The following is a 144,179-nucleotide window of genomic DNA, read 5'->3' as shown; positions in this document are numbered from 1 at the left end:
ATCGTTCATCTTGCGATATTTCACTCACCTTTGAGCTTTTTGACTGCCTCCTAATCGCTCGTGTGTGACTATATATACACACATACATGTATATATACACACACACACACACACACACACATATATATATATATATATATATATATATATATATATATATATGTAGTGAAGAAATCAAAGAGACACAAGTTAAGGGTTGGGGATATGTCCTTGTATACTGTGTGTTCCAATAAATCTTTTGCTGCACAAGTACAACAGTCAGTTTTGTAAAAAGCAGTTGACAAACAATGGCTGACAGACAGAGCAATTTATGGGATCTGGAGACAAAGTAAATTGTAGAAAGGGGTGACATGGACAGTTCCTGAGGGAGGTGACATCATCAGAGGGCGACCGGAGGTGAAGTAATCAGGGTAGGCTGGAAGGAATGCGGAAGTACTTTGGGTGTCGTGATTATGCTTTTGTGAAGAATTCAAGGTGCTGTACTCTTTTGTTCTTCGATTTTTCTGGTGAAGTAAAGAGAGAAGCATTACTATTCTGTCTGTCTTAGTCCCCCATTCTGCGTGCTTCTGTGTTTTGTCGTGCCCTTTAATAATCGCTCGTGTGTGACAATTTATATATATATATATATATATATATATATATATATATATATATATATATATATATATATATATACAGTATATATATATATCTATATATATATATATATATATATATATATATATATATATATATATATATATATATATATATATATATATATACTCGTAGATAAGTTCTCCCGTGGATAAGTCGGGACTTGATTTTTACTGTATAATTTCTGGTATTTTATAATGTCGGTCATATAAATTGAATGCGGAAAACTCACGCTATTGGTCCATGAGACTATAATATGCTAATGCCCACCTGAAAGAGTAACCATGGAGCACACAGCATTTTTTTCTATGCATTGTGCCTACATGACCACACGGTAATACCCAAACTATTCTGAAGCAACGTTTGTGATTTGCGTTTTTTTGTATCTTGCACTCTCATACACCTTTATCGTAAGAGCATCTACGATGGAGCGTTCGATCAGAAGATAATATGAAGCTGGTTTTAAATTAAACGTTGTTGAAGTAGCGAAAGAAATTGGTAACAAAATTCGATGCATCTGAGAAACTGATGCGAGTTTGGAGGAGGGAAGAAGATGTAAAAAAAGAAATTAAGTGTTGCATGTTTGAACAAGTGTATAAGTCGGGGTCTGATTTTATGATCGATTTTTCGGGTCTTATACGTGAGTATATATGGTATATATATATTTTCTGATGGACAGCTGAGGCCCTTTCCTGGCCAGCAGACCATCATGAAGGAAGGACCAGGGGAGCAGACGTGCACAGGGCACAGGTGCCTCCCCCAGACCGCTAGATGGCAGCCCCCTGGGTTGCAGTGTCTCCTCAGATTCCTGTAAAGCACCTGGGCAGTTGGGAGTTGGCTCAGCCCTTTTGGGTTCCGTGGGAGCCACTGGGGGAGCTGTAGTGCCCTAACTTTGGGTTTCCACCACACCTGCGAGTACTTACAGACACTTACAGAGTGCTGTGGTGTGGGGAACAATTGGGACACGTTTCTTCTATCAATAAACATGTGCTGTGTTGAACTTATGTTAGCATCTGTCTGTGTCAGATATTGGGATGTGATGGAGAAGAAGTTATGGAATGGTTTGACACTCCTCTCACTGATGTAAGATATTAGTGAAATATGAATGCAAATCTAGATGTAAATATGTTATTTTCTGTTCAATACCATTGTCTCGATGCATGCTCAATAATCCAGGTAAGGAAATTCTAGAAAATTGATTCTGTTTATCTGGACATAGTTTTTTTCCGATATGTTTCATCACTCATTCAAGTGACTTCCTCAGTCTTAGTTGACTGCAGGTTTCTCCAACCTTATAAACCTTTGCATAATGACCGAATCTAGCACCATTGACTAACAATGGGCCGTGTGATCAATGATATGCAAATTGTCCATTGATCAATGGCCATAAGAACCATTCACAGAGAGTTGGGGAATGGCTGCAATTACAGCATTGTAAGATGGTGAAAGATGTAAGCCCCCTTAAGCCCCCTCTTCAGTTCAGAGATGGTCTTTCCTTTTTCACAAAAATGGCCTCCTTGACTCCTCGCTCAAACCAGCATTCCTCCCTGTCCTGGATGCCATTGTGTTGTCAGACCAGACAAGCCGGCTGTTCATATGACTCCCCAAGTACTTGTAGCTCTGCATCACCTCCACTTTCTCCCCTCTGGATGGTAACTACTCTTAGGGGCTCTTTAACACATCACAAGTCCACCACCAACTCTTTTCAATTGCTGATGCTGATCTCCAGATTGTTGTCCCTGCATCACAAGACAAAGTCCTCCATTAGCCTCCTGTACTCTGAGTCATCTCCATTATCAATACAACCCTTGACAGAGGAGTTGTTTGAGAACTTCCTTAGATGGCAAGAGCTGGTATTGTACCGGAAGTGTGTTGTGTAGACGGTAAACAGGAAGGAAGACACAGACAGTTCCCTGAAGTACCCCAGTGTTACACACCACCATCTCTGATGAACAGCCCTTGAGCCGTCTGTTGGCCAGGTAGTCCGTGATCCAGCAGACTGTGATGACATCAAGGTTCATCTGAGGGCTTCCTCGTGCACACAACCATCCTAATGTACACATCCTCAAACCCACTAAATTTATTACAGGGTGTATTAGGGGCTGGAGTTCAAGTCCAGTGCATGGCCCATTCTCTCACACACTCACACTTACATACATCCATGCAGTCATGTGAAAATGTAAATGTTTAGATATGTTCATATTGAAAATGTATTTCTCTTAGAATATATTTTCTCAAGTAAAAACAAATATGGGTTTCTTTATGTTTGGAACATTTTTGTGTAGTTGCTTAGCAGTATAATGTCTCCTAATCATAGTGATTATTTATTTAACGTTGCCGCAGTGTTATTTTGTTTAGGCACCGACCACCACCATGTTGTCATTCTAGTTACCGGGTTACCAAGCAATATGGTTTTGGAACATCGTCACGTCTTACGTCATCAGTGTGACTCCTTAAATACTGGCACGAATACTCATTTCTATCCGTGATTTGGATGAAAATACCCAAATGAGCCCTCTTCTTTCAAATTTCAGATTTCCCAACCTTTCGGTTTTCCCTCTGACTTTGATTTCTGATTAGCAATTAGGCTTTGATGCAATAAGTTTCTGGTTTTGGGTACCATTCATTTCCCATTCCTCTTCCAACCTTCAGGCAGATTAGTACTTACACCCCATGAGAGTTTTATTTCTTTTTTAATATTATAAATGTAGACATATCAGAATTTGCTCCTCATTTCAATAGCATCTTTAGATAAAGGTGATGTAATTAAGGAAAACAATGAAAATTTGACTTTGCAATAATTTACTTAATGAAAAATTTTGAGAAAAGCCATTTCTGTCTGTGAAAACAGGAAGTACACACCTGGCCGGCTTCTTGATCAGAGTGAGGACTCAGGAGGAGTGACGTCAGAGTGGCTCTGCCTCCTTGGGCTCCATACACAAAGAACAAAGAGCAGAATGGCATTTAAAGATACAGAACATAATTATAGAATTACCAATAAAAATAAAAAAATATATAGTAAAAACAATAAAAGATAATAATAATAATAGAGAGAGAGGTTGGGAGCATGCGGTGATATCATGTTGCCACACCCACAACATGGAGAACCACCTGGATTAGGACCTGAGTGCAGCAAGTGACACCTCAGCACCACACTGGAACACTGTGAGATTTTTTTTTAATGGTGGCTGAATGCAAGATGGAGGACCTGCTTGCAGGGCTGGATGCAGATTAATGTCATACCCAGGATGGATTCCATTGGGCCCTTAACCTGAAAATTGCTCTAGGGATGATGTACAATGGCTGGCCCTGCACTCTGACCCACCAAAGGACATGTGGAAAGACAATTTCCCCTCGGGGATTAACAAAGTATATAAAATTTAATATAACAATTAAAAAATATATTGTTTTCTCGCTACTCAAGGTGCTTTACATAGACAGAGGCAAACCACTTCAGCCATCACTAATATAGAGCATCAACCTAAATGATGTGACGGCAGCCATTTTGCACCAGTCTGTGCACCACACATTAGCTGTAAGTAGGTGATGACGTTAGCCAATTAGAGACAGGGGATGATTAAGGGGCCAGAATGGATAAGGGTGTGGTGGGCAAATTTATCCAGGACATCGGGATAAACCCTAGCATTTACAAAAGATGCTCTGGGATCTTTAATAAGCACAGAAAGTCAGCACAATGGGTTTAGATAGATAGATAGATAGATAGATAGATAGATAGATAGATAGATAGATAGATAGATAGATAGATAGATAGATAGATAGATAGATAGATTTTTGGTAAGTTCAAGTCCTTTGAGTATCTCGCCGTTGTTATTCATGGAGATTCTCAAGTTCTAATACTATCCGTGTATAGACCTCCTAAATATAACGCGTCGTTTTTTGAGGAATTCTCTGACTTAATGTCAATTTTAATTACTAATTATGACACACTCCTAATAGTTGGCGACTTTAATTTTCATATAGATAATCAGTGTGATCTAAAAGTAAAAGAATTTATGAACCTCCTGGATTCTTTTGATTTGAGACAACTCATAAATCAGCCTACACATAAAGCAGGTCATACATTAGACTTAGTGATTACTAAAGGACTGAAAGTTGATATAAAACAGATCATTGATATTGGTCTATCAGACCATTTTCTTCTACTTTTTAATATAGAAATAATGATAAAAAACACTCATGAGAAGCATATTGTTAAAAACGCTTCTTTGATTCGCAGCAGCTTTAAAACTTACAAACATTTTAAGCAATCAGTCCGTTTATAGTGCCAGCTATAATAGCGAGGACAATGTAAATAGTAAGGTGGAAAGATTTAATTCTAAAGTGAGAGCTGCTGTTGACATAGTTGCACCTGAAAAGACAGTGAAAAAATCTTCTAGCATTGGTATACCATGGAAGACCCAAAGAGTGTCTGATTTAAAGAGAACATGCCGTAGAGCTGAGCGTCAATGGAGGAAGAGTAAACTTACTATCCACCACGAAATATTAAAAGTCAAAATAACAGAATACAATAACACTGTCCGTCTTGAGAGACGCTGCTATTTCTCAAGATTATAAATAACAATGCTAGTAATCCTAGAGTCTTATTTTCAACAATTGATCGCCTACTAAACCCAGGTAGCTCAAAGGAATGCCTCCTAAGTGCTTCCAGTGAAACCTGTGAGGCTGTCGCTGTATTTTTCAATCAAAAAATTAATGATATTAGAAATAACATAGTATATCTCCCCAACACTAAGGATCCCCTAAACCCCAACATCCTGTTATAAACAAATTAAACTCTTTCACTAGGATAGATTTACCTGATTTACAAAAATAATATCTCAATTAAAACCCTCCACCTCGCCCTTGACCCATACCAACAAGGTTTTTCAAAGAAGTATCAGGCGTGCTAATTGATAATGTTCTTGACATAGTAAATTCGTCACTAGATACTGGGGTCTTCCCAGACTGTCTTAAGACTGCTGTAGTTAAACCCCTACTTAAGAAACATAATCTTGACCCCTCGCTCTTGAAAATTTTAGACCCATCTCTAACTGCCCTTCTTAAGTAAAGTTCTAGAGAAGGCAGTCATTATGCAGTTAAATGACCACCTAAATAAACATGCTATTCTTGATAAATTTCAGTCAGGTTTTAGAACAAATCACAGCACAGAAACTGCACTCGTTAAAGTAGTAAATGACTTGCGGGTAAATGCAGACAGAGGCCATTTATCTGTTCTCATCCTCTTAGATCTGAGTGCTGCATTTGACACCATTGATCACAACATTCTTAGAAATCGCCTTAGTCAATGGGTGGGCCTCTCTGGCAGTGTCTTAAATTGGTTTGAATCCTACCTGACAGGGAGAAAATATTTTGTTAGTTGTGGGAATTACAACTCAAGACACATGATATCCAATATGGTGTTCCACAAGGCTCTATCCTGGGTCCGCTGTTATTCTCAATCTACATGCTTCCGTTAGGTCAGATTATCTCAGGGCACAACGTGAGCTACCACAGCTATGCTGATGACACACAGCTGTACTTATCAATAGCACCTGATGACCCTGATTCTATTGATTCACTAACACAATGTCTGACTAGTATCTCAGAATGGATGAATAGTAATTTTCTCAAGTTAAATAAAGAGAAAACTGAAATTTTAGTGATCAGCAATAATGGATACAATGAGGCTATTAGAAATAAACTGGATACATTAGGATTAAAAGTCAAGACGGAGGTAAAAAGCTTAGGGGTGATTGTTGACTGTAATCTGAATTTTAAATCACATATTAATCAGATCATTAGGACAGCATTTTTTCACTTAAGAAACATAAGTAAAGTTAGACCTCTTTATCACTGAAAGATGCTGAGAAATTAGTTCACGCGCTTGTTTTCAGTCGACTAGATTACTGTAACGCACTCCTCTCAGGACTACCCAAAAAAGATATAAATCGTTTGCAACTAGTGCAGAATGCAGCTGCTAGAATCCTAACTAGGAAAAGAAAATCAGAACACATTACTCCAGTTTTGATGTCACTACACTGGTTACCTGTGTCATTCAGAATTGACTTTAAAATTCTGCTTATGGTTTATAAAGCCTTAAATAATCTCGCCCCATCTTATATATCGGAATGTCTGACACCTTATATTCCAAATCGTAACCTCAGATCCTCAAATGAGTGTCTCCTTAGAATTCCAAGAACAAAACTTAAAAGAAGTGGTGAGGCGGCCTTCTGCTGTTATGCACCTAAAATCTGGAATAGCCTGCCAATAGGAATTCGCCAGGCTGATACAGTAGAGCACTTTAAAACACTGCTGAAAACACATTACTTTAACATGGCCTTTTATAACTTCATTTTAATCGTAATTTAACTTAATCCTGATACTCTGTATGTTCAATTCATCATAATAACTATTCATGGTGGCTCTAAAATCGTACTGACCCCTACTCTCTTTTCTGTTTCTTTTTCCGGTTTCTTTGTGGTGGTGGCCTGCGCCACCTCCACCTACTCAAAGCTTCATGATGCTCCAACAATGATGGACGGATTAAAAGGAAGAAGTCTACGTGACCATCATCATCATCAAGCCCTTCCGTGAGAACCCTAAATCCAAAGAGGACTGTTTCATTTATGTTAGGTAGAATGCCCAGAGGGGACTGGGCGGTATCATGGTCTGGAATCCCTACAGATTTTATTTTTCTCCAGCCGCCTGGAGTTTTTGTTTTTCTGTCCCCTGGCCATTGAACCTTACTCTTATTCGATGTTAATGTTGATTTATTTTTTATAATTATGTCTTTCATTTTTCTATTCTTTAATATGTAAAGCACTTTGAGCTACTGTTTGTATGAAAATGTGCTATATAAATAAATGTTGTTGTACTTTATTAATCCCAAGAGGAAATTCACAAAAAGAAAAACCCGCTGCTTTGCTGGCACGAAGTCTCCTCAGCTCTCTGCTCACCTGCGCTGTTGTAATTGTGGGTGGGTATGTCTCTCCTATGCTCGTATCAGCAGAAGGATGGTTGGAGGATGCAGTACTCCGAAGTGAGATTGGGTTAGGGTGGTCAAACCTGTTAAAGAAGATGTTCATTTGGTTTGCTCTCTCTCCGCGTCTCTCTAGATGGTGGCACCCCGCTTCGAGCTGCAGCCAGTGATGATCTTCATCCCATCCCACACTTCCTTCATGCTGTTATTCTGCAACTTCTGCTCCAGCTTTCTCCTGTACTGCTCATGCTTATTTCTGCTCATGTTTATTTCTGATCTGAAGGACGGTGCCACATTTACAGTACAGTTTTCCCTTCATTGCACTGGGATCCACGCACAGACCACATGATGAGCATCCCCTGATGGCCGTAGAAACACCAGTTCCAGCAGCAACCCAAGCTTTTCTTAGTTGGTCCCCCATGCTTAGCTTTACGTGAGTGACATGTTTGGAAGTACAAGTGGAATGGCTGCTGGATTAACTTTCTGTGTTAGCCGAGAAACAAACCTGGGTCAACTGGAATGCTTTTATAACAGATATGTTAGCCACTATACCACAAATGATTATACACATAGGTTTATGTTCAAAATACACATACATTTAAGGTAAAACATGACAAAACATAAAAAACAAATTATAAAACAAACAAAAATGTGCACCAATGAGAATTTCGATCATCCGTCTCTCGGTTTCGGATACTACTTGCAGATGTAATATGTGTACAGACCAGAGGCCTAGGATGTCTCTGCTTGGAATCTTTTCTTTCTGTAGAATGATGACTGGATAATAGCTTTGACCTCTGCCAGTAGGTGAAGTCAGCTTTTATTGGAGGAAATAAGAGAATGGAGGGGATGCAGTTCATTACTCAATTTGGGCAGCTGATGAACTGAAGAGGAGAAAGGACATTGCTAAATGAAATGTCATTATAGGAGTTATTCATGGTTAGCACATAAACTGCTGCAGGTGATATTTTCTTTCTTTTGAATATGGGAAACATCTTCATGTAATGAATTAAGGGAGTAATTATAAGTAGAGTTTATAATTGGAAGTAATATAGACATAGTTAACAGTGAGGTGACAGTCGAGATGGTTGCAACTACAAGATTTAAAACACATATCCAGGTAAACGAGCTGTCATTTCATCGGAGGTCAAAGTGGTGAAGCCCATTGAAGAAGAACATTATGGAATTCTAGGAAGAGCTAAATTATATAATACACTAACCATGCCCCATGACACTGCCCGCTTAGTAGTGAAACAAGACAGTGAGGAGGGTCCTGCCCGGCTCCCCACTCCTGACGTCACGCTTCCCCCTCACCTTGGCCCACAGCCTCTGTCTCGGATTAGCGTGAATATATCACTCCTACCAGCGATCTATGATACTTAGCACAATGAGAGAAATCGCAAAATCAACCGGAATGTTCAAGCAAATTATAGAAAAAAACCCGATCTAAATCCATTAAGTAGTTCTCTTGTGAAAAGCGGACAAACGTACAGACAGCCAGACACTGGATTTTATATATATAGAGATAACAACATTTTCAAACTTGCTCATAGTCAGTGAAATGATCAAAAATACATCTATAATTTAAAGGAGCAGTGTTGTGTTCATATTAATGCTTTGAAATCATTTAATTTTTTTCTGTCTGGCACCTCCTGTGTCACTATTATAAGAAAACACCCATATGTGAAATACCACTCAATTCGTCTTCATATTAAGCAAAATGTCAAGCTTTTGGGGTCCCCTTCTATGAAATTATGTTATTTGGGATTCCCTTCTATGTGATTATTTTATTTTTCTTCTATTGTCCCTGCCAGGAGACATAGTCCCTCCAGCGTATCCTGGTTCTTCCCCGGGGGCTCCTCCCTGTTGGACGTGCCCAGAACACCTCACAAGGGAGGCATCCAGGAGGCATCCTGATCAGATGCCTGAGCCACCTCATCTGACTCCTCTCCATGCGGAGGAGCAGCGGCTCTACTTTGAGCCCCTGTTAGATGACTGAGCTCCTCACCCTATCTTTAAGGGAAAGCCCAGACACCCTGTGGAGGAAACTCATTTCAGCCACTTGTATTCGCGATCTGGTTTGGGAACGGCTCGGGATTCCCCCAGAAGAGCTAGAGCAAGGGGCCGGGGAGAGGGAAGTCTGGGCATCTCTCCTCAAACTGCTGCCCCTGCGACCAGATCTTGGATAAGCGGAAGAGGATGGATGGATGGATAGATTCTATTGTCCCACAATGCCGTTTTGTGGCTTGCGTTGCTAAGACGAGTCCCTTGATTGCTGGCGGGGGCTGTGATTCCACCTGTTGCAATTTCTGTGTTACGCGCATATGCATAAGGAACAGTTAAAGAGCCCAATTCCACCACCACTCCAGGGGTTGGCGCTGTGTCCTAACGCCTCCCTCTCTCTCTCTCTCTCTTTCTCCCTCTGCAGACCGGTTGATTGACAGCTAGAACACATCTGACATCACTTTCGGTATCAGTCCACCTGGACCCGCCTCTTCCTCTCAGAAGCTTTGCCATTTAGAACAGTTCTTTCTGTCTTGAACACACATTTGCTGTTTCGTTGTGTGGTGGGCGTGAAAACGTGCTGTGCTAGTGTATGCTCCCCAACCTGACCTGACCTGACCTGAAGCTAATTGTCAATTCTAAGCAGATCCAATGCAATTGTGTGCATTAGTGGACCTTATGAAGGACTGGAAACCCACCCAAAATTGGTTCTCCAATCTGTCTGATCCTGCCCAGATAGGTTCTAGCTCAACATGACCCTGAATTAGGTTTTTGAATGTTATGTTAAGGTAATTCAGGAATTCGTTCTCCCCTCAGTTTCTCCCCTATTATCAGAGTATCAGCATCTTTTGTCACCTGGTGTTGCATTCACGGCCCACAACTTTGATTCTTTGTATTGTATCAGGCCTGAATGTGGATTTTTTCCACAGCTTGCTGCCTGCCCATCTTGTTTTGCTTTTCCACAGCCTTTGTCTCAGGGGAAAACTGCTGATCAGCTGCTGTTTACAACTGTCTTACAAGCCATCACTTGCATTTTTATGCCTTGATTGGTTTGTCCTTCATGTTTAATAGAATCTCTCATTGCAGTGCTCCTCTACGGCTCACAGCCAAACTTACCTCACCCCTTAATTATGCATGACAAAAAATTGCCTTTCTAACCCAGCAATGAAATAATGACATTTTTTTGTCTAAATCTCACAAGATCGTCTTCCGTGACAATTGCAGTTTTTCTGCTAGGGCATTTTATTTCTTTTTAGGTGAGTTCACATATAATGTGCAAAGCACCTACTGTGATAGCCGTGTCTGTCTTTCTGTCTGTCTGCATGAAACAACTCGTCTTCACATTGGACTGATTTTGTTGAAATCTGACACACTTACTCTTCTAGCAAATTTGGGATAGTTCTGTTTGAGTTAAATTATTTTGAATACCTAATTTCAAAACTTTAAATTAAAAAACATTGGTGGAGTTGTGAACTCGTCTGTCTTAAAACAAAATAATATACTGGGCGACGTCAGCTATGAATTACTTTACTGTTTCAGTTTTACCTTGAAAGCAGCTACTTCAGCTTGTATATCTACTCTATATATACAGGTAGTCCCCAGGTTACGGACATCTGACATACGACTTACAAACGGGGCCATAGCTATGACACATGCGTCTCAGTAACTGCTGCATCGTCATCTTCAGCCTGGGGACGCTGCACGTGGTGGCTGGAGGGGGATGATTTTGCTGCTTGCGCAGTGTAGTGTCCCTCGGCTGCCTCTCGGTGGTAAGTGGTGACCTGTGGTCCATAGTCACCAGGGCCACAGCTATCGCTCATGTGCAGGACGGAGGCTTGATGGGGTGGATCACTACCCACCCACTACGCCGCAGCTACTGCTCCTGACTGGACGCAGGCTGGATGGAGTGGCGGGGGGTGTTTCACTGCCCGCCCATCACACAAGGCTGCCACGTTTGTTCTCGGTGGGTGGCTGGTAATGCTGCAAGCGGTTACCCAGTTGTGGCTGAACGGAGGCCATTAAGGGTGAACGGGGCGGCTGGGGACAGCATTGCAGTGTGCCTTGGATGGCTGCCTGTTGAATGGGGGTGGTGGTGGGCAATTCACTACCCGCCTTTGGCCGTGCCGTGTTCGTTCTCGGTGGGCAGACGCTGCAGGCAGCATACTGTAGGGTAGGTGACTGTGTGGTGGTGGGCGGGTGGTGAACTGCCCCCTTTCCCCCAACATTCATTCTAAATAGCAAGCAGAAAGTCTCTCGTCAGTACACCAGACGTGTTGATGACGGGTGCCTTCCTGCTGTGATAGCGTGTACAGTGCTGTGCAGAAGAGCACATCTTAACCTTTTGTCTTCACCCTTCAAGAATGTCTCTGAAACACAAATCTGATGCAAGTGCTGGTGATACAGTAAAGGAGAGAAAAACCATCACCATTGAAATTAAAGTAGAAATAATAAAAAGGTCAGAGAGAGGTGAAACTCCATCATTCATTGGCAGAGCACTTGGTTACAGTCGGTCAACAATAGCATTTATTAAAATAATGTACCTGTTCCGACTTACATACAAATTCAACTTAAGTACAAACCGACAGTCCCTATGTCGTACGTAACCCGGGGACTGCCTGTATATAAAATCCTAAGCCTAAAAGTGCAACGGTGACGTTTTTATGTCACGTTTTTGGTCACACTTCAAATCAGGCTTGTTATAAAACCTTGCTTCACTCAACCACCCCTCCCATCCCCCCATACCACAGCCCTACACCTTCCCCCCTTCTCCCCCACTTTGTGTCTCTGCCGCTCACGTTGCCAAGGGGTTGTCTGGGGGGAAGTGTGGGCTGAACGCACGCTGAGGAGATGCGGTCTGATCAACTGCTGTCTTGCTGCTTTTGCTGCGTGTTCTGCTTGTCGCATTGTGCATCGATCATTTAAAAGCCTGTACAGCAGCTGTCCTTTTATTTCACTGCCTTGTCTCGCGTGACATTAAAGTGTCTCTCGCGGGACATCAAATTGTCTTCTGAGAAGATCACGTATCGTCTCCTTCCAAGCCTTCCAACAATTTTTTTTTATAATAGAGAGACATATATATGTTTGGTATCGTTCTTTTCAGAATTTATCGAACTTTAATGTGATGTTGTTAGATTCTCAGATTCTTATTCTTATTCCATTTTTAAATTATAGACTAAAAAATATCAAGAACTCATGTCTTGCAAGACGAGACTTTGTGCCAAAAGATGTAACCACACCCGGGGCCGTAAATAAAAGACAAAGAGTAGGACAGCTGCTGTACAGGCTTTTAAATGTTTGAAGTGCAGCAAACCAGCAACTGATCAAGCAAAGAGGAGGTAAAAAAAAACTATTTGTTTCCCATTGTATCATCGTTTAAGAGGGGGCTTCGGAGGAGTGACCATGTCTCCTTGGGGTGCATTTAGCCCCCCAATTCACAATGATGCGACGTGGCTGGCGAGCGAAGCGAGCAGGGGGGAACCCCCTAGTCTTATATATAAACGTCTATGAGTGGAAGTGTGTGTGTCTGTCTGTCTGGCCCAGAAGTGTGAGGCTACAGCATGAAGCTCAAAGAGACGGCAAGGCAGCCTCAAGTTAACGAGTCAGAAGAAGAAAGAAGTGCGAGGCTACAGCATGAAGCTGAAAGAAAGAGACTCCATCACCAAAGTGAAACTGCCAATGAAAGACAAACGAGAGAGAAACTCGCTTAACCACTGATAGACAAGGGGGTGAGCACATCCGCAAAACGAAACCATCAACTCTGCATTTCAATTTTATTCTGACGATTTCAGTAGTTTCTATGAGCCCGGGTTTTTTACAGCATGGGCTTAACACAGTTAGTCTTAAATAAAAGCTAAAATGTGTGTGTGTGTGTGTGTGTGTGTGTGTGTGCGAATGCGTGTGTCTGTATGTTGTCACTTGTCCATGTCAGTGGAACACCTTTCCAACTCATCAAGTACATACACTACCGGTGAAATATTTTGGAACACCTCAGTTTTTCCTCCCAATTTAATCAGTTGAAATGCAATGAATGGCCTAAAATGGTGAAAAGGTAGGCAGTAAACTGCCAGAGGTTTAAGCTAAGTTAAGTTTAGGCTAGCAAAAACTGAAAAAAGGAATTTTCAGAATATTACAAATGGGCCTTTCTTTAGGGAACAACTGATAGATTACAACATAAAGATGTTCTGCAGCAGTTAAAGTAAATGAAGCCTTGCAAGCTGAAGCACACAATTTGCAGAGGTGTCCCAACGTCTGTTGATTACTTAAAAACCCTCTGTGTGTCTTAAAGCAGAGCTGGAGCAGACTGTGTTACTACACCCTGTGAAGTATAACTTGGACAATACTCCAGTGATAATGGCAAGAAAAAAACAATTAACAAATGAAATGAGACAGAGCAGTATTACCCTTAGAAGTGTAGGCCTTTCATTTAGAGAAACTGCAAACAAAATCAATGTCAGTGAGTCCAGTGGTGTCCTACACAATCCAAAGGCAATTGGAAACGGGAAGAAACTCTGATAGGACAAGATCTGGCAAAGCCAAAGTCACAAGCCAATCAGAAGATGAGGTTCTGAGGGTCACCAGCTTGCGTGATCACAGGCGCCTCACAGCACAACAGCTTAACGGTGCAGATCGACAGAGCCGAGTGTCAATGTCTGTTGTAAAGAGGAGACTTGGTGCTGCAGGTTTGACAAGGTGAGTGGCAGGAAGAAAGCCATTCCTTAAAGGAGAAAACAGGGCCTTGAAATACCTGTGGCTGTGGACCACTGCAGATGGGACAATAACTGCTGATCTGTAATCCACATTGCCTGTCTATCAATATCTCTGGATTTCTCTGCGCCCTTGTGAGTTGAGGATTTGTTAATTTTAGGTCCAATTGGATTCCAGTATTACGTTAACTCCTTGCTGGGTTCAAACCATGAACACTGTGGTGTCTGACTCGTCCTCATAGTTCAAGTACTTAAATTATGAAGAAAAGCCAACAAAGCTGGTGTTAAACAACAACTCTTTGATTCTCCTTTGTGTTGCTCTGCACTTCCACTCTCGATTAACCTCACTCGCAACCCTCTGCAAAAACGCAAGATACTTTTTTTCTATAATAGAATCAGCACACGGCGTTGCCCTGGTAAGTAATCTGGTCATTTTGTTTGCTAGTCTGCCTTCAGTCTGTTTGGATGTTTGACTTGATCTGAGCCAGCAGGAGGTACTAATGTGCAAAGTGTAGAGCACAGGAAAAAAGGTAAAAAAAAATAAATAAAACAAAATAAAAACCACTGAATCCACCAGGGGCAAAATTTGGGCTTCCAGAGTAGTCCATCTTATCTGTATTTAGGGCAGTGTACTCAAACTACAGTCCTGGAGGGCCGCAGTGGCAGCAGGTTTTCATTCTCACCATTTTCTTAATTACTGACCTGTTTTTACTGCTAATTAACTCCTTTTCCTTTCATTTTATTTAACTTGTTTTTTAAGATTTGTCTCCCTGAATCTCTTCATCGTTCCTCTGAGTTGCTTCATGTCTTTCCTTAAATGGCACCCAAACAGAAATGAAATGTGAAGTGAGTGAGCCAAGAGAAGACCAAATAAGTCAGGGCCTCAAACTCCAACCAATTTCACTCCAACCAGGTGCTTAATTAGGAGCCGATTCTCGTTGTTAATGAAACCCGTTCTTTAATTCGATGGCTTATTGCTGCTCTCATTGTAAAGTAGCAGACATTTCTGAAATTATTGACTTTCTCTTTTCTATGAGCACATTGGTCGAATGTTTTGTGGACCTGAGCAGATGAACATTCCTGAGACCTTCATCTTTCTTTATTTTCACATATTGTATGATGGATACAGTTTGAGAGTTGAAGTAGAGTTGACTTGCGGGTAAATGCAGACAGAGGCCATTTATCTGTTCTCATCCTCTTAGATCTGAGTGCTGCATTTGACACAATTGATCATAATATTATTAGAAATCACCTTAGTCAATGGGTGGGCCTCTCTGGCAGTGTCTTAAATTGGTTTGAATCCTACCTGGCAGGGAGAAAATTCTTTGTGAGTTGTGGTAATCACATCTCAAAGACACATGATATCCAATATGGTGATCAACAAGGCTCTATCCTGGGTCTGCTGCTCTTTTCAATTTACATGCTTCCGTTAGGTCAGATTATCTCAGGGCACAACGTGAGCTACCGCAACTATGCTGATGACACACAGCTGTACTTATCCATAGCACCTGATGACCCCGACTCTCTCGATTCACTAACACAATGTCGTACTGGTATTTCTGAATGGATGAATAGTAATTTTCTCAAACTAAATAAAGAGAAAACTGAAATTTTAGTAATTGGCAATAATGGATTGAATGAGGTTATCAGAAATAAACCTGATGCATTAGGATTAAAAGTTAAGACGGAAGTAAAAAATTTAGGGGTAACCGTTGACTGTAATCTGAATTTTAAATCGCATATTTATCAGACCACTAGGACAGCATTTTTTCACTTAAGAAACATAGCAAAGGTTAGACCTCTTATATCATTGAAAGATGCAGAGAAATTAATTCACGCTTTTGTTTTCAGTCGACTAGATTACTGTAATGCACTCCTCTCAGGACTACCCAAAAAAGACATCAATCACTTGCAACGAGTGCAGAATGCAGCTGCTAGAATCCTAACTGGGAAAAGAAAATCCGAGCACATCTCTCCAGTTTTGATGTCACTACACTGGTTGCCTGTGTCTTTCAGAATTGACTTTAAAATTCTGCTTATAGTTTACAAAGCCTTAAATAATCTCGCTCCATTTTATATATTGGAGTGTCTGACACCTTATATTCCAAATCGTAACCTCAGATCTTCAAATGAGTGTCTCCTTAGAATTCCAAAAGCTAAACTTAAAAGAAGTGGTGAGGCAGGCGGCCTTCTGCTGCTATGCACCTAAAATCTGGAATAGCCTGCCAATAGGAATTCGCCAGGCAAATACAGTGGAGCACTTTAAAACACTGCTGAAAACACATGATTTTAACATGGCCTTTCTATAACTTCACTTTATCTTAATACTGATACTCTATATGTTCAATTCTTCATAATAACTATTCACAGTTGCTCCAAAATCTGTACTGACCCCTACTCTCTTCTGTTTCTTTTTCCGGTTTCTTTGTGGTGGCGCCTGCGCCACCACCACCTACTCAAAGCATCATGATGCTCCAACATTGATGGACTGAAAGCCAGAAGTCTACGTGACCATCATCATCAGGTCCTTCCATGAAAACCCTAAATACAAAGAGGACTGTTTGATTTATGTTAGGTAGATTGCCCAGAGGGGACTGGGCGGTCTCGTGGTCTGGAACCCCTACAGATTTTATTTTTTCTCCAGCCTTTGGAGTTTTTTTTTGTTTTTTCTGTCCACCCTGGCCATCGGACCTTACTTATTCTATGTTAATTAATGTTGACTTATGTTTATTTTTTATTGTGTCTTCTATTTTTCTATTCATTTTGTAAAGCACTTTGAGCTACATTTTTTTTGTATGAATATGTGCTATATAAATAAATGTTGATTGATTGATTGATTGATTGAAGTTGTGCAGGCCACGTAAAATGACCCCAGGGGTTTACCCTCTAATGGGATACGAGAGGTCAAAGTTACCCCTGTTCACAAAACTATGAAAAAATGAGGATTGTTAATAGGAATGTGGAGTATTGCTATATGCTATTTCGAGGTTGCTGATAACACATTTGATATTTAACTCTTTACCGGTGCTCCTAGCCCTCTAAGAGCTTCTCCCAGAAGGATAAAGATGACAAATTTCAATCATAAGCATGTGGGGTATTTCAATTTCAGTAATTACAAATATGATTCAGTCCTGTGAGGATCTCTAGTAGAGGATGTAAAGATGACAAAATTTCTTATTCAATTGAGAATATTTAGATTTTAAATCAATGCTGGTTAAAATCCAAATGGAACCCTAGGCTGGAAGAGGGGATTGGGGATGTTTGGTCCACCTAATTGTCTATCAAACATGCCTCCTTATTTACCTATTTTTATAAGAATCGATATGAATGTAGAGAATAGCCAAGCAAAATGACACCGTTTATTGTCTAACTAAAAAGATTACAATATGTAAGCTTTTGAGGCAACTCAGGCCCCTTCTTCAGGCGAGAGATATAATACATGTGTTTATATCCACACACTAGGACAAGAAACAACATTGGTAAATCTTTAAATGAAAAACATCCCCCATGATGATGGCATATTGGCATGTGAAACGTACCTCGGACAACATGATTTACCCACAAAGTCAGTAATAGAAATGATAAAATTCACTCTGCCACATAATCTATTCTCTTTTGGACAAGATTGCTACTTGCAACAAATGGGGACTGCAATGGGCTGTCGGTTTGCACCTCACTATGCAAACCTATTTATGGCAAAATTGGAGGAAGATTTCATGTCAATGTGCATCTTAAAACCAATGTTGTATCTCTGTTGCATAGATGACATCTTCATAATCTGGACTGCCAGTGAGAAGGACATCCTCCATTTTCATAATGAATATAATTCTTTTCACCCCAACATAAAGCTGAAGCTGAATTACTCAAAAACAGAAGTCAGCTTCCTTGACGCCACCGTTCAACTAAAAAACAACACCCTTGTAACTTCTGTTTTTCACAAAGCAACAGACAGACAGACCTACCTAAGAAGTGACAGCTTCCACCCCAAGCATATAAGGCACTCCATTATTTTTAGCCAAGCAATACGGTACAATCGTATTTGCTCAGACCCGACAGACCGGGATCAACAACTGCAGGAGCTCAGCCAAAATTTCATCAGGCAAGGTTATACCTCCAAAACAACAGACACTCAAATAAGAAGAGCTACTGCCATACCCAGAGACAACCTTCTGGAATATAAAAACAAAGACAACAAGAACCGCATCCCCCTTGTTGTCACCTACAACCCACATCTTGAAACACTTCGAAAAATTATAAAAGAACTTCAGCCAATGCTAAACAACGACCAAACACTGAAAAATGTATTTCCTTAACCCCCCCCTACTGGCATACAGACAACCACCAAACCTTCAGCAACTAATTGTCCAAAGCTCCCTAAATGAACCGACAGAAAATGGCACATCTCCCTGCCTACAGAAAAGATGTAAAACGTGTGCCCACATCTACAATACAGACTGTATAGTTATACCACACTGCCGACTTGAACATCACATAAAGGGATCATTTTCCTGCAGATCATCTAATGTTCTCTACCTAATTCTCTGCATGAAATGTCCTGACACTGCACTCTATGTGGGAGAAACTGGACAAACACTCCGCCAGAGAATGAATTTGCACAGATTCCACATTAAACGTGGCAACACAGATGTTCCTGTAGTGGCCCACTTCAACAGCCATGGACACTGTGAGAGGGACTTTAAAGTCACAGGGCTTATGGGCAACTTCAAAACACAGCAAGAGAGAAAAGAATGGGAAGTTAAACTCATGTTAAAATTTAATACATTACAACATGGCTTGAATAGAGACAAGAGTTTTATAGCCAGGTATGAGGACTGTTTGCATCTCTTGGACTGACACAGACAACCTGACTACAGATCTGCATTGTTTTGAAAACTCATCACAAACTTCAAAGGACTTTATTGGACAGTTATCTTATCCAAAGATCTTGACCCTACATTAGTCCTCTCTCTCTTGTTAAATTAATCTTAGCCTGAATGAACCTATTAATATTTTACATTTAAGATTTTTCATTTAAAGATTCACCAATGTTGTTTCTTGTCCTAGTGTGTGGATATAAACACAGGAAACTTCAGTTTCTGTATTACATCTCGCCTGAAGAAGGGGCCTGAGTTGCCTCGAAAGCTTACATATTGTAATCTTTTTAGTTAGACAATAAAAGGTGTCATTTTGCTTGGCTTTTCTCTATAAGAATCAAGAATATTTAGATAGATAGATAGATAGATAGATAGATAGATAGATAGATAGATAGATAGATAGATAGATAGATAGATAGATAGATAGATAGATAGATAGATAGATAGATAGGATTAGAAATGAGTACATTAGAGGGTCAGCTCAGGTTGGAACATTGGGAGACAAAATCAGAGAAGCGAGATTTTGTTGGTTTGGACATGTGCAGAGGAGAGATGCTGATTGGGAAAAAGATGCTAAGGATGGAGCTGCCAGGTAAGAGGAAAAGAGGAAGGCCTCAGAGAAGGTTTATGGATGAGGTGAGAGAAGACATGCAGGTGAAGGGTGTGACAGAACAAGATGATGAGGACAGAAAGATATGGAAGAAGATGATCTGCTGTGGCGACCACTAATGGAAGCAGCCAAAAGAAGAAGAAGAAGGTAGGATAAACTAGATAGATAGACATATAGATAGATATTGTGAAAAACATTATATTATAGATAGATATGAAAGGCACTATATTGTAGATAGATAGATAGATAGATAGATAGATAGATAGATAGATAGATAGATAGATAGATAGATAGATAGATAGATTGGATTAGAAATGAGTGCATTAGATGGTCAGCTCAGGTTGAAACATTGGAAGACAAAATCAGAGAAGCGAGATTGTGTTGGTTTGGACATGTGCAGGGGAGAGATGCTGTTGGGGAAAAGATGCTAAGGATGGAGCTGCCAGGTAAGAGGAAAAGATGAAGGCCTCAGAGAAGGTTTATGGATGAGGTGAGAGAAGACATGCAGGTGACGGGTGTGACAGAACAAGATGATGAGGACAGAAAGATATGGAAGAAGATGATCTGCTGTGGCGACCACTAATGGGAGCAGCCAAAAGAAGAAGAAGAAGAAGAAGGTAGGATAAACTAGATAGATAGATAGATAGATAGATAGATAGATAGATAGATAGATAGATAGATAGATAGATAGATAGATAGATAGATAGATAGATAGATAATACTTTACTCGTCCCCAAGGCTAAAATAAAATTTTATGGAAGCTCCAAAAAATAAATAAAACAAAAATGATAAAAACAAACTAACCGAACACACACACAAATCCTTCCGACTTGGACAATGAAGAGCAGCTACTGTCAATACAGGCTTGTAGGTGGCAGTAGGATGAGGTCAGACCTGCTGAGATTGTGCCACCAGTTTATATTTAAAGGTATTACAATGTGGATAGCGAAGTGTCCATGAAAGTAGCAGGCCTAGTAGGCCTTGATTCCTTCTTTAAAGTCATCAGCTTTAAGAATGATTCATCATAAAGACGTTGGTACAGAGTTAATCACTTATGTTGCTGAGTTAGCCAGGATGATATAACTGGACTTTAGACTTTAAATATTTTTACATTGATATATTTCAAATATCTGACAGACCTCTTCTTGTTTATTATGTATTTCTAACTCTTGAACTAAATCTTGTCATTTCTTATGAACACCACAAACTGGTGCGGATTATGCTAATTCAGACATTTTTTTGGCTGTGAATCTCTTGCTTTACTGTTTGTGACAGCAATCGTGTTCAGTGTTCTGGTATTCAGTGCTCAGCTTCTATGGATCTCCTTCTTGGCAATGACCCCTATTTTGATATTTTGGCCTTTTTTAATTGTTAACATTTTGTTCTGCTCCAAATTTTGCAAGAAGAAGGGCAGGCAACACCAAAGTCATGTGTCCTCATTAAAATGCAGTGGGAGAGTCACATACAGTGCCTTCAGAACGTATTCAGGCCCCTTCACTTTTTTCACATTTTCTAATACTGTTGTCTTGTGCTAAATCAAACAACACTCAGTATCCCAGAACAACAGAGCGAAAACTGCATTTTAGAAACTTTTTGCAAATTTATTAAAAATGGAAAAAACTGAAACAGCCACATTGACACAAATATGTCAGGAGCATCTTGTTCTGTTGATTATCGTTGAATGAATTTAAACGATTTTAGCAGAAGGCTGCAAAATAACAAAAGGTGAAAAAGTGAAGGGGTCTGAATGCTTTCTGAAGGCATCACAGCATTTTTTTTATCTCTTTATAAAAGAGTGAGTGCTTAAAGACAACATCCATCCATCCATCCATTATCCAACCCACTATATCCTAAATAGAGAGTCACGGGGGTCTGCTGGAGTCAATCCCAGCCAGCATAGGGCGCAAGGCAGGAACAACTCCCTGGGCAGGATGCCAGCCCATCACAGGGCGTACACCCCCACACACCAAGCACACACTAGGGACAATTTAGAATCGCCAATGCACCTAACCTGCATGTCTTTGGACTGTGGGAGGAAACCAGAGCTAAAGACAACATAAAACCTCATTTATTTTAATACATAATTAATCATTCTCAGACCTGCTTCACCCACCTTCGACTTGCCCAGTGCTGCCCCGTCAAGCTTGCCTCGGTGCCCCTCAACTGGATTAAGCAGGTTTCAGGATGTTATTTCCCAAATACTGTATGATTTCCTTTGCAAGTGCTCCATCTGCTGGATAAAGGAAGAATTGTTTTCCTTTTGTGTCAGTCCTACACTTTGGTTATATTTGCAGATGGTGTTGTAGGGAAAAACACATACAGGCTCTATAAATATAAATCAGAACTGTTTAGAATTGCATTTGAACTTCGCTGGATACTAAACTTGACAGAACCGAAGAATTCAAATAGAATAATTCCGTTCCCCTTGATTTCAAAAAATGAAATGGGTCAGCAAACTTGTGTATTGTCAGCAACTTGGCTATGCACAGGTGGGTTTTTCCTTGGTCTGTCATTGCCTTATTTAACTGTATTTGTTTAAAAGTTTATTTCATTACATAATTTCCAATTATTACATATCGAGTGCTCCATCCAATGGTTATACAGGGGTTGGCAAACGTAGATTTACAGTTGAGAGTATGCGAAACACAGAATTTATTCTTGCATTATTATTGATTTATTGTACCTAGGTGTACAGTGCCACTGTGACATGCTTTTGAGTTAATAAAGCTATCGAGTTAACAAAGCTACTGTAATAATCGTAACCCGCAGGTTTTTATCTATACGAATAACTGCCTACTTTTACAGCACCCCCCTTTGACACCAAATTAGAGAGATTATAGGAAGAAGAAATCATCCTGTAATGCTAAAATACCCAAAAGGCTCACAGCAAATAAGAATGTTTAAGGATTGCTTGAAACATTGTCTGTTCAGGACAGCATTGACAAAATTCTGCCTGGTACGAATGTTTACAAAAGTTATTATTATTCTATTTTTAAACACTTATCCTGTAGTGTTGTGAAAGTTATCACAATTGCATATTCACTAACCAATGGTTAACCATTAAGCACTTAACCATCAGCCATTAACTATTGCCTCAAATTGTGCTGTCCAAGGATGAGGATTTCCGGTGGTGCCAAGGATGTTGGAGATGTACGTGAAACTTGTGCACCTCTTAGGATGAAGCAAAGGAGGACATGGCCAAAACAGATGGCCAAGAACATATCTCTCACAAGCAGGGTCTAATCCAGGGTAAGAGGCAAACATCTTTTGTTATTAGCCACATTAATAAAAAATGCTAAGTGTAGGTTGTACTGTACGTCTGTCAGTTTGCAATAACTCTTTCATTCCAACAGAGGGCACATCAAAAACATTAGCACCACTTTTCTGAATCCCGTGCCATATGGCATATAGTACAGACATAGCAACATAAAGATAAACAGACACACACAGAGGCACTTGTCCTTTTATTAAGGAGGACTTCCAGTTATTCCACACTTTCCTTTCTTTCTTTTTAAAATGATGCCTTTTTATATATTACAATATGATGGTGAACCTGGATCCACTGAATAGGCTCTAGTCAATCACAGCCCTGTATTAGGGTAAAGGGTAAGAAAGTCAAAAACATTATATTATTATAGATAGATAGATAGATAGATAGATAGACATCTATGTATCTATAGACATACATATCGGAAGGTCACTTTCTGGGCTCATTTAAACTAAGCATTACCACCCCATAACACCAGGCTGCACAATCACTTACACTCTCTTATATCTTTTATCACCCACAGCCCAGAGAAGATGCCCAATGAGGGCAACTGACTCCACCCCTTCAGGTTCAGGAGCTATAAAAGCAAGGCCCTCCAGGCTCTCACCTGCATTACAGTTCTCCTACCCCGAGCCTGGACCGCTCTTCAGAGCCTGTAATTTTATAGCCAATGGCCAGACATTTTCTCTGTTACTATATTGTGCTATCAAGTGCTTGTTATTTTCAGTTTATTTGCTTTCAAGTAAACAGGGCGGCCAAGCTGCCACCCCATCTTCTTGACTTCTGTCATTCCCTCGACTGATGATATTAGATAAATAGATAGATAGATAGATAGATAGATAGATAGATAGATAGATAGATAGATAGATAGATAGATAGATAGATAGATGGGCGGCATGGTGGCGCAGCAGGTAGCACTGCTGCCACGCATAGGAGACCAGGGTTCGCTTCCCGGGTCCTCCCTGCGTGGAGTTTGCATGTTCTCCCCGTGTCTGCGTGGGTTTCCTCCGGGCGCTCCGGTTTCCTCACGCAATCCAAAGACATGCAGGTTAGGTAGATTGGCGATTCTAAATTGGCCCTAGTGTGTGCTTGGTGTGTGGGTGTGTTTGTGTGCGCCCTGCAGTGGGTTGGCACCCTGACCCGGATTGGTTCCTGCCTTGTGCGCCGTGTTAGCTGGGATTGGCTCCAGCAGACCCTCGTGACCTTGTATTTGGATTCAGCGGGTTAGAAAATGGATGGATGGATAGATAGATAAGCTGCAAAGTTACTGAAATATAGGACACAATAGATAGACAAAGAAACCAGCCCGGCCACTGAGAAACAGCACCACAACTCAGTCCCTTTTTTTCTCTTTCTCTTATCCTTTCTTTTCCCACTTTGTTCACCTTTTCCTCCTCCTCAGGTTCCTGTCTTCTCCCTCCCGACTCTTGCCTCGAGTAGAGTGTGGCGGCCTCCTTTATACAGCACCTGGAGGTGCTCCAAGTGTTTCTTGAGTAACATCCAGCAGCACTTCCGGGTGTAGCGGAATTGCTGTTGACCACCATTCCGCAGCTGTCCCGGCGCACCCTTGCGATGGCCACGTCCTCCCACAGAGTTGAGTGTCCATGCTCCGTGTCCCCCATGAAACCCAGAAAGGCTGCCCTCTCATGTTCCGGGGAAAATACTGTCCCTCTCCCAGTCCTTTCCTTCTCCCAGCGTCCCGATGTGGCAATGTCCCCGGACATCTATCACGATAGATAGATAGATAGATAGATAGATAGATAGATAGATAGATAGATAGATAGATAGGACACTATATAATAGATAGATAGATAGATAGATAGATAGATAGATAGATAGATATAACAAGAATGACCGTAATCTTATGTACAACATGTTGCCAAAGTACAAATACAAAAGAATGACCCACTATGTTGTTAACTATTTGTTAGCAGTGAAACTACACACCTTTCTGTGAACACTGAAAGTATAATCAATGACCAAATAAATGTTTTATTCCATTTAATTTCATAACCCAGCCACAGAGGATGCACAAACCAGTGTGTTTCTTCGTGCCGGTCCCAAGCACGGATAAATGAGGAGGGTTACATCAGGAAGGGCATCCAGTGTAAAATTTTGCCAAATCCATATGCGGGCAGATGAAGAAGAAGATTCCATGTAATTTCATAAACTGTTTACTTCTATGCATTACGCTGTGAGGCCAGAGTCAGTCCTGATAACGTCAGGCACAAGGAAGCACCAATAATCGTGCAGGCTGATTAGATTATACTAAAAATGTATGATATTTTCTGTACTAATCTATCATATCTTCTATACTAATTTATCCCGTTCAAAGGCAAATTATTGGTGGATGCAAAAAAAAAAAAATAACACCTGGCAGCATGTCTTTTCTCATACAGTTCCCAGACGAAACTGACATGAACACAAGAATAATGTTCAATGTTAGGTTTGGTGACTCATACAGTGTGAAACAGTAGTAGGGACTGGACTGGAAAATGTGCGCTTTACTGTCCAGAGCTCTTGAAATTTGGCCAAACCGCCTGTTTGCTAACGATCAAAACGTTGGACTTTAAAGAAACTTTTCTGTTACATTATTTATTGCTATACGTTACTGTATATGTGGATGCATATTTTCACAGCAATGATACCGTTTTATGAAATGTAGCTACATCAACATTAAAAATATGTCTCCTTTCCATATCCTTCTAATACTGTCTAACTTATGGTTTTAGTTAAAACTTTTAACACTAAAAAATGAAATAAATCTTGTTGGATTTATGCTTTCAAAAGAACTTTTATTTCCTGGCATGAAAGACCCCACTTTAAAACAAACAGTTCCTTGTTTCTCTGAGTGTTCATTCCTGTCATTTATTATTAATATAGAGGACTTCAATCAATCCCTCCTCCATACTGAAAATTTACATTTAAACGATTAGATTTTTTTTAAATTAAAAAATAACGTAAAAAATAATAAAAAGACTGTCAAGATTTAACCCACTAAAACTTTGCCCTTTTTGTACAACTCGATACGGAGCAGTGCCAGACATAGTGGAGAGTTTCAGGTACAGCACTCCTCCTGCTGTAAGAGCTGCAGACAAACTGCTCTTTGCCGTTTAGGACTCTCTGGAGAGAAGGTATCCTGATTTCTGTTCTAAATCTGCCAGTTGCAAATCTCTACTCATGACCTTTGCTTCTGTTTTTTTTTACATTAATATTAAAAAAAATCTTTATGTCTATGAAATTAAATCCCCGAAGATTTTTTTAAAAAATGTCTATTAAAATAACCTCGGCACATTTTTTTTTTCTAAACCAAAGGGAATTATTTACTTTTTAGGATCTACATAATTGTTTCTAACTTGCTTTAGATAGATAGATAGATAGATAGATAGATAGATAGATAGATAGATAGATATGAAAGGCACTATATAATAGATAGATAGATAGATAGATAGATAGATAGATAGATAGATAGATGGATATGAAAGGCACTATATAATAGATAGATAGATAGATAGATAGATAGATAGATAGATAGATAGATAGATAGATAGATAGATAGATTTGAAAAGTGCTCTATAATGTAAATACTATGACAGGTAGACTGTTAGATCTACAGCAGATTATTAGTAACACATGTACATCTGTTAATCCATTAAATTATCTGTTCAGCCAATTATGTGGTAGCATCACAACGCAGAGACAGGTCAGGAGCTTCAGTTCATGTTCACATCAAACACCTGAATGGGTAAAAAAATGTAATCTCATCGATTTCGACTGAGGGATGATTGTTGATACCAGTTAGGTATCACCTGGGATTTTCAAACACAATGGTTTCTAGAGTTTACTCAAAATGATGTATAAAACAAACAAACAAAAAAAAAAAAATCCAGTGAATGGCACTTGTACAGATGGAAATGGTTTGCTGATGACAGAGGTCAGAACAGAATGGCCAGACTTGTTTTCCCAGAGAGAAAGACAACAAAAACTTACATAATCACTTGATACAACTTGGATGAGCAGAAATGCATCTCAAAACACACTGAAACTTGAAGCAAATGGGCTACAGTTGCAGAATACTCCACTCCTGTCAAAGCAAACAAGAGGAAGCTAAGGCTACAGTGGGCACGGGCCCACCAAAACGAGACAGCTGAAGACTGTAAAAGCATAACCTAGTCTGATAAATGTCTATTTCTGCTGATGTTAAAGTCTGAATCTGGCATCAGCAATATGAATCCATACATCCAACCTGATTTGAGACAACAATACAGGTTTGTTGTTGGTGTAATGGTGTGAGGAACATTTTCTTGGCACACTTTGGGCCCATTAATACCAACCGTCCCTTAAATGCCTCTGCATATATACAGTATAGTATTGTTGCTAACTGTGTGCATTCCTTCATGGCTACAATTTACCCCCTTTCTAATGGCTTCATCCATCATGATAATACACCATGTCACAAAGCAAATGTCACTTCAAACTGGTTTCATGCAATTAGTTCAGTGTTCTTCGGATCTGAATCCAGACAGAACATCGAAGTGATGTAGTTGAACTGGAGATTTGCAACATGAATCTGCAGCTTGGCAAATCTGAAGAAACTGCATATTGCAATCATGGCAACATGGGCCAGAATATCGAAGAAATGTTTCCAGGATTTTTTGGAATCCATGCCAATAAGAGGCTGTTTTGAAAGCAAAATGGGGCCCTACCCAGTATTAGTGTAGTGGTCCCAATAATTTGCTCAGTGATTCTATCTACGTATCAAAGTCTATTTGTACTCCATGCATAGTAGATTTTTTGAAGCATACTTTATAGGAAGCTAGTTCTAATTAAAGAGATAAGGTATTTAATGATTGGAACACTGTGATAGATAGATAGATAGATAGATAGATAGATAGATAGATAGATAGATAGACATTGATTTTAGTATTGTTGGCGGGATAAGATAGATATGAAAGGCACTATATAACAGATAGATAGGAAAGACAGCATATAATAGATATGAATGACACTGCGTAACTTAAAAACTGTTATAGATAGCACTGGCATATCGTTTTTTTTTTATTACCTAATAGCGGACTTTTTGATCAATATGCCCCGTTTGATAACATTATTAATCTAAATTAGTTTTTTTTATCTTAACGTAAACTATATTTTGAATTAATATTCTTAATCACGTCTAATGCACAGGCAGAACAGTACCTCCTTTTAAGGATAATACAGTTTAGTTTGACCTTGAATTGTAGTTAGCTACTCACGGCATATTTTCGCATTTCAAATGGTTTAAATTTCATTCTTGGTTAAACTTGGTTATGAAGAATTCATCATTTTTTTTTTAACCCTGTTAATCATCTTGCAGGAGCGCGGGGAGGAGAATATATCCAGACTTCATTGGGGACAAGACAGAAATCATTCCTCGCTGTGGTGCTCGAAAAGTACATTTTAGACACTCGTACACACACACACACACAAGTATTCCTAACATGCAAATACTTAGGATGTACAGGAAACCAAAGACAAACACCGGAGAACACAAATATTAAAAAGTGCAAAACGGCCATTAACGATAATCGAGTCGCAATTTCTTTAAACGGTAACGAAGTCATAACTTATTTTCAATGAAGTTAAAACACGAAAAATCGACGCTCTCCATTCAGCGTCAACGATACCCTGCACTGAAGACATAAGTAAAACTCAACTACTGTCTATTTGACAACTGACCAATGACCTGCACGGCTTAAGTATCTTAACCAATCAGTTGCGCGAACAAGACATTTTAGCCCCACCCATCTTATTACTGCGGTGAAGAGGTTGATCGCTGTCACATGATGTTCACGTGATTCTGGTTCCTGCCTATCATGGCGGCAGTCTCAGTCTTTCAGAGGGTAAGGACTGGATCAAAATTAAGGGACCAGTATGACCAAGAAGGCAATATTATTCAGGTAAGCGTGGCGTGACATTGACATGTGTATGAAATGGTTTTGGCATGTGCGGGATCAATGCTGTAGGTTAATTGCTGATTTCTTTATTAGTTTACTTATTGCAGACGTCTGCTTCACCGAGGAATTCGTAGTAGTTTATTCCAATAATTCGTAGCAAACACAAATATAATATCTTAAGGCTAGGTCTTAGCAACGGTGAGTGCTGCCTTTTAACATTATTTTGTAGTCCTTTGTAATCCGTGTAATATGCTCTTCCAAAGTGCTGGCGACAATGCATTAACAGAGTGATATTTTTTAATGCCATTACTGTCTATTTATTGACATTGACAAGCGTCCTAAAGGAGAGGCTTGCATTCTGATAATCAAGATTTATTATAAGCAGCTGTAACTGTCACTTTGATATTCGAGCTTTGTTATATAAAGCACCTTATGATATGTTTATTGGCCCCAAATGCAATACTACATAACGGTAGATAATCGAGACCCAACGGACTCGTGCATTTTGTGAAGAAGTCATTTTTCTTATTTATTTATTCTGCACACATTTTGAATTCTTTTCGTTATGATCACGCACCCATATAACTTAAGTAAGAGGACAAAAATTCACAGAGTGTGGGAAATTATCTCTAGGGTTAGGTTCCATCAGAAAAACATTGCCACTGAACCCTTATTTAGTTTAGCCACTTACAAGAAACAAGTAAAAAAGCTGACACCGTATTTATATAAAAGCACAGACTGTAAGGAAAATCAAACAAATGGCGTAGAAAAGGAGGAGGAGTACAAAATTAAGGTGCTTAAAGAAAGGTGCAGCGAGCACTGTATACATATTTGAATACAAAGGCATGAATCAAACTTGGGGTTAAAAGGTTATATTAAAAGGCAAGATTGTAAGATACTTTTATTGTCACCGTACAATATAATGAAATATCGTTTGGAGGAAGCCAATAGATGCCTCAGATGAAGGCATATAACAGTAGACCTTAAACTAGAAGTACAAATTAAAAGTTAATATTAAGCTACGAGAAGCACAGTTACTATTAACAGTTCAAAATATACACAGTAAAAGTCAAGATAGAGATATATGCACAAATAGATAAATAATATATGAAATCACAATGAGAATTACAGTCAGTGTAAAGGTCATGAGTTCCACATGGGTCATGTACAAGTGTGTGACTATGTATGGCTGATGCAGATGTTCAGTTCAATCAGTGGTGGTTTCTGTTATACGATGGGGCAGTGATCGCTGTGCATTCAATGGGCTGATTGCTTTGGTGTAAAAGCTCTTCTTCAGCCTGGTATTGTGGGCATGCAAGGCTCTGTTGCTCCTGCCAGAGGACAGAGAAGTGAAAATGCCATGGCCAGGGTGGGTTGGATTCTCTACAAATGTTCTTTACTTTTTGGCTGCAGCCGGGGGTCATGAAGATATTTCCAGGTGATCTTAGCTGAGTGCCAGTAATTCTCTGAGCTGTTTGATAATACACTGGAGGGTCTTCCTGTTCTCAGAGGTGCAGCCAGGGTACCACATTGTAATGCAGTATGTGATGAGAGACTGTATGGTGCACCTGTAGAAGCTGACCAGCAGCTGTTGTGGGAGTTTTGCTTTTCTTTAGGCTCCTCAGAAAGTGAGGCCTCTGAAGACCTTTCTTAGCCATCGCTGTCTTGTTTGTTGTCCATGACAGGACCTGGCTGACATGGACTCTGAAGAATCTAAAACTCTAAACTTTCTCCACCCTTTCGCAGTTAATGCTGATGGGTCTTCTGAAGTCCAGAATCAGTTCCTTTGTTTTGTTGCAATTGAGTGCAAGGTTGTTGTTATGGCTCCAACTCCCCAGATTCTTGACCTCTTCTATATACAATATGGTACAATACAATTTATTTCTGTATAGCCCAAAATCACAAAAGAAGTGCCGGAATGGGCTTTAACAGGACCTGCTTCTTGACAGCCCCCCAGCCTTGACTCTCTAAGAAGACAAGGAAAAACTCCCAAAAAAACCTTTGTAGGGAAAAAATGGAAGAAACTCTGGGAAAGGCAGTTCAAAGAGAGACTCCTTTCCAGGTAGGTTGGGCGTGCAGTGGGTGTCAAAAAGAAGGGAGTCAATACAATACAATACACAGAACAGAACACAAGTCATCCTCAATACTGTATAAAAATAAAAATTGTACAAGTATCACACATAATTTAACAGTAGATGATATCACATATGATTTGGATTTGGATATATAGGCTACTTCGTCATTATTGGGGATCAGGCCTATCGCAGTGGTGTCGTCTGCAGACTTTATTATGATGTTAGTATCATGGGTAGATTTGCAGTTGTTTGTGAAAAGGGAGTAAAGGAGAGGGCTCAGCACCCAGCCCTGTGGTATCCCAGTGTTCAGTATTCTGGATAAAGAGACTTGCTTACCCATGTGCACAGTTTGTGGTCTGTTAGTGAGAAAATCCAAAATCCATGTGCACAGGTGTGAGTTGAGACCCAAGTTATTTAGTTTAATAGCCAGCTTGTTGGGGGTGGGATGGTGTTGAAGGCGGAGATGTAGTCAATGAAAGGCTTCTGCACTCAGTTGTTCCTCTGCTCCAGGTGTGAAAGGGCAGTGTTCTCATTTGACCTGTTTGCCCAGTAAATGAACTGGTATTGGTCCAGGGAGGAGAAGTTGTTCTTAATGTGTCTGAGGACAAGTTGTTCAAAGCACTTCATAACAACAAGGGGTCAGGGCCACTTGTTAAGAAGGCAGGTTCTATTGTAGGAGTAAAGTTGGACAGTTTAACATCTGTGGCAGAGTGACGGGCACTAAGCAAACTCCTGTCAATCATGAAGAATCCACTGCATCCACTGAACAGTGTCATCTCCAGACAGAGGAGTAGCTTCAGTGACAGACTTTTGTCACCGTCCTGCTCCACTGACAGACTGAGGAGATCGTTCCTCCCCCACACTATGCGACTCTTCAATTCCACCCGGGGGAGTAAATGCTAACATTAATTTTATTTTAATTTTTTTCATTTTTATTACTATTTAATTTAATATTGTTTCTTTGTATCAGTATACTGCTGCCGGATTATGTGAATTTCCCCTTGGGATTAATAAAGTATCTATCTATCTATCTATCTATCTATCTATCTATCTATCTATCTATCTATCTATCTATCTATCTATCTATCTATCTATCTATCTATCTATCTATCTATCTATCTATCTATCTATCTATCTATCTATCTATCGCTCCAGGACCTCATCACTACCTGTTTGGAAACCGAGACAATTGTAGTGGAATGGAGACAAGTGGGTACAGCGACCTGTTCCAGAGAGATAGTATACAGGCTGGTGAACACTGCTGTCAGCTGTTTTGCACAATGCTTCAGGACCCATGTAGGAACTGCATCAGCGCTGGCTGCTTTATTAGGATGAATGTAGCTTAGAGCCCCATCTTGCCGCATGTGAATTCAGCACCAGAGTGCATCATGGAGCCTCTTGTTGGGTTATTTTGGTGATAGGTTTGTTGCTGTCTTTGTCAAACCATACTTCTCGAGGCTGTACTTTTTAAGTGTTTAGAGCCATATTTTTCAACCCTTTATTGTGATAACACCCATAAGTCATTTATTTTATTATGTAGGAACCCTCTTTCATTTTCTGTTTGATATGCTTCCCAATATCACCAACATCCAGTGTTACCAGAGTTATACATTTTATTGCATTTTTAAGAATTACTTATGAAGGCTTTGAAATAGCCTATGGCTGGGCAATATGGATCTAAATTTATATTGTGACTATGTTGACCCAAAATGCAATATTCATATTTTTTCAAAACATAAAGACTGAAAATCAGCATCATTTTGACAAATGAGTCTCAACGTTGGTATATTGTTTCACAATAATAACATGAAATATTAGCCAAGAAATAGCGTGAATAGCTATTCCTCGTAGAAACAGCTGAAATAATTTTTTTTGTTTTATATCTTCTCCACCTGTTTCAAAGCTTCCATTATAAGTATGTATTGACTGCTTTGTCAACTAAAATGAAGGGAAAAGAAATAGGTTGACATCAGAAATTGGTCACTAATTAAAAAAAGGGGTTAGAATGAAAACCTGCAGCCATAGTAGCACTCCAGGGCCAGAGTTGGAGACCCCTGCTCTAGAGACTGTTGTGTATGAAAATCCCAGGAAATGAGCAGTTACAGAAATATTCAAACCAGGCTGTTTCACACTAACAGTCATGCAATGGTGGAAATCACTAAAATCAGTTTTCTTTTCCCCATTCTGGGTTTTGATGTGAAGCTCCTGACCCGCATCGGCTAGTTTTTTTTTTGCATTGTACTGCTGCCCCACGATTGCCTGAATAGATAGTTGTATAGATAAGCAGGTGTAAAGGTGTTCCCAATAATTTACTCAGTGAGTGTATGTTTGATAGGAAATATGATAAATATGAGCCACCTCTGCCCTACTTGAGAAAATCTCATTACCGTATATACTTGCGTTTAAGTTCCCTCATCTATAAATCGGGGCTTGATTTTTCTGTATAATTTCCGGTATTTTTATAATGTCAATGTTTTTTTTGTGTCTCACACCCTCATACACCTTTATCGTAAAAGCATCCCTTATCTATGATGGAGCGTTCGATCAGAAGAAAATATGAAGCTGATTTTAAATTAAAAGTCGTTGAACTGGCGAAAGAAATTGATAACCACGCCGCTGCAACAAAATTCGATGTGTCTGAGAAACTGACGTGAGATTGGAGGAGGCAAGGAGATGTTTTTAAAGGGGAAAAAAAAAAAAGCGTCATATTTTTGAATGGACGTTTAAGCCAGGGTCTGATTTTTTTCGGGTTTTAAGATCCGATTTATACATGAATATACACTCACCTAAAGGATTATTAGAAACACCTGTTCATTTTCTCATTAATGCAATTATCTAATCAACCAATCACATGGCAGTTGCTTCAATGCATTTAGGGGTGTGGTCCTGGTCAAGACAATCTCCTCAACTCCAAACTGAATGTCAGAATGGCAAAGAAAGGTGATTTAAGCAATTTTGAGCGTGGCATGGTTGTTGGTGCCAGACGGGCCGGTCTGAGTATTTCACAATCTGCTCAGTTACTGGGATTTTCACGCACAACCATTTCTAGGGTTTACAAAGAATGGTGTGAAAAGGGAAAAACATCCAGTATGCAGCAGTCCTGTGGGCTGAAAATGCCTTGTTGATGCTAGAGGTCAGAGGAGAATGGGCCGACTGATTCAAGCTGATAGAAGAGCAACTTTGACTGAAATAACCAATCGTTACAACCGAGGTATGCAGCAAAGCATTTGTGAAGCCACAACACGCACAACCTTGAGGCGGATGGGCTACAACAGCAGAAGACCCCACTGGGTACCACTCATCTCCACTACAAATAGGAAAAAGAGGCTACAATTTGCACAAGCTCGCCAAAATTGGACAGTTGAAGACTGGAAAAATGTTGCCTGTTCTGATGAGTCTCGATTTCTGTTGAGACATTCAAATGGTAGAGTCAGAATTTGGCGTAAACAGAATGAGAACATGGATCCATCATGCCTTGTTACCACTGTGCAGGCTGGTGGTGGTGGTGTAATGGTGTGGGGGATGTTTTCTTGGCACACTTTAGGCCCCTTCGTGCCAATTGGGCATCGTTTAAATGCCACGGGCTACCTGAGCATTGTTTCTGACCATGTCCATCCCTTCATGACCACCATGTACCCATCCTCTGATGGCTACTTCCAGCAGGATAATGCACCATGTCACAAAGCTCGAATCATTTCAAATTGGTTTCTTGAACATGACAATGAGTTCACTGTACTAAAATGGCCCCCACAGTCACCAGATCTCAACCCAATAGAGCATCTTTGGGATGTGTTGAACGGAGCCGTGCCCTGGATGTGCATCTCACAAATCTCCATCAACTGCAAGATGCTATCCTATCAATATGGGCCAACATTTCTAAAGAATGCTTTCAGCACCTTGTTGAATCAATGCCACGTAGAATTAAGGCAGTTCTGAAAGCGAAAGGGGGTCAAACACCGTATTAGTGTTCCTAATAATCCTTTAGGTGAGTGTATACATTATTAAAATTATTTAAAATCATCACCAAATCTGATTTAGTTCACTTTGGAAATGTCACTTGCAATTGTAGTACTCCTTTATTTAATGAGTAATAACATTAAGGACTTGAGTTACAACTTGGCAATCATTTAATTATTCCTCCTGTTGTATATTTTTTAAAGGTTGAAACCCGTGAAGATGAAGAACAGAATGTTAAATTGGCAGAAATTCTGGAGCTCCTGTTGGCAGCAGGATATTTCAGGGCTAGAATCAAAGGCCTATCATCTTTTGATAAGGTAAAGTTTAATCTTTACAGAAAATAAGCTTTGTCTTTAATAACTTTTTCATTTTTTTCTTCTGTGTTACACTAAGATTATAGTAAGTACATTTAGATCTTGTTTCTGCCAATTTTAAGCCAAAGACAACATCTGTAAGAAATTATTTTTCTTTGTTTGGTTATGTCCACACTACTATGTTTTCATTTAAAAACAGTGTTTTCTTGCCAAAATGATCTCTGTCCATACTTTTCACATTTTTTTACAAAAGTGTCTTTGTCCATAATAAAATGACCAAAAATGTATATGATACATTTGCATGCCTACACACTGGGCATGCATACATGCATCGGCAGAAAAATCCTTGAAGGGGCATTAACACCCCCGGCCACAGGATTTTCACAAAACTGTAGCGAATAGTAAATTATTTGCTCTTTGTGCACGTGTGCTTCATTCATGCTGTACAAAACTCATCTTGGATGCCTACAAGTGATCAACACAACAAGCACCAATTTAAAGCAACACTTGCATGCCCTCTGTGTTGAAATATGGCCTCTTCTGTGAAGGGTGACCAGAACAGTAATGAAACGTTGAAATGAGCGGGACCTAATCGGTGAACATGAACTAATCGGAGCGTGATTAGATTCTGCATTTTCAGACTGTCCATATTACAATGTTGAGGCTGTTTTTTTAGAATAATGTGGCTCTGGAGAGTGCTTACAAAGGTATCCATTGTCATGGGTTTGAAACGCCAGGGCAGGGATGAAAGGCAAAAACGGAGATAATGTCTGCGTTTTTAAAGAAAAATGTAATTGTGTGGATGAATACAAATTTTAATTTGTTTGAAGTGTTATAAACCAATTCTGTTTTGGTTTATTTTAATATTAGGTTTGCTGGTAAAAGGCTGATTGATCTTGCTACACAAATTCAAACTATCGTATATACTCGCTTTTAAGTTCTCCCATGGATAAGTTGGGACTTGATTTTACCATATAATTTCTGGTATTTTATAATGTCTGTCGTATAAGTCGAATGTGGAAAACTCACGCTATTGGTCCAAGAGATTGTGATGTGCTATGGAAGTGTATTAGGACCACGGAGAAGATTAAAAAAAAAATACGGATACAGTGAAGAAAAAAAAAGTATAGGTCAAGAATAAAGTCGAAGAGAGGAAATCAGTTTACGAAGAATGTACCAAGTAACATGGGTCAGGGAATACTTAACACAAAACATTTAATGTGCTACATTACTTATGATGGGGTTTGAGAAAATCTAGTAGATTAAACATTGATTTTAATGACAAAATAAACTACGAGAATAAAGTTGACATGACGACTTTAATCTCGACATAAACTTCGAGATTAAAGTGGAAAGGCCGAGAATAAAGTTGACATGCCGACTTTATTCTCGGCCTTTCCACTTTAATCTCAAAGTTTATGTCGTGATTAAAGTCGACATGTCGACTTTATTCTCGTAGTTTATTTTGTCATTAAAGTAGAATGTCGTAAACTTAATTTTAAAATCAATGTTTAATTTACTAGATTTTCTCAAACCCCATCATAAGTAATGTAGCACATTAAATGCTTTTTGTTAAGTGTTCCATGGCCCATGTTACTTGGTGCATGCTTCGTAAACTGACTTCCACTCTCCCTCTCCTCGACTTCATTCTCAACATATACTTTTTTTTTTTCTTCTTCACTGCGCCTGTATTTTTTTTTTTTTGCTTCACCGTGGCTCTAATACAATTCCGTACCTGAGAGAACAACCGCGGTGCCTACATGACCACACAGTACCCAAACTATTCCGAAGCGACGTTTGCAGTTTTGTGTTTTTTGTATCTCACACCCTCATACACTTTTATTGCAAGAACATCCCTTATCTATGATGAAGCGTTCGATCAGAAGAAAATATGAAGCTGGTTTTAAATTAAATGTCGTTGTAGTAACGAAAGAAATTGGTAACTGTGCTTCTGTGACAAAATTTGATGTGTCTGAGAAACTGAGGTGAGACTGGCGGAGGCAAGAAGATGATAAAAAAAAAAAAAATGAAGTGTCATATTTGAACGGGCGTATAAGTCGGGGTCTGATTTTTATGATTGATTTTTCGGGTTTTAATACCTGACCTATACACGAGTATATACGGTATACAATTAAACAGAAATTGGTTAAGCACAAAATGCTAGTGCCACAGAAGGCTCCTTAAGGGTTTGTGTGTATGAAGTTTAATTCATTCTGTGTTTGTGTAGGTAGTGTCAGTCTTCATAACCATAACATCACTTTTGTTTCATTTTATTTTTTTTTTATTTTGCTTGATTGTATTGTTATGCTAATGCAAGTCCAAAAACGTGCATTAGTGGCTAGGTAGAATCCACTTCATTTTTCTCATTGTTTTTCAATATTTTTGCTTAGGTAGAATTGTGTAAAGTCTTTCTTAGCCATGGTTAGTGCTGTTGTCTTACAAGTCTAGTCCTTGGACACTGACTCTGTGGAATTTGTGTGTTCTGCATATGTCTGTTAGCATTTTCCTCTGCATATTCTGCTTTTCCTTCCATGTCTCTAGAGAGATGCAAGGTAGATTAATTGAAAAGTCTAAGTTGGCCCTATTGTGAGTGTAAATGTGCGGTCATGTCCTAAGATTGCTGAACACCATGTCCAGGTTTGGCTCTTAACTTTTGACTGCTGCTGCTCTGATAGTTGCTGGTCCCCTGCATTCAAGGTTTGAATTATGTTTGCCTGAAAAGGTGTCCAAAGTAAGCATGCCTCCGAGTTCTCGTTTCCACGTCATTATACACTAGTGGCAATTGAGTGAGGAAAGTGTAACAACAACAATTCATTTCATGTATAGCCCAAAATCACTCAAAGGAATGCTTAAATGGGCTTTGACATGGCCCAGGTTTTGACAGTCATCCATCCTTAACTCCCTACGAAAACTAGAAAACAACTTCCAAAAAAACAGTCCGAAGAAAATGGACATTATTCAAGCTGATCATATACTTTGTTTTAAACATTAGCATACACACTATGAACAAGACAGTTCTATAAAAGTGCAACCTGTTCCTTGAGTGAGTTTTATGTAGCTCTTGATTTCACTCTACATTTAATGAAAGTGTCATTTCAACTGTCGTTAGCAGTGTAGACATACTGTAAAGAAAAGCACCTGGCATACTAGCATCAGTTTGTCAAATTACATATACTGTAGAGCATGGGTGTCAAACTCCAGGCCTGGAGGTCCGCAGTGGGTGCAGGTTTTCTTTCTAACCTTTTTCCTAATCAGTGTCCAGTTTTCACTGCTAATTCACTTCTTTTCCCTCTATTTTAATAGTCCTGTTTTTAAGGATTAAGTCCTCTGAATTGATTCTTTCCTTCATTAAGTGACAGCCAAACAGAAATGAGACATGAAACGAGCCAACAGATGACCAGCTAAATTGGGGCTTCAAACTCCAACCAGTTCCTTAATGAGAAGCTGATTCTTGCTGTTAATTAAACCTATTATTCAACTCCATGGCTTGTTGCTGCTCTCTTTTTGCCACAGCAGACATTTCCAGAACTGTTGATATTCTGTTTTTTTCTAAGAACTCCTAAAATGTTTTGGTAACCTGAGGGATCTTCATGTTTATTTTCAGATTTTATTTGCTGGGTACAGGTGAGTTGGTCATGTCCTGCTTGTTTTATGTCTCATTACTGTCCGGCTGATAATTAAGGAAAAAACAACTAAGGGGCCTGAGTCAAGCTAATTATATCTAAGGCTAAAGAAGCATCAAAAACTGGTCACTAATTAAGAAGATGGTTAGAATGAAAACCTGCAGCCACTGCGGCCCACCAGGACTGGAGTTCGACACCCCTGCTGTAGAGCATAACCTACAAGGAACGTTCATAAAGGTTTCTGCACTTCTATATTTTTTCGTTAGAAATAGTGAAGGTGGGAGGCGTAGTAATTGGTCCTTAAGAAGTCGGTACGATGGTGGGAAAATTGTATTGCAAACGAAGGTGACTATGTAGAAAAGTGATGTCATTTTGTTTTTGAAATCCTTAATAAATAGAGTTAAAAAAAAAAAAAGTGCGGAAACTTTTTGAACGTCCATCATATACTCCATTAGTTTTATTTTGGAAATTAGGAAAAGGCTGCTTTCTTCCAGTTGAAATAAGATGAAATGCTCTTTGCAGATATCTTTAAAATTAATTGGTACATTTTATTGAGTACTGCGGTGGGCTGGTGCCCTGCTCGAGGTTTGTTTCCTGCCTTGCGCCCTGTGTTGGCTGGGATTGGCTCCAGCAGACCCCCGTGACCCTGTAGTTAGGATGTAGCGGGTTGGATAATGGATGGATGGATTTATTAAGTAAGTTTAGCATACAGTTAGTGAAGGGCTGCGTCAGAGTGCAGTATATCAGGAAAAGAAAAAAAGTAACGTTTCTTGCCTTACTAGAAAGCTTTTACTTTTTTTCCTAGTTAAACATAAACAGCAGTGCATTGAACAGGGCAGGAGTGACGCCAAGATAAGCAATTTAAAAATGCCTGCCAAGCGAGAATGTCTTGACCTGCTTCTAGAAGTCACGAGTGTTACACAGCTTAGTAAAAGTTGTGGCTCATTACATTCTGGTTAATAAGTTCATAACAACAGGGACATTTATGCAGATCCTAACAAATTAATAATTGCCCATTATTTTGCTTCATGTTTCTCACTTAAAGTACAATTCAAACATAATATATCCAAAATTCCTGGTGGAATTTTTAAAGAAATTCCCACGAGTTGTGCATTGATTGCATTAGATAATTAAAAACATGCAAGAGTTCTCTTTTTTTTTTAGTATGACAGTTTTTTGACCTTTTAGAAAAACTTGATTTTTATTAAAACTTTTTCCAATGAATATACGAAAATTATAACCTTTTACAGTAGTAACAATTACCACTTTAAGAGTCCCATTAATTGTACATGTAACAACTGAAAGACCCGTATGGAGAGTTGCTATCAGTCTCCTTTATTGAATTTAAACACAGGATCAGGTGGATAAGATGTTAGGGTTTTGGTAATCGCCATTACTATGGGTATTGTTTGATCCTGTTGTGGAAGGGTACCTGAATCATTCCAATATGGACTGCTCTAACTACAGGCTTCCACTGCAACCATTCTCTTAAACCACAGCAGCAATTTGACAACGTTGTTTGTCCAACCTTTTTTTGTTTTGTTTATGAACTTGAATTGAGAAATAACCAGGGGTACTATTTGAAACTTAGCAAATTAGTGATCATCACGATTGTCAAAGCAGACCCTCATTGGAGCATTTTCTGTGTACTGTGTTCATAGAAATTGTCTTTTTTAATTGGCAGTGTGCATTTTGAAAGGCTGCTTCAATCCATGGCAGCTTCTAGAAGGTCCATTACAGACTGCCACATAATGTGTCCCAGCACCACTCTCAAAATACTGTTTATTTTCATCACCATGAAAGTGAGTGACACCAGTCTATAATCATTAGGACAGTCCAATTTTGGTTTTATTGGCGCAGGGATATTTGTTGTCTTTTTGATGCTTGTGGGGAAAATGGTTTCTTTAAATAGTGCATTAAATATGTGAAAATGCCAACTATTTGGCAGCTATATATTTTTAGAGGTATTTTAAAACATACCCTGATATTTCACCTAGGCACTGAAAAGTGAACTGAACTGTGATGCTGCATGCATGTGCCTGGCAGGGACTTTGTTATTGTGAATAAAGCAGACAAAGAAAGCACACAGGAGAGTAAATGGCAATGTGGTTGGATTAGGCTTTAATTTGTAGTTCATAAGCATGTGAATGCCTTTACATATTTTATATGAATCTCAAGTGTAGCAGTCTTATTGTGATTCGGGCATTTAGCCTTTTTACTTGCCTTAACTGAGCTACTGAGCTTACAGTCTTTCACAATTGTAAACCGAAATAGGTCACAATGAGTCCAACGTTTGCATTTTCTGTCAAGGGTTTCTTGTCATTCTTTGCTTAAGGATCTAATTTATGTATTTTAAAGTGTGTATATAATATAAATATATATACAGTGGTGTGAAAAACTATTTGCCCCCTTCCTGATTTCTTATTCTTTTGCATGTTTGTCACACAAAATGTTTCTGATCATCAAACACATTTAACCATTAGTCAAATATAACACAAGTAAACACAAAATGCAGTTTTTAAATGATGGTTTTATTATTTAGGGAGAAAAAAATCCAAACCTACATGGCCCTGTGTGAAAAAGTAATTGCCCCCTGAACCTAATAACTGGTTGGGCCACCCTTAGCAGCAATAACTGCAATCAAGCGTTTGCTATAACTTGCAATGAGTCCTTTACAGCGCTCTGGAGGAATTTTGGCCCACTCATCTTTGCAGAATTGTTGTAATTCAGCTTTATTTGAGGGTTTTCTAGCATGAACCGCCTTTTTAAGGTCATGCCATAGCATCTCAATTGGATTCAGGTCAGGACTTTGACAAGGCAACTCCAAAGTCTTCATTTTGTTTTTCTTCAGCCATTCAGAGGTGGATTTGCTGGTGTGTTTTGGGTCATTGTCCTGTTGCAGCACCCAAGATCGCTTCAGCGTGAGTTGACGAACAGATGGCCGGACATTCTGCTTCAGGATTTTTTGGTAGACAGTAGAATTCATGGTTCCATCTATCACAGCAAGCCTTCCAGGTCCTGAAGCAGCAAAACAACCCCAGACCATCACACTACCACCACCATATTTTACTGTTGGTATGATGTTCTTTTCTGAAATGCTGTGTTCCTTTTACGCCAGATGTAACAGGACATTTACCTTCCAAAAAGTTCAACTTTTGTCTCATCAGTCCACAAGGTATTTTCCTAAAAGTCTTGGCAATCTTTGAGATGTTTCTTAGCAAAATTGAGACGAGCCCTAATGTTCTTTTTGCTTAACAGTGGTTTATGCCTTGGAAATCTGCCATGCAGGCCGTTTTTGCCCAGTCTCTTTCTTATGGTGGAGTCGTGAACACTGACCTTAATTGAGGCAAGTGAGGCCTGCAGTTCTTTAGATGTTGTCCTGGGGTCTTTGTGACCTCTCGAATGAGTCGTCTCTGCGCTCTTGGGGTAATTTTGGTCGACCGGCCACTCCTGGGAAGGTTCACCACTGTTCCATGTTTTTGCCATTTGTGGATAATGGCTCACTTTGGTTCGCTGGAGTCCCAAAGCTTTAGAAATGACTTTATAACCTTTACCAGACTGATAGATCTCAATTACTTCTGTTCTCATTTGTTCCTGAATTTCTTTGGATCTTGGCATGATGTCTAGCTTTTGAGGTGCTTTTGGTCTACTTCTCTGTGTCAGGCAGCTCCTATTGAAGTGATTTCTTGATTGAAACAGGTGTGGCAGTAATCAGGCCTGGGGTGGCTACGGAAATTGAACTCAGGTGTGATACACCACAGTTAGGTTCTTTTTAACAAGGGGCAATTACTTTTTCACACAGGGCCATGTGGGTTTGGATTTTTTCTCCCTAAATAATAAAACCATCATTTAAAAACTGCATTTTGTGTTTACTTTTGTTATATTTGACTAATGGTTAAATGTGTTTGATGATCAGAAACGTTTTGTGTGACAAACATGCAAAAGAATAAGAAATCAGGAAGGGGGCAAATGGTTTTTCACACTACTGTATATAATAAATATATATATATATATATATATATATAAATATTTTCCCGAATTGGCCGGCCATTTCATAGTTTGGCCAAGAGGTGTGGCCAGAGTCCGAATTGCTAGAAGTGACCAACGTATATGCTACTTTGGCTGGCAATTTCGCGAAGTGGTGACAACTCTCTGGCCAAAATTCGATGTGCTGATGTAAGACTGTCTGCTCAAGATGCTTAAAAATTTCAGATACAGATTCAGAAGTCAGTTTTCCATTCTGCATGGGAAACTGCTCACACTGAAATCCGTAGGCACAGAAGAAAAATCACTACGAACCCGTCACATCTTCCCAATCACTGACCGGCAGCCAAGGCTACACTCGATGCATTTGCACTACTAAGTTCACAACAAATCACCCCATGCTAATTTACAAACTGGCTTGGCCAAATCCCGAAATCAAGTAAAAGATTGGACATTGGCTGATCAATTTACAGCAACATTGGCCATTTCCCAATTTGGCCAGACACTTCCCACTTTGGCTGATTTCAGGTTTTGGCCGCAACATATAGATATAGATAGATAGAGAGAGTGAGATGAATATAAATAATGTGTGTATTTATGTATATATGTAATTTTTATATATTTTTTAATAGGTGGTTGGTGGAATGACGTGGTGCATTACCACTTGCAATTTTGATATAGATGTTGATTTGCTTTTTCAAGAAAACTCAACAATTGGTCAAAAAATGTAAGTATAAAATGTGTAATATCATAAAGAAAAAGTATATATAGAAGATGGAAAGCACTTTTCTGAATTTTTTTATATTTTGTCTCTGAGTGACGGTGCCTTGGTGTTTTTTTTTAGAATGCATAATTTTTATTTGTCTTCCACCTCTAACTTGGTGCCTATAAATTACTACAGCTGTCTCATGATATTAGGTTATTTAAGAGAAAAATCGAGGGATTGCCTTTGTTTCCTTAAAGTGTTACAAATTGGGGACAGAATCTGTAGGTAATATGTATTGGCTTCTAGGCGCTTCTTGATGAATGTTACTTGGAGTTTACATCTTATATTTGTATAATGCAATATACATTTATAAAGGTATGAAAATATGCTTAGTTTGTATATTGATAACATGCTGGTTATACAAAATTCTTTGGAATTTAAATTGTTGATTTAATATGCTTTTGTGGGTTTTTCAAGCATCATTAGATTGGATCTAACATGTTTTTTTTTCTTTATATCAAAAGAGCCCTGACTGAAAAAATTGTGTCCGTGTTGCCAAAAATGAAATGCCCTCACCGCCTGGAGCCTCATCAGATACAGGGCCTAGACTTTATTCACATTTTTCCTGTTGTTCAAGTAAGTGACTTAAATATTGTACATTAGAACAAAGTGATTGATTTATGAAATCTTTGTAAATGCTTTAACAACATAGTTAACTCTGTATTATTTTTAGTGGCTAGTGAAACGTGCAATTGAAACAAGAGAAGAAATGGGAGATTACATCAGGGCGTACTCCATTTCTCAGTTCCAGAAAAGTCACAGTATACCGGAGGTATGACAGAAAGCAAAACAATAAATAAAAACAGTGAATTTTAAAAATGTTTAAGGACTGTTATAAATATCAGGGTTTTCAGTGATTGATCAGCTGTTCCTTTTTTACTTTTCTGTTCAAGGATGATGATTTCAAGTTGAGTAAAGAAAAGGCAATTAAAACCGTTCTAAATGTTTCTGTAAGTACAGTAATTATTACTTTAATATATTTGTTGTATTGTTTCATATTGCTGAGTGGATATGTCTGTGTTCACATTGTAGGAAAGTGTTTGGAGTGCACAGGACCTTAGGACATTTTTGTTTTTCTTTTAGAAGGCCTGTTTCTTACACAGTAATTTGGCGTACTGTACAAACGGAACCACCATAACAAACTGAAACCAGATATGTTTATTTTAAAAGCTGTAATCTTAAACAGATGTGCTCCGCACACCTGCTTTTTCTACTGTTCGATCTATAACCTCCTACTTCCATTTCAGGCTCAGAGTGGTGAAACAACGTGGGTGGCTGGCTGAATAATGCTCATTTCCACTTGGAAGGTGCAAACAATGTAAACTTAAAAGTTTGCAATGAAAAAGAACAAACATTGGCTAATTAAGGGGTTCATGTTGGAGCCCGTTTAGACTTCTTGGTTGCTACTGAGCAATTTCACACATATACCCTTGTGTAAAATATGCCGTCATTTTGCAAAAATCATAATAACAGTTTCCCTTGTGCATCAACCTTAACAGTCTCTTTTTCCTTTCTCATATGTGAAGTATAGGGAAAGTATTGTAATTGTCCAAAGATTTTGATGAATCTCGATGTTTTAGACCTCCCTGACTTTCTAATGTACAATGTTTAGTGAAGGTATTTGAATCTTCCAAAAATTCCATTTTGAGATTTTGATGAATCTCAACATTTTAGACCTCCCTGAATCCGAAAATACCATTTGTGGAATTGTTTTTGTGTGTGTGTGTGTGTGTGTATGTAAACACGATAACCTGAGTATGCTTTCACTTGGGTCAACCAAAATCTTGCATACAAGCATTCGGTACAAAACGTAGATTTCTATCAACTTTTGGGCTATTTCCGTAAACCGGAAGTGGTACTTTAGCTTTTATTCATGCAGCTGCAGAGTCTGATTTATTCAACCTTTACTTGTATAATACTTTTTCAGTATATTATTCAAATTATTTGATTTGTTGTTGATGGTTCTTTTAATGTAATAAAAATACATGCGGTTTACTCCTCAAATATTCATCCCCATATCTGAATATACAAGAAAGGCTAGGAGAGACCAATCCCAATTTTTTTTGATTAGTAACTAATGGGAAAAGCTAGATATCGGCTACCTAGAAATGCTTACTGATTTGAATGGTCCCCTCTCTGTTGTAAAATAATGTATTAACTACAAACTGTCTTTGAATATCTATGTTGTAAACACAGTCATACCTTTTTCATATCTCCAAAATAAATATGTATAACTGAATATTAAATTATTCAGTTTTCTAGCATTTTATTGATTTCCTGTTTGTTTAGTGGTTAATATTTTGCATATTAGAGCATCACAATGAGATTTTTATTTTTTTGTAAACATTTGCACAGATATTTGAGAGTTATGTTTAATCCTACTTTCACACATTGTTCTTTCCAGGAGGTTTACAAACCTCAGAGAAAGTACAAAAGGCAGACCGGTTCTGAAGAGCTAACTGATGAGGAATCAAGAGTCCACTCAACATTACTGGAATATGGAAGGTGGGAACCTAACTTATCCTCTCTCAGTAGCAAACATAGTGAAAAATTCATCCATATTTTATTATAGAGTCATGGTATTTCTTAATGGCAGCAGTGATATTGCCTGTATGCTGTCTTTGTTTTGATATTTTAATGTGTTAGAGATATTCCCCACTGGTTTTCACAAGCTGAGTGTCAGAATTAAAGGTGAGTATTGTATACTTGTTTAATTGTGTGGTTTGTTAGTTGCCCTCATTCTGCTACAACAGCCACTTCCAGAAGTGATTTTCTTTTAGATTGCTATGTAGATATATCTCTCTCTATTATATAAAAAAAAAAAAAATCCTGGAGAGAAAAACTAGGGATTCGAGACGTGATCTTCACGTGAAGACCACGGAAGACACTTAAAAGACCCACGAGACGAAAGAGATTGGCCACGGAGCGTCTCGTGGGGACCTTAAACGTGAGACTTTGTGCCAAGAGATTGACCCAGGACCGTCTCGCAGGGAAGTAGAACACACCCTACTTACAACCAATATCAAATAAGACCACGGCAGCAAAACACTCAGTCGTGCAAAGGCTTTGAGCACACACAGATCCAGGGCTCTCCGCGCATATAAAGCGTACAAGAACAATACGTTATAAATGAAACGTAGACGACTAAGCGAAGAAGAAAGCAGCTCGGAAAAAAGAGACTCAAAAGCGTTGGAGAGAAGAAAAAAAGAATAATCTAGGTGCAAATTCAGAAAATAAGGAAAGTAATTATCAGCCTTTAACAAGTGGAATTGGGGAAAAAATGCAGGTCCAATCGGGCTCAGAAATAAAAGACAAAGAATTAAAGACATAGTAGAACTTCATGAAGACGTTCACAAATGTTGGTGCTGTACACATGCAGAGCAAGTTAGAGATTATGAAAGCAGTGGAAACAAAAAAAAAAACAAACGGAAATTATTACTCGAAAAAGGGAAAATAATCACCACAGACCAGGTGTCATTGAGAAAAAATTAGGACAAAGTGAGGTCAGAAATAAAAGACAGAGTAGAAAACAAAGTAAAACATAATAAAGAGGTTAAAAAACAAGGAGGGCAAACACATGCAGAGCAGGTTAGAGAAAATGAAATCTGGAATTCAAAATACTCAAAAAAAAACGTAGGCGCGATACACATGCAGAGAAAGTTACAAAATAATATGAAAGCAGAAAAAAACGACAGTGTCAAAACAAAGAAAGACATCGCATTAGCGCAAACAGGAATTATTACTCGGAGAAATAACGAAAAGGCGAATAGAGATTGAATATATGGACATAGGTGATATGTCAGAAGCATGGAAATATTGTAAGGCTTTGAAGTTTAAGTCAGAGAATTTCAAAAACGGGGTTTACCCTCACATGCATTTATTGGTTACTTTGCAAAAACAAATTATTAACTGCTGATGATGTAGATCGCTTTGTCTATGCTGAAATTTCAAACCGAGAAACCTATCCTGAATTATGGTACGAACTCATTAAACGCATGTCTCACAAACTTCATTAAAAGATTCAGCATATTGGGACTCGAAAGATTGTATTGTTTTTACAGAAGTTCTGAAATAAAAGTGAAACTAATGAAACAACAACAAAATTCAAAGAAAAAAAAAATCTTAAAAGTGTGTATCTGAGAAACGAAAAATGGGGGTTGGAGAGCGAAGCGAGCAGGGGGCAAAGCCCCCTAGTTGTATATATATGTGTGTGTGTGTGTGTGAAATCTATCTATCTATCTTTTGTGGACCAGCATTTTTTTAGTCATTCACTTTTTCCGTTTCAGATTTTTTTTTCTGAGACGAATTTGTTATTTGAAAAGACTTCGGTACAGATGGCATCTAAATTAGTATGGTCTTCTGTCAGTTTTTTTTTATTATTTTTATTCTTATTATTGCTTAGCTACATTTTAAAAAGAGATTATTTAAACAATTAAAATCCAGACAACAACATGTGTTCCAACTGCATGTTTATTTCCTTCCTTCTTTCTTAGTTTTTTTTTTTTTTTTTGTTTTTTTTAATTCTCATTCAATCTCTTTGCTTATATGTCTGTCTGTTCACTCTCTCCCAGGATGTTCCTGTCATTGTAGGTTCATTTCACTTATTTTGTTTTCCTGTTTTTCTTTTTGCAGTGAACATTTGTAAATGCATATGCTTGCGTTTTTAATATCCTGTATGCACCACTTGAACAAAATACTGCGAGTGCTTGCTTGCTACTAATTTCTCATTTGTGCCAAGACTACTGAGACTTTCAACTCTAAATAATTTACTGACTTAATGTACAGCAGACGCACCAGTAATACAAGTTTCCTCGTACATTACAATCTGAAAAGTTTTTTTTTTTGGTAACATGAGACCTGTTGTTAAAATATTTTTGTTTAGAATTGTACTGAACAAGTGTGAAATAAGTTTATAAAAATTTGGAATATGAGGAATTGGCTGTGAAGTTGTGTACCAACCTTAATGACTTTCTGTGCAAGACTTTACAACCCTTTCATCAAAGAAAGAACCTGGGAGTTCTGTCATTCTGTGAACAATAATGCAACCTGATAGAGTGATATAGGTATTCACAAAAATTCATTTAAAAATTATAATTGTAATTCAATGGAAATTACAATTTGCACAGATTCTTAAGCAAATGTATCCTTGTATTTCAAATTGTTGAAGAAGCAGCAGCATATGTGCTAGATCAGATGCAGAAAAGCACTTTACTAAGTGTAATATGAAAGAGCCAACATGGCCAAAGCAATTTTGGAAGGTGGTCTGCAGTGCTACATTTAGAATTGTGGGTTGAGTGTGGGCACTCCTAAACATCTGAATGAGCAGTCTCCATATTTCAGTAGGAAACTGCCATTGATGCAAGTTACAATGACTTTTCTCAAGTTGCACCGCCCTCATCTGTTTACATGGCCACAGAGGGACACGGGCATATTACTGCCAAGTTTTCTTTTTTCTGTTTTATGACTCAAGAATGTACTTCTTGCATATTTTCCCATATATTATTTATTATGAAGGGAATTAGTCCACTAAATTGAGTCTGTGACTTTAAAATGAGATAATCAAGAACACAGAGATACAGTCGGACACTTGGTGAGAGTAAATTTTGCACAAACATTTGGATGTTTTTCTTCGCACAGAGAACTATAGACATTTGGAATAAGTTACCAAGTAGTGTAGTAGATAGTAGGACTTTAAGGACTTTCAGAACTTGATGTTATTTTGGAAGAATTAAGTGGATGGCACTAGGGAATCCATTCCCGGACAGGTTTATCCATTCCCGGGAATCCTGCATGTCATTCCCAGGAGTCCTGGGCTCCTGGGGATGACACAGTGCACAGGCATCTCACATGTGAACAGTTTTAGAATGACCGACACTTATTTTTAATAAAACTACTGCAATATGTTGACACCAATAAAAGACTAACCTTATCTACAAGCAGTTCATGCTGTCGTATAAGTACATGTATCTAGTTCAGGGGTGCCCACACTTTTTCGGCTTGCGAGTTACTTTCAAAATGACCAGGTCGAAATGATCTACCTACATTAAATATGCTATATATACTGTATGTGTAATATACATGTGTGTGTGTGTATGTGTGTGTATATATATATATATATATATATATATATATATATATATATATATATATATATATATATATATATATATATATATATATATATATATATATATATATATATATATATATATATATATATATATAGCATAGTTTTACTGTCAAATAATGCAAAGAGGAGTATGCAACACATATTTCGCCCTGTACGTTGCGCCACGGTGTGTGGTTCGTTTATTTGACAGCATGTAGGTTGGGGTAATTACATTCATGGCATTCGTAGTCTGAATCTCAATCTGATTGCATGGGTGGTTACCTACCAGGTAATGCTTGTGTTGGCAAACATCCGCCATGGTGCCCTCTTCAGTTGTGAGAAGCAGATCATAGAATGTTGCAAAGTTTTACTGTCAAATAATGCAAAGAGTACGCGACACATGTTTCGCCCTAATTCTGGGCTCATCAGGCATACACACTCACTGCACCCCCTCTCGGGAATCGAACCTCGGACGTCAGTGTCAGAGGCGAAGCCACTGGTAGTTACAGGGTAATTACATTCATGGCATTCGTAGTCTGAATCACAATCTGATTGTATGGGTGCATGTGGGATAACCAGTGTGTTAGAAGAAAAGAGATCTCAGACTGGCCGCCCTGCATGTCAATCAAGTGGCAAATGCCATAGGAAGGATATATGATAGACTAATGTTTAAAAAAATTTTTTTTTTAATTCAACACGATCTACCTGATCAGATACTGAAACACTTGTTCTAAACAATGCCCGTGCTTTCTGTTGCTCTGAAACACCGCCATTTCAGCTTTTACTGATGCATCCAGTTTCTTGTCATCATTCTGTGATGGTAAGTTTCTTGGCACAGATAATGCGGATGCAACAGACTGACGCATTGCAATTTCAAGTTGCTGTTCAAAGCTGTTGTCTGACAGACGTCAATGAAATCTGCCCTGTCCTGGCATTCTTGAGCTGCAGAGTGCAGACTCCTCCTAGTCCACTGTACTCGGTCTTTGTTGGAGCCGGGAGACTGACGACTGCTGCTGGTTGACTGAATTAATCTGCAACACACTACACCGTGGGCCAAAAAAAAATTCCACTTAATTATTTTCAACTATAACTCCTGTTATTTCTTGATCGATTTTTTACACTTTAACACGCTATATATGCGAGCTTGGCCGTTCCTGGTTTCCCCGGAATTATAGCAGTTTCATTCCCAGGAATGCGGGAATGAAAAATGTCCGGGAATCTCGGGCTCCAAATTACCGGATTCCCTAGATGGCACTTAAGAGCATCGTTGGGCTAAATGGCTTGTTCTCGTCTAGATTGTTCTAATGTATTTAGACAGAGAGTAGTCACTACTGCAGACACAACAGGTTGTTTTGAAGAGTCTGCTTTAAGCCGTAGAGTGAATCCTGTAGAAGATCCGTCTATACCTGAACCACTTTGTCAAAATGTATTGCATTTGATGCTCCAAAAATGTTTGTTTGTTTAAAGCACTAGCTGACAGTGTTACTTGGTGACTTTTCATTATGCCAAATGGGAGTATAATGATCTGAAAGTGTATGCCACAAACTTTGAAAAGATGTTTAAGAAGTCACTATTTTTCAGTTTATTATTTTGATATCCAAGTAAATGAACTCCATGTGTCTGCCAACAAGTAAAGGATTTAAAAAATTATATGCATTTATGTATTTTACTCTTTATCAACAAAAGATCCCTTTAAAGATGTGTGGCATTATTGCAACATGTCCTGACAGTTGCAATTTTTAGAAGTGAAGTTGCATTCACTAAAACAATTGTCAGAAAATTTGTAAAATTAATTTCAAAAATGCATAGTTCAATAATTCATAGAAACAATGGGTTTTTGTTATCTTCTTTTAATTGGGTGCTGTTGGGTATTTTTGATATCTGCTCCTGCAACTAAAATGAGTGAATTTTCCATGGTCTTTAACTTTTAATTCATGAAATGCCAAGCGACATGCATGTTACACAAATTTTGTTGCTGCATGCTGCAAACCTCAGACACCAAAAATTTTAGTATGTAGCCAAATTATTTTACGCTATTTGACTACAAACATAACATTATATTTTGTATTTGTCTCTTGTAGACGGTATGGATTTAGCAAACAAGCAAAACAAGACAAGGTGAGAGCAAGTTCTTACTGTATATCAAAAGAAATGTCTTCCTTTAAGCTATCAAAAATTCCAACATACTATATTACTCTATACTCTCTCCGTACATCTGTAATACAGCACTTGATCTATTCACTTATCAAGCCATGCTTGGATTTTAAAACTAGCCAGACGTTATATGCTGTGTTTTAGACTGAAGAAAAAAAAGTATCTCTTACACCTGGGTTACCTTCTGGTATGTCGGAAGTGTCAGAAGAAGAGGATCTGCAAGCTGCTGAGGAGGTAATTATTATAACTTATTAATGCATGTGCTTATATGTGCAACACAAAAATGTTCGTTTTTATTTTTCAATGTCTTTTCAAATTCATTGATAATTGTATCATTTAAGTTGCTAATTAAAGCATTATAGCTACAGTCATATGAAAAACGTTTGGGGAACCCCCTCTCGGCCTGCATAATAATTGACTCTCCTTTCAACCAAAAAGATAACAGTGGTATGTCTTTCATTTCCTAGAAACATCAGAGTACTGGGTGTTTTCCGAACATTTTTAGTGAAGCAGTATTTATTTGTACGAAATTAAATCAAATGTGAAAAACTGGCTGTGCAAAAATGTGGGTCCCCTTGTCATTTTGCTGATTTGAATGCCTGTCACTGCTCAATGCTGATTACTTACAACACCAAATTGGTTGGATGAGCTCATTAAGCCTTGAACTTCATAGACAGGTGTGTCCAATCATGAGTGGTAAAAGGTATTTAAGGTGGTCAGTTGCAAGTTGTGCTTCCTTCCCTTTGACTCTCCTCTGAAGAGTGACAGACAGCATGGGATCCTCAACGCAACTCTCAAAAGATCTGAAAACAAAGATTGTCCAGTCTCCTGGTTTAGGGGAAGGCTACAAAAAACCATCTCAGAGGTTTAAACTGTCAGTTTCAACTGTAAGGAATGGAATCAGGAAATGGAAGGCCACAGGCACAGTTGCTGTTTAAACTCAGCAGGTCTGGCAGGCCAAGACAAATACAGGAGCGACATATGAGCAGGATTGTGAGAATGGTTACAGACATCCCACAGATCACCTCCAAAGACCTGCAAGAACATCTCACTGTAGATGGTGTATCTCTACATCGTTCTACAATTCAGCGCAATTTGCACAACACATCTGTATGGCAGGGTGATGAGAAAGAAGCCCTTTCTGCACTCACTCCACAAACAGAGTCGCTTGTTGAATGAAAATGCTCATTTAGACAAGCCAGATTCATTTTGGAACAAAGTGCTTTGGACTGATGAGACAAAAATGTACTTATTTGGTCAGAACAAAAAATGCTTTGCATGGCGGAAGAAGAACACCGCATTACAAAAAAAACACCTGCTACCTACTGTCAAATGTTGTGGAGGTTCCATCATGCTGTGGGGCTGTGTGGCCTGTTCAGGGACTGGGGCCCTTGTTGAATTCATCTGACCCTCAACTTTAAACCAATATCAATATATTCTGCAGGATAATGTTCAAGCATCAGTCACAAAGTTGAAGTTATGCAGGGGTTGGATATTCCAACAAGACAATGACCCAAAAAACAGTTTCAAATCTACAAAGGCATTCATGCAGAGGGAGAAGTACAATGTTCTAGAATGGCCATCACAGTCCTCTGACTTGAAGATCATCGAAAATCTATGGGATGATTTGAAGCAAGCTGTCCATGCTCGGCAGCCATCAAATTGAACTGAACTGGAGAGATTTTGTATGGAAGAATGGGGTCAAAAATACCTCCATCCAGAATCCAGACACTCATCAAAGGCTATAGGAGGCGTTTAGAGGCTTTTAGATTTGCAAAAGGAGGCTCAGCTAAGTATTGATGTCATATCTTTGTTGCGGTGCCCACATTTATACACCTGTCTAATTTTGTTATGATGCATATTGCATATTTTCTGTTAATCCAATAAACTTAATGTCACTGCTGAAATACTGTTTCCATAAGGCATGTCAGATATTAAAAGGAAGTTGCTACTTTGAAAGCTCAACCAATGGTAAACAAAAATCCAAAGAATTAAGAGGAGTCCCCAAACTTTTTCATATGACCGTACATATGCATCAATATGAAGAATGACAGAAGTACATAATGTAGTAGCTCTCCACACTCCAAATGATACCAAAATTGGTCTCCTTTTTAAATTCCACGCCCTGCACCCCCTATTAAAAAAACATATATGGGAAGGTGTAAATACAAAAGTTATGAAAAGCTTCCTTTGCCTGCAAGGTTAGGTGCTCTTTAACTGCTTTTTTTTTCATCTCCCATGAATATTTTAACCTCTTAAGTTCCTGCGAATTGTGCGTGTGTAATTAAGAAGGTGATCTGTGAAATTATGTGACTTCCATGGTAATGGGTGCCCGATGGACTCACATGAGTGTTAAAGGAATAGTAACAGCGCTAGATTTATAACATGCTGAAGTATCCCAGATTGCAGTGGGTCAACTAATAACCAAGAACAACAGTAGTGCTGAAAGAGACATACTGTACCAGACAGCATAACTCCTCATTCCTTGTCACTGAAACAGTATGTCAGCTGACAATTCATTTAGGATCCTTTATCAGCGGTTGTTTGGGGAAACAAAGTAAATTGTGCTTGTAAATGACAAAGAAACACAAGCAATTAGATGCTGGAATATTGAAACAAATATCATGTGATTTCATGCTGATGAGAGAATGAAGATACAGCAAAAACACCATTCATTCATTTTGTTGGTGTCAACCGTGGTGGCAGTGTAATGGTGCAGAGCATATTATGACCTTCCTCAGGTCCTTAGAACAACTTTTGAAACCAAAGGATATTTAAGTATCACTGCCGAATTAAGTGTAGCCATCGCCATCCACCTGATGATTGAAACAATAAGTCAGTCTTAATGCAGTGACTTTACCAGGCACTGCATCTTAATCTAGTTGTACATCAGTGGAAATTTGGAATGCAGTGTAACAAGTAATTCAAACAAAGATTTGCCACAATATATATTTTTAATAACTGTGAACATTTGTGCGCCAAACCTTCAACAGTTTGTGGAACTCATGTTGCTGTTTTCAGGGCAAAGGAGAAATTAGCTCATTATTAGGATAGATTCATCTAAAAGTATTCTGTTAATGCCTCTATGAAACCTTTTGATTGACAAGCTTATAAAATGACGTGCTCAGAAATAAAGTTATTATACATAGTTATTATAAATCTCAGGTCGTATTTAACCAAGAAAATGAAGGCATTTCTTCAGTCCACATATGCGTTAAATTCCTTCTCTCCATATCCCACTTACAGTAAAATTCCTACTCAACACCCCCACATCTTCCAGAATATAAAAGAAATACGTAATGAATCAAGTGCAGCTCTAGTCATGGGAAATGATAAAACACAGCAGGTGCTCTTGAAGTCCATAGTATTCTATTTTTCAGAATATGCAAAAGTATGCATATTGTATGAAATTTAAATACCCCCCCATCCTCAAAATAATTTTGTGCACTTACATTTCTTTATTTAACAATGCAGGAAAGTTTAACACCCTTTTTCTTTTCTAGCTCCGCATTAAAACATTGATGACTGGAATGGCTGTGATGGCAAACGAAGAGGTAAAACGATTATTTGCAAATGTTTGTTAAAGTTGGCTTGGCCAGTAGAAGTGCTTAAAGATAATCTGCATCTATCAATGTTTTTATTTTTGTTTTTTATAATGTTTATGGTTCGTTCTTTATACATAATTCTTTCATTTAACTTACTACTGAACTGACTTGAAGTTTCGTATTTTGATAAATGTGAGTACTGACTTGTTGTATGTTGCAAGTGAGTACTTCTCAGTATTCTATAAAACGTAACGATGCTTGTATGTGTGTGTGTGTGTATGTATAAAATATGTTGTCTGTTTATGGATTGATCTGAATGGGCCAAAAACAGAAATCATTTTCTCTGTTTGTAGTTAAATGACTGCCATTTTTATTCTGCAGGGAAGACTGACTGCCAGTACCGTTGGTCAAATTGTAGGTCTTCAGTCACATGAGATTAAACAGATTGTTTCTGAATATGCTGAAAAGGTGAGCATCATTTGCACAATAAGAATATATTTTTATATATGTAATGCATAATTTAAAATCTTGTAACCAATTCATTCAAACGGATTTGCTGTTAGTTATACCTTTTGTATCTGGTGCGGTATTAACCTTATTAAATGCAGTGTAGTTAAATTATAGTAAAATTCTGTACACTGAGGAAGCAAATTCTCTGCCCTTTTTTTTATTCTATTTATTTATTTTTCCTACAATTAAAAGTTTTATTCTGTTAGCCTAACTTTCCCAAGGGTGGCGATTGATTTGTTTCAAAACTAGTTTTGTGAAACTTGACTTGCTTATATGGAATGTTATTTGATTTTAATAAATTCAATAAAACAAAAAAAATGCTGTACATGGATTATTGGACGTAGTATTAAAGAAGCTATCTTTTCAGTTTTATTTCTTGCAGCCCAACCATGATGAAGATGACATAACGTAGGCCACTGATTCTCCACATCCTATTTCTAAAACATTATGGCAATCATCGTTGGTATCTTAGAAGTAGCTTAAACTCTGCCTTCCCTTTTGTAGAGTATGGTGGAGTGGCTTTCATCCATCTCTGTCCCTATGTGGCTTACTTACTAAATGATAGAAAATCATTTGCCTAATTACTGTGTTTGAAGAAACTCAGAAGTTCATGGTTGGATGCATTATTTAAAAAAACTTTGCATGTAATGATGCAGTATAGGAATAGCTTTGATGTCTCCAGATAGGCTGTCGACAAACACCAGTGTCATGATTGGCAACTGCCATCACGTGATTCACGTTGGTACCTTCCAGGGCTTACTTGAAGCCCTAATGCAATTAAATGGCTCGTGGAAAAGTTGTCGGGCAACATGGCTTGTTTTCACAACGTCCTCGAGTGACCACAAAGAGACTGACTTACATATCTTCAGTTTCGGCTATTGTGTATTTAATAATGATACATTTTATTTATTTGTAGGCACCTTTCCAAACACTCAAGGACACTGAACTATAGACAAAACACAGATTATAAACAAAAGTAAAATACAAAAGTGTAAATCAGACAGGGCAATTGTAATAAAAGAGAAAAAGCAGTCTTAAACAAATGAGTTTTAAGTTTAGATTTGAAAAGTGAAAATGATTCAGTATTTCTAAGCTCAGGTGGTAGTGAGTTCCAATGCTGGGGAGGAGAGCAACTGAATGCTCTGCTCCCCATAGTGGTAATACGGACAAAGGGGACAGTCAAGTGGATGGAAGAGGAGGATCTGAGGGTGTGGGAGGGAATGGCAACATGGAGGAGGTCAGACAGATATGGAGGGGCGAGGTTGTGGAGAGCCTTAAAAGTTAACAGAAGAATTTTGAATTGAATTCAGAACTTAACTGGAAGCCAAAGAAGCTGCTGCAAAACGGGAGTGACATGGTGAATTGAGGGAGTTCTAGTAGTGATGCAGGCAGCTGAATTCTTGACCAGTTGAAGCTTAAGAGATTTGCGAGAAAGACCAAAGTAAAGGGAATTACAATAATCCAGACGAGAAGTGACATAAGGCTATGAACAAGGATAGCAGTGGTGCGGGGAGTGAGGGAGGGGCGAATACGATTAATGTTACGCAAGTGGAAATATGAAGACCGGGAGATGATGTTGATGTGGGACTGAAAGGATAGAGTACTGTCACGGTTGACACCCAGACTCTTAACCTGTGGGGAACGGGAGACAGAGGAATTATCAATAACAAATGAAAAATGATCAGTTTTGGATAATGTTGATTTTGTACCAATGAGGAGAACCTCAGTTTTGTCACTATTTAATTTAAGAAAGTTTGAATATTTAAGTATGTCACTTTCAGTTTCTCGGTTCGATTTTTATAAACAAAGTATATTTATATTTCCATTTTTGTGTTCTCGTCTTCACAAATCTTTTACTAGAATGTGGTTTCTGTTAGCATTCCACTCTTGCTGCAAATTTATATGTTGTCCAATGGTACATCAGCTGTTGAACAAAATTGTGGTCACTGACACTGGCTGATAAAAATGCTTATTCTAGATAAATGTAATTTTTCTAATCTAGAAATGTTTTAGCTTTAATTAAAAGTAGGCTCCGTGATGCGTGAATTAAGAAAATAGATGATGGTTTTAATGAAGAGTGTAATTCTGTTGGAATGAGAATCGGTGTATGCTTCAGTACAGTACATTATATGATGTGCTAGGATCTCTGATCACAGCTTCCTGCAAAAACTACCTCACTTTTGTTGTAAACGTTTCAAATTTGTGGAGAAAGGCGGAAAAATGAGTGAGGGTTGATTTGTTCCAAACCTAGTTTCATTAAACTTTACTTGGTTTTATGGAATGTTACTTAATTTTAAGAAAATCAATAAAATGCTTAAAAAAAACCAAAAGGAAAAAAAAAATCTTTGTTTAAATTGCTATTAATAGACTTCATTTTTTTAATGCCTACACTAATGTTTGTGCGCATATACTAGTGTGTGTAAATTATTTTGTCCTTGCCATATTTTATTACTTTTAATCAGATCTTTACAATTTTTGTAAATCTGCTCTTTTCGCAGATGCATACCACATTTTTGCTTTTTGGTAGAGTGCTTTGCTTTATTGATCCTCATATCTAGCACGTATTTAGCCAGCCGTTCATGGTCTACAAGAAAACTACTATTTAAAGTACTTCTTCTATTGATTTTTTTTTTTCAGTTTAATAAACTGTCATGTATGCTGTTACATTTTTCGGACTGTTTATTTTAGGGGTTTGTTTAAAAGGTCAAATATAATGGTCTTTCCCCAAAACATGTATAGCATGGACACTGTGGTTCAATGTTTTTCTTTTTTTTCTTCTAATGATTTCATGGTTTCAGCACATGATGTTTGTGTTGCACTTTTTTTCTCTCTTTATTCAAGGTATGGTAACACAAATAATGCTAATAATTTGCATTATTTTTTAAAAGTTGCATTTTCTGACAGTGTAACATTGCTTAACTTTTTAATGACATAATTAATAGACATTTGTTTTTACAGTATTACACTGCCTGTAATTAAACCCAGATTATCTATTGTAGACTAATTCCATAATTGTCAACCTTGGAATATCTTTCAAGAGGGGTACATAAGAGAGTCATTTTTTATCACAAAAACGTTTAGCCAAACGGACACCACCACCGCACCGCAAACAACTAATAAATCATAATAGTAGTAATCAACAATTACAGAGGAGGATTGTAATGTAAGATAAAAGAAATCCTCAGTTGGCATCTCTACCCGTCTCCCATTCCCTCCCACATCCCACGCAGCCCTGTAACTAAAAACATCAGATAATGATGCCAGAGAAGGCCAACATGCGAAGCCCAATTCACACAACACTCCCTGAGGAACAGAAATTATGGGGTAAGTGAGTGGTGATGATTACAAATCATCAAGCACTGGAGCAACCGCACCACAGAATGCCATTTAGCAATGTTGGGATCAGAAAACCCATTAATCCTGGCGGCCGAGAGCTCAAGAAGGGCAAGATTTGAAAAAAAAAAAAGAGTGTAGTATGAGAGAGTTATGTGATTTCTAGTGAGAAGCAAAAATAAAAAAAACTACATTTATTTTAAATGTGTGTTTTTAGGATTTATTTTTAATTCAGACATTTTAGTAGTTGGTATAGTGCAAGGGTGGCAAACTCCAGGCCTGGAGGGCCGCAGAGGTTGCAGGTTTTCATTCTAACCCTTTTCCTAATCAGTGACCAGTTTTCACTGCTAATTAACTTTTTCCCCATCACTTTAATATCCCTGTCAGAAGAGTTCAGCCCTCTGAATTGATTCCTTTCTTCATTAAATGACAGCCAAGCAGAAATGAGATGTGAACCGAGCTAACAGATGACCAGCTAAACTGGGGCTTCAAACTCCAATCACTTTCTTAATGAGAAGCCGATTCTTGCTGTTAATTAAACCCGTTATTTAATTCCATGGCTTGTTGCTGCTCTCATTCTGCCACAGCACACATTTAGAAAACTGTTGTTTTTCTGTTCTTTCTAAGAGCACCAATGTCAAAATGTTTAGGTGACCTGAGAGATCAACCTCACCAAGACCATCACCTCACTTTAATTTCAAATACTGTGTAATGGGCACCGGGGAGTTGGTCATGTGGTGGCTTGTTTTGTGTCTCATTATCGTTTGGCTGCTAATTAAAGAAAAAGAAACCACTATGGGTTTCTTTTCTATGGGGCCTGAGTCGAGTTAGTTAAAAGAAGTAATCCGCAGCAAAAAGTGGTCACTACTTAAGAAGATGGTAAGAATGAAAACCTGCAGCCACTGCGGCACTCGAGGCATGGAGTTCACCACCCCTGGTATAGTGTATATTCAATGTTAATTTAGTGTATATTTCATATACAGCAAGTCCTATTTTGGAATTGGTGGTTCATTGGTATTAAATATATTGTAGCAAACGGAACTTGCTGCCGAAGACAGACCCGAGTGGTTTGGATCTGCCCAACAGCATCGCAGACAAGTGGCGTCCCTGAACAAACAAATTCTGCAAAAAACCAAGCAGCTGGAGGAAGTAAGAATTCAAACTTTTCATTTTAATTATTTCAAAAATGACTGTAGGACAATTTTTGAAATAGTGGTGTGAAAATTGTCAAAACAGTAGGGGATTAAGAATAATTAAATGGTAGTGCATTTCATGTAAACACTTTCTTCAAAGAATATGCCCTTGAAAAGTGCTTCTTCTTTTTTCCATTGTTTTTAGTCTGTTGGGAAAAATGATGTAACTTCACAATGTTGCATCAAATTAAAAGGTATAAGCAATCAGTTTTTTAAAAAATGCATATGCAAATAGAAATGTTTTGCTTATGCATATCTTTTATAATGAGGATATCTTTGCCAGTATAGTTGTTTCAGAAGTGACGGGTTTGGCGCTCTCAAACATTACGCAATAAACCTTTTTTGCTTCCCTTTACTTGTTTTTCCTTTGAGCTGAATGAGTGTATGAGGTTTTCCTCCACTGATGCCTAATATTTCGACAGTGGCAGCACATTACCTGTACAGTACAGAGTACTGGCAGCGTCGTAACCAGAGCACAACTGCTAATTGTCAACACGCATGCATTTTGTGCTTGGGTTTTGCTGCTTAAAGGCAGACTTTTTGAGGTGCTAGTCTGCTTTCTTGATTAAGATTTAGACATGTTGACAGAGCAAAAAGATTAAAGTGTGCACACACAATATTTTTTGATAATATGGAAGAATTAACTGTTCTAATCTTCACTGCATTAAGGTCAGAATATGAAAAATGAGTAGTTGTAATCCAGTCTCGTTCATCTAGCAAATTTCCCAACGGATTTCTCCATGCAGTTATTGCTTGTGGGTGTTCCATTGTGAACAGAAATTGGATGGATAAGCAAGTGTGTTAATTATGTAACTAATTTGATAGTTAATAAAAATGTCCTTATTCGTAATCTTTTAACATCTACTTGTAATAAAGTAAGGGTTAAGATTTCCCAGGCTGCTTCTACACTAATAATGCTGTTAAAATTAAAAATCTTTCTCATTTGTTGTAATGTTGTAACAAAACGTGCAATATCCTGTTTTGAAGACCGGGACATGCTGTACGTGCAACTCTTTCTAATATTGCTTTATACTTGATTGCATAACAGCATCAAGGACCTCTTTGATTATCTGCAGATCATTTCACCTCATCCGTGTTTATTTTAGAATGTAGAATGTAGAAATACAGAATGTTCTCAGAGCTGATACATTTATACAGTTTATGTTTGTATCTCTGTTATCATGGCATGCATAATACTCAACATTAATTATACAAATTAAAAGGCTAACTTTTTAATTTTTTTTTTTTCTTTCTTTCCTGTTTTTACTTTTTCCCCGTATTTCCAGCTTCAAGCTAAAAAATTAGAGATTCAGACAGGGTATGGGGAGGCAAAGAGTAAACTCGCTGAGGTAAGAGTGTTTTTATTTATTATTATTTACAATACTGTCAATTAGATAAAGATAGTATAAATTTGCTTTCATCCATGTAGCCTGTGAAAAACATATTAAATGAAAGAGAAGAAAGTAGCGATGCATAAGATAATGGATTGGCATGTGCAACATGCAGTTCATAAATGCTTTACAATCAGTACTACATGGTTTTTAAGATTCATACTGTACATAACAGTATTTTTGTTGGGGTGTGCTAGAATGGTATCAAAACATTTTTCCAAATAAACCCATTAAAATGTCATAAGGAAAACATTTTCCAGATCATGTAAGTATATTATAAATCCATTAATTACACATTTCAGTCAAAATAATGAATGCATAATTATTCATATTCCTTTATTTTATGTCAGCAGCCATACCACCTGAGCTTCAGAACAGGTCATCTGCCTGAAGCTAAGCATGTGCGGGCCTGGCCAATACTTGGATGGGAGACCATCTAGGAAAAATCTTGGGTGACCGCCAGGAGGCACCTGAAACACAATCAGCACTTCTATTACAACACATTAATCTATTTGTATCATAAATTAGATTTTCAGGGTGTTTAATCTATTTGTATCATAAATTAGATTTTCAGGGTGTTTATAATAGTGTACAGTATATACACCCTGAAAATCTAATTTATGATACAAATAGATTAATGTGTTGTAATAGAAGTGCTGATTGTGTTTCAGGTGCCTCCTGGTGGCCATAAACAGCATGTACAGCCATTTCCAAATAAATGCCCCCAGAATAATCATAATAATAATACATTTTATTTATTTGTAGGCACCTTTCTAAACACCCAAGGGCACCGAACAATAGAAAAAACACAGATGATAAACAAAAGTAAAATACAGAAGTTAAAATCAGACAGAGCAATTGTAATCAAAGATAGAAAGCAGTCTTAAACAAATAAGTTTTAAGTATAGATTTGAAAAGTGAAAATGATTCAATATTTCTAAGCTCAGATGGTAGTGAGTTCCAGAGCTGGGGAGCACAGCAACTGAATGCTCTGCTCCCCATAGTGGTAAGACAGACGAAGGGGACAGTCAAGTGGATGGAGGAAGAGGATCTGAGGGTACAGGAGGGAATGGCAACATGGAGGAGGTCAGACAGATATGGAGGGGTGAGGTTGTGGAGAGCCTTAAAAGTTAACAGAAGAATTGAGAATTGAATGCAGAACTTAACTGGAAGCCAGTGAAGCTGCTGCAAAACGGGAGTGACATGGTGAATTGAGGGGGTTCTGGTAGTGATGCGGGCATCTGAATTCTGGACCGGTTTAAGAGATTTGTGAGAAAGACCAAAGAAAAGGGAATTGCAATAATCCAGACGAGAAGTGACATAAGGCTATGAACAAGGATAGCAGTGGTGCGGGGAGTAAGGGAAGGGCGAATACGATTAATGTTGCGCAAGTGGAAATATGAAGACCGGGAGTTGTTATTGATGTGGGACTGAAAGGATAAAGTACTGTCACGGTTGACACCCAGACTCTTAACCTGTGGGGAACGGGAGACAGAGGAATTATCAATAACAAATGAAAAATGATCAGTTTTGGATAATATTGATTTTTGTACCAATGAGGAGAACCTCAGATTTGTCACTGTTTAATTTAAGAAAATTTGAAGAAAACCAGGATTTGATTTCTTCTATGCAATCAATAAGCGAGGAGGGTGGAAAGGAAGCAGTAGGTTTGCTAGTGAAATAGAGCTGGGTGTCGTCAGCATAACAGTGGAAGCTAATGTTATATTTACGGAAGATGTTTCCAAGGGGAAGGAGGTAAATAATGAAAAGGAGGGGCGCCAGGACAGAGCCCAGCTGAAGTAACAGTGGTGGATTGGGATGTGAAAGTTTTAAGCTGAACAAACTGAATGTGCCCAGAGAGGTAGGATCTGAACCAGTCTAGTGGAGTGTGGGTAATGCCAATCGAAGATAATCTATTGCAAAGTGTTTTGTGACAAATAGTGTCAAAGGCAGCACTCGGATCAAGAAGGATGAGGATAGGAATTAAACTAGAATCGGCTGCCATAAAGGAGGTTGTTAGTAATTTTTATAAGTGCCGTTTCTGTACTGTGGAGGGGACGAAAACCAGACTGGAACTGTTCATAGAGATTATTTTGAGATAAATGAGAATGGGGGCGGCACAGTGGCGCAGTGGGTAGCACTGCTGCCTCGCAGTAAGGAGACCTGGGTTCACTTCCCGGGTCCTCCCTGCGTGGAGTTTGCATGTTCTCCCCGTGTCTGCGTGGGTTTCCTTCGGATGCTCCAGTTTCCTCCCACAGTCCAAAGACACGCAGGTTAGGTGAATTGGTGATCCTAAATTGTCCCTAGTGTGTGCTTGGTGTGTGTGTGTGCGTGCCCTGCGGTGGGCTGGCGCCCTGCCTGGGGTTTGTTTCCTGCCTTTCGCCCTGTGTTGGCAGGGATTGGCTCCAGCAGACCCCTGTGACCCTGTAGTTAGGATATAGCGGGTTGGATGATGGATAAATGAGAATGAAGTTGAGTAGCCACTATTTTTTCAAGAAGTTTGGAAATGAAGGGTAGATTAGAAATAGGACAGAAATTACTGAAATTAGTTGGATCAGCACCAAGTTTTTTCAGTATTGGGGTTATTGCAGCATTTTTAAAAGATGAAGGAACAATACCAGTAGTGAGAGAAGAGTGGATTATAGCAGAAATAAGGGGGACCAGAGAGGGGAGGCAGGCTTTGACCAGAACTGTAGGAAGGGGGTCCATTTGACAGGTGGATGGCTTAGACTTACAGACAAGATCTGAGATTTCTGAAGCTGAAAAGAGGAAAATGAGTGAGTTGGTGGGTGAAATTCAAATGAAGTACTGGAGGGATCCATACCGAGAGACTGATGAATCTTCTGGATGTTTTCATTATAAAAAGGACATAAGGGAATTTCAAAATTCAGTTGAGTAAAGGTGAGAAGGTAAAGAATCCGGGGATGGTGTGATATTGTTAAGTAGTGAAAACAATGACTTGGTGTTGCCTTCATTGGAAGAAATAACATGAGTATAATAGTTAGATTTAATCATGAAAACACATTAGAGAGCTGCCTTTGTAGGTTGTCATTAAATTGAGCATAACAGTCTTAGACTTCCTTAATCTATTTCAAGATTGTGGGCCATTGGACCCCATTCTGTCAGCACTGGGCACAAATCGGGAAATCCCTGTCAACAAGGTGCCAGCCCACTCGCACACACAAATTCAATATGGAATCGCCAAATTAAGCCTAATCGGCACGTCTTTGTGAATTTGGGAGGAAAATAGGAGTATTGAAGCAAATCTGTATAGTTAGGGGAGTCTGTGCAACCCCACACCCTCTCACCCTGTCCGTGTGAGGATTCAAACCAATGAAGATTTAGCGTTAACTGCCACACTATATTGTGCTTCCCTGTTACACAGAGAGACATAATTTTTGTTCACAAGAAGATATGCTCATGAAATAATTTTGGTTTGTAGCATTTAATATTTGGTATTTGTGAAAAGATAAAATCTCCATCAGATAGTTAAATACTTCTTTAGAAGAAGGTATATTTTCTTTTTTCTTTTTCTTTTTTTTTTTTATTTAATAAAAATCTTCCCTTTAAGCTGGTGTATAATGTTTACTTTTCAGCTTTTTGGTCACACAACAGAGGGCACTGCTCTGTCCGACCAGATCTTCAATGCCTCACCATTATGTGTTAGTCTTCAGCAAGCAGGCTCATCTTATTACAGGTTATTAGTCTGTCTAGATAATGGGAAGTATATCCAATTTGTATGTAAAACTGCTGTAAATAGGTATTTATTGTGAAAAGTATTAATGAAAGAAATATTCTGATTTGTTGTTAATATGAAGTCATTTTAGATCCATCCATCCATCTATTATCCAACCCGCTATATACTAATTACAGGGTCACGGGGGTCTGCTGCAGCCAATCCCAGCCAACACAGCGCAAGGCAGGAAACAAACCCCAGACTGGGCGCCAGCCCATCGCAGGTCATTTTAGATGTGCAGCATTAATCTGCCATTGCAGCATTGTGGTTCCTAATACTGTCTTACTTTACTGTGGTTGTCTTGCCTTTTCACTTTATCTTTCTGCTTCCACTTGTTCTTCTCTTGAGGTCTGGTATAATCAAGGGGTGTAAGACCCGTTTAAATTTCCCATTATTTTCCCACTAAGCCCTTCTCTGCCTGTGAAGAGCAGACTTCTACTTTACTATATATGAGTGCATGTGGCCTTGCTTGGTGCTCTTCAGGCTCCTATTCGCATGCCTTTTAAAATGAACTCCTAGTAGTTTCTGTATGCCAGATGTTGTCAGCCTTTGCATTTATTGTTCTGAGCTCAGGGCACATCCGAACACACAAAAACCTCTTCTGTTGTGCTTAGGTATATATCTTTTAAATTCACTAAGTCATTTAGTAGCTTAGGCTCAGGGTACCTAATATTGTTGGTGTGTGTGGGTGCGCACATGTGCATTGTTTTGTTTTTTCCCCCTTGCCTAACAGAACTCTTCCCTCCCTCCATTGGGAGTGTAAGACAGGATCTAATCATTGCTGGGATGCCCCGTGTCTTGCAGGGGGCACATGTGGCAAGCTGAGGTTTGATATCAGTCTTGTTTGAAGTACATTTAATGACGCATTCTGCCTGTTTGTTAGATACTTTATTAATCCCAAGGGGAAATTCACATACTCCAGCAGCATACTGATAAAAACTAATATTAAATTAAAGAGTGATAACAATGCAGGTATAACACACAATGACTTTGTATAATGTTAACATTTACCACCTCGGGTGGAATTGAAGAGTCGCATAGTGTGGGGTCTCCTCAGTCTGTCAGTGGAGCAGGACGGTGACAGCAGTCTGTCACTGAAGCTGCTCCTCTGTCTGGAGATGATCCTGTTCAGTGGATGCAGTGGATTCGCCATGATTGACAGGAGCCTGCTCAGCGCCCGTCGCTCTGCCACAGATGTCAAACTGTCCAGCTCTGGGTCTACAATAGAGTCTGCCTTCCTCACCAGTTTGTCCAGACATGAGGCGTCCTTCTTCTTTATGCACACCACGGCATAGAAGAGGGTGCTCGCCACAACCGTCTGATAGAACATCTGCAGCATCTTATTGCAAATGTTGAAAGACGCCAGCCTTCTAATGAAGTATAGTTGGCTCTGTCCTCTCTTTCACAGAGCATCAGTATTGGCAGTCCAGTCCAATTTATCATCCAGCTGCACTCCCAGGTATTTATAGGTCTGTACCCTCTGCACAGTCACCTCTGATAATCACGGGGTCCATGAGGGGTCTGGGTCTCCTACAATCCGCCACCAGCTCCTTGGTTTTGCTTCTGTTCAGTTGTAAAGAATGTAGCTATGCCAGTTGTCACAAACTCGCACAAGAGCCATAGCAAGGTTTGTTTTCCTGGCTGCTAAATTACAAAATAAATGATAGCACTGATGTGCACAAACCAAAACAGAACTGAGGGAATAGGGAAAAGGTGGAGGCTTTTAAAGGTCAGTATAGGAAGTGATGTCAAAGGGGCCGGGACAGGAAGGGTCTTGAACCATAGGCTCGGGCCTGGACATGACATCAAGGGGGCTGGAACCGGAAAGGTCTTTGTCCATAGGTTCAAACCCGGAAGTGACGTCAATAGGGCCAGATGGATTTTCCCGTGAATGGTCTGCAGGAAAGCAAGAAAAAGGATCGGTGTACTCTGCCACATCCCGATCTGATCCGGAATTGCCCTCACTCAAACCCTTTAGCTGCCTCCCATGTGCACGTGTGTGACACAGTCTACTTCACGTGCCTTAAGCAACTTTGCCTTTTCTGTAACATGTAAAATGTCAAATTGCTCCTTTTTACAAACTATTTAAACTGTAAACTTGCCAATCTGAGTAGTCAGGCTAACCAGTATGAGAACCACATTAAACTTTGTTCAAAATGTAACGTGAATAATGTTTGTTTGTGTGTGTGTGTTTTTTTTTTTCTTCATTGTTTACACTTCCAATTAATTTGTATTCAAGCTTAGATTCTAACCATTCATCATATATGACAATAGTTGATGGGTGACAGCGTCCTCTAATAAAAGACTTTAATCAAATGATAGCCTTGTGCTTATCATTTCAGTTGCAAATTGATCATATGCTCAAACAGGGTAGAGACCAGAATTGCATTTCTCAATTTGTACTGTGTTACCAAATGATTTGATGCAGAATGTCGTGCCGTAATCTTACACTGCTACCAAAACCTAAGTGAAACATTTCTAGTCCAGATTAATTTCAAGATCATGGAGAGCCTATCTTGTCTGGATTGGGTGCAAGGCTGAAAAGAATTCTACACAGTACACCAGACTGTGAATTTAGAAAAACCGGTGAGCCATCTTTGGAAATGTGAGTGGAAAACCCATACAGATACAGTGAGACCAGGTGTGGAATTTCAGCCCAGAATGCTGTACCTATGAAATGGCAATGGTACCCACAGACGGTCATTTGTAGATCAATGTCAACATTTCAAAAAAGATGAAAACTTCCAAGATGGTGATTACTTTTTATAGGCACTATATATTTTCCCCAAGGCCCTATTACCATAAATTTGATTTAAGAATGTTGTGGTTTCCAAGACTATCATAAATGTGGCCAGTATAACAAAAAATATTCAGTTTATATAAAGCTTCCGTTTAAATAAACTGACTTCACTTTGGGGGCAGTGATGCTGTCATATTTGAAGGTTGCAAGTTGGTTATCTCGTAAAGTGTACAAATTAAAAAACAAAATACACTTTTGGTGTCTTATTCCTCTGATTCTTTTTTTGATTGTGATGGATCATACTAAATACGGAAAAGACAAGACCAAATGCGCAATCAAAAATATGCAATAACAATTCAAAAGTAATTAAAAAGTCTAACAGGCGTATCTGGGGAGTGTTAGTCGCATGCTGTGAGATTAACTTCGAGGTATAGGTTTCAATATTGTGTGTGTGTGTAGGTATAGGTAGATGTAGATAGATGTGCACACTCCTATCTATCTGTCTATTGTGAAGTTAGCTCTATCTAGCGCCCGACCCGGCACAGACTCGCTCCACGTGTAAAATGGCACAAGACTTTTATTTTTTTTCACCTGTGGAGCATGTCTTCCCACAGGCAATACACGGTCCCAAGCACTTAAAGATAAGCACCAAACACACTCTCTTCTCAAACCACCACTCCTCCTTGGCAACCTCGTCCTCTTCCTCCTGATTCTGGCCCCCGAGTAGTGGCTGCAGGCTCTTCTTATAGTCTTTCCTGAAGTGCTCCAGGTGGTAATTGCACTGCGCTTACAGGTGTGGCTGCATTCTAGCCCACACAGGCTTGTTAAGCCATGCAGCTCCTCCGGGAGCCCCACAGGTCTGAGCCTTTAAGTAGCACGCTGATGTAACCCAGGAGTTGCTCCCCCGGAACATATGCAGCAGGGGCGTCCCGGCCGCCAGTCGCACTGTATCTATCTATCTATAGATATATATATTTATATATATTAGTGTGTGTATGTGTGTGTGTGTATATATATATATATATATATATATATATATATATATATATATATACACAGTGTATATATATATATATATATATATATATACAGTGTATATACATTTTTTTTTTTGGTTTTTGTTCTTTATTTCGCCTTATGCAATTTCTCGTATTAGGAATTTGTTCGTTTTTGCATACCATTTGGGGTCACCCCTGGAGCAATTGAAGGTTAAGGGCCTTGCTCAAGGGCCCAGCAGAGTAGGATCTCTTTTGGTAGTGATGGGGATTCGAACCGGCAACCTTCAGAATACCAGCCCAAATCCTTAGCCTCAGAGCCACCACTCCGCACTTAGATAGATAGATATAGAGATAGATATAGATATATAGATAGACAAGTATATATACTAGCTCTGTAAGCCTGTGCTGTAAAAAGCACAGGGTCCTAGAAAGTATTGAAATCATCAGAAAAAAAATGGAAATGTAGAGATGTCCGCTAATTAGAAGGAACTACTAGGAGGTTTTGTGTTGGCGACGAGCTTGTATCGTTTGTGCATTAGCAGTTAATCGACTGTCTGTCTTCGGAGGTTTCCTTTTGCCGATGTGCTCGCCTCGCTTCTGTATTAGCCACTAAGCGAGTCGCCAACGTGCTGGCCTCGCTTGTGTATCCTCTGAGGTTGAGCCCTTACCCCGACTCCACCTCTCACTTCCAGGCTGGACAGACAGACGCACACACTTCCACGCGTAGACATTTATATATAAGGTAGATATATAGAGAGATATGTAGATATATATATATATATATATATATATATATATATATATACAGAGAGAGAGAGAGAGAGAAAGAGATGATATAACCACTGTGGAAATATACTGCCCAATTCCTGAAAGATGTTTTCATGGAATTACAATTTAAAGACAGTGCAAGAGTAAAAATGTCTATTTCTTCATCAATTTCCAGAATAATGTATTCTAGTTTAGGACTTTATTGAGCCTAACTAACCCTATAGGTGTCAATGGGAGAACATGCACTCTCCCACTATGGTACCAAGAAAATGAGAAAAGAAATGTGGCAAAAAGTAGTAGTTCTTGCCAGCTGTGCTATATGAGGGCTTGGGTTATGCTGGTCAATTTTATGGCATAACTGGGATCTACATTTACATGTTTGTATGGCTCTTCCAATGTCAGGTTCTTAACTATATTTCTAGTTCATCACTCCAAAATGTATCTTAACATGTGTATATGTGTTATTTTGTTTTGTTAATCATCAAAACTTTCTCTTTCACTTACAATAACCAGACTTGTTTAGAGTAAGAGTACTGAAATAAACTTTTTTTTTTAAAAGTACATTACAATGTCATACAACCCAAAACACATAATAGAGACCTAACAGATGCAGTCAGTTTCTTCAAAATGTACTTTCTGTGAATATAATTAGAATTGTGACATATCATAGAATAGAGAATAGTATGATAGGAGTTTTATTTTTAAAGTGATATAGCAAATTTTTGGGGGGATCTAATCTAGCCCTTCTCATTCTAGGCTGTAAACTTTGCAGAGCAGTTAAACAAAGACCTTGCAGCTTTAGAAGAACTGGAAAGCCAAGCTGATTCAAGGTGGGTATCTTATTACAGTTTTAATGATAACAAATTGTTAATTTAATATAATGTGAAATTGTTTCATTTTGTAGGTATTAAAAAAAAAAAAAGTCATCAGGTTCTTAACTATACACATACTAAACCCTGTACTGTCACAGAAATCAACATTTGCAACACTTAAAATAACCAGACTTGTCTAGAATAGACTACTGAAATTATAATTTTTTTATTTTTGAAAAGTACAACATTACAATGTCATACAATTCAATCAAACAGATAACGGAAACCTAACAGATACAATACTTTACCTCAGAATCATTGCAGAGTATACAAAAGAGCAGTAGAAATAAATAGTTAAAAAAATTTAAATGAAGGGTTTAATTACATTTTTATTAAATAGTTAAATCTACGGCATTTTTAATCACTACAAACTAATGCACTGTTGCTATATTTTCTGACAAATCCACAGTAATATGCTGTCAGTCTAAGGATATTTCTAAAACAGATTTATGGTTCAGAAATGTGCTCTTTCATGAAAATCTGTTCATTTCAGATCTTTTTGAACATTATTTCAAATGGAGGTAGAAAGGCTGTGTACTTTCTGCAGCAGTGTTTTACATTTGCAAAACTGACACAATCAAATTGGCAAGTAAACTCTGAGATTTACTGTGATCATTTTTGAAGAATTAATAATCAATATATTTTAACCTAACTAGACGGAAAAAATAAAACACTTGTCTCAAGGGCCACACTTTTTGTTGCATTTTTTTGTTTAGTGATTTATTTCACAGTCTCGTGTTATTTTTGGCTTTCTACATTACTTTGACGCAGCTGATATAACTGTAAATATATTTTTCTAACTAGGGGGGCAAGGCCCCCTGGCACCTTTGGTGCCCAACCTCCAGTTGTGGCCAGAATAGTAGTAAAATTTGTAAGTGCACAAAAGAAAAATGATTATTTATTGAAGTCAAAAATCATGAAAATTCTATAAATATGTAAAAGAAAAATTAATTATTATTTAACAGAGTAAAAATCATGAGGTGAGAATAAAATATTTCCTCTCTTACCGATTTATAGTATTTCCATTAAACTGAAGTCCACTGTGCTCGATGAGTATTTATAAGAGACTAAATAAACGATACATTCGTTTTAACTGACATTCTTATAGATTTAAAAAAAAAAAAGAAATTCTTTTAAAAAATGACTTATTTAAATAACAGGAAAAATCACATGAAAACTAAAGTGATATGCAGTGGGTCATTGTAAGTCAACCTTCAGCTAACTAAATCACCTAAATACAAACATTGGTGTTATAAATAATTTTTTTAATAGTTTATTCCTGTAAAAGAAAGTTCACTCAATCAAATATAAAAACCACGACTTTCTTGATATTTTAGTTTGTAATTTATAAACGGTATAAGAATCTGAATATCTAACAAGATCACAAATTTGATAAATTCTGAAAAAAATGGTACCAAACATATCTATACTAATAAAAGGCAAAGCCCTCACTCACTCACTCACTTACTGACTCATCACTAATTCTCCAACTTCCCGTGTGGGTGGAAGGCTGAAATTTGGCAGGTTCATTCCTTACAGCTTCCTTACAAAAGTTGGGCAGGTTTTATATCGAAATTCTACGCGTAATGGTCATAACTGGAAGCAGTTTTCTCCATTTACTGTAATGGAGATGAGCTTCAACGCCGTGGGGGCGGAGTTTCGTGTGACATCATCACGCCTCCCACATAATCACGCAGTACATAGAAAACCAGGAAGACCTGAAAAAAGCGCTGAAGAAAACATGCATTATATAATTGAGAAGGCAGCGAAACAATAAGAAGCGAGCGAGTGACATATACAACCATATTCATGAGTTCTGCTACTTCGGAAACAAAGCACGATGTAAACCTACACTTTAAAGTAAGTTCATAGACAGGCTGCCGCAGGCGTTTGTAATTTAGTGCCTGCCCATATAAGGCCGTCCGTCAGCGCAATCCAATAGCAAACTGCCACGGGTAAATATTCACGGGTGAAGGACTGTGCTTATGGAGAGGAAGATGAGATGGTCAGGGTGGTGTTTGACACAAACTCAGCGAAACTGCGAGAGAAAGTTTTAAGTGCCAGGACTAAGGTAACATTAAATACAGCCATGGACATAGCAGGAGATGGCACCAGCACAGCTGGGAACCTTCGATGCATGTACACCGAGTGGCTCACGTGAACTGACGCAGTGCACAGATAAAAGGCAACAGTTACAAAGAGCTGAACAAAACCGAATTACACAATTGAAAAGGCAGCAAAAAATATGAAGCGTCTCATACATACAAGCATATTCATAAATCCAACTACTGCGGAAACAAAGCACACGTTGGAAAAGTCAATGTCCCGCTAAAGGAAGACAGTGTAAAAAAAACCCGTGCATGCAGTGTGTCAGGTCTCAGATAAAGAAGAAGACGAGCTGTTTATTGATGCAGTAAGAAACGAATCGATGAATGAAACCTGTCATCTTTACAACGATTGACAAACACGGAATGTAACATGAACACAACACATCCTACAAATACGAACCTGATTGAAAGAAATAATGATAATCAAATCCTTGATGACAGCAACACTCAGTAACACTCACAAAACAAATACTGTATATTGACAGTCATGTTACGTTATTTTTAAAATGTTCCCTTTTCTTTTTCTAGCTTTTTTAACACACTACTTCTCCGCTGCGATACGCGGGCACCACCTTAGTTTGAGAAGAAGTCTGAAAAAATATGAGGTTAACACAGAAAAACATCACCAATTCAAGCTTTATGAATAATCGATTCGCCATCAATAATTGTTTTGGTAAAGCCATCCTCCTTCCATTTTATAATTTTTCCGCCAATAGCCATGATTAAATGAACGGTAAATAAAGTAAGAGCAAAGCGAGGGTGACTTATTTAGGCAGGCATATATATGACAGCAACACTCATGACAATGTCAATCATGTTACGTTATTATTAAAATGTTTCCTTTTCTTTTTCATTACTTCTTTAACACACTACTTCTCCGCTCAGTAGCGGGGATTTTGCTATATATATAATATATGAATGACCTCCAAAGAGCGCTGAGACTTTTGATATCATGAACGTGTCTGCAAAACTGGGGTCTCCTGCCCAGCAAAAGTCGAACAGCCAGCGCGAGCATAGCTGTGCCGGCCTTTGAGACGCTGACTGCGCTTCTGCCTTAAGTCAAAGTGAGCACTTTTAATTTTTTTCATCCTCCCCCTGCGCTATAGCCCAGACAAGTGCAAACACGGGACCCCTTTTCTACACCACGGAAAAATAATATTAAGGCGATTCACACTTTCTTTTGCACGATATCGATTATGAGATCCTCACCTCGGATTATGAAGACACGCACACAGTGGAGGACTGACAGTGTCATCACAGCTGATTAATGGCAGGGACGTTCACCAGTCTACACAAGACCCAACGCAACTGTCCTCAAAAGGCGATCATAACGTCAGCGAACACATCTCTCTATACTATATAAAAGAAAAAGGCAACTTTCCTTTCTTTACACCTTTTATCCCAAACCAAAGCCTTTCTCTCTTAACAGTGCAGAGGACACAAAACTAATTTTCTTTAAATGCCGGTAAGGCACATTACCAGAGGCACAAATTTGAACGTTCACATAGAAAATGTAATTTCTATACCACAGCCGTCGTGTAGCGCCTTTCAAAAGGGATCTACTACCGAGATGATCCATATACATTTTAGCTGCTGTTAGTTACTTACCTGTTGTGTTACAGCGTCTTTAAAATGTAGTTTACCTGAAACCACTCCAGTAGTGCTCAATGTACCTGTACTTCTTAAAACGTTAATGTTTTACTGTTTAATAACTTATAGACTATATTTTATTATTTTTCCCTTGCACACAGTGACCAAAGCTATACACACACATATAGACACATACATATACTTGTGTGTATGTTTGTATGTGTATATATATGTATGTATGTGTATATATATATATATATATACACACACACACCCCTATCTAGATTATATATATATATATATATACACACACACACACACACACATACATACACACATACATACATACACACATATATATAATTTGTGTGTGTATGTATGTGTGTGTATATATGATGTAGAAGGGTATGTATATATATATATATGTGTATATGTAGATATGTATATAGATATGTAGATATGAAGATATGTATGTGTATATATATATGTATGTATGTGTGTGTGTGTGTGTATATATATGACAGCAGCAATCCAAGCTGTGAGAAAACAGTAAAAAGGAGGCGTGTCAGACGTTGTGGTACATTTTCTGATGCAGGTAGACGAAAAAACTTTGACGCTGCCGCCAAATACACAAAACAATTACTTTGACAATCATGTTACATTATTTTTAAAATGTTTCCTTTTCTTTTCATAACTTCTTTAACACATGACATCGCTGCAAGCTGGTATTTTGCTATATATATATATATATATCACAGCGACACTCATAACAGTGACAAAACAATTACATTGACAATCATGTTACGTTATTTTCAAAATGTTTCCTTTTCTTTCTCTTTCCTTCTTTAACACACTACTTCTCCGCTGCCAAGCGGGTATGTGTATATATATATATATATATATATATATATAAGATATATATATATATATATATATATATATATATATATATATATATATATATATATATATATATATATATATAGATCTATCTATAGATAGATCTATCTATAGATAGATCTCTCTATATCTATCTATCTCTATAGATAGATAGATAGATATGAGAACAACATATATATATAGATAGATATATAGATATAGATATAGATAGATATATATATATATATATATATATATATATATATATATATATATATATATATATATATAGATAGATAGATATGAGAACAACACTCATATCAATGACAAAACAATTACATTAACAATCAAGTTAGGTTATTTTTCAAATTTTTCCTTTTCTTTTTCGTACCTTCTTTAACACACTACTTCTCGCTCTTGGCCTTGGTATTCTACTAGTATATATATATATATAGGTTTTTAAAATAAGCCCGGTTTAAAGCGTGACAAAAAAGTGACATACAGTAGTTGCACTTTTAGGCTTAGGATTTTTATATATATATATATATATATATATATATATATATATATATATATATATATATATATATATATATATATATATATGTTGCAGCCTTATTCCAGAATTGATTAAATTCATTTTTTTCCTCAGAATTCTACACACAACACCCCATAATGACAACGTGAAAGAAGTTTACTTGAGGTTTTTGCAAATTTATTAAAAATAAAAAAGTTGAGAAAGCACATGTACATAAGTATTCACAGCCTTTGCCATGAAGCTCCAAATTGAGCTCAGGTACATCCTGTGTCCCCTGATCATCTTTGAGATGTTTCTGCAGCTTCATTGGAGTCCACCTGTGGTAAATTCAGTTGACTGGACATGATTTGGAAAGGCACACACCTGTCTATAGAAGGTCCCACAGTTGACAGTTCATGTCAGAGCACAAAACAAGCATGAAGGCAAAGGAATTGTCTGTAGACCTCCGAGACAGGATTGTCTCGAGGCTCAAATCTGGGAAGGTTACAGAAAAATTTCTGCTGCTTTGAAGGTCCCAATGAGGACAGTGGCCTCCATCATCCATAAGTGGAAGAAGTTCAAAACCACCAGGACTCTTCCTAGAGCTGGCCAGCCATCTAAACTGAGCGATCGGGGGAGAAGGGCCTAAGTCATGGAGGTGACCAAAAACACGATGGTCACTTTGTCAGAGCTCCAGAGGTCATCTGTGGAGAGGAGAACCTTCCAGAAGGACAACCATTTCAGCAGCAATCCACCAATCAGGCCTGTATGGTAGAGTGGCCAGACAGAAGCCACTCCTTAGTAAAAGGCACATGGCAGTCAGCCTGGAGTTTGCCAAAAGGCACCTGAAGGACTCTCAGACCATGAGAAACAAAATTCTCTGGTCTGATGAGACAAAAATTGAACTCTTTGGTGTGAATGCCAGGCGTCATGTTTGGAAGAAACCAGGCACTGCTCATCACCAGGCCAATACCATCCCTACAGTGAAGCATGGTGGTGGCAGCATCATGCTGTGGGGATGTTTTTCAGCGGCAGGAACTGGGAGACTAGTCAGGATAAAGGGAAAGATGACTGCAGCAATGTACAGAGACATCCTGGATGAAAACCTGCTCCAGAGCGCTCTTGATCTCAGACTGGGGCGACGGTTCATCTTTCAGCAGGACAACAACCCTAAGCACACAGCCAAGATATCAAAGGAGTGGCTTCAGGACAACTCTGTGAATGTCCTTGAGTGGCCCAGCCAGAGCCCAGACTTGAATCTGATTGAACATTTCTGGAGAGATCTTAAAATGGCTGTGCTCCGACGCTTCCCATCCAACCTGATGGAGCTTGAGAGGTGCTGCAAAGAGGAATGGGCCAAACTGACCAAGGATAGGTGTGCCAAGCTTGTGGCATCATATTCAAAAAGACTTGAGGCTGGAATTGCTGCCAAAGGTGCATCGACAAAGTATTGAGCAAAGGCTGTGAATACTTATGTACATGGGATTTCTCAGTTTTTTTATTTTTAATAAATTTGCAAAAACCTCAAGTAAACTTTTTTCACGTTGTCATTATGGGGTGTTGTGTGCAGAATTTGGAGGAAAAAAATGAATTGAATCCATTTTGGAATAAGGCTGTAACATAACAAAATGTGGAAAAAATAATGCGCTGTGAATACTTTTCAGATGCACTGTATATGTAGAGTAGATTTGTTACTTTTTTACTTTTCTCGTATAGGGAAAGTATTGTAATCTTTCAAAAATTCGACCTTGAGATTTTGATCAATCTCGACATTTTATACCTCCCAGAGTCCGATTTACTTTCTCTTAGGGAAATTATTGTAATCATCCAAAAAATTAGATTTTGATGAATCTTGACGTTTTAGACCTCCCTTAATCTGAAAATACAACTTTTAGAATTGTGTATGTATGTAAACACGATAATTTAAGTACGCTTTCAGTTAGGTTGACCAAATTTTGCATACAAGTATTAGGTCAACTTTCGAGCTATTTCCACTAACCAGAAGTGGTACTTTTTTTTTATTCATGCAGCTGCAGAGTCCGATTTATTCAAAAATTAGTTTTATAATAATTATTCAGTATATTATTAATTTGATTTGTTGTTAATGGATCTTTAATGTAAATAATATTAAAATACAATCATTGTTTTGCGGTTTATTCCTCAATTATCCATCCCCATATCTAAATAGTTTATTTATTTATTTTTTTATATTTATTTTATTTGAAAATAACTTTGCATACAATCAAGTATTTTTTTATTACACTGTCCAATGAAGATATTTTAAAAGAAATAATTCATTTTTTACAGTAACATTCAAAATTATTTTAGACGTTTCATGAATTGCTTACAGATTTAGTTTTTTGGAGTCAAGAACCACTAGTAGTAATAACAAAGACTTCATTTTTATCAAATAAAATAAAATCTACAGATGTGTGTGTGTTTGACAAAATGATGAACAATGAAAAATGATTTTTAGGAATAATGAGTTTCGATGAATCTATCCGGCTCTAAATGTCTGACACATTACAGCTGCAATTCAACATCTGTGACGCGGAGAGGATCATCTTAATAAATCAGACAGCTGTCCAGACAAGAGCAGTCTGCATTTTTTTTTTTTTAAAACGAAGGGATTCAGACTTGTAAGGTTAAAGCATAGAGAGGCACGAAGCCATCTGCCCAGTGCCCTGGCATTCTTCCAGTTTTGAGCGTCAAAGGCTCACCCCGAGTGCCTGTTTAGGCAATTAATTTTTTGAGAATCGCCATTGATTCTGTCTTAGTACGGACAGCTGGCTTTTGGAGATATTAAGGGTTTATGCCATGGAATTTTGAGCAAATCCTTCAACGTCCACTGGCAGCATGGAAACAGACCTCCCAGGAGAAAGCACGGCTAGGTACTGTATTTTTTTTTTCTTAACAATATACTGAAACATTTGTGACGGTATTAAATCACTACTTTTTTAAAGCTAAAGGATGGTGTCATTTTTATACCTGCATGTGTTTATTATGTTTCATCAAGCTGACAATTACCAAAAATATTGAACCTCACACACCATTCTTGATTTATAATCTTGTTGTTGTTTCTTTTTATCCCCTTAAGACCCAGTGTGACTTGATAACAAGATATATTAGCTTGGGCCTTACACGCGGCTTTGCCTGTGTGCACACATTCGCTGTCATTCATGATTTAACCATCTCACGCCACATTTTGTAAAGCGCATACTAAAAAAACAAATGCTGCAACTGCTCAAGTATTATAAACTACATGGCGCACAACACATTATTATTACAATTCTGTACTACCCTGTAGGGTGGAGTGTTGTGGATAAACTTGATTTGTATAAAGTATGCAGCAAAGCAATTTAGTGTACACAATACGATATTAAAAATCCTTTCAAGAGAAATTTGTTGACATGTTCTTTTGTTTGCCATTTTTTCAATGCAGTACACATTGTTCATATATTTAAAAGGAGAACAGTCAAAATGTATGCTTGATTGGAGGTTGTATGCCCCTCCACATTATGGAGTGGAATTCTATTTTTGAAAGTCTTCAGTGTATTTTCCCAAATAGAGATTTTGTGCCCCAAGGTTTTGATTTTATTGATTCACCCCTCTTACTAATGGATCATTTTTAGCCATTTTGGAGCATACAGAGTATGCTGTCTAATTCTTCTTCCTGATAGTTTGTTCTACGTTGTAATGCCTATAAATAAATATTAGAAGTTTCCACATTGTATTATGAAATATTTAGCCACTTTGGAGTAAATACAGAGCTGTAGTCTTGGTTTTTTTTTTTTTTTACTATTTAATGACAACAGTTAAAAGAAACCTTTAAAAAAGAAACAATCCCGTCTTCTCACAGTATTTGTTATATGTATCTCCAGTTCCTCATGGTATTCGAATAATTAAAGACGGTTGAACTTTTCAGCTAGTTCTGTTGTGGGTGTGTTCAGAAAAAAATAAAAGCAGAAGCAACAGAAATGTCTCCTGTTTTCTTCACTCTGAACACCTTCGACTGTACTGTAAATATAACAGTAGGTAGAGTCACTTGTAGAAATTCTTAGTTGACTCTGCACTTATGGGCCGTGTTGATAAGGGGGTAGTGACACAGGAGAGGAGTTGGGGGAAACGTTTGTTTCTTGGTGCAAAGAGAATTGACCGCAACTTAACATCCGCAAAACCAAAGAACTGCTTATTGACTTTCACTGCAGCAAAGAGTCTTCAAGTACAGTCACTATTCAAGGAGTAGATGTAGAGATGGTCCATTCCTACAAGTACTTGGTGGTCCGCATTAATGACAGGTTGGACTGGTCTCATAAACACAGAGGAGCTATAGAAGAAAAGGCAGTGCAGGCTCTTCTTCCTTAGGGGACTATGTTTATTTAATGTGGGAAGTGACCTCCTTCACATCTACAACTCTGATTTTCTACACTTTGGTGTCCTGGGCTGGTAACATCACTGCAAGAGTGGCCCACCAAATCCACAAACTAAGTAAAAGAGCAAGCTCAGTTATGGGACACACTCTGGACCCTTGGTGGTTGTGGTGAAGAAGAGGTTTAAAACAAAACTGAGTACAATTTTGAACAGTGTTGCACAACCTCTCTGTGACACACTTACACTGAGGACTTTCAGCCAATGAATTATTCAGTATAAGAGTGTCAGGAAACACAATGGTGGTAGGGGTGGGATTTTGGTGGCTTAGGGGCTCCTTTATACCAAGAGCAATACATCTGTATAGCGCCTTACAGGGAGTTTTGTTTTTCATTTTCTTTCTTTATAGTCATTCTGGTGTGTACTCAGACCAAAGCGTGCGTGCCTGTCTATTTATTTATTTACCTACCTATTTATGTATTTATTTCTTTAAAAAGCCACATTCCCACAGGGACATTATCTATCGATCTATCCATCATCATCATCATCATCATCATCATCATCATCCCTCCCTCCCTCAAAAGAGATATTTTTTTCTGTCTGTGCTATCCTGCTTACTATGCTAAAATTGCTGTCTGGCTATCTGTCTATCCATCCTGTCTGTCTCTAACATTTATTTTATATGGCACACGTTCATGAAAACAAAATTACTTGCAGTTTAATCATTTTTTTATAGAAATGTTTTGTATACCTTCAAATAAAAACTGGGGAAAATGGGCACATGCAAACAGTCGTCGTCTTCTTTCGGCTGCTCTCGTTAGGGGTTACCACAGTGGATCATCTTCTTCCATATCTTTCTGTCCTCTGTATCTTGTTCTGTTACACCCATCAGCTGCATGTCCTCTCTCACCACATCCATAGACCTTCTCTTAGGCCTTCCTCTTTTCCTCTTCCCTGGCAGCTCTATCCTTAGCATCCTCCTCCCAAAATACCCAGCATCTCTCCTCTGCACATGTCCAAACCAATGCAGTCTTGCTTTTCTGATTTTTGTCTCCCAACCATCCAACCTGAGCTGACCCTCTAATGTCCTCATTTCTAATCCTGTCCAATCTCATCACACCCACTACAAATCTTAGCATCTTCAACTCTGCTACCTCCAGCTCTGTCTCCTGTGCCACCATCTCCAGCCCATATAACATAGCTGGTCTCACTACCGTCCTGTAGACCTTCCCTTTCACTCTTGCTGATACCCAACTGTCACAAATCACTTCTGACGCTCTTCTCCACCCACTCCACCCTGCCTGCACTCTTTTTCACCTCTCTTCCACAATCCCCATTACTCTGTATTGTTGGTCCCAAGTATTTAAACTCATCCACCTTCGCCAACTCTACTCCCTGCATCCTCACCATTCCACTGACCTCCCTCTCATTCACACACATGTATTCTGTCTTGGTGGTCCTACTGACCCTCATTCCTCTCCTCTCTAGAGCAGATCTCCACCTCTCCAGGGTCTCCTCAACCTGCTCCCTACTATCGCTACAGATCACAATGTCATCAGCCAACATCATAGACCACGGGGACCCCTGTCTAATCTCGTCTGTCAACCTGTCCATCACCATTGCAAATAAGAAAGGGTTCAGAGCCAATCCCTGATGTAATCCCACCTCCTCATTGAATACATCCATCATTCCTACTGCAGACCTCACCACAGTCACACGTCCCTCGTACATATCCTGTACAACTCTTACGTACTTCTCTGCCACTCCCGACTTCCTCATTCAATACCACAGCTCCTCTCGAGGCACCCTGTCATTTGCTTTCTCCAGGTCCACAAAGACGCAATGCAACTCCTTCTTGCCTTCTCTAAACTTCTCTATCAACATCCTCAGAATAAACATCTCATCTGTGGTGCTCTTTCATGAAACCACACTGCTGCTCACTAACAATCACCTGACTTCTTAACCGAGCTTCCACTACTCTTTCCCATAACTTCATGCTGTGGCTCATCAATTTTATCCCCCTGTAGTTACTACAGTCCTGCATATCCCCCTTATTCTTAAATATCGGCACCAGTACACTTCTTCTCCACTTCTCAGGCATCCTCTCACATTCCAAGATTCCATTAAAGAAATCTGGTTAAAAACTCCACTGCCATCTCTTCTAAACACCTCCATGCTTCCACAGTTATGTCATCTGGACCAACACATGCAAACAGTAATACTGTTATATATTGTGGAGGTCTGGTATCGGGTTCAGTATATTTGTCTACTGCGTATATGTTGATTGGTTTTTCTATATAAAATTATTAAAATATCAGTGAGTGGATTACACTCTTGGGTCCTCATTACATCACTTGTGCTTTAACACTTTTACGCTGCAGTTGAGATACAATTAAGTTTTTAATTTTTTCTTTCCTCCCAGCATCTTACTGAAGCTTAGATCACTGGTTGCAATGAATGAAAGCCTGAAGAATCAGGAACAAGAATTCCGTACACATTGCAGGGTAAGTGAATTTGACAGAAAACGTCTTGGTGATGTGAAATTAAATTGACATCTGAAAGTATTTCTCAATGTGATATTTGTGCCAGTCACTTGAGTTATAATTGCTTCTCATTAAGTGGCAAGTATCATGTGGAGCTCTGGTGATAAGGTAAATGTAATACTCCTCTTTATTCTTTCATAAAGGAAAGGTGTTTAAATATATATTTGATTACCTGTATTGAAACAAAATATTTTAGATGTTAATTTTCAAACATTTTAGAGGTGAGGTGAATACTTAATTTTGTAAAGCAAGTGTTAACATTAAGCAAATACTGTACACTATATCATTGTCAAAGTGATTTTTCAGTTGTGCACTTAATGTGGTCTTTAATGGTGGTGCACCCTTTTATTGGGTAGACCGTGTTTTCAAAGCTTCACAAAAATAATGGTGGGATTGTTACTGGTGTTCAGAGGTTCCCACATAAGGTGATTGACAGACGCAATAATCTCTGTTTAAGGAGGAAATGTTACGGTTACAACAAAGTATTGAAAATTTGAAAATTGAATCTGGAGACAACGATGGTGACGAAAAGGTAACAGAAACGTAATTATACTCTTTGTATAGAAAGTGTTTCCTTTACATTTCTTTACCGACAAAATGGACAGGGAGAAACTAATAGCAGAATGATTTATAATTAAAAATGGATGAAATTACCCTGTTGTTACAAAAAATATAGTTCTAGTGCCAAAGCTTGTCATGATTTCTTATTTTCTGGTATTTCTGTTTATTGTTTAAGTAAAACTATCCATCCATCCATCATCCAACCCACTATATCCTAAGTACAGGGTCACGAGGTTCTGCTGCAACCAATCCCAGCCAACACAAGGGCGCAAGGCAAGAACAAACCCCGGGCAGGGTGCCAGCCCACCACAGGGCACACACCAAGCACATACTAGGGACAATTTAGGATCGCCAATGCACCAAACCTGCATGTCTTTGGACTGTGGGAGGAAACCCACGCAGACATGGGGAAAGCATGCAAACTCCACAAAGGGAGGACCCAGGAAGTGAACCCAGCTCTCCTAACTGCGAGGCAGCAGCACTACCCACTGCGCCACCGTGCCGCCCCTTTAAGTAAAACTAATGACCCAAATGTGCTGATTAAGATGTATAGTGCTTTTTTTTTTTTTTTTCTTTCTTAGTAGGTGTATCACTTTTTCTTTTCCTTGAGTGGACTAATATAAGGTGGTGGACTTTTTAAAGTCGTGAAAACTGACATACTGTTTTTAATTTTCCAGGAGCGTAATGAGCTGATAGACAAACAGTACAATGCAGACCGAGAGAAACTCCAGAAGATTCGCCTCTTACTGGTAACATTACTTAACTCTTAATGGTTTCAAAGTCCTACTCGGCCTAGTTAAAGGATACATTTGGTATGTTTCAAGTTATTTGTAATCCTGGCATTTAGTAATTTGTTACATGAAATGTGGTCTTAAAGTGAAGCATAAAATAAATTTTAAAAAACGACTAGTCTGCTCTGGCTTTTTATAATGGAGCTAATGTGTAGTGCGGTCCCAGCATAGAATAGTTAGCAAATATCTCAATTTTTTGAGACAGTGTTATTAGGTATTGATTTACGCTTTGAGATTGCACACATAATGTTTTGCAGAACCGCTTATCTCTTTAATTTTTAAGAAGAATTAAAACAAAACGATTTGGCTAATTTAAAAGACTGGCAGTACCGTAACGGAAGAGATTCCTAGCATGAGGTGTGAGCAGCTGACAAGAGTGCTAAATTGAACATAAAGGGAGGAAGAAATTTATACGATAAAATAAAAAAAGCAACGCGTTTCTTTGTTTTTTTATTTATTTTGTTGTTTAAACCAAATTTCAACATTTATTCATTGCTAGAATACGCTTTCATCTAATCCAGCATTTCTCAACCTTTTAAGTATTTGCGACCCGAGTTTTGATAACAGTTTAATTCGCGCCCCCCATAACGGTTTTTTGAAACCCTAATAAAATGTATTCCTATATTTTTTGCTGCCGATACACAGCTACACGTTTTATTATACCTACTTAACTTTTATCAACATTTATCTAACTCTATATTTATTTTTCTAGTATCAGAATGTAGTTTTAAGTTAATTTGTTTTGGTTTCAATAGATGTATTTTTCATATTTTCTTTTTTTGACATCTTCGGGCCCCCCTTTTTGTTACCCACAGGTTGAGAACCGCCGATCTAATCAACATACCCTCTGAATTGAAATGGTTTTTAATGTTTTCCATTGACTTTTCATGCTTCCCATGAATAAGTGCTTTTCACTTAATAAAAACTAGTGACTGGGAGCCCGATCGAATCGGGCTACAAATTCTATGTTTGTGAAATCCGTACTTTCCATACTTTGGAATCCATAATTCCAAAGGATTATTTGTTTTTTTTTTTTGTTTTTTTAAGTCCTTGAAATGATTTTGTTATGATGGCACTGATTTGTGCTTAAAATAGACCTTTTCGGCTGATGTAATGAAGAGCTTCCTGTTTAAATGGGGCTGCGAGACGTGAACTCAGCTCTTCGGCGCACCACACTTGATTTTTTACCGGCTAACAAATTTTCAAAACAAAACGTATTTTACGACTCTAATCAGAGTCGGAGTAATAATTATGTTGGCGTGGTCATTTTAGATCTGAGATCGGCTAAAATTTAAACAATGACCGTTGTTAATACCCAGCCATCATTACTCAGTTTGCCAATAGATGTCAGAAGGACGGATGCCAAAACCTAACTGCCCAAAGATAGATTTCGATGTACCAAGCAAACTTATGGTTCCGGAGCTGTCGAAGGGTTTAAGTCAGTCGACGAAGTTAGTCCTGGAAAGTACGCCCCACCAAACCAACGTTCCAAAAACCAACTGAACTTATTGTTATCTGCTCGAACCAACACCGACTTACTATACTCGGCCATCCAGCGGCATCACTGAAGCATTCAAACATTCTTAGCCAATCATGCAATACTGTGTCCGCGTTTGCCACGTTATGTTCTAACTACAGAGGCAGAGTCCCATTGCATGGTTCTAACTTGTACTGAGTCAAGGTATTGACGTGAACACCATACATACAGATAGTATCAAATTATATATAAGGATATTCCATTTTATTTATATGGAGCCTTTCCCACGCTCCATCCACTTGCCGGAATCTTTCTGATCACTGCTTGTTTTGGTTGTTAATTTTCAGAATTCATCTTGCGATGCTCTTGAACACATCGTTGGTAATAATTAGAGAAGATTCTCTTGGAGTGTTCCTCCTTCTGGATTAAAATTCCTATTGTAAGTCTTAAAGAAAGGGAACGTTTGATATTTTTGAAGTCAAAGTTAGTTCTCACAAATATGGTATACAGTAATCCCTCGCTATATCACGCTTCGACTTTCGCGGCTTCACTCTATCGCGGATTTTAAATGGAAGCATATCTAAATATATATCACGGATTTTTTTGCTGGTTCGCGGATTTCTGCGGACAATGGGTCTTTTAATTTATGGTACATGCTTCCTCAGTTTGCCCAGTTGATTTCATACAAGGGACACTATTGGCGGATGGCTTAGAAGCTACCCAGTCAGAGCATGTATTACATATTAACTAAAACTCCTCAATGCTATACGATGTGCTTCCCGTGCGGTGCTTGATAGTTTGCTTTTCTCTGTCTCTCTCACCCTCTCTGACATTCTCTGCGCCTGACGGAGGGGGTGTGAGCAGAGGCGCTGTTTGCACAGAGGATAAAGACGCTCCTCTACAAAATGCCGCTTTATCGCGGTGTTTCGGCATACTGAAAAGCACGTATTGATTTTTTGATTGTTTGCTTTACTCTCGTGCTCGCTCTCTCTCTCTGACATTCTCTGCTCCTGACGGCGCTCCTTTGAAGAGAAGATATGTTTTCATTCTTTTAATTGTGATAAAGAACTGCCATCTCTGTCTTGTCATGGAGCACAGTTTAAACTTTTGACTAAAGGGTGTTATTTCATGTCTAGAGGGCTCTAATAATGTTAACAGTGTGGGAGAGTTTATAAGGGCTTAAAATATATAAAAATAACCATACAAACACATGGTTTCTACTTTGCGGATTTTCACGTATCGCGGGGGGTTCTGGAACGCAACCCCCGCGATCGAGGAGGGATTACTGTATGCGTATTTTCCATGCAAAATTGTGTTCTAAGCGTTTTCTATAAATTTTAAAAAACACACAGCCAGTCCCTATGGGGTACGGGAGACTCGGAGAAGAAAAGCTTTAAAACTTGCCAAATACGTCCACATTTCAAACCAAGGCCGTTATCGAGAATTGATCCATGTCTAGCGATTAACACACACATATTGTAAAATAATTTATACATGTCAGTTCTGAGCAAAAAAATTCCAATATTATGAGATCTTGCCATTTTAAAAGAAGACCAGCTGTTCGTGCGACCTCGGTGCTTGTCATCTTCAATAGTAACCTTTCACCCCAACCAAACCCAACCCCAAAAGGGGTGTGGTTTCCTTTTGAAAGACCAAATCAAAGTTAACTATTTGTGCCACATGGTTGGTTTCATTTTAACGTGCTTCTGCATTTATGTTAGAACTCGCACAAGCTAATAGGAAACTTATTCTTACTTGAAGAAAAATAGTAGCAGGAATATGTGATAAAACGATTCATTTCCGGATCCATTTTGTTGTCACAAAAAGGCATGTTTTCTAACATCAAAACATTTGCCAATTCATTTGTGTCTTTTTACTTTTCCATGTCTTTCTACTTTAGGCAAGAAGAAATCGAGAAATTGCTATTCTACAAAGAAAAATTGACGAGGTTCCTAGCAGAGCAGAATTAACCCAATATCAGAAGCGATTTATTGAACTGTATGGACAAGGTATCCATTGACGAGATTAAAATTTTCATTCTGTTCTTGCGTTTCTTTGTCCATCTTAGATAACTCATAAAGAAAATCTTGTATATTTCCTATATAATTTATTTTGTGCTCTACATACAGTATAATAAATAATTGTTCCGGTCACGGTATATTTGATTTGTTCTCTCTTTTAGTGGCAGCCACACACAAAGAAACAAAACAGTTCTTTACACTTTATAATACCTTGGATGACAAGAAAGTGTTTCTGGAAAAAGAGGTATGAATGCGAGTTCTTAAACAGAGTGAATCGTTTTCTATGAAACATTGATTTTTAAATTTTTTTGCCACTCTTTAATTTTATTTTTAAGAAACCTTTTCTCGTTTCATTTTGATTTTTTTTTCCTGTACCCCCTCCTTTATTCTTAAACTCCTTTTAATATAGTACTAACACAAAGTAGTGGTTCAGCAATCTGAGTTTTACCTTTGTAATGTATGAAGTTGAGCGTTCTATGGGTTTATTCAACTCTTTTCTTTTACTAATGCTCCTGTTTCTTTTGACAGGTTAATTTACTGAACTCCATACATGACAACTTTCAACAGTAAGCACTGAACTTATTTCTAATAATAATTTACATGCCAGTGTGCATTTTTTCTTTCTCGTATATACGTAATAAGAAGTGTTTCTCATTGGCTGAGCTTTCAAAGTAGAAACTTCCTTTTAATATCTGACATGCCTTATGGAAACCGTAGGATTTCAGCAGTGACATTAAGCTGATTGGATTAACAGAAAATATGAAATATGCATCATAACAAAATGACAGAGGAGCATAAATGTGGGCACCCCAACAGAGATATGACATCAATACGTAGTTGACCCTCGGCGTCGGTCCTGGGGGGGTCCACTGTGACTGCAGGTTTTTGCTCCAACAAGCTTCAATGTTTAACTGGACTCCTGGGCTAATTAAGCAAACTGTTATTTGCCAGATTCTGTGTTGTGGGAAAAATGTAGAAATTAGAAAACTAAGTTTGGTCAAAAAAATGTACCAAGCAGTTGTATGGGAATAGTGTGTTTTTTTTTTTTATTTTTTCTTACCGATATTTTCATCTTGATTTTCATTCTATTTTTTGCCAGATGTTCTAATTGTTTGTTTAATTCATTATTTTCTAATTAGTGGGTCTAATGCTGAAGTAGTTGCTACTGTTCATGATTTAGTGTTGTTTGCCTGGCTGTCTGCTCTGCTGATTGTCATTATTAAGATACAATAAAGGGATCAAACTGCACAGAGAAAAGGGCAGAATATAATGAAATCAACAAAAGGAAATTAAGCATTTTAAATCTATAGCAAAAATGGAAAAATATTCTTAAATGTCTTATAAATGTAAAACATGCTGCGGCGATTTCTTAATGTAGAATAAGAGAACAGAAAAAAATGCCAGCTAATTAATTGAGGTCAGTGTTGTCAGGTGTTGTCGCCGATTAGGAATCTGGTTGGAACAAAAACCTGAAACCACAGTTGGCACCCAGGACCGACGTTGAGAACCCCTGCTCTAGATGTTGTCCTCCTATAGCCTTTGATGAGTGTCTGGATTCTGGATGGAGGTATTTTTGACCCCATTCTTCATACTAAATCTCTCCAGTTCAGTTCAATTTGATGGCTGCCGAGCATGGACAGCCTGCTTCAAATCATCCCATAGATTTTCGATGATATTCAAGTCAGAGGACTGTGATGGCCATTCCAGAACATTGTACTTCTCCCTCTGCATGAATGCCTTTGTAGATTTTGAACTGTGTTTTGGGTCATTGTCTTGTTGGAATATCCAACCCTTGTGTAACTTCAATTTTGTGACTGATGCTTGAACATTATCCTGAAGAATTTGTTGATATTGAGTTGAATTCATTAGACCCTCGACTTTAACAAGGCCACCAGTCCCTGAACTGACCACACAGCATGATGGCACCTCCACCACATTTGACATTAGGTAGCAGGTGTTTTTCTTGGAATGTGCTGTTGTTCTTCCACCATGAAAAGTGCTTTTTGTTCTGACCAAATAACTCCATTTTTGTCTCATCAGTCCAAAGCACTTTGTTCTAAAATGAATCTGACTTGTCTAAATGAGTATTGGCATACAACAAGTGACTCTTGTTTGTGTCATGAGTGCAGAAAGGGCTTCTTTCTCATCACCCTGCCATACAGATGTTCTTTGTGTAAATTGCACTGAATTGTAGAACGATGTACAGATACACCATCTGCAGCGAGATGTTCTTGCAGGTCTTTGGAGGTGATCTGTGGGTTGTCTGTAACCATTCTCACAATCCTACTCATATGCCGCTCCTGTATTTTTCTTGGCCTGCCAGACCTGCTGGGTTTAACAGCAACTGTGCCTGTGGCCTTCCATTTCCTGATTCCATTCCTTACATTTGAAACTGACAGTTTAGACCTCTGAGATGGCTTTGTGTAGCCTTCCCCTAAACCAGGAGACTCAACAATCTTTGATTTCAGATTTTTGGAGAGTTGCTTTGATGATCCCATGCTGTCTGTCACTCTTCAGAGGAGAGTCAAAGGGAAGGAAGCACAACTTGCAATTGACCACCTTAAATACCTTTTACCTCTCAGGATTGGACACACCTGTCTATGAAGTTCAAGGCTTGACGAGCTCATCCAACCAATTTGGTGTTGCCAGTAATCAGCACTGAGCAGTGACAGGCATTCAAATCAGCACAATGACAAGGGGACCCACATTTTCGCAGAGCCAGTTTTTCACATTTGATTTAATTTCATACAACTAAATACTGCGTCACTAAAAATCTTTGTTTGTAAAACACCGCAGTACTCGGATGTTCCTAGGAAATGAAAGACATACCACTGTTATCATTTTTTGTTGAAAGGAGAGTCAATTATTATGCAGACTGAGAGGGGTTCCCAAACTTTTTCATATGACCGTATAGGGAAAGTATTGGAATCATCCAAAAATGTGATTTTCGAGATTTTGATGAATTTTGACGTTTCAGACCTTCTTGAGTCTGATTTACTTTCTCAAAGGGAAAGTATTGGCATTTTCCAAAAATTCAATTTCAAGATTTTGATGAAGGGGCGGCACGGTGGCGCAGCGGGTACTGCTGCTGCCTCGCAGTTAGGAGACCTGGGTTCGCTTCCCTGCATGGAGTTTGTATGTTCTCCCTGTGTCTGCGTGGGTTTCGTCCCACAGTCCAGAGACATGCAGGTTAAGTGCATTAGCAATCCTAAATTGTCCCTAGTGTGTGTGTGTGTTTGTGTGTGTGTGTTTGTGTGTGTGTGTGTGTTTGTGTGTGTGTGTGCACCCTGTGGTGGGCTGGCACCCTGCCCAGGGATTGCTTCCTGTCTTGTGCCCTGTGTTGGCTGGGATTGGCTCCAGCAGATTCCCATGACCCTGTAGTTAGGATATAGCGGGTTGGATAATGGATGGATGGATTTTGATGAAATGTCGATGTTTTTAGACGAGTCCGAAAATACTATTTTTGGAATTAGTCCGAGTGTGTGTGTAAACACGATAACCTGAGTTCGCTTTCGCTTTGGTCAACCAAATTTTGCATACAAGTATTCGGTGCAAAATGTAAATTTCTGTCAACTTTTGAGCTATTTCCACTAACCGGAAGTGGTACTTTATCTGAAACATTTCCCCAAAAATATTACAAATTGGATAATTTCTCATCATATTATGTTAAAGTATCACATTCTAAGCATTTTTTGTCGCTTTGCATTTTTTCGAGAAACAACCGGTTTTTCAGATAATCGCAATTTTCCTTTTGATGTTCAAATGGTAATTGATACTTATTTGAGAACGTTTTTGTTTTACATAAACAAAATTTTGCATACAAGTATTACATTTCACACATTACTAAAGTCTCTTGCAACTTTTGACCCACTTCTGCTTACTGAAAGTGGTAATTTACCTGAATTGTTTGCCAAAATAAAATTATCATGGCAACTTTTTTATTCATGCAGCTGCAGAGTCTGTTTTTTTTTTTTCCCCAACTTCTATATATATAATTCACTAAGGCAAGACAACCATGAAAAGCACGCCGGAAGGGCGTGGATTCACTAAGCCGCCGACAAGTGAGACACCTATGGTGCACACAGGAAGGAACCACGCCCACCAACTCCAAGACCATTGGATACGACAACAACTCGCAGGGCCACGCCCACTAACTCAGACGCAACGACACAGAAAAAATGGCGTCATTTATGTTCGTCTGTCGTAAAGGCCACATGCAGTGCAGGTCAGGTTAATGTCATGTACCTCTGAGCTACGTTGACTGTTCATAGAGGCATGTTTCTCGCGGAGGTGAATCGCCATATGCAGCGTGTGAAACGGTTTGCGAGGGGTATCCCATGGGATCCTTAAAACAATCCTTTAAAACTGCGGTTAAAGCACAATGAAGGAATCAGTCTTTAAAAACCAATAAGCCCTGTGCCTCTGTTTCATTACCGTCTCACCTGCTTCACCAATGCAGGCCCTGCAACAGTCGAGACGCTCTGTCAGCAGCTGACCTTCTCTGTGCCTGACCGGTTCACACAGAGGCAAAGCAAGAGAAAGCCGCGCCAGAGACAGACAGAGGCACACACACAGGCAGCTGGTGGGCGGCTCTCCGTGAGTTTCTCTTGCGAGCGGACACATGACCAGGCGGTGTGTATGCTTCGAGAACGAGGCTGGACGCGGCAGGACCATCTAGGAAAAATCATGTCGCGGATGTGATTCGCTGTATGCAGTGTGTAAAACAGTTTGTTTGTCGCAGATGTGAATCGCTGTATGCGGTGTGTAGAACAGTTTGCGAGGGGTGTCCCTGTGTCTTTCCAGAAGTGTTCAACCATCAATAAATAATTATGCGGCGTTTGTTATGCCGTGGGTTCACTATTGTGTTGTATTTTGCTCTCTCCAGAGTTCCATCTTTTCATTCACTTACTGTTGTATTCTCACACTAACCTGTTTTAGACAACCGTGTCTTTCCAGAAGTGTTTACCATTCAATAAATAATTATGCATGAGATTGAGCGTGTGTCTAGGCGTGGGTAAGCCGTTGAACCCCATTCGGGCTGCAAACCGTGGAATTGCCACTAAGTGCGACTCATACGCTCCCACTGTTTTCGTCCCTACCCTTTGTACACACCCCCCTCCCACACGTTGACTGTTCATAGAGGCATGTTTCTCGCGGAGGTGACTCGCCATATGCAGCGTGTAAAACTGTTTGCGAGGGGTATCCTATGGGATCATTAAAACATTCCTTTACAACTGAGGTTAAAACACAATGAAGTGAGCAGTCTTTAAAAAACGAGTTTTCGGTTACGACGCACGACCGCATGTACCATAGCAAAGTGTTGTACACGCTACATACAGCAATTCGCATCCGCGACAAACATGCGTCTTCTTAGATGCTCCTGCACTTTGTACACACCCCCCTCCCACCTCGCTACGCCGCACGGACGATTGTGTGTTGGTTCGTTCCGTGCATTGTTACAATGTTGCTTTTCTTGCTGATTTATTACATTACCGATTTTGCAAATGTTAAATTTTCTCCCTGTGCTTAAAAATTATTAAAAAACCGGCCTGATTATGCGGCGTATGGTACGCCGCGGGTTGGCTAGTTCATAATAATTGTTCAATATGTTATTGACTTGATTTGTTGTTGATGGTTCTTTAATGTGCATAATATAAAAATATAATCATTGTCTGGCGGTTTACTTGTCAAATATCCATCCCCATATCTGAGTATACGAGAAAGTCAAGGGGAGACCACTCCCGATTTTTCATTGTTCAACCATCCCACATTCTCCAGCACTCCTGACTACCTGAATGTAGCCTCAGATAAACTGGTGTCCTGTTAAGAGTTAGCGCCTGCCTTGCCTTCTGGTCTGCTACCCAGTTACCTGCGGATTGAGTGTATTTCAGACTGACGCAGTGGACAGGTTGACCCGTATTTTACATTTTTCAAACTTTATGGGCTGGTTACCCGTCACCACCATCATTTTTTTTTTCTCCCCCTTAACACTTAATGAATCCAGTAAATACAGACTTCTTAATTTAGCAAGCTCAGATTTTTTATTTATTTATTTTTTTAATTATGAGTCTTTCATAAATTACCAAACATAATGGTTAGGAGCGTTTACATTGGTTGCAGAATGTGGCTGAGACCGCCGTCCCCTGCCTGCTTTTTAATTTTTGTATCATTCATATTCAGGTGTTGCATGAGGGCTAATTTACAATCTCTCTGACTTTGCTAAAGATAAGAATATTAACAACAACAACAATAATAATTATTATTTACATTTATATGGCACTTTTCTGACAACTCAAAGTGCTTCTCATAGTGAGTGAGGAGCCACCTCATCCATCACTGTTGTGTAGCATCCACCTGGATGATACGACGGCAGCCATTTTAGCGTGAGTACACTTACCACACATGAGCTGTTTAGGTGCTGAAGTGATGAGAGGGACAATTAGAGACAGGGGATGATTAGGCAGGACATCAGGATACCCCTACTCGTTACAAAGAATTTTCCAGGGATCTTCAATGACCACAGAGAGTCGGGGCCTCATCTGAAGGACAGCACCATCAAAAGACAGGGCCTGTTAAAGCCCATTGTGGCACTTCATGTGTGGGCTATACAGAAGTAAATTGTACTAGCCATATGGCGGTGTAAGAGTAGGAACAGAAAACGGTGAGAAAGGAATTCAGAAATCAAGAAGAAAGAAATACTTCTTGAAAGACGCAGTTGTGAATAGGTGTCTTGCTGGAGACGACAGATAATGAGTCGAAAGATCTAATCTCGGAAAGAGCTTGAATTTGAGCTTCACCTCCATAAACTCCAGATGTTGCCATGTATTGACAGTACTCATGACTTGTTGTGATAACTCGACTTGCGTTGGAAACAACAACAGGAAGAACGTCTTCAAATCTGTCCCAATGTGACTATGTCGTAGTGAGCGTGCGTTGCCTTCGTCAACCGTTCGTGTCAAGAAATAATCCACTGATAGGAACAGGCAGTTGCCGGATCCCGGAATAGAGATGACGTTGTATGAAAACCCGTCAACAGAGAAGATGCTGTCGTTCATTTTATAACAAAGGCTTAGGAAACAACCATCGCAGTATAACGAAAATAGCAGGGAGCGAGACCAATGCCAATGGTCGAGAGAGTACCTTCCTGTAGCAGGCTACGGAAAAGACTCCCAGGCGCACTCATGGCCGAAGTGAAAAGTCACGTGGTCAGGCTAGATATCGGGCAGTGACGCGACACCAATGGGGTCATGAGAGAGGAGCAGGGAACGCGGTAGTCGGAAGGAGGAATAGGAATCGAGAAAAGCGGCATGAATGTGTATGGGAGGCCGCAGGCAGCCCAGCGTGAGGAAGGGTTTGGAAGAGGAGGAATAGGAATCAAGAAATGCCGTGTGCGTTGTGTGTGAGGGGGGACCGGTTTTGAAGAGGAAGCAGGACGAACCAGAAGAGAAATATATATAAGAGATTGTATTGTATTGTTAAAGGCCGAAACAGGCTTAGCTTCAGGTGGGTGGCGTCTTCTGAAGTGCAGTAATGGAACTCGGTAAGAATTTAGAGAACTATAAAGTAATAATTAGTATAAAACACTATTTTTGTTTGGACAAACACTTCACTTTGTAGTAAACATTTCCCTTGTTTTTTTTTTCTTTGTTTGCTCATTTATATTGGTCTTGATGTTTTAATAATTATTGAGTGTAAAGAATAAAGTGTTTGGATTCTTTTCTTTCAGACTAATGGTAGGTCACTAAAATGAGCTAAAAGCTTTACAGAATTTTTTTTTGTTTCAAAAAATGGGGTACGCATTTCTGCGGACATTTCAAACCACTGAATTGGCTGCTCAACTTACGTGCCAAGCTTGTTTTTCTTTTTAATAATTCAGGATATTGGGGCCGTGTTCCATTTGAATTGGGAAGTCAAAATTTTCAACCCTAACCCTAATCCTGAACATCTCCCGATATTTTTTGCAATTGAGCATCAGTCATATTGGAATAAAACCTATAGATTAAAAAAAGAGATGGAATGGATTATGGCCTTAGATACAATTGATCCTAATGACCTTAACGAGAAATGTTAAATGTGTGTTATTATCAATCTTAAACAATTGAATTAAGAAGAATTTAATTCTAACTTAATTCTTGGATTAGTGTACCTGCATGTAGCTAATTATAGCTAACATCCCCTACCCTAACCTAAACCTAACCCTTAAGTCGGAGTTCCAACTCAAAGTCGAGGCTGATCTGTTTGTCTGAGTCCAGATCACAACGTCAATCCAGAATGGCGATGTACACCACAGAGTTTAGTGAACGTTGGAGTGTTTATTAGCACTTCTGTCTATTTGTGTGTCATTAAATCAGTCGTACGCACACAGTCCTGTCCAACCTCTCACCGTGGACGTGTCGCTGTGTTGTTTGGAGGAATAAAATATCGTGCAATACACTGCTACCTACTGTTATTTACTTCAATAGAGCCAACACTATTGAAGTGATCCTGACCACATCCATATTGGTTTTACTGGATCGTGGTTTAACTCGGATGTGGCGTCATTCCCAGTTCCACCATTGCGAGGTAAACGGAGCTCGGCACTCGTGACTGCCCATTCTAGATTGGCACCATCACCAGCCTCCTGTTACAATGTCAAAACAAAATCTCTCACTGCTGTGTCTTTACAGAGCTATGGCGTCCTCTGGAGCCCGAGAGCAGTTCCTCCGTCAGATGGAGCAGATTGTGGAAGGAATTAAACAAAACAGAATAAAAGTAAGAAACCATTTTTAATCTTTGTGTTTTTATATTGACTGCTTGTTCTGGTGGATTTAATAATGAGATTAATTTGGAAATATTTAAATAGAGAGAAGGGGAGTTATGGTAGGACAGGCACTTCAATCCGCAGCTTGTTTTGCTTCTGCTGGAATGGTGTGTCAATAATTCACAGGTTTAAAAAGTAAATACATTTAAAATAAATGGAATTAAGGATTACTGTGATAAGACTTCAGATCTCCTCTTGTGTAATTTAACCCATTCTAAATTTCAGATGCTTTATCATTTATGTATTACCAATTTGATTGTCTTTTATATATTAAGTTCTCTACAAAAACAAAATAGAAGTCCTTTAAAATGTTTGAGTTTGCAGTAAAAGTCCCACCTGGCACAAGATGGCAGACTTGTAGCCATTTGCAGGGCTGTGTGTGTTTAAGCCCAGCTACACAGAACTTTATTTGTTCCCAGGAGGAACTGTGGCCTTTAGCAGAAGTTCAATAAATAAATACAAAGATAGACGCACAGCACGGGCTGAACATACAGCCGAATGACTGAAAAGAAAGAAACTTCTGACTCTCTGGGAGGCATTATGCAGGCATATTGCTGTTATGATAAAGGAGCCCCAAAAGGTAGTGTTTGACGCACTTCTGCCGAATGATTCATTGGCCGAAAGTCCTCAGTGTTGGTGTGTCCTGTAGATGGTGTGCAGTGTTGTGCATAATGGCACTCGGTTTGGTTTTCATTCTGTCCTTCTCTATGATCTCCAGGGGGTCCACAGTGTGTCCCATATCCGAGTCTGCCCTTTTAATTAGCTTGTTGAGTCATTGGGCCTCTTTAGTATGTAGTGATGTTACCAGCCCAGCACATCACACTGGCCATCACAGAGTTGTACAGGGTGGTTCAGATCTAATTATGTAGATCCAGATTGTCTGGATGTGGGGATGATTCCAGTTCGGCGTGAAGACGATTCTTCCTGCCGTCAGTTCACACTCTTCTTGATGGTCCGGGATTTTTTGGGTGATTTTCTATGTAATAGACTTAAGTTATAGCGTAATGAAAATTGCATACTTAGCTGTGGACCACCCTATAGAAGATGTGCAGGAGATCACTTCACTCATTAACTGAACGCAGTCTCCGGAGGTGCAGTAAGGAGAGTCTGCTCCGACTCTTCTGAGACCAGTCCAGCCTGTCATCAATATGGACCCCCTCTTCATCCTTTCATTGAACTGGGACTGGACAGAGAGGCCCTTTAGTGCGGTGAAAGTCAATAACCACTTCCTTGGTTTTGCCGATGTTAAGTTGCAGAGAATTCTCTTTGCAACAAGAAAAACAAAGTTCTCCCCCTGGCTCCTCTCCTGTGCTTCGTCCCATAAGTGCAGAATCAGCCGAGAATTTCTGCAGGTGACACGATGGTTTGACTAGTCATCTTTAAATGGATACATTTGACATGTTGACGGCTAGATACATGTTAACTTCTAGCAGATATGAGTTATCTTGTAAAGCGTCTAGAGTTGCATCGCCTAATACAAGCCGATTCTTGGGTACCACTCCTAAAAAGAGGATAGCGGGCATCTGAAATATGAATGAAAAATATCAGAATGGCGCCACAAAATGGAACATTTCACTTTCAGGGTGATTGATTATTTTTTCTCATTAGCCCTGTTCTGGATCCCATTCACCTTAAATACACAGAACCACAACCGCCCGAGTATCTCCGACTGAGTAGCGTCTCACCGCTTGAGAAGTTCAAATGAAAACTGTGACATCCGACTACGTAGAACTGTGAGGTGGAATCAAGTTCTGGCCTCACTGGGCCTGCAACAAATGAACATCATTCTGGACCAAAATCTTTAAATGCCCATCAGACAGCCTTGGTGTCCCCCAGTCCCTCCTAACCCATTAATAGCCGTCTGTGTTTGGTGGGCTCACAGAGGGGCTTAAAGTGGAGAAGGACAAACAAACTGGAATGGCCTTTACTTCACTATTGGCATGGAGACTTCTCTTAGTCAACAGGAAGAATCTGAACTCCCCTATTCGAAGTCAGTGGGTGACTGATGTTGTTATATATTATTTGAAACTGGAAAAAAAATCAAATTCTCACGTAGAGGATCTGTGCAGAACATTTTTAAAACCTGCCAGAACTATTGTCAATCTTATACAATTGAATTAAGGAGAATTTAATTATAACTTAATTCTTGGATTAGTGTACCTGTGTGTAGCTAGTTATAGCTAACATCCCCTACCCTAACCTAAACCTAACCCTTAAGTCGGAGTTCCAACTCAGAAAGTCGAGGCTGATCAGTTTGTCCGTGTCCAGATCACAACGTCAATCCAGAATGGCGATGTACACCACAGAGTTTAGTGAACGTTGGAGTGTTTATTAGCACTTCTGTCTATTTGTGTGTCATTAAATCAGTCGTACGCACACAGTCCTGTCCAACCTCTCACCGTGGACGTGTCGCTGTGTTGTTTGGAGGAATAAAATATCGTGCAACACACTGCTACCTACCGTTATTTACTTCAATAGAGCCAACACTATTGAAGTGATCCTGACCACGTCCATATTGGTTTTACTGGATCGTAGTCAACTCGGATGCGACATCATTCCCAGTTCCGCCATTGTGAGGTAAACGGAGCTCGGCACTCATGACTGCCCTTCCCAGATTGGCACCATCACCAGCCTCCTGTTAGAATGTCAAAGCAAAATCTCTCACTGCTGTGTCTTTACAGAGCTATGGCGGCGTCCGCTGGAGCCTGAGAGCAGTTCCTCCGTCAGATGGAGCAGAATCTCATCAATAACATTTTAAACTGAGGAAGCGGATTCTCTCCTATTTTATTCTATTTATTTACATAGTTTTGCTATTATTAAAGTGTTACTCTGCTGACCTAGCTCTCTTTCTCCTGCATTTGAATACACAATGGGCGGTCGTAAAATCGAGAGTCCACCTTATGAGAAGGATTTAGGAGTCATAGTGGACTCTAAGCTATCAACTTCCCAACAGTGTTCAGAAGCCATTAAGAAGGCTAACAGAATGTCAGGTTATATAGCGCCTTGATCTGTGGAGTACAAGTCCAAGGAGGTTCTGCTCAAGCTTTATAACACTCTGGTGAGGCCTCATCTTGAGTCCTGTGTGCAGTTTTGGTCTCCAGGCTACAAAAAGGACATAACAGCACTAGAAAAGGTCCAGAGAAGAGCAACTAGGCTGATTCCAGAGCTACAGGGGTTGAGTTTTGAGGAAAGATTAAAAGAGCTGAGCCTTTACAGTTTAAACAAAAGAAGATTACGAGGAGACCTGAGTGAAGTGTTTAAAATTAGGAAGGGAATTAGTACAGTGGATCGAGATGGTGACTTTAAAATAGTTCATCAAGAACACGGGGACACAGTTGGAAACTTGTTAAGGGTGAATTTCGCACAAACATTAGGAAGTTTATCTTTACACAAAGAACGATAGACACTTGGAATAAGCGACCAAGTAGTGTGGTAGACAGTAAGACGTTAGGGACTTTCAAAACTCAACTTGAGGTTTTCTTGGAAGAAATAAGTGGATAGGACTGGCGAGCTTTGTTGGGCTGAATGGCCTGTTCTCGTCTAGATTGTTCTAATGTTCAATTTTTTTCAAACCTCATTTTGTTAACATTCTATACATGCAAGTCAAGTTTCTAATTTAAATAAAAATTAAAAAAAAAAAAAAAAGTATGAGATGCAACTTGTTAGAGCCGCCAGGTTGTCAGCCAGCTGCTGTGCACAAAGAATTTTCTGTTTTGTGCATCAAACTACGAGACAACTCAAATAAAGGTGGGGTGAAAATCTATTGTGTGTTATACTAACAAAATGCATGTAATTGGTATATTAAACAACACCCTGATTTTCACATTGGCGTCTCAAACAAGTTTACCAATTTTGGCTGCGGCAGTTGACGTAAAACAAACTTCTCATGTGATCCAGTGTTGTGTATTCCTGTGCAGATGGAGAAGAAGAAGCAAGAAAACAAGATGAGGAGAGATCAGTTAAATGACGAGTACCTGGAACTACTGGAGAAGCAAAGGTTGTATTTCAAAACCGTTAAAGACTTTAAAGAGGTGAGATGGCATTCATTTCTATAAGATTAGTATGAAAATTCTGTATTGGATATATGAGAACAGAAAATATTCAACCAAAAAATATTAAAATTGGTATTTATGGTGTGAAAACATGGGGAAAAAAAAAAGAACCTGATGGCTAAGAATGTTCCTTGATAGCAAATGGCTTTGATATTTCAGTCCAGTGCCTAAAAAAATATATATAAAGATCACACCAAATAATCAATTGGCTGAGTGTGTATTTGTGAATTACTGATGCACGGCTTAGTTTCATAAATTAGTCAATTATCCTACAGGCATTCATCTTTACTGTTTAAATTGTGCGTACTAAGAAGAGAGGCCTTTATTTCATTTGTTACTTACCCCATGGAGTTTCTAGTAACGGCCAAATGTTTTCCCACAATGGAGAACAAAGATTATAGCAAAGTTTTTGACAGTTGACCAGTGGTTTTAGTCGGGGTAGTTTGCTGTAAGTATTGTGCACTCTGAAATGACCGATGTCTTTTGTTTTCTTTTCACAGGAGTGCCGGAAGAATGAAATGCTGCTGTCAAAGTTAAGAGCCAAAGGCGCATCCTAGACAGTTAGCCAACGTAGCCGTTTGTCCTGTTATGTTCACCGATGCTGCCGCAGTATTACACACAAGAGTCATGTTGGGGCTCCTGTCACTGCTACATTGTGTGTTTTCTCCTTCTATACATTAAAGGAAACGAACATGCTTTGTGTAGAAATATAACAATTTAATCTCGTTTCATTTTTTGGTACACAGAATAACAATGTCTTGCAGTATTGACTCCCACAACAGTGTGGATGTCTTCATTGTGCTGTTCATCCTAAGAGTTGGAAATTCCACTTAAGATAAACCGCACTGCAGGCAGACAGACTACACTCAAATATTTAGTAAAGTTCTGAGGCATTAGCTGTTATATCAGCTCTACAGATGAAAAGAGGGGTATAGTATAATACTTGTATACATTTACTAAAAATCTCTATATATATTTAAAAAAAATCGCCTTCCATACATCACACAGATTATCGGAATGCTCACTTTATTGTCCCATGATACCGGATTTTATAGTACAAAAAAAGACCAAGTTAAAATATTAACGAGAAAACTGCCTCCTGTCATTTCTGTTCTTGTTGATGTGTTTGAAAATCTTTGACTTGTGAACATTTTTGGATTTCTGATACCCAAATCCTCCACCACCACCTCTCTTCTGTATTTTCTTTCCACTGCTGCTGTTTACATCTGAATTGACAGGTTAAGGAAGTTGCAGGAAAAAATTGAATTCAAGTTTAACTCACAGGGCATGTTATACAAGGACTTCACCTGAAAATGGCACAAAATCTACTCCCCAGGTCACTCCCGTTTTGCAGCAGCTACACTGGCTGCCAGTTAAGTTCCGCAGTCAATTAAAAATTCTCCTGTTAACTTTTAAGATCCCTCCATATCTGGCTGACCTCCTCCATGTTGCCATTCCCTCCCGCCCCTTAGATCCTCTTCCTCCATCCACTTGACTGTCCCCTTTGTCCGTCTTACCACCATTCAGTTGCTCTGCTCCCCAGCTCTGGAAATTTCTACCATCTGAGCTTAGAAACACTGAATCATTTTCACTTTTCAAATCTAAACTTAAAACTCAATTGTTTAAGACTGCTTTTTCTCTTTGATTACAGTTGCTTGGTCTGACATTAAGTTTTGTATTCTAGTTTTGTCTATTGTTTGGTGTCCTTGAGTGTTTAGAAAGGCGCCTACAAATAAATAGAATGTATTATTATTATCTCATATATATTTCTCTTCTGGTTCATCCTGCTCCTCTTCAAAACTGGTCCGGCATTTCTCGATTACTATTCCTCCTCTTCCAAACCCTTCCCCATGCCACTTTTCTCGATTCCTATTCCTCCTTCGGACTAACGCATTCCCTGCTCCTCTCTCATGACCCCATTGGTGTCACATCATCGCCCGATATCTAGCCTGACCTTTCACGTCGGCCATGTGTGCGCCTGGGAGTCTTTTCCGTAGCCTGCTACAGGAAGGTACTCTCTTGACCATTGCCATTGGTTTCGCTCCTTGCTATTTTCGCTATACTGCGACGGTTGTTTCCTAAGCCTCTGTTATAAAATGAACGACAGCATCTTCTCTGTCGACGGGTTTTTGTACAACGTCATCTCTATTTCAGGAACAGCAGGCAGTTGCCGGATCCCATCAGTGGGTTATTTCTTGACACAAATCGTCTCCAGCAAAACACCTATTCACAACTACGTCTTTCAAGAAGTATTTCTTCTTGATTTCTGAATTTCTTTCTAACAGTTTTCTGTTCCTATTCTTACACCAGCGTATGCTACAGTGAGCGTCAGCTAGTTAAAATGTATTACAGGAAGTTAAAGTGCTGCAGGCAAATCATTCCGTCTAAGTGAAGCAAGAGTAACTGACCAATAATGGCTTTAATTCTTCGACGTTCTGTACCTAGTGCAGACTTTACAGATAGTGCCTTTCACTTTTATCTATCTATGTAAGATCGAAATGTGTCTTTCTACAGAATAAAACCTCAAAGTGGCTTGGATTACTGTATAAAGGATACTGAGGTCGACATAGGGGGGCACTTTAAATCCAAAGGAGAGAGCAACCTTCGGCAGGTCCAGCGTGTTGACGCTATAAATCTGCTTCAAGGAGTGAGAATCGTACGCTCGGATATAAGATTTGTAGGCCTCTTGAGCAGACTTGTGCAGGTAGTAGTTTTTCTCAATCAGCTTTTCTAGCTAAAAAAAAGAAAAGAAAATTCATCCAAATATACACTTTAGCAGTTTGCTGTGCGTTAAACAAACAAAACGGGCAAACCTTGATATGCATTTTCAAAGAAACACAGATTACTGTAAATTATCTTTTTAAACCTTTTATCTTGTACAATTCCTCAGCAGCTACTCACTTCTTAAGCACAGCAAAATAAATTCTCTTTACTAAAATTTGAATGCAATTAGGAATCTGTGAAAATAAACTTGTGTCCAAGTGTAGCATTAACACTAGAATTACCAGAGCCTACGAAAAAACTTGTAATTCCGTCCCACCTTAAATCGCTTCTTAAAATCGTTCACAGCTCTCCACCAGCGTCTTTTGTCATCTAAATGTGCTGATAAAAATCAGGCTGCAAGCAGCCGGCTATTCCATCCCCCCACCGACTTCGAACGTGCACAAACTTCTCCCAGCTCATGCCTTGATTGATTATCTAGGAGTGAAGTGGAGTTTTAGAGTGGAAAGAATAGATCATTATTTGGAATACACGCATTTCACGTGTGTTCCGTTTCTACAGTAATCCGTGTAAACACATTTTTAAAACAGAAACGTTTTTCATATTGTAGTAGTAAATGACAAAATGTAAGCATAAACTATATAATGTATGAAGCCTGAAGTCCAAATATCAAACACTTTCACAAAAGGTACACATATAACAGAACAAGTATGCTTTTATTCAAAAATATAACTGCAGAAAAAAGCCACCTTAGCATGCCATATTGACACGTACGTACTGCAGCTGACACAGTAGCATAATGGTATCAGCCGCTTACTGGTATCCAAAAGCTCATGAGTTCGATCCCACATGGTTCAGTTTTGAGAAGTAAACTGCTCTTATTCTTACTATTTTAGAATAAAAACATGCATTTGATTTCAGTGTGTAACAGCCAGTAATTTATGATACTTGTAAAGGTTAGTTTTTTTTTATTCACTTTTCATTCTCAGTCTCAGTCGTGTTCAGGATCCTTCCCTACCCCCCATCTGAGAATGCTGTTTTCACATAAAGATGCGCTGTAGCTCTGCAGCGTACTTGTGACTGCATTCTCGTACCAATGCTTGCGAACTGAAGTGCCTCGTGCACTTTTCGTGGCATTACACTAATATTTTTTGAGCATGCCCATGTCGCTCAAACACAGGAACATATGTTGGTGTACAAGAATAAAAAACAAGTGCACTTTTATTCTAGACTATAAGTGAAGAAAAAATAAAGCAAGTTACAGTAGGCGGTTGATACGACAGCTTGCGTGGTGCAATGCTAAGAACTGCTGATTTCCGATCCGTGCTATATAAAATCATCACATTCAAATATTAACAATTTCCACACACCCTTCCTACATTCACGACATGTGTACTTGTTGCAGTGTACACATCTCTCTGGGCTATGGTTCCTATTACACTGAATGAGCACCTGACATTGTACTTTCTTCCCTATATAAATAACATTCGAGTATAGCGTCTCCAAATAAATCACATTTGAGTTATAGCGTCTTTATGTGAAAACAGCATTGTCAGATTGGGGGAATCGTGAACGCGACTGAGAGAATGGAACTGAATAAAAAAAAAAAAGACTGAAATCAAATGTATGTTTTTATTCTAAAATAGTTAAGTACATGCAATATTATTTGAAAGCGAACAGCGTCAGATTGGGTTTGAATACACGCTGACGCTGAACTCCTGTCTATCTACATAGTAATAACAGTAATTTTATTATTATATAGGAGCTTCCCTGTCTGCCTATCATATAGTGCCTTTCCTTCCTACCTATCTATATATCTATCCCCTTAGCTGTTTTTTATATATCTATTATACAGTGCCTTCCCTGTTTATTTATATATCTAGTGCCTTCTCTGCCTGTTTGTCTGTCTGATTGCATATAGCGCTGAACTTACTGCTCTGTACTTTTCTGTCCTCTGCATGTCCTGCACAAAAGAAACAGCACCATACAGCAACATGTGCGAACTGGCAAGATCGGGGAAAAAACACGCGGTCACTGATTACAAACCGCAAGATGAATGAAAGAGACAATATATGTAAAAACATCACAGCACTAATGCAATATTATTTGAAAGCGAACAGCGTCAGATCGGGTTTGAATATGCGCCCAATCTGACGCTGTTCGTTTTCAAATAATATTGCATGTACTTAACTATTTTAGAATAAAAACATACATTTGATTTCAGTCTTTTTTTTATTCAGTTCCATTCTCTCAGTCGCGTTCACGATCCCCCCCCAATCTGACAATGCTGTTTTCACATAAAGACGCACTATAACTCAAATGTGATTTATTTGGAGACGCGCTATACTCGAATGTTATTTATATAGGGAAGAAAGTACAATGTCAGGTGCTCATTCAGTGTAATAGGAACCATAGCCCAGAGAGATGTCAACACTGCAACAAGTACACATGTCGTGAATGTAGGAAGGGTGTGTGGAAATTGTTAATATTTGAATGTGATGATTTTATATAGCACGGATCGGAAATCAGCAGTTCTTAGCATTGCACCACGCAAGCTGTCGTATCAACCGTATCTTCACTTATAGTCTAGAATAAAAGTGCACTTCTTTTTTATTCTTGTACACCAACATATGTTCCTGTGTTTGAGCGACACGGTCATGCTAAAAAAAATAGACGTGTAATGCCACGAAAAGTGCACGCAGGCACTTCAGTTCGCAAGGATTGGTACGAGAATGCAGTCACAAGTACGCTGCAGAGCTACGCGCATCTTTATGTGAAAACAGCATTCTCAGATGGGGGATAGGGAAGGATCCTGAACACGACTGAGACTGAGAATGAAAAGTGAATAAAAAAACTAACCTTTACAAGTATCATAAATTACTGGCTGTTACACACTGAAATCAAATGCATGTTTTTATTCTAAAATAGTAAGAATAAGAGCAGTTTACTTCTCAAAACTGAACCATGTGGGATCGAACTCATGAGCTTTTGGATACCAGTAAGCGGCTGATACCATTATGCTACTGTGTCAGCTGCAGTACGTACGTGTCAATATGGCATACTTGTTCTGTTATATGTGTACCTTTTGTGAAAGTGTTTGATATTTGGACTTTAGGCTTCATACATTATATAGTTTATGCTTACATTTTGTCATTTACTACTACAATATGAAAAACGTTTCTGTTTTAAAAATGTGTTTACACGGATTACTGTAGAAACGGAACACACGTGAAATGCGTGTATTCCAAATAATAATCTATTCTTTCCACTCTAAAACTCCACTTCACTCCTAAATAATCAATCAAGGCATGAGCTGGGAGAAGTTTGTGCACGTTCTAAGTCGGTGGGGGGATGGAATAGCCGGCTGCTTGCAGCCTGATTTTTATCAGCACATTTAGATGACAAAAGACGCTGGTGGAGAGCTGTGAACGATTTTAAGAAGCGATTTAAGGTGGGACGGAATTACGAGTTTTTTCGTAGGCTCTGGTAATTCTAGTGTTAAAGAAGTTAACAATGCTGGGCGATGACGAACGGACGAAGTGCCTATAAATAAGCATTCACCCCTCTGGTCTTTGTCACGTCTTATCGTTTTGCAGCACTAAAATCACAGATTTTTGTCACACCAATCGACCGAGTGACAGAGACACACTAATGTCAAAATGAAAGCACATCTATCTGTACAGATGACTACAATTATTAAACACAGTGAGTGAGTGAGTGCCTGCCTGAGGGTTCAAGTCTCTCTTTAGCAGACATGACAGTCTCGTCTCTGTGCTCTGTCATTTTTCCTCCTCCTTTCTTAACACACTGAATAATATTCATTAATTTCACACGATTTCTTATATAATGTTAATTAAAAATCATGTAAGAAAGCACAACTGGTAAATTCTGTTACAGAAACACCAACATGAGAACAAACAAAAACGTGTGCTGATTAAATACAAGAATAAGTAACACCTCACAACCTTAGGAAATGTGCACTACTCCAGTTGGGCCTACAGCAATATTTAATAACACATCTTTTTAAAAAGTGCATTTAAACAGAGTCATTTTTTGCTGTATTTCAAAAACAGAAAATGTATGGAACTAACCTGAGACTGAATATCAGAAATTTTGCTCCAGGAAAATTCAAATTCATTGAGAGGCACCTAAAATATTTAAAAAGTGCATAAGTAACAGGAAAACATGCAGGCGTACAGAACCGTCAGTACAGGGGGTTTATTTTTCACCTTGGCTTGTTTTAGATACCGAAGAAATCCCAGTTCCTCAGGCCTCAAAATGAGAAGTGCGTGGCCTCTCCCTTCAACTCCTCTGGCCGTCCGACCCACACGATGAATGTACTCCTGTGACACAAAGGCAAGAAGAGTCAGTCTCCGCTGCAGCAGAGTCAAACTGTAAGAAATAGTGATGTGTCGTTTGCGAACGAGCTGGCTCTAAGAGCCGATGCTTTGAAGCGAACGAGAGGAGCCGGTGCACATCGAGAAGAGCCGGAGCTTCGGCCGCTCCTGCTCAGCTCTGCTGAAAATCCATTCAGCAGGGGCGGGACTATATTTATATGGGCACACAGAACATTGGCTCATAATGCCGGCTTTGTTCACGAACGACACATCGGAATAGGATCGTACCATTATATGAAGGAAGGAAGGGGGACAGACACTCCGAAGACAGCGAGTGTTGGTACAGGCCAGGTACACAGAGCAACACTGTCGCTCTGTGTACCTGTTGCTGCGACAGACGAGGAGCCAGATTTAAATGCAAGCGCATCGTGAAGAAATGAGTGACAGCCGAAAAAGAAGCAGCATCTGTCTGCATTTCAGTGATACCGGGAACTGCAAAGCTAAGTGCAGAATTTGTAATATGAAAATATCGATTAGAGCAGTGTCAACAACAAACCTGCACAGACATAAGAACCTCCCACCCATCCGTGCAACTGGAGGAGAGCGTGCCCTCTCTCCTGCCATCCACTGACCCTGGAAAAGAGCCAAGTACTGCTGCTGCAGTGCTGGTAGGAAGACTTTGCATTGTCGCTACATCGCTCCCCTCAGAAATAGTCTTCTTAAAAACAGGACAAATAATCACGGAGAGGAGAAATTACATCAGGCCATCTAAGCTGAGGCATCTGGCATTTCTGAATGCCAACCTGGCCTAAAAACTTTTATTCAAAGAGTCATAGTGTTGTATTGTTGCTGAGTTTGGCCTTTATTTAATTTGTTTACTGTGGTTTTGTGTTAAGTTGTTAATTTTAAAGCTTTTATTAAAATGTTAAACAATAGTAACTGTATTTTTTGTAATGAAAAAATGCATAAAAATACGTAATGTCTGAAAACAATAAATAAGAAATTTCTTATACACAAACCATAATTGCTTAATTAGGCTAAAATATAAGCATCCAAGTGATACTAAACGAAGAGCCGGCTCTTTAAAGGGAGCCGATCCAAAAGAGCCGAAGCTTTGAAAAGAGCCGGAGTTCCCATCACTAGTAAGAAACGCTACATTTTAAAACATTACTGAAACACAGTACACAGTCGTGTCTAGAAAATTCTGGGATGTATAGGGTGGTCCTCATCTAATTATGCAATTTGCATTACGCTATAACTTAAGTTTATTACATAGAAAAATCACCCGAAAAATCCCAGACCATTGAGAAGTGTGCGAACTGACGACATGAAGAATCGTCTTCGCGCTGAACTGGAATCGTCCCCCCATAAATCAAAGTCATCCAGACGATCTGGATCTGCATAATTAGATCTGGACCACCCTGTATTTAGCATCAAAGAAATATGAAACAATTTCCTACTGGATTTATTTAAAATGACAGCAGCTGTGGTTTAGTTGACACAATCCTCCACAACGTATAATTTAGGGAAAAAGTGCAAATGTGTTGTATAAATAATATTTTAGGCCGGCCTGTCCGGTGCACTGGTTAAGGACCTGAAGCCCTAAACCACTGGGCCGACAGTTCAATCCCGGCCACTTACATAGTGTGACCCTGAGCGAGTTAATAATTTTTATAGTTTAAAAGAACCGGCATCCATTATAGGCAATATAAAAGCCATGTCTCATTTTACAGATCAGCAAGGCACACAATATCACTTCACAGACAGCAGAGGAGAGAAAAAAAATGATTCAGTATGAAGTCATCACTCCAGATATTAAAAGTGAGTTGTTTAACCTGTTGAAGTGCGAATGTCAAATGTGAATTCCTGAGTTGACACCAGTGGTTCCTAAACTCAGGTTTTTGATCCAACCAACTTCTGTTTTTAATTCGACTCCTAGCCTAATTACCGTATATGCTCACGTATAAGTTGGGTCTTGAAACTCGAAAAAAAATCGATCATAAAATCATACCCCAACTTGTACGCCTGCATTTGTTGCAGCAGCACAGTTACCAATTACTTTTGCTACTTCAATGATGTTTTAATTTCAAACCAGCTTCATATTTTCTTCTGATCGAATGCTCCATTGTAGATAAGGGAGGCTCTTACGATGAAGGTGTATGAGGGTGTGAGGTACACAAAAAACACAAATCAATGCAAACGTTGCTTCGGAATCATTTGGGTATTACCGTGTGGGCACGTAGGCACCATTGAGAGAGACAGAGGTTAGGAGCACACACTGATAAAGCACACGGTCGCTCCCATGTAGAAAAAAAAAGGCTGTGTGCTCTGTGGCTCCTCTCTCAGGTGGGCGTTAGCATATCATAATCTACTGGACCAATGGCGCAAGTTTTCCACATTCGACTTATACAACCGATATTATAAAATACTAGAAATTATGCGGTAAAATCAAGTCCCGACTTATCCGCGAGTATGTACGGTAAGCAAGCCTTTATTACCCAGTTTCTGTGTTTTGGGGTTAATGAAGAAATTACAAAAGTTAGTGTGCTAATACAATTTAATAAAAGTTAAGCGGTTACATGTGAATAATCTTTTTTTTTTTTTACTTTTTATTTATGTTCATCTTGATTTCCATTCTGCTTTTCCATTATTGACTAATGGGCCAGTCATTAATGTTGTTCGCCGAGGTGTCTGTCTGCTTGTTGTTAATTGTCATTATTAAGATACAACGAAGGGGCAGAGTACACAGAATAAGGGGAGAAAATAATAGGAGAGCAACAAAAAACAATTAAGCATTTGAAGATCTAGCAAAACATAGAAATATTGCTAAATGTCTTATAATGTAAAATTCATACTGCTGTGCTTTTCTTAGCACTGAGTAAAAGAAGAGAGAGAAAAAAACAGCTAACTTGATGAGATCAATTATTTTCAATGATTTATCACTGTTTGTTAATCTGGTTGGAACAAAAACCTGCAGCCACATGGGGTCCCCAGGACCAAGTTTAGGAACCACTGGTCTACACTGTTCAAGCAGAATTTTAACTAAAGCAAGAAATCCTTTTTCCAATCGTGTCATGATAGGTGGCTTGAAATTCATTGTGCTGGGTAAGGTAAATGGTGTGGGCCAGCACTGCCATCCAAGTTACGACGACATACTGCTCATCAAGCATAAAGTTACCCCTAGCAGTGCTGATGGCACAATGGGGAGTAGTAATGTGATCCCTCAGCTGTCTGATGAAAACTCCAGTCCTAAACGTGTGACTGACAGCTTCAAAGCCGGTGCCTGAATAACATCTTTCACAATTAAGGTTTTAAACTTCCATACATTTTGGATCATTTGAGTTGTGAAAGATGTGTGCGAGTGGAGTCTGACCATGTTTTGCACCTATTGATGCAGAGTGTCCAGGTGCTCCCTGCATGGAGTTTGAATGTTCTCCATGTATCGGCAGGGGTTTCCTCTGGAGGGTATGGTTTTCTCCCATAGCACAAAGACACACCAGTTAAGTGAACTGGACTTTCTAAATGAGCTCCAGTGTATGTATGCCATCTGAATCAAACTGATTATCCATGGCAAGAGCAGAAACCTTCAGTTTGGAAAAGGAACCCACCAGACCGAAGATGACTGGGCCAATTTGCCAGTTGAGAGCAGCAGAATTGCAGTTTCTGCCTCAAAGAGGTGTGGTACAAAATATTACGTTGGGGCTCCCAATATTTCTGTCCATGCTATTTTAATTCCTAAAACAAGTTCTTTCTTAAATCAAAAGCCAAGTGTCTGCTCTATTGAATAAAGAATGGTGGATCTTTTTCAGAGAGAGGGAGGGATACCAGTTCTCAAATTTACCCAATACAGTCCAGGATACTGTGGAGTGACTGGCTACAGTCTATCCCAGCAGCATTAACCCTGGCCTGGGTCTCCAAGTTGCACTCACATCCACAATGGTCCAATTTTGATTTGCCAGTTAACCTAACCATGCATATCTTTCTCATCTGACAAAGTTGGTGGGACACACACAAATATGGAGAGAATGTACAAAATTCTTTAGACAATGCCCAGATGCAGGAGTCCATGAGTCAGAAGGACTGGGTAATCGGGGGCATCTTAATGTGACTTGTAGGCTCCAAACAGAAAAAAAGAGGAAAAAGGAAGCTTTTAATGCATTTCACCTTTGGATCATCAGGAGGATCATACTGAACAATCCAGTCCACTTCAGGGATGTCAAGACCTCTGGCAGCAACATCTGTGCAGAGCAAGATTCCGGTTTCTGCATTGCAAAACTGGAAAAAAGTGGTGGTTCTCTTGGTTTGTTTCTGCTTTCCCTAAAAAGAATAATTTGAGAGACGTTTAGCAGCAATACAATGCAAGACATTTTACATATTCAGTTTAAACGGATCAGGTCCTATTTATCTGGTTAAATTAAGAACATTTAATTATGTGTTCACCTCTTAGATACCAGGCATTCCATGCAAACTCAAAAAAAAACACAACGGAAAAGAATTTCAGCGCTGAGGTGGGTATCTAGCAACTCATCCTCTTTGTCAACACAGACCTAACAATACAAGCTTTGGCTAAACTCTGGCTGTATGTATACTAAAACGGACAAGCGAGACTTTGCCTCCTGAAAACTTTGGGCAATATTTTATGGATTTTGGCCTGCTTATCACAAAAATCACCTTCTGAATTTATGTACCATGTTGTATTTTAATGTAATCACCAATTTTATACAACTCCTCTCATAATTATACATATACAGGACAAACAAGTACAACTGAACATCTGTGGTGTTCTAAAAGCAGTGTCACCGCTACTACAAATGCAGCTCACCTATCCAAAGTAGCTTTTTTATGTATGATTGAGAAGGCCTTGCTAAAGACTCTCATTGCGTTAACTTCACCGCTAGGTAAGCAGAAGTGTGGCCCATAAACCCCTTGTCAACCCAACAAATATATTTTTGCCTCCCGTTCATATAAACTTTGGACTGATGAAAAATTTTGTTAAAGATTATCAACAAAGAAGTTGAAGTATTTTGATATTTGAGACAGATCTTTCCTCAAATAACCGATGCCAAGACTAATGTTGGTCCACAAATCGGACACATCAATGACAAGCGATTTGAAGATCTGCTGGTGGGGCTGGATACAAAATAAAGAAAAACCACATGGAAGGCATTCAAGAATGTTGTTGAGAACTTCCTGGGTAACCATAGAGCACCAAACTACATCCAGCTGGTTGAACACGTGCTCCAAGAATACAACAGCATGAAGTGCGACACATTACTAAAGATTTATTTTGTGCATCCACACAGAGTGCTAATCTTGGTGCAGTCAGAGACGAACATGGGGGAAAGGTTTCAGCAGGACACTGCAGTGATGGAAAAGCAGCGTAATCCACCAATACTGGCCAACTATTACTGGGCACTGAAAGTAGAAGCATCAAGTACAAATCTGCAACAAGAGACTTTTAGCTCAACTGAACTAATGCAATGTGTCAGCATCATTAAGCGATTTAATAAAAGCTCATTTCACGTTTCTTCAAATTACTACATGATAACGATCAATCTGAAATCATATTTCTGTTCTGCTTGATGCTGTCAATCACCAAAATATTTTCAGGTAGCAAAAATATTTTGGGGAAAAAAAAACAACCTGTTATACAAGGTGTCCCAAAAAGAATAATCAGAGTTTTAAAGAGCTGTAGCTAGGCGCCCATTCATCGGAGACTGCAGAGCAACCTAGCGGCATCTTGAGGTATTCATTTAATTAATTAGTTTAATTTCATATATAAAAAAAAAAGAATATCAGAGTTTCAAAGAGCTATATTTATTGAATTATACAAGCATATACAAAAACTGTTTTATTCACGTGTTTCCCGTGCAAAAAACGTTAATCTTGAGGGAGTCTCGTTCATCTTCAATAACTGCATGAGGGTTTTCTTCACCCCAAATTCGTACATTATGACGATTTACCTTCCCACTAATGTGAAACACGGCCTCATCACTGAAGATAATCAAAAATCTTCAATGGTCTCCAAATTTTGCTGGATGAAAGTTGAAAACTCAACTCGACGCGTCTTATCCCCTCGTCTAAGGGCCTGAACCAACTGCAGATACGATACGGTTTCATAACCGACCGGAGTCAGAGAATTCTCCATACATTTGACTTTGGTATCTCAAAACTCATGACCTGCTCGTCGAAACTGATTTCGATGCGCTCCAAGTGAACGCAGTATGCACTCGGGCGACATTCTCAGCAGAGGAGGAAGTTAAAGGTCGCCCGATGCTTTTTACCTTTGCAGATACACCCAGTATCCCGAAATTGCTGATACCATCGACGAATGTTATTGTCATTCGGAGAGTCAGTTCCATATTTCTGACGAAAAGCTTGCTGCACAGTAACAACCGATTGAGTTCTGGCAAATTTGCAAACGCAAAAAGCTATTTGTTGTGGCACAGCCATAACTACAAACGTAACTAATCGAAACAACACACTGTTAGCTTTTTGATAAGCACTAGCAACATCTACCAGCAACACAATGAAACTAGATTAATTCCTCAAGACACCACTAGGTTGCTCTGCAGTCTCCAATGAATGGGCGCCAAGCTACAGCTCTTTAAAACTCTGATATTCTTTTTGGAACACCCTGTATAATGTTACTAAAGCAACTGGCTACCAGTCCTGCCCAGATGTTCCCTCCCTTTGGACTGCTCACACTTATAATGGCCAGAGTAGTACAAGTGTACGTATGGGGTTTTGTGGTGGAGTCCATAAGTTTTGCAATATTCATGCATGGACAGTCATAGGCATGCAAAAAAATGTGCAAGCTCTCTTCACCTAACCAAGAAGAGAAGCAGGAACCAACTAAAGGACTTCAGTATGGGGTCACTAGATAAACACTGATGTACAGCAGTTGATAAAAGTGGGAGAACCCCATCCGAAACGTTTTAGGAAGCTTATTGCCTATCAAACATAACAGCATAAAATGTCACTTCTACACAAATTCTTCTTTCCTTCATATACACTACACAGAAATATTTACATCTGATCCTCTGGGTATCTGACTTGAGATGAAAACTATACTTACGTGAATTGCCATGACAGGAAGATCTATGTAGTTTAAAAGCTCATAATGATACTTCACTGACATGCAGGAAGAAAAAAACACCATCAGCTTCTTCTTCCGGTTCTTCTTCAAAAAGGTAAAAAGCAACAGGAACCTTTTTTCGGACGGACACACTACATAACCCTAACAATGAGCAAAAACAAATAGCATTATACAATACATGCTGTGATGTTCTCTGTCATTTGAATAATACATTAAAAAAATAACTGACATATCAATAACAGCAACTGTTTACATGTATATAGTGTGTTTCTCACTACTCAATAGTGTTTTACACAGTGAGTGAGGAGGCAATTCAACCACCATTAATGTATGCATCCACCTGGATGATGCAACTCCAGCCATTTTTGCACTACTGTACTCACCACGCACATGCGCTATTATTAGGTGATGAAGTGGTGAGAGAAATAGCCATTTGGTTTGGACATGTGCAGAGGAGAGATGCCGAGTATATTGGGAAAAGGATGTTAAAGATAGAGCTGCCAGAAAAGACGAAGGCCTAAGAGGAGGTTTATGGATGTGGTGAGAGAGGCCATGCAAGTGATGGGTGTGACAGAACAAGGAGATATGGGACTACTTGATCCGCTGTGGCAGCCCCTAATGGGAGCAGCCGAAAGAAAAAGAGGAGACGGGGAGGATTAGGAGGCCAGAATAACCACACCGTGATGGTCAATTTAGCCTGGACATCAGGGTACACCCTACTCTTTACTAAAAGAGTCAAGACCTCAGTTTTATTCCATTACTGCACAGGGGTACTGAGATCCACATTCAGAACACGAGGTAAGGCAGACTCCTCTGGCCTCGCCAACACCTCTTCCAGCAGTAACCCAAACTTTCCCTGGTTGGTCTCCCATCCAAGTACTTGCCGGGCCTGAACATGCTTAGCTTCAGGGGGATGACTTGTTCTGAAGCACATGTGGTATGGCTGCTGGCAATGACTCGAGACAAAAAAATAGAAATGTACGTACAAGTCTAGTACAGTAAAATACAAAACAGCACTAAACAAGTTAACTGACCTGTTCTAGACCCTCAACAGTTGCAGTCTCTTTATGATCATCCACGCCAACATACAGTGGCTCCTTCTTCAGGGATATTCTGGCCAGATCCTCAACTTTACGTGTTTGCGTTGCAGAAAAAAGCATAGTCTGCCTCTTTTCTAAAGAAATTGAAATGACAATTTTAGAATAGTATATTAACTGAATATGGTTGGTTAAATTGAACTCCACTGACTCTACGCAAAAACAGAATACATTTTAGTAAGCAACAAACATTAAACACAAGCAACAGAAACCGCTGTGCAAACCACAAGCAAGACACTGAAATGCACATTCAAAAAAATAAAGAGCGGCCAAGGCCAAGTCAGATTTGAAATACCAGTTATGCTTTTCAAACACACACGCACACAAGAAGTTCTCAAAGATGAATTTACATTTATTCCAATCTATATTCAAAATGTGGCGTGGCCATCAGGATTATGCAGTGATTAGTGCCACGTCTTCACATACACAGAATCCAGAGTTCAAAGTTCAATTCCTGACCTTGGTCTGCAGATTCACAAAGTACTCAGATCCCTTTCAATGTTTTTTTTTTTTTTCTCATTTTGTAATATTGCAGCCTTGAGGCTAAAAATCACTGACATTCAGGTTTCCCACACATCAAACAACACTCAATTTCCGAAAAATTACAAATCAAAAAACAGGTTTTTAGAAATGTTTGCAAATTTATTAAAAAAAAATTAAAATGTCACATTGGCACAAGTCATCAGACCCTTTGCTATAACACTTGAAATCTGGCTCTGGAGCAACCCATTCTATTCAGCAACACTGAGATGTTTCTACACCTTCTTTGGGGTCCACCTCTGGCCAGTTCAAGTGATTGGATATGTTTAGGAAAAGCACAGAGCTTTCTATGAAAGGTCCTACAGTTGAGCAAAAACAGAGGTTAAAGGAATTTCCTGTAGACCTTACAGACAGGTTAGTGTCAAGGCAACGATCTGGGGAAAAATACCAAAAAAAAAAAAAAAATTCCCTGTAGCACTGAAGGTTCCCAAGAATACTGTGGACTCCATAATTCTTAAATGGAACATGTCTGAAACAACCACAACTCTTCCTAGTGCTGGCCGTGGAGACAAACTGAGCAATTGTGGGAGAAGGGTCATGGTAAGAGAGGTGACCAAAAAAAAAATTGATGGCTAATCTGCTGAGCTCTTAGTGAACTTGGGAGGTTATGATAGAAAATTCCAGAAAAACAACCTCCACCGCAACACCCCATTGATCTGGGTACTATGTACAGTGGCCAGACAGACAGAGGCCTCTCCTCAGTTTGCAAAATGGCACCTAAAAAACTGTGAAGACTATGAAAAACAAGATTCTCTGGTCTGATGAAACCAAGATTAGTGTCACATCTGGAGAAAACCAGACACCATTTGTCACCTGTTCAACTTCATTCAAGTTGTGAAGAATGGAGGTGGCGGCATCACGTTCTGGGTCTGATTTTCAGAAGCAGGGACTGGGAAACTAGACAAGGTAGAGAGAAAGCTGAAAGGAGCAAACTACAGAGATATCTCTCTATTATAATTTTTAAAATCCTGGGACGAGACGCAACTTTTTCAGAGAGATTCTTTCATGTCACGCGAGACGAGACTTTGTGCCAAGGGATTTAACCATGCCCGGGGCCGGAAATAAAAAGACAGAGTAGAAGACAAAGTAAAACATTGTAAAGAGGTTCAAAAACGTGCAGAGCAGGTTAGAAATAATGGAAGTACGAAAATTCAAAAGTCTCCAAAAAATGATAGTAAAGATCGTACAAGCACAAACAGAAATTATTACTCGGTGAAAGAACAGAACAGCGAAAAGGGATCAAATATATTGTTCGGATTTAATCTAAGTCAGGGAGTTGTAAATCATCTAATTCGTGTTGCCATCAGAGAAAAGTATGGTTGGGGGAGGTATTGGCCGGGGGGCGTTCTTGAGCGAAGCTTTTCAGAACACTGTCTGGACCTCAGATTGGGCCAAAAGACCAACTTCCAGTAGGGACTAAGCAAAGACAACACAGACGTGGCTCAGGGACAACTCTGTTAATGTCCTTCAGTGGCCCATCCAGAGCCTGGACTCGAACATGCCAGAAGAGACCTGAAAATAGCTGTCCACCAATGGTCTTCCTCCAACTTCTGAAGATCTGAAGAGAAGAACGGCAGAAAACCTGCAAATCCAGTTGTGTGAAGCTTCTTGTGTCAGACCCCAGAAGACTCCAGACTGGCAGGGTCTGAATATTTGTGCCAATGGAATATTTTTTTTTTCACATTTATTAAAAATAAAAAACTGATTCAATCCTGTTTTAGTTTGTGATTTTGGGGTATTGAGTGTTGCTTGAAGTGGGAGAAAATTAAATTATTTTAAAAGTTTGGTATTTTTTAAGTCAAAACTTATTTCTTCGCAAACATGATATACACCATATATGTGTGTTTGCCATGCAAAACTGTGCTCTAAAGTTAAGTGTTTTCTATAAATTTTTTAAAATCTATAATCCGACCTTGTACCTCTTAATGCAGCCCATGGGGCACAGAGTGCCCCGTAAAAGCCTTTAAAGCTTATCAAATATGTCAACTTTAAAGCCAAGAAAGTTGTCAATCGTCTTGAGATTACATACACATTCTAAAATAGCTTATGTGTCATTGTTAAACCAAAAAAAAAAACACCATTTTAAAAGATAATCAGTTGTCTGCACTACATAAGCACTTTTCTTCTTTTACCCAACTCCAACTCCCTCTCCTCCTGCCCCTGCCATGGGTGCACCGTTCCCCATAGGTTACATTATAAAATGCCATGACTGATAATGTATTTTTTTTTTTTAAATCATAGATACCATTTCACTTTAGAACCCAGTGTAACATACGTAAATATACCCTTTTTTAAGAAATAACATTGACTTGAAAAATAATTTTTTCCTTAAGACTGGAAGAGGTGAAAAACATTGACTTGAAAAATAATTTTTTCCTTAAGACTGGAAGAGGTGAAAAGTGAAGAAGCCAGAATACTTTCTGAATTCACTAAGCTCTGCCTTTCCAAAACACTGGTGCACTGTTCAGGGATGATCGCCTGCCTTGTGTCCAATGCTGCAACACTCAACGTTCCCCCAACTCACGGGAGTAAGCAAATAATATTCCACAACAGAAAACAGAAGCTGAAATATCTTACTTGGTAAAAGTTTGATAATCTGTTTCAGTTCTTCTTCGAATCCAACCTCCAGAATACGGTCTGCTTCATCAATGATTAGACATTGTAAGTTTTTGTACATAAACCCAGAAGTGTTCTAAATAAAGAAATACAAACATTTATTATTAGTAGCCATGGGACAAACCCCCCACCCCCCCCCAAATTATTTTAATGTAACTTCAAAGCCAGATGTGATGAATAAAGTACAGATCTATAATAAAAACCAACGACTTGAAGGCCACGCAATTCCTGTGAATAAATTAGAACAGGCCATTCAGTCCAACAAGCTTCTTTATCCTATTTACCTAATTTCTCCTAAATATATGAGTCAACTTTTGAAGTGCCCTCCTCATTTCTACTCTTTATCACACTACTTGGCAACTGACTTCATGTCTCGATGGCTCACCGTGTGCACAAAAAAGACATTCTGTTTTGTTTTCTTTTATGTGAAATTTTTCTCTCAAACATAATGACTTGTTTAAACGTAACAGCTGTCATTAACCATACTGATTCCCTTCAAAATTTCAAACACTTCTAATCCTGTCGCCTCTTTTTTTAAACTGATAAAACTCTTTCAATCTTTCCTCATACCTCACAGTTCTAAATCAGCCTAGTTGCTATTCTCTGGACTTTCTCCAAGTCCAAGACCAATACCAAACTCCAGACTCCCCGATAATTATGTAGTACTTGTTTCTTGCCACACCTTATTCTGTATGACACACAGTAACAAATGAACACAGTGCAAATCTTTTAAAATAGCCTACAGTTTACTAAGCAGCAATTTCAATTTCATCTTTACCTGTTCACTTTCCAATTAAAAGTGTAAGTTGCTGCATTTTACATGAGCTCTCTGCCCAAACTCAAGTGGTGTTGGTTTATGTGATCGTCTTTTTTACTGAACAAGTCATTTTTTAAATGAATATTGACCACTTTTGATCGGCGGCCAATCAACTGAAGCATCCTTACTCTCTGGTCATTTGATTTTATTGCTTCCTAACAGAATTACAGGTTTTAGCGAAACATGATCTCCCTGCCTAAGCTAACGCTGTTTGCTAATACACCTATTGATGACAAATGGTGCTCTACCTCCTCCTTAACTAATGCATGTATTAATTTACTCATGGTGCATGTTAAACTTTCCGGCCTATAGTTACTTGGATCATCTCCATATTGACTGTTCTTTTACTACTAAAATACTGAAGATAACCTCTTTGGGTCATTTTTCACTGTTTCTGCCTTTTAACTTTCATGGTATCCTTTTTAACAATTGCTCTTAAAAGCCTTATGGTCACTTCTGGAACTATCTGTCCTGTACACCTTATACAGCAGTTTTTTTCCCCCTCGTTCGTCTTATGGCCATCACTTAGGATTTAAAATTTCTAAGATGCAGCAAGGTTTTCAGGTTGCCAATAACATATTCCTGTAAATGGGTTAGTTGCAGGCCAATTTCTTCCTAATTAGAAATCAATGCTCAATTACAAATGTAGCTCTACAAATCTTTTATCATCATTACAATTACCACTAACAGCATCTTAAATCTTTGGACTTGTAGCACATTTTAATCTTGTTAGCTTTATAAATAGAAGAGTACCTGCACCAAAAGTCTGAAATTCAAAATTAAAAGTATTCAAAACTTCAGAAGACATCTAAAATGTATCACTTTACAAATATTTAATCAGAAATATAATAAAACATAAAAAAGTTGATGTTTGAAAACACTAAATAAAATAACCCGTCGATTGATTTCCTTTCAATATTCTGTTGCCATTTTCTGTAATTTAAACTGATTGCATTACCAAGTCCCTCATCGATGTGAGAGATCAGCAAAGGCCATCTGGTCTGGTACAAACCAACATAAGAGCTACTGTGGCACAAACCGCAGATAATTTTAATGATGGTTATGAGAGTAAATTGTCATGACACACAATGCAGTTATCCCTGCTGCTTATGTGACTGCATAGCCGCAGGCCATTCAGAGTAAATCATGCCCCTTATGCCCTAACCACTGTCAAAAATGCATACAATGGCAATGTAAGTGTCAGAAGTGGGCCTTGAATCAAAGGACCTTCATTCTTTTGTATATGGTGCACAGCCAAGTATGCATGCATCACTTATCTGGTAAAAGATAGTACCAGGATACACGGTGGGAAGAAGATAAGCCAACAGAGGGAGTGCAATGCTTTGGGCCATGTTCTGCTGGGAGACTCTGGATTACGGGCATTCATGTGGACGTTAATTTGACACACATCACCTGCCTAAATATTAAATGCACACCAGATGCACCCTTTCATGGAAACAGTATTCCACAATGGAAGTGGCATCTTTAAGCAGGATAATCCACCCTGCCTCACTCCATAAATTGTTTGAAGAACATGATCAAGAGTTCAAAGGTTTCGCTCTGGCTTCCAATTCCCCAGATCTTAGTTCAATCGAGCATTTGTGGAATCTGCTGGCATAACAAGTCCAATCTGTGGCAGCTCCATCTAGAAACTTACAGGAGTTAGAGGATCTGCTGCTAACATCCTGGTGCCAGATAATACAGGTCACCCTTAGAAATCTTCTAACATCCAAGCTTCGGGGTGGGCGTCAATGCTGTTTTGGTGGCACATGGAGGAGTAACAGCGTAGTAGGTAGGTGTTCATGATATTTTGGCTCATTCATACTATCAGAACTGTGTTATCCATTAAATGAGAAAAATTAAATAGCTTGAAGAATGCAAGCTTCAATTACTACCAAGAAATTCATATTTTATATAAATTATAAAAATAATTCAAAATTGAATCCAGTGTAATCAGACAAAATTCTTCTGGTATGAATTATGAAAAAAACTTTATTACCTGTATGCTAAAAATTACTATAAAACCTGAAAACAAAATTACATATATGACAAAACATGCAAATGGAAACGGAAAATATGGTTTTCTATCAGCGTATAATTGTCTTGAAGGTAATGTCCGAGGATCGACTCGTAAGTAAACTGTGTGTAATAACAGAGTGCATCCTTTTAAGAATACGAATTAGAGTGCTAGGTGATGTCCAAATCAATGCAAACAATGACACAGTTGTCACTAAGGAACAATTTTTTCTTGTCAGACCATATTGCTTATTTTGCAATTACTGATACCAGAAAAATAAACTTTGTCCTAGTACTGTACTATAAGCTGCACTGTCATAAAAGCAAAGAAAATGCACTGCACTTTTTTAATCTACATTATGTGACAAAACAATCTGCATGGATTTTTGTTTTATGAGAATTTTCCCAAACTGTTATAGGATACTTTCTGAATTAAAATGTTACTGAACAGGTAGTTAAAAGAAATATAAACTCAACCTACTATCTATGTAAATGACTGGTTTTGAAAGAGTGGCCAAGGATATGAATTTTAAAACTTCAGGGTAGCTAGTTCAATTTCTCATCGTCATTTACTTTAATGTGTGACACTCAGCAAGTTACTTAAGCAAAACGTTCATATTTTCTTTTTCACTTTAAAGCTCAAAAAAAGCCAACCAGTGACATCACTCCTGTAGTACCGAGCTAGAACTCAAATAACCAGAATCAAACATAACGGTTTCCCTTAAATCTGCCTGTACTCTACCTGTAAATAATGCATGCAAACAAGTTTACTATTTTCAGAATTTTTAAGTCTCCTTGTTTAAAGGTGTCAGCTAAATATAATATTGTTTTTTTGTATCAGTATACTGCTGCTGGATTAAGTGAATTTCCCCTTGGGATTAATAAAGTATCTATCTATCTATCTAACCCTAACACTAAAAGAATTACCTGCAAATGATCAAGCAGTCTGCCAGGAGTTGCTACCAAAATATTGATGCCATTCGCTAATTTCTGTGCTTCGGCAGAACGGTTGCTTCCTCCCATAATCAGTCCATATGTGTGAAAATGGTGTGCCATCACTTCTTTTAGGACCCCATATGTCTGCATTGCTAGTTCTCGAGTCGGGGACAAAATAATCACACCAGTGCCTAGTAACCAAAAAAAAAAAAAATCACAAAAATGAATTAAAATAACTAATCACCATAAAATGTTACATTGTTTAAACAGCAATCAAACCTTCTAGTAGATTTTTTTAGTTAATTGTTCTAATTTTCACAATTTCTGAAAAGAAATTCCCAAAAAGGTAAAACTAGCCTTAGGATCTCAACAGAAGGCTTTCTGAAGGCAACTCAATGAGAAAAGGAATTCTCGGAGTTACTTAACTTTTCAAATAAAAATCCAAAAATCTGACACAACTAACTAATCTATATTTATTAACCCTTAAACCACCAGAACCGGCTAAAGTCGGTTTCCAGTGTAATTTGGAAGCATGGCGGAGCAGAGTATGTTTCGGAGATGTACATTTATTGAACTCCACAACCGGCTAAAGTTGTTTCCCACTGCAATTTGCCAGCACGCCGGAGTCGAGTATCTTCGGCGATGCATATCCATTGAATGCTGCAACCGGCTATAGTTGTGTCTCGGTGCAATTGACCAGCACACAAGGGGCGAGTATACTCAGCGACGTACATTCATTGACAGCAATTTGCCATTACGCTGGAGCTGATCACTCAGTGCTGTACATTCGTTGAGCAGTCAGCTCATGACCACTGGCACCCCCTGGAGAACTGCAACATCACTGTCCTTGGGATTCAGCCGCTGCGCTAGTCTATCCTGCAAGCATCAGTGCTTACCTCTGTGTGCAGCCAGTTCAAGCACAGTTGGCTCAGAGATTTACTAAATTTCTTCAATGGCGTCAGTTGCATCTTGTACAATGTTAATAATAGATTGTTGGAGTACGTTTTTTTTTTTTTAACAGTTCACTGGCAGTGTGTAAAATGATCAGTGTTGCAGTAATTGTGATGTTCTTTACATGGAAAAAAATGTGTTCCATTAAAAATTTCAAATTTTATTTGTGAATTGTGATGTTTACTTAAAAAGCTCAACAAAAAAGTATTTGTAGTCCGGGGTGCATAACCCCAAAGTGTGTGGAGTTTAAGGGTTAAAAACCTTTTGTATACTTAAAATAATTTAACTGTCCCATTTGTTTGCGTATATCGAACATTGTCACAGCAAAGACTCCAGTATTAAATGACTGTCAATTTGACTTTACATTTATATATAAAAAAAACAACACATTTTCCGAAATTTAGAAGTATACTCACCATTTCTAGGCATAAACTTTAACTTGTAAATAAGCTCAATAGCAGGAATTAAAAATGCCATCGTCTTTCCACTTCCTGTTCGTGCAGCAGCCAAAATATCTCTGAAAAGTTAAGTAATTTGCTTAAAAGTCAGAATAATAAAGAAGCAAAGAAATAACTGTCTAAAAGAAGACAGCTAAGTGTGGCGACAGACTGGTTTGCACTAATGCTTCCTAGCTCTTGAGCATTCAGTTAAATCAAACTGTTGCTCTTTCCCTTTAGAGGAACTTAGGAACTCACATTTTTCAGGGTAGTTCTTCTTCAAGTGCAAAATACAGCAGATTAATGCATGTACATCTTGTTCCCACGTTAGCTGAGAGAAGTTATTCTGAAGCACGCATTTGTGTAGGTCTAGCAGTCTGCCTACTCTGACACTCCATTATTTAAACACAATAAAACACTCTAAAATTCAATTATAAAAAATTCCACTTATATATGGTATATTTTAACTAACCTGCCTTCCAACAGAGGCCTGATGCTCTTGTGTTGAATTTCAGTCATTTCCTCAAAGCCCATATCCTTTATTCCCTTTAAAGTATTTTCACTGACCATATCGCTGAGAGAACTGAAGGATGTGTCTTCAAAAGCACCTGAAGATTAAAACCAGTTATATTAAGATAGACAGAATTTTATTTGTCACCAGGGGGAAATGCAGCAGTATGTTCAAACAATTTCATAAAATATTATGAGCAATAAAAACTGTTTTACAATACCTTCTGGTAAACCTTTTGGTGAGGGTGTTCAAATTCATAAAGACAAATGCAATTCGCTATTCTTTATCATCTGTATTACCTTCCACAGACCTACCACCAATGCTCACTCCATTTGGCTCATCACCCTCCCATGATACATAGTGTCCTTTCAATGGTAAGGAAAAGGTTTACTTGACAAAAATCTTGCCATAATTAGTATTCATCATTAATTTACTTATTTGAGGAGATTTTTTTAATCCAATCATGGTATGTTTAGAATCCTTTTTAACTGACCTTGCATTAAGCTCATAAAAGAAATTTCTCAATGATATACAGGAACTGTCATGTTGGTATTCTAAAAAGAATTACAGCAACAAATCTCATTTATAATTTGGACTATGGGCACATTTATTATCAGCATTGTTGACAACATTCTGTCAAGCAAGTCATCATGCAAAACTGTGTGTAGAACAGAAACTGAGTAAACAAAAGTAAACTATTTCAATGGATATACACACACAATTGGTCAGAGTTTGATAAATTAATGTAATCTGGACCAATTTCTAAATCAAATACTCAATGAAATGTCTTTTAGAAGGTGTAGGCTTATTACTTATTAAAGGTTAAACTGCAAACATTTATTGGTGCATTACCCTCTAACTTCTCACTTGGTTACATACATATTAGGTAGTGGCAACCAGATTACACATAAACTGTTTTAGAACATCGTTGCTTACATCAACTTGGGCTTTACAGTGAAGTTCAGTCCATAAATATGCAATGAAAAAAACATTTCTGTCAAGATGACAGTTATACACAGACACTCTTAAATTGTATAGCTAAATGCTTAAATATTGTATAGCTAAACAATACTTTAACTTATGTGAAGCTATCAAAGGTATAACAACATTTTCTAAGAAGCAGGACAAGTTCATAAACAAGAGGAAGTCATTCAGTTTATCAATGTCATTTAGTCAGCTGAAAGCTAAGTTATCCCAATATTTCATCCAAATGCCTCTTAAAGGTTGTTTTTGCTTCCACTATATAACTTTGGTAGTTTGTTAAAGATTCCTACAATAATTTGTGTGATGGACTGCTTCCTGTCTACCATCTTAAAGGCACATCTCTTTCTTTTGCATCGGTGCTGGAGTGCATGACTCACTATTTAACTTTGATTACTTTCATCTAATGACGTACCTGTTAGGCCTGAAGGCAACTGAGGTCCATTCTCGTTTTCACTGGATTCAGATCCAAGTTCACCTTCAGACTGGTCTTCAGCCATCTGCTCTGCTGTATCAGCAAAGTTTTCTTCATCATCTACCACTTCTGGTGGATCCTCCTCTTCATCCAATTGCTTCTGTGTTTTTGCCTTTTTAACAGCTGCATTAAAAAAAAAAAATTTAAAAAAAGTCAGCCTAACGCAGAACACAATACATTTCTTCTTTAAATGGTGATTAAGCAATGACTGTAAAAGCAGATGGAGATGTATTTTTTGGCAAGACATCGCAAATAAAGAAACCTACTAAAGGAGCAAAGATACGAGTAGTAGCACATAGACTGGCCAAGAATGAGAGTGATTTCCGAGTGTGTACTAGTAAAGGATTTGAATTATTAATAAAAGCTATACTCTATCAACAACATTCACTTGAAACTCAAAAGTAAAAAAAAAAAATACCCAGATGTCTTTTGAATTATTTACCTTGCAGTCAGTGCTACATAATTACTGGTTTCTGTATGGTGTCACCTGTGCTCTCACCAGATAGATAGATAGATAATTCATCCCCTCATGTTCCTTTTAAATGTTTGTTTTAAACACGATTATATATATATATATATATATATATATATATATACTAATAAAAGGCAAAGCCCTCACTCACTCATCACTAATTCTCCAACTTCCTGTGTGGGTGGAAGGCTGAAATTTGGCAGGTTCATTCCTTACAGCTTCCTTACAAAAGTTGGGCAGGTTTTATATCGAAATTCTATGCGTAATGGTCATAACTGGAAGCAGTTTTTCTCCATTTACTGTAATGGAGATGAGCTTCAACGCAGTGGGGGCGGAGTTTAGGTGTGACATCATCACGCCTCCCACGTAATCACGCAGTACATAGAAAACCAGGAAGACCTAAAAAGCGCTGAAGAAAACATGCATTATATAATTGAGAAGGCAGTGAAACAATAAGAAGCGGCGAGTGACATATACAACCATATTCATGACTTCTGCTACTTCGGAAACAAAGCACAATGTAAACCTACACTTTAAATTAAGTTTATAGACAGGCTGCCGCTGGCGTTTGTAATTTAGTGCCTGCCCATATAAGGCCGTCCGTCCGCGGCAATCCAATAGCAAACTCCCACTAAATATTCACGGGTTAAGGACTGTGCTTATGCAGAGGAAGATGAGATGGTCAGGGTGGTGTTTGGTACAAACTCAGCGAAACTGCGAGAGAAAGTTTTAAGTGCCAGGACTAAGGTAACATTAAATACAGCCATGGACATAGCACGAGATGGCACCAGCACAGCTGGGAAACTTGATGCATGTACACCGGCGGCTCACGTGAACTGGCGAGTGCACAGATAAAAGCAACAGTTCCAAGGGCTGAACAAAAACCGAATTACACAATTGAAAAGGCAGCAAAAAATATGAAGCGTCTCATACATACAAGCATATTCATAAATCCAAAACAAAGCACACGTTGGAAAAAGTCAATGTCCCGCTAAAGGAAGAGAGTGTAAAAAAAAAACGTGCATGCAGTGTGTCAGGTCTCAGATAAAGAAGAAGACGAGCTGTTTATTGATGCAGTAAGAAACGAATCGATGAATGAAACCTGTTCTCTTTACAACGATTGACAAACACGGAATGTAACATGAACACAACACATCCTACAAATACGAACCTGATTGAAAGAAATAATGATAATCAAATCCTTGATGACAGCAACACTCAGTAACACTCACAAAACAAATACTGTATATTGACAGTCATGTTACGTTATTTTTAAAATGTTCCCTTTTCTTTTTCATAGCTTTTTTAACACACTACTTCTCCGCTGCAATACGCGGGTATATATATATGTATATATATATATATATATATATATATATATATATATATATATATATATATATATATATAACCCGATCTACATACTCGAATAATGGATACTTTATTCGCCATCAATGATTGTTTTGGTAAAGCCATACTCAGTGTATTCATTAGATGAGCGGTAAAAAGTAAGAGCGAGGAAGGATGACTTATTGAGGCATGCAGGCTGTAGTGCGCGTCAACTCTATCTGAATTGCGATCACATTTGAAAAAATATATCTTTTCAAGTTCTATTTAGTCCATATGTGTCAAACTCAAGGGCGGGCCACATCCGCCCGGCGTGTAATTATATCCGCCCGCGACATCATTTTATATACTGTATTATTGTTATTAAAGCCGGGTATATGAAGCGCTGGTAACACAATAAACTACAGATCCCATAATGCAGCGCTTCAGCTGCCTTGCCGAACACTTACCGAGTTAATCAAGTTATTGCGAAGCTAGCTCACACGATGCTGAAGAGAAAAGTTGATTCTGAAAATAAAGCCTTTAAAAACCGATGGGAGGCTGAGTATATGTTTACTAAACCCGTGTGTCTCATTTGTGGAGCTAATGTGGCTGTAATTACAGAATTTAATCTAAGCGGCACTATGAGATAAAACATCAGGTTAACCTGAATGCAATGCAGAAGATACAGAAAGCAGCATAATTAAATAAGAATCTGACACTTCAGCGGACGTTTTAACCCGTGCACAATCACAAAGTGATTTCAAGTGAAGCTGCTTTTATGGGAGACACAAATGCACCAGTGCACCTTGCCTCACTTTCCCTGTTGCCAAGTAATGTTAAACCAAGTCGTCACTACGGTGTTCCCAAATCGCACTTTGCTGATAAACCGGCGCACCTGCAATCCATCCTGAGAATCTCCACAACACAGAACCTCACACCACACATAAACGAACCTGTTGCCAAAAAAAGATGCCAGGCGTCCAGCTCTAAAATGACATATGAGCAAAGACAACTGAATGATTTGATTTGTTATTGCTGAAAAGAACACATTTCATTTATATTTCTAGGTTTTGTTATGCAGCATGTTCATATTTGAATTTGTATCATTTTGACAGGATATATTTTTATGGAGAGCAAAATCTTTTGGGATATTTAAAATCTAAGTTTATTTTTTATATAAAATTACATAAGAGTAAAGAAATGTGAATGTTTGTTCTTTTAACGTTTACTTTATTTCTAACTTGTATAATTTAGACAGGATACATTTTTATGGAGAGCAAAATATTATAAGTTGTTTAAGGTTTGAGTTGATTTATTCACAAATAATATTCCTGTCTGTTTTTACCATTCCTACCAAAGATATTTCTGTTGACTAAATAAAAATTCCTTCTATTTAAAATTTAAATAGAACTTGAACAAATACGATAGTTCATAATATCCACGCAGACTTGCACGTAAGAGCGGGAGTCATCCGTTTTAACAAGCAGCGTATTGCACTGATACGAAATAGCTGTGTGTGTATATATGTAGATATGTATGTATATGTATATATATGTTTATATATGTGTGTGTGTATGTATGTATATATATATGTATTTGTGTGTGTATGTATGTATGTGTGTATGTATTTATGTGTGTGTGTATATGTATGTGTATATGCAGATATATATATGTATATATATATGTGTATATGTATAGATATGTATATATATATATATATATGTTTATGTATGTGTGTGTAAATATATATATATATATATGACAACAACACTCATCACTCACAACAGTGACAAAACAATTACATTGACAATCATGTTACGTTATTTTCAAAATGTTTCCTTTTCTTTTCATTGCTTCTTTAACACACTACTTCTCGCTCTTGAGCCTTGGTTATTTTGCTAGTATATATATATATATATATATATACATACATATATACATACATATACACACACACACAGTGGAACTTCTAGATACGAGTTTAATTCGTTCCAGCACTGAGCTCGTAAAGCGAATTTCTTGTATCTAGAACAAAACTTCCCTATTGAAAATAATGGAAATCCTGTTAATCCGTTCCGCACCCCCAAAAATATCAACCTAAAAATCAATTTTCCTAACAAATATCACTGATAAATAATATATACTGTAGTTTACCTTTAATTTAAGTAATTAAAGTTTACCTTTAATAAATAACACTGGTAAATAAAACGGGTTACTGTGGGGATGGAGAGTCCCCCTCTGATTCAGGAAGGCTCTCCTCTCTCTTCTTGGGAATTTTACCCCACTGGAAGCAGGTTCTGGGTCAGAATCACTTAACTTTCTTTTAGTTGCAGGTTGCTTTACTCTTACACCACGCTCATGTTTATCTATGATTTCTTTCTTAATTTCAACGGCCATGGCTTCCTTTTTTTTTTTGCAGCACTATCTGAGGCAACAATCTTCTTGAGAGGCATCGTGGAATAATTATTTTCACGTTAAATGCAAAAAAAAACCAATGAAATCCCAAGTGCACAAACGTGTAGATCCTCACGCTACGGGAGAACAAGGAACACTGAGTGAGGAGCTGACGGGCTGGCAGCGTCATCTTGGGTGAATCCCCGAGTCGAGGCGGATCGGGAAAAACGTCACGCATAACCACAGCCTGGCTCGTGGCTCGTTACGCGAGCCAATGCTCGTATTTAGATCCGAATTTTTCACTCATACTTTCCTCTTATCTTGAATTTCTCGTATACAGAGGTGATCCTAACTCGAGGTTCCACTGTATGTATGTATGTATGTATATATATACACAGGTATAACATTTTTTTTATGAAATTAAAATGGAAATTAACTCATGCATCAATCTATTTAACTTAACAAGAATAACCCAAAACCAAATGTAGTCATCTTAAACCTTTAATTGTAGAAATGGATTTCAATTATTCCAGCAGACATACTGTACATATGCTGCTAGATAGTTAGTTTTGGGTGAATCATTGATTATACACAAATATGCATTTTAAATTATTGCGGTAACATAAATGTATATTCTCATGTGGTACAAGCAGATACTAGTACTTTTCATAATAAATTATTAAGCTGGTCCTCTGTGACCCTGAAGTGGTTTATGTAGGCATTGGAATGTTATTATTAGCTGGCAGTGTGGTGTACTGGGATGGAATTCAGACACTGACATTGTGGGTTCAAATCGGACTATCGACACTATGTGGTCATGAGCAAGTCACTTCACCCACATGTGTTCCAACTAAAAAAAAACAAAAAACAAAAAGAAACATAACCAATTGCATGTGTTAACAGCTGTTAGTCAACCTTGGATAGATATAAGTAATAATAGTAATAACATCATAGACAAGCAAGATGTTAAATTGCTTTTCAGGACACACATACTGATAAAACGTCGCAAGTCAGTAAACCGTAGCGGAGAACATACCATGTGGGACACTACATTCACTTCACCTATTCTTACTTTAAAAAAAAAATGCACACAACATACCAGCATCCTCCAAACCATTTTGAATCTTCCTCTTTTTCTTCTTCTTCACTTGTATGTCATTTGTAATATGCTCTTCTGAAGTGTCCACATTGTTCAGCTTTGCAAGTTTCTTTATTTTTCCACTACACACTGTAGGATTTTCTCTCTCTTCAGTAGCATTTTCTTCTTCTTCTTCTTCTGGACAATTAGCAACTTCTACCTCAACATCTAAGTAAAAAAATATTTATTTTTGGCTTTTAAAATTTGCATATGAAAATATGTTAAACAGAAAAGTAAAAAAGGAAACGGAGAAAAGGAAAAGCGAATAAAGAATATTACTAGCTTACACTCCAATGTGGTGTCTAAGGTTTCTTTAATAAAATAAAAAAAACTGGTAGCAAATAAACAAAATTTTCTTCATATACCTCATTATAAGAATTTATATTTAACTGTAGGACAGTAAGGATTTAATATTAAAATACAATTCTTCATCTAAAAAAAGGTAGTAATCTCAAAGTGAGTGGGACGACAACTGTAAGCACTAAGGGTTTTGTATGGTAGGTCATCCATCCATTATCCAAATGAAATGTTGTTACCTGCACTGTAATGTAAAACATACACATGGTTTTAGCATGTTATAATTAAAACATGTCAACTACCTGGTCGATTGTTTTTCAAATGTTGCAAGTAAGTAGCATCAAATGTTGAGGTAAGAGGTGTTCCACTTCTAAACATTTCTGTATTCTGGCAGCAAGTATGCATTTTGTCAATGTGGACCAATTAACCAAAACGGTGATGCTTTAGACCTCACTGATGTGCTACGTTTGCCTCATATTATTACTGCTCCAGTCGTCTTCTACTCCTAGCCAATAAGCATAGCAAAAGCCAGTGGTGACATCCCCATTTTAAGGAATTTACAAGCCATATTTATGGTTTATGATCTGCATAATCCTATACTGCAACTCTTCAGGACATTAGCTCTTGAATGAGTTTCCCAGGATGTCACTGTAGATGTTGGAAATACTTATCTTGTTGCTGCTTCATTACACTGGCCCTTTCTAGCAATCAGTTGACATGGATGAAAATGAAACCATCACTTACACTGCCAGCTTCCACCTATCAATGAGACGGCAGATCTCCTGCCTTATCAACTCTGTTTGTTCTTTTTTAGCACCGGCAGAATAGATTTGTGATTTGAACGCCTCTTACCCAAACATCAGACACCCCTTGCTTCACACTTTGTATGTAATCAAATGACCAATCAGTGTCAATTTCTGGCACGATTAATGCATGGCCCTGAAACTAATTAAATACACTAGAGGCAGCCTCTTAGTGAATTACAATACATTTAGTTTTGGGTTTAGCTACGACACACAATCTATGGACAGGAATTGATGCAAGACCCTTTTGTATTTCTTTTTAAACTAACACAAAAATGATGTGCCAAAGTGAAAAGTAATCATTCATTTGGTCGATAATATGTCTTGAATTATGACACGATAAAACTCTATCAAAATGAAATGCACCATGTGCATATATGCATGGCACTGTAGTTATCACAAACAACTGCATTTCATTTTGGTACAAATAATCGTCCATAGTTTTGTCCCAAGGATTTCCTAAACCAGGTCTCAACCGTTTAATTAAATTATTTCTCACAATTTCTATTACTATATTTATGTTGCCAAAAAAGCACTCAACATACTTTTTCTTAAGCTTCTGTTAAGAAGTCAGAATTGTTTTATGTATCCTAAATGTTTGATAGACATTTTATTTTGTTCCCAAGGGGAAATTAAAACAAAAAGTTCAACAACAATATATTCTAATAATAACACAACTTCCTCTAGACACACACAAGAACTTCAGGCTTGGATAATAAGAAAGTCCCTGCCGTCTAGTAACGGGCTTGTACGTGACCCTCATGATAAATGTGTAATAAATAACGAAAAAAAAACTACTATTAAGATTAGATGGACGCATATTTCTTCTCCTTGTTAATCAACTGTAAATAACATACTTGGAAAGTTTCATGATAACGCAAAATTAAAATGAAGGAGGTTAAAAGACAAACATGACTTGAGCCGTCTGTCAAAAGCTATGACAATAAATCACAAAATAAAGTGAGAGGTGCTGACAGTTTTTAAGGATGGCATCGAAACACGAGTTAAGTACAGGACAGATCACCAACTAAAAATGTGCATAATTAGTGATGCAAAATTTGACTTCAGTTCATAATCAATAGTCAGCAGCCCTTGATTAACTAATAATCGCCTAAAACACCCGACTTAACAACGCGGAATATAACGTAAAGTAACAGCCACTTTTCACGTGTAACAACATTACGAGCCAACCAGGATTTTGACTGTAAACAAACACGATACTCTGAGAAGTTATTTCCTTAAACGGTCTAAATTCCCAATTTTTACCCTTTTGAGTCAGTTTCAGCGGTTTGGCTTTCTTCTTGATCTTTTCGTTTCTCTTTATAATTTTTTTCCGCAAAAGCTTCATCTGTAAATCCGCCATCTTCGCAGCTCGTACGCACGTGTACAGTAACTCAGGACCCCCAAGGAAACCCTGAGTGTGTTCGACGTCGTGCCTGACGTCAGTATTTAGGACGTATTAGGGCTGTCTACTCGAGTGCCTGACTAACGCGTCTCGAATTAGTCACGTCATCGAAGAATTTAGCGCTTACTTGCGACGTTTATATTACAATCAGGGCATCCGGCCATCAGTTTTCACATCAGTGTAAATTAAATTGCGTTTCGCCTGGAATAGAAAGCCCATCTCGGCACCAGACAGCCCAGAACCACCAATACGATGTCAGTACTGTTTAAATAGGATGTCGCATTGACCGCTTCTTCTATTACCGGCGTCATATTCTAGAGGACCAGATCCTCCTGTTGATTCTACGCATGTTACTCGTTCCAAACCAATATGATCAGAATTTGTGTTGCCTGCATGACTTGAAGCTCCCATCTGGGAGCATAGACATATATAGGTAGACGCGGCATTCACTGTGTTGCCCAGTCGACACAATACGTCAGCGCGTCCGCCATATTGCGAGTGGCAAAAGTGCCATTTAAACTAATATAAGATTTTGGCGAATCGTTTAAATGCAATTATTTATATTCATTTATACACAAATAATGGAAATTATTGAGACGAAAACCTGACCAATGTCTGAAAGTCAAAATAGTAAGACTACAACTGGCAGTCTGGTCTTTCTTTTAACAGTGAAATAATACACTCTATGACAAAAATAATCAATTTTATTGTATACAAATTAGCTTAATACTTTCTGAAAACATTTCACTCATCCCTCTCTCTTACACACACACACACAATGTGATTACTTAAATATATTACAGGATAGGATTTAAAATCCTTGAAACAGAACTGTCTTACATAGCTTTTTCCGTGTGTTGCCGCTCTGTAATTTGAGAATATTCAGTCTGGAAATATGGTGCAGTCTTAGTTTCTGAAAGACAGACACAACTAAAGACATGAGCATAAAATGATGGTTGTCAATTTCAAACTGTGTTTCCTCGATGTGCTCCTTGAGAAAGAACACATCATCTGAACCGATCTCAGCCCGAACAAACTGATCAACGATACACTGACAGCTTGCCCTAATGTCGACTGTCGGATTACACACTCAGCTACTTTGACCACCTTGACTGGACCCTCAGAAGGAATCCTCAAACCTCCTTTGTTTTTTAATGTGAGCGAGTGGTAGCTTTGATCATATGATGCCGGTACAGCCTCTGTTACCAAACTAGCACGGCACACATCACAGGACAGCTTTCTCAAAATCTGTCGAACGACAAACCCTGAGATGTAAGTAAGGGCATTTTCCACGAGGCCACCAAAGCAGGTTGGTAAGTAGGTATGGTCACACACAATTTCAGGGATATTTGCAAAAGGCGATGGAAGCTCTTCTTCTGCTGCTGCTGGTGTAGAGGACATCTGAACAGCAGACAGGGAGACAGTCTAATACTGTGCTGCCACGTTTCCAGATGTGCTTAGAGAGACACCACACCGAACCATGAGACGACGGAAAATGGCCTGGAACCGACCAGCTGAAGGGTTGTTATTACAGCCCCCTAAAACACACATGCGCCATATTTACAGATCTTTACTCTTTTTCCGTTGAATTTCTTGAGAATGAAAAAAAACTGCACTGCTAGTAACACTTTGACGTCATAAATTTTACAAAGTGATAGGTATACATGCTTGTCTGTCTGTTCCCACAAAGTCGATCAATCACAGCTGTCAGTCTGAGGATATTATAAAGACAAATCAATTACCATGTTAGCACAGCACATGAATGCATTGCTTTGCTAGCTTAGCCTGGCGTAGCTAAAGTTAAGGTTATAAAACGGGATTTTCTAATGGCCAAACATAATCAAAACATTTGTTCAGCCTTACCTATGAAATGTAATCCCCCGGGATCTGATTTGGAGTGTACAGCGGTCTGTACAATCCCAAGCAGCACATGCGTGAGTCATCTTTATCCACTACTTCAATCCAAAGCAGTGCCACTCGCAATATGGCGGCGACATTCAGGGCCGGATTAAGATGAAATTGGGCCTGATGCTGCAGCGCAAAAAAGGCCTACTTTTTCTCGCCGTTGGTGCCTGTGCATTCGACACTCACCATACATGCGCACTCAGACCGACCAAGGAGCCTTAAATGCTTGCGACGCACCCAGCCAGCCTTTATTGAACATGAATAATAATAACGACTTAGTATCGTAACAACTCAAGATTAACATAAACTACGTAACATCAACATTCAATAGCAATTGTCTCAAAAGTGCACTTAATGCAGAAAACCTAACAATGAAATACACTCAATTTTGCAATTCTCTTACGAAACAGAGTAAGAAAAAATGAATTTGCATGGACATTGGGTCAAAGCGACTCAGTTCAAGTTCTTGAGGGTAAAAATTTGTCCACGATTTAAATTTCATAATAGCCCGGAATCCTGTCAAGGATTTTAAAAATTCTAAACATCCATGCTGGGCCTGCAGGCCGGCTTTTAGTTTTACCTTTACAGATAACCACTTAAATAGCCATCGATTTTTATTGTACAATTAACTTTCAAGGTGAAAAATTTACTACGTGGCACTTACCGAACAATAATAAAGTGGCAAGAATCCCTAAGATTTTACAAAAACGCAGCTAAATTACTAAGTAAACTGTTTAACGTAAAATTGATAGCATTAACTTGAAATCTTCGGTTAACAATAAACACAACGACGATATAGTTATGCCACAGTGCAAAGAACAATAGTAACTGTATAATAAGTAACGCTGCATCTAAGCGTCTGAAAGTCGGACTCCAAATTTCATTCTAAGAATTATTTTGAGGTTAATATAGCAAAAGAAAACTGTTCAGCTTCCGGAAAATTCTCGTCTGTTTTCATCTGGGCCTATTTCAGGAATGGGCCTAATGCTGCAGCGTCAATAGCACCCACCTTAATCCGGCCCTGGCAACGTTGACGTACGATGCTGCTGGTCATGCGGCGTCTACCTATATATGTCTACGACTGGCGTCATATTCTAGAGGTCCGGATCCGCCTGTTGAACCTACACAAGTTACTCATTCCAAACCAATATAATCAGAATTTGTTTTGCCTGCATGACTTGAAGCTTCCATCTGGGAGTGCTATAGCGAGGCCCTTAACCTAAAAAATTGCTCCAGGGTGCTGTACCCTGCGCTCTGACCCCAGAAAGTTATACAAAAAGGCAATTTCCCTTTGGGGATTAACAAAGTATACCAAATCAAAAAATTTGGACGTGAGCGTCAGTAGGCTTTACACCCCATGAACCAATTTACCCAAACTATTCTAACAATTCAGTAGTTTATTAGTAGGTCTTTCTGATCATAAAATTGGTCATTATGATAGCAATTGATGAGAAGAATGCATAATTAATTGCAGAATTACTCTAGAGTGCCTCTTTCTCTTGCACAATTTGGCTCAAAAACTCATCAGCACATCCTCATCTCACAACAGGCTTAAATTTCGAGTTTTGTATTTTTCCGCCCAGCCATTTTAGCTTTAGACCGTCTTCAAGAAATTGTGGCACACAGACACACACACATACACCCATCATTGAAAGATCGATGTTTTCGGTATCAGGGGACCCTAACATGTCAAAAACCGGAGATTGAAAGCTTTCGCTCCTTCTCCCATAGACAATAGGTTATGGTGGGGAAGGGCTGCAAAGCAACAATCAAATCAAAACAGCTTTATCCATTCAGATATTAAGCCCAAATCTACATTTGTGTCAGGCAGTCAGCTCGACTAATTCAAAGGCTGCTTTTGCATCTGGAGATAAAACAAAGCCTCAGGAAGTGTTGTGTCTGAGCCACGGTCAGTGGCATAGCTCGAGTTCGTGCCGCAAGGGGCGGGGCTTCAATTTGCCCCCCTCCAACATATCTGAATATGTTAACCTATTTAAATAGAAAATTAAAATGACGTATAGAGAAAAATTAAGATACATTTTGTATAGATGTATTCATATATAGAGAAACAACAATAACTTTTCACATATAATTATTTATTAGCATCATTTAGACAAGAATATTGGCACCCTGCCCAGGATTGGTTCCTGCCTTGTGCCCTGTGTTGGCTGGGATTGGCTCCAGCAGACCCCCGTGACCCTATTCGGATTCAGTGGGTTGGAAAATGGATGGATGGATAGACAAGAATATAGTATAGACGCACTGATAAGCCATGTTCTAATTATTAGTCTAATATAATTACGCAGGGGTGGCACGGTGGCGCAGTGGTAGCGCTGCTGCCTCGCAGTTAGGAGACCCGGGTTCGCTTCCCGGGTCCTCCCTGTGTGGAGTTTGCATGTTCTCCCCGTGTTTGCGTGGGTTTCCTCCCACAGTCCAAAGACATGCAGGTTAGGTGGATTGGCGATTCTAAATTGGCCCTAGTGTGTGCTTGGTGTGTGGGTGTGGGTGTGTTTGTGTGTGTCCTGTGGTGGGTTGGCACCCTGCCCAGGATTGGTTCCTGCCTTGTGCCCTGTGTTGACTGGGATTGGCTCCGGCAGACCCCCATGACCCTGTGTTCGGATTCAGCGGGTTAGAAAATGGATGGATGGATATAATTACGCTGCGAAAACTAGAACCAGTGTAGTGTACAACTGATAGTTGGGGATGTTTTCTGCGCAGAGCAAGAACGCATTTGGATTGATAACGAAACTAAATTATAAATTGCAAATTAGTTATTCATCTTCCTAGAAATTATTTTCGGTGTAATGTTTATGTTTATTTTTGTTATTGCCTCATAAATTTCAACTGCTGTGTCTGATGCCGTCACAGAAGGACAGTCTGAAAATTATTTTTGAAGTATTTGTGGATAAAAATCAGAGAATTTGACTTTTTTCATTCATGCTGCTTACACACAACTTTTACTGACCCATTTAGCCAAAAATTCCGGACCCAAATATGTCCCTAGTTTCGCCACTGGCCACAGTTCCTTTCCTTGTTTAATGTCCTTATTCCTCATTATTAATTTATTTGTTTATGTTAATGCTCCTTTTGTTAATTATTTGTTTTATTCCAGATGCATGTGTTATGTTTTGTGTGTTTTGTGGGTGGTTCCCTGAGAGGCAGGGCCACCTGCCCATCACTGCAAGGGACTGCCCTCAAGACTATTGTTATTATTAGGGTGCATGTGAATTTATTATGTACTTTTTAACATCTAGAACATAAAAAAATCTTTAAAAAAAAGCCTAGTGTAGTGTTTTAGGTGGAATGTCATATTAAAAATTAATTAATGATATGCTGCAGTGTAAAAGTACTTACTAAAATATAATTTTAGGGTGTATTTGTAACAGTTACCAGTAGATGGCAGCATTCTACTATATTAATGCTCATTGTTCCTGTAAAATCGGCCTGCTGCTTGCACACTCATGAAGTTTTGAAGAATTTACAACATGGGGAGTCATTGCAAAGTATCAACATCAAGAAAATAAAGCATGACCAAAAAAATGTATTCACATACTGCAGATGATTCCACATACAGTGTCTCCAGAAAGTATTCAGACCCCTTCCCTTTTTCACATTTTGCTATTTTGCAGCCTTGTGCTAAAATCATTTATATTATTTTTTTCCCTCATCAAGCAACACTCAATACCCCGCAATGACAAAGCATAAACAGGAATTTAGACATTTTTAAAAGTGAATTAAAAATTAAAAGCTTAAATATCACACCACCTCTCTTACCAAAGCCCTTCTCCCATGATTGCTCAGTTTGGCTGTGTTTTAACATTTAAACTGCTACGACAAGCTGCCCCTCTCTATATCCATACTTCTGACTCCTTCAATGAGTTTAAGAAGTGTATGAAGACGATTTTCTATCTAGTTAGGTTTTTGTAACTCACTAGCATCTTGTTCTGAGCTCTTCACTTATGATGATCAATTTTGTACCCTTGCTCTTTAACATTTGTCCCAAAACAGTCCCCTAGACTGATGTTCACTGGAAGGAGGTATGTGATAACCCCCAGAGCAAGAGGGGACGCTCTTGCTAAAATTCTCTTCAACTTCTCTCTTAACACCAAGAAACCACATAATGGGGGCACTTAGCCCCGCCCCTTCCAGTTCATGCATTAAGCCTGGCTGCCTGGATTGAGATGTCATTTCCACTAAGAGCAACCCGATGGATGGAGCTCCAGTGAGCATAACCTGTCACACACGTTCATATGTGGGATAGCTTAAGGACTCAGGTAGTTGTCATTTCCTGCCGGGACACCAGAGGGTGCTGTTGATTGATGCCTTTTCTCTTCCGCTCGTTGCAGACCGGAAGACTGATGACCATAACATCTCTAACATCACTTCTGGTGTCCGCCTTCCTTCCAGGAGCCCATACGACTGGAATCTCCGCCATCTTGAGCAGTCTGCCTAGAGACTTGCATCGATACGCCATTTTCTTTTGCTTTTTTAATGTGTTTGAACCCGTGTTTTGTTTTCATTGTAAGGCAGCGTTTCTCAATCTTTAAGTATTTGCGACCCGAGTTTTCATAATGGGGCGGCACGGTGGCGCAGTGGTAGCACTGCTGCCTCGCAGTTAGGAGACCTGGGTTCGCTTCCCGGGTCCTCCCTGCGTGGAGTTTGCATGTTCTCCCCGTGTCTGCGTGGGTTTCCTCCCACAGTCCGAAGACATGCTGGTTAGGTGGATTGGCGATTCTAAATTGGCCCTAGTGTGTGCTTGGTGTGTGGGTTTGTTTGTGTGTGTGTCCTGCGGTGGGTTGGCACCCTACCCAGGATTGGTTCCTGCCTTGTGCCCTGTGTTGGCTGGGATTGGCTCCAGCAGACCCCCGTGACCCTGTGTTCGGATTCAGCGGGTTCGACATTGGATGGATGAGTTTTCATAACAGTTTTAATTGCGCCCCCTAACGTTTTTTTGAAACCCTAATAAAATTAATTCTAATATTTTTTACTGCCGATACATCGCTGCAAGTTTTATTATACCTACTTAATTTTTATCGACATTTATCTAACTCTCTATTTTTTTTTTTAGTATCAGAATATAGTTTAAGTGAATTTGTTTTGGTTTCAATAGATGTATTTTGTCATATTTTCGATTCTTGTTTTCTTTTTTTTCACATCTTTGCGCCCCCTTTTCTGTTACTTTGCGCGCCCCACAGGTTGAGAACCACCATTGTAAGGGATTAGCCTTCAGGAGCCTGAAAGATTTTTGATCTCTTTGTCTCTTTCATTACAACCCTCATTTCGACGGCCATGAGCCAGATACTTTGTTATTGTGCCCAAGAGGCTATTTACTTTATCGCCAAGAAGTGTAATTTTGTTTTGGACTGTAGCTATTAAATGAGACAACCCACTTGGCGCCCAGCTTTTCCTTTGTGCTGCAATCTGTTATACATGAACCTGGCCACACTTGGCTACGATGACCTTTTCTGTATGTCACTTTTGATAAAAGTGTCTGCTAAGCAAATAAATGTAAATAAAACCACCATTTTCTAAATCTCTGGTATTATTTTCAGAGTGTAGAGAATCCATGAGGACTCTCCCTTCTGTTATAATATGCCCATACATTTATTTCTGTGCATGCAGTATACTGCTTTGGGTATTTGATTCATTTAGATATTCATTTAAGTAGATTACAGGTGCCGGTCATGAAATTAGAATATCATGACAAAGTTGGCTTATTTCAGTAATTCTATTCAAAAAGGGAAACTTGTATATTAGATTAATTCATTACACACAGACTGATGTATTTCTAATGTTTATTTCTTTTAATTTTGATGATTATAACTGACAACTAATGAAAGTCCCAAATTCAGTATCTCGGAAAATTAGAATATCAATTAAGACCAATGCCAAAAAAGGATTTTTAGAAATGTTGGCCAACTGAAAGGTAGGAGCATGAAAAGTATGAGCATGTACAGCACTCAATATTTAGTTGGGGCTCCTTTGGCCTGGATTACTGCAGCAATGCGGTGTGACATGGAGTCGATCAGTCTGTGGCACTGCTCAGGTGTTAGGAGAGCCCATGTTGCTCTGATAGTGGCCTTCAGCTCTTCTGAATTGTTGGGTCTGGTGTATTGCATCTTCCTCTTCACAATACCCCATAGATTTTCTATGGGGTTAAGGTCAGGCGAGTTTGCTGGCCAATCAAGAACAGGGATACCATGGTCCTTAAACCAGGTACTGGTAGCTTTGGCACTGTGTGCAGGTGCCAGGTCCTGTTGGAAAATGAAATCTGCATTTCCATAAAGTTCGTCAGCAGCAGGAAGCATGAAGTGCTCTAAAACTTCCTGGTAGACGGCTGCGTTGACCTTGGACCTCAGAAAACACAATGGACCAACACCAGCAGATGACATGGCACCCCAAACCATCACTGACTGTGGAAACTTTACACTGGACCTCAAGCAACGTGGATTCTGTGCCTCTCCTCTCTTCCTCCAGACTCTGGGACCTTGATTTCCAAAGGAAATGCAAAATTTACTTTCATCAGAGAACATAACTTTGGACCACACAGCAGCAGTCCAGTCGAGACGCTTCTGACGCTGTCTCTTGTTCAAGAATGGCTTGACACAAGGAATGCGACAGCTGAAACTCATGTCTTGCATACGTCTGTGCGTGGTGGTTCTTGAAGCACTGACTCCAGCTGCAGTCCACTCTTTGTGAATCTCCCCCACAGTTTTCAATGGGTTTTGTTTCACAATCCTCTCCAGGGTGTGGTTATCCTTATTGCTTGTACACTTTTTTCTACGACATCTTGTCCTTCCTTCGCCTCTCTATTAATGTGCTTGGACACAGAGCTCTGTGAACAGCCAGCCTCTTTAGCAATGACCTTTTGTGTCTTGCCCTCCTTGTGCAAGGTGTCAATGGTCGTCTTTTGGACAACTGTCAAGTCAGCAGTCTTCCCCATGATTGTGTAGCCTACAGAACTAGACTGAGAGACCATTTAAAGGCTTTTGCAGGTGTTTGGAGTTAATTAGCTGATTAGAGTGTGGCACCAGGTGTCTTCAATATTGAACCTTTTCACAATATTCTAATTTTCCGAGATACTGAATTTGGGACTTTCATTAGTTGTCAGTTATAATCATCAAAATTAAAAGAAATAAACATTTGAAATACATCAGTTTGTGTGTAATGAATGAATCGAATATACAAGTTTCACTTTTTAAATGGAATTACTGAAATAAATCAACTTTGTCATGATATTCTAATTTTATGATTGGCACCTGTAGTTTGATTAATGGAGATATGCTGTATAAAAATATGTCTGAATTGAAGATAAGATTGCTAATGAAGTACTTCAGATAATTTTGACTTGAACGCCAATCATAAAATTGGGCTGTAAAAAGGTAAGATGCAAATTCAGCCAAGCGGCTAAGATATCAAACCCTCCCACAAAATAAACACTGCTGTGATGGCCATTATAAAAATCTTGAGGTGTAGAAGTGGCTCTCACAACAATCTGACTCGACTCTAAGTGGCTCATCAAATACAGAAGTGAAGAGCAGAAAGCATTTTGTGTAGCAATGCCACCTGGAGATCTCACGCGTACCAACTGTCATCCAAGTCTACAGTCAGGCTGCCCCCTGCAGGTACACTGTGACTCTGCCTTTCCACTTTATATTGCCGTGAGGAGCTGAACAAGGCAAGATCTCCCTGGAAGCCATATTGAGTGCGTTTTGGGGGTTGGTCCCTATTGGAATTTAAATTAAAAATATTCTGTGCTGTCATTTTTGTTAATAAAAAAACCAAACGTTTAATGCAAACAACATTTTCATTTTAAGCAATGATTCTATTTTAGTTATGCTTTGCTTGTATTGGCTGTCAAGTCGATGCAGTGATGGTCTAATCACAAAATGGTACATACCCCTTTTTTAAAGATTTTTAGGCATATAGTAGGGGGACCATATAGTAGAAGTGTTGTGTGAGTGGATTGTATGCAAATCACTTTAAATAAAAGCCTGCAACATGCAACTTAAATCACCTCTGATTTGTTTGATTTGTAATTTTAAACTGTGGAGCAGAGGGGGATGTCAAGAAAAACGTGTCTTTGTCTCACACATTATGGAAGGCATTGTAGACCG

General features: G+C 38.7%; 2 protein-coding genes across 3 annotated transcripts; one reads left to right on the top strand and one right to left on the bottom strand.

The window, feature by feature from the left end:
* The first annotated feature begins 28,897 nt into the window (after positions 1-28,897).
* Positions 28,898-101,771, top strand: ccdc93 (coiled-coil domain containing 93). 2 transcript variants are annotated; one of them, XM_039755404.1, is made up of 24 exons: positions 28,898-29,013; positions 35,246-35,359; positions 43,596-43,690; positions 44,194-44,305; positions 44,403-44,501; positions 44,623-44,679; positions 46,134-46,234; positions 48,301-48,315; positions 51,920-51,956; positions 52,137-52,226; positions 55,496-55,546; positions 55,919-56,005; positions 60,413-60,529; positions 61,860-61,922; positions 70,963-71,036; positions 82,963-83,044; positions 83,541-83,615; positions 84,322-84,393; positions 87,813-87,921; positions 88,095-88,177; positions 88,462-88,499; positions 96,600-96,684; positions 100,651-100,764; positions 101,286-101,771. In XM_039755404.1, the coding sequence occupies exons 1-24, from the start codon at positions 28,930-28,932 to the stop codon at positions 101,340-101,342; spliced, it is 1,911 nt and encodes a 636-aa protein (XP_039611338.1). In that variant the 5' UTR covers positions 28,898-28,929; the 3' UTR covers positions 101,343-101,771. The 2 variants fall into 2 exon arrangements, with proteins under 2 accessions (XP_039611338.1, XP_039611339.1); XM_039755405.1 differs by lacking the exon at positions 48,301-48,315.
* A 23-nt stretch (positions 101,772-101,794) lies between these two features.
* On the bottom strand, positions 101,795-134,158 carry ddx18 (DEAD (Asp-Glu-Ala-Asp) box polypeptide 18). Its single transcript, XM_039755403.1, has 14 exons — positions 134,019-134,158; positions 131,614-131,820; positions 126,260-126,442; positions 124,825-124,960; positions 124,332-124,432; positions 122,956-123,155; positions 119,157-119,271; positions 115,977-116,116; positions 114,922-115,083; positions 112,008-112,160; positions 107,736-107,849; positions 107,598-107,654; positions 103,342-103,519; positions 101,795-102,011 (listed from the first exon to the last, which is right to left on the bottom strand). The coding sequence occupies exons 1-14, from the start codon at positions 134,113-134,115 to the stop codon at positions 101,866-101,868; spliced, it is 1,989 nt and encodes a 662-aa protein (XP_039611337.1). The 5' UTR covers positions 134,116-134,158; the 3' UTR covers positions 101,795-101,865.
* Positions 134,159-144,179: the final 10,021 nt, after the last annotated feature.

The sequence above is a fragment of the Polypterus senegalus genome, chromosome 6 (assembly GCF_016835505.1).
Source record: "Polypterus senegalus isolate Bchr_013 chromosome 6, ASM1683550v1, whole genome shotgun sequence".
NCBI classification, from domain to species: domain Eukaryota; kingdom Metazoa; phylum Chordata; class Cladistia; order Polypteriformes; family Polypteridae; genus Polypterus; species Polypterus senegalus.
The sequence above is the reverse complement of the archived record's forward strand: the minus strand, read 5'-3'. Positions and strand labels throughout refer to the sequence as shown.

Bases quoted from the DNA above. Each gene is read 5' to 3' on its own strand.
- ddx18 (XM_039755403.1), bottom strand. From the start codon at position 134,115: ATGGCGGATTTACAGATGAAGCTTTTGCGGAAAAAAATTATAAAGAGA. The intron at 131,821-134,018 runs GTAAAAATTGGG...TTTTTTACTTAG, and splicing joins GCTGAAACTGACTCAAAAGG to ATGTTGAGGTAGAAGTTGCT. The intron at 102,012-103,341 runs GTATCCTTTATA...CTGTCAATTCAG, and splicing joins GCCCCCCTATGTCGACCTCA to ATGTAAACAGCAGCAGTGGA.
- ccdc93 (XM_039755404.1), top strand. From the start codon at position 28,930: ATGGCGGCAGTCTCAGTCTTTCAGAGGGTAAGGACTGGATCAAAATTA. The intron at 84,394-87,812 runs GTAACATTACTT...TTTCTACTTTAG, and splicing joins AGAAGATTCGCCTCTTACTG to GCAAGAAGAAATCGAGAAAT. The intron at 87,922-88,094 runs GTATCCATTGAC...TCTCTCTTTTAG, and splicing joins TATTGAACTGTATGGACAAG to TGGCAGCCACACACAAAGAA.